Consider the following 142842-nt stretch of genomic DNA (forward strand, 5'->3'; position numbering starts at 1 on the left):
GCTCTTAACCACTGAGACATTTCCCAAGCCTCCAGATTTTTAAGAATATAAACAATATATAAATATTCTTCCTTCTCAAGGTGTCTCTCTCCTTTCCTTTGCCTCTTTTTCCTTTCTTTTGTTTTTGTTATTGTTTGCTTGGTTGCTTTGAAGAGAGTCTCCTCAGTGGCCTGAAATTCTCTAGAACGGGCTGGCCTCACACTTACAGAGATCCTGCCTCTGCCTCGGTATTGCAGGGATTAAAAGGGGCACCACCACCAGGCCTGGCCTCCTTTATAGTTTTGCATTAGGTGGAATTTCTGGTGTGATGCTGAGGTGGGAGAAGGCACTCTGTTGCCTTGTTCCTGACCTCGGTGTGGAGGTGCATCCTAGCATCTCACCGGAGAGTACCGTGCTGGCTGTGTGTGTGTGGCTTCTGCAGATGCTTCTTACCACAGTGAAGAGGTTTCACTCTCTTCCTGTTGTAGTCGCCTTCTCTACTCCTCCTTCTTTCCCCCTCACTCAATTCCTAGTTTTCTTTCTTTTTTTTCCTCCTGAACACTGGCGTTTGGTAAAATGCTCTTTCTGACCCAGTGGCCATGGTAAGATGTTTTCATCATTAGAGTGTTGATGTGACAATTGGATCAGCTGGCATAAACCCTGCCTGGTGGCAGCTTATGATTCTTTCCATATGTAATTGGCTCTGACTTGATCAGTCTGCTGAGGACGTTTGCATCTATGCTCATGAGACGTACTGATCTGCAGTGTTCATTCCTTATAACGTTACTTTTGGTTCTGGTGTAAGGGTAACACGAGCCACACAGAACTGTTTGGAAAGAACTCTGTCTGCTACAATCTTCTGGGAAAGTATCATAGAAAATCAGCATGTTTCCTTAAATGTTTATTAGAACGCATCATTGCAACCATCTGTACCTTTAACAATTTAAAAAAATTATGTTATTTATATTACGCATGCATTTTAAGAATCAGCTCTTCCCTAATATTTCCTCCCAGGGACTGAACTCAAGTCATCAGGCTCGGAGGAAGCGCCTTTACCCACTGAGCCATCTTGCCAGCCCTACAACCTTATTGCTTTAAAAAATTATTATTAATTATAAATCCCATTGCTTTTAATAAATAGCAAGTAAATTAAGATAGTTACTTCTCCATCTTGCATTGTAGTAATTTGTGTGTTTCAAAAGGGTTTTTGTTTGTTTGTTTTCACCATTTTCTCCTGTTTATTTATTTTCTCACTCCCAGATTTGGAAGCAGAACACGATGTGCCCCCAGCAGCCCAGCTTTGAGCCATATTTTCTGGTCACTTTCCCCCAACTTACCCTAGGCTCATTGCCCAGTATTAGGATAAGAGAGCAGACACACAAAGGCATGTCTTCTTTACCCCAAGCTGTAAGAGCCATCCTGGGCAGAATGGAAGGAGTTCCAATGGGGGATGAAAGCTGCTTTGAGGTCCTCCTTCCTGCATGCTCATCGATTTGATCGGATTTGAGTGATGTGCTGGCCAGGGGCTGGTAGCTGCAAAGCCTCCAACTGACTGAAGAGGACAGGAATGTGACCACCCCTGCTGGGGGTCCACAGTCATCAGAGAGGCCAAAAGCTGTCACAGTGCTGAAGATGCCTGGGGCTATGTGGAATGTTCAGTTCATTCTGTGCAACAAGGGTCACACTATCACCCTTCTGAACCACCATACCACAAGGGCCATCCCCAAAGACTGTGCTGGCATAGAGTGCACAGCCTGGGGACCAGATATCAGTCCACTCATTGACTGGCTCTGCATAGAAACAAGCTCTGGTGACCTGTAGGAGATGGTGCACCACTGGGCCGCCCAGTCCTGTAGAGCTAGGGCCTGGTGTGAGCCCTTCACCTGGATGCATGCCTGATTCCTAGAAGCCATGCCCATTAAAATTGGATGCCCCTCATCAGCAAGCAAAACATTGGTAGGCTTCATGTCCCTGTTGCCATAGCCTTTGGCATGAATAGCCTCAAGACCTCTGCAGATACCCAGGCACGATGGAAGGATTTGGTTGTTAGTCAAGAAGGTGCCTTGGTCCTCCAGCCTTTCTGTCTCACAAAGTACCTTTCTTGAAGAAGAGTAGCAGCAGCCAGGCTTTGTGCTTAGCACCTTCCAGTTCTGGAAGAGGCCATGCATGTCTGCCTCTCACTGGGCCTCTTCCTGGTCCTGCTGTTTATGAGACAGGATTTGCTTCAGGGCATAGAAGTGTCTATCATACAATCCCTACATTGAACCCACCCTTCCCCAATTTTTTGGTGAATTGGTAATGTTTATTGTCAATGATGGGAACGGACACGTAGTATGTGGTCCATAAAATCTCCGCCATCCTTTTAAGGGATGGTCTTCCTTGCAGGGAGGGTGGCCTCTTCCAGAAGATGAGTGGATCATGCTGGCTTGGGCCTGAGCAAAGGGCTGTTTCACAGAGTTTTAATCTATTTTATACTCTGTTAAATTTGAGATAAGAGGGCTGGAAAGATGGCTCAGAAGTGAAGAACACTGGCTGCGGCTGCTCTTTCAGAGAAGCCAGGATTAAGCCCCAGAGCCAACATGGCAGCTCACAGCTGTCTGTAACTCCAGTTCTGGGCACGTATTTGGGCTTCCAAGGACATATGTACATGGTGCACAGATATGCATGCAGGCAAAACACCTATAAACATACAATAAAAAGATTACTTTTTAAAAATTGTGGTAGGAAAAGTGTTCACAATATTCCTTTATTATCCCTTTCTGTCCATAGGACTAGTGCTAAGGAGCCCATTTTCCTTTCTGATGTTATTATTTTTAGATATATTTCATGTGTATGAGGGTTTGCCTGCACGTGTGGCTAGCCACCATGTGTGTGCAGTATCCAAGACAGCCAGAAGAGGGCATTGGATCCCCCAGAACTGAAGTGACAGAGATGGGGAGCCACCACGTAGGTGTTGGGAATTAAACCTGGGTCACCTGCAAGAGCAGCCAGTGCTCTAAACCAGAGCGATCTCTCCAGCACCCCTGCTCCATATAGCTGTCTTGGCATCTTTCTTTCTCTTCTTTAGATACAAATTTCTCAATTTCATTGATCTTTTCAAAGAAATACCTTTTCCTTTCATTGTTTTATTACAAGAGTTTTGATTTTCCATTTGTAATGTCATTGATAGGTGCTCTATTTTTGTTATTTCCTTTCTTCTGCTTATTAGGGCTATATATTGATTTTCTTTTTCTGGAGCCCAAAGGAAATGTTAGTCATTCATTTTGGAAGTTTCTTCCAAATAGGCGCATTCACTGCTAAATGATTTCTTTGAGCATAGCATTTGCTGCGTCTCATAATCTTAGTGCACTACATTTATATATTCATGTAATGAAAAAACTATGTGTGGGGGTTGTATGTGTGTGCGTGTGTGTGGGGTCTGTGTGTGTTGTATGTATGTTCTTTCTCACATGTGGGTAGAGGCCCATCAGGATGTTCTCCTAGTAAATGATTACACGCTCCACTTTAATTTTGAGACAGGGCTTCAGGCTGAGCAGTAAGCTCACTGTTGCACCCCACTGGCTGGCCAGGGAGCTCCTCGGCTCTGCCTGTCTCTCATCTCCCAGTGCTGGGGTGATAGAAGCACACTTTCACATGGGTGTTGGGGAGGCAAGCTCAGGTTCTCGCTTTACTCACTAAGACACTTTTCCAGCCTGAAAAATAATTAAGACAGCATCATGCATATATTTGTAATCCTAGCACTTGGGTGGCCGAGGAAAGAGACTCATGGATCTGTCTGTGGCCAGTTTTTCCTATATAGTAAAGTCTCTTTCATAAAAGTTTATCTTGTGCTTTCTCCTCCACCCCTTTGTGTCGTTTTAAAAAAATACCATCTTTAGCCAAGCATGGTGGCACATGCCTTTTAATCCCAGTCCTTGGGAGGCAGAGGCAAGCAGAACTCTGAGTTCAAAGCCAGCCAGGTCTACAGAGCAAGTTCCAGGACAGTCAAGGCTACACAGAAAAATTCTATCTCAAAAACCAAAAATAAAATTAAAATGCCACCTTTAATCCCAAGTAGTTTGGATTTTCCAGCCATCTTTCTGCAGCTGGTTTCTGGTTTAACAGTGTCATGTTCTGTTTCATGGCCCGAAGTTGGGCTTGGTGGTGCACGCCTTTAATCTCAGTACTCCAGAGGCAGAGTCAGGCATATCTCTGTGAGTTCGAGGCCAGCCTGGTCTACAAAGTGAGTCCAGGACAGCCAAGGCTACACAGAGAAACTCTGTCTCAAAAAAACAAAACAAACAAACACCCCAAATGTTTCATGGCCTGGACTGGTGTGTGACCTGGTGAATGCTCCACCGGTGCTGACTGAGGTGCTCTTTACAGAGCATCATATGCTCACTGGATATTGGTTTTTGACAGTACTGGTCAGAGCAATACAACACAATACAGTACAGCACAGTGCAATACAGTACATTACAGCCTTGCTGATCTTCTTCCTGCTGTAACTGAATGAAAGATGTGTCAGCGTCCAACACCCAATGAATCATTGTAGATTTGCCTATTTCTCCTTAAAGTTCCATCAGTTTGTGCCTTGTGCATTTTGACATTGTTGGAGGGAAGTACATACATGTTAAGGATTTTCACTTATATATTGTAGATAATTGGCTTTTTTTACTGTTATGTTCCTTTAAAAACATGTACTCACATTCTTTTGAAAATCTGTATTAATATTCCTATTTGACATCTGCTTTATTGGAAATAAATGTAGGCACTCCTCGTTTCTTTTAAATTTGTTTTTATACTTATTTCCCTATAGACAATCTATACTTTCTTTTTTCTTTTTTGAGACAAGGTTTCACTGTTTAGTCCTGACTGGTGTAAAGCTTGTTCTGTAAACCAGGCTGACCCCAAACTCACAGAGATTCACCTGCCTCTGCCTCCCGAGCACTGGGACTAACGGTGTGGGCCACCACTTCTTCCTACTACTTGCATTTTTCAAAAATTGTGCTGTGATCATCTCTTTCAGATGGTTTACTTACACTAGTCACATTTAAAATGCCAATTGAGGGTTGCAGAGATGGCTCAGAGATTAAGAGCACTGGCTGCTCTTCCAAAGATTCTGAGTTCAATTCCCAGCAACCACATGGTGGCTCACAACCATCTATAGTGAGATCTTCTGGCATGCAGGAGCACGTGCAGGCAAAACGCTGTATAGATAATAAGTAAATAAATCTGTTTATTTTTTTTTAAAGCCCTTCCTTTAAAAAAAAAAGGAATAAATAAAATGACAACTGAAAGATGCCATGGTGTTCGGGTCTTTTACCCCACCACTGGAAAAGCTAAGGCAGAAGAATTGCCATGATTCAAGCCCAGGATACAAGACATAGGAAGCACCAGCCCAGGCTGGCTGCAGTGTGAGATCCTGTCTTGAAGCAACTAAAACAGACCTAATAATAGTAATAGTAGTAGCAGTAGTAATCGTAGTACAGTAGGCGTAAATTAATGCTTCAGTGGTTGAGTTAGTATCAGCCACTCAGCAGGTAAATGCCATAGAGCGGGCGTAGCTGGAACTGTCTTAACTATCCAGAAAGTGACTGTGAAGTGCGTTGCAAACGGTGTAGCTAGGCACTGGCAAATCATCTCAATGGAGACTCCTGGTGTGGCCGGACTTGTGTGCCCTTCCAAAGCCCTCTGCTGCTGCCACTGCGCTAAAACCAACTACAAAGGTGACTGCAGGCATCACAGGGCTAGTGTCAATCAAAAAGGCTGTTTTGTGTTACCAGACTAATACCAAGCATACAGAAATAATTAACTGTTGGTGCAACTGGGCTGTGTCTATGTGTCTACCTTCCACACAAGAGCTCACAGGCACATTTCACACTTGAACTGTAACACCAAGGGTGGCTTCCAAGCCCATTTTGTCCTGTTGTTTTGATTTATTTGTTTGGTTGTTTTTTTCCAGACAGGGTTTCTCTGTGTACCCTTGGCTATCCTGGACTCCATTTGTAGATCAGGCTGGCCTCCAACTCAAAGAGATCTGCCTGTCTCTGCCTCGTGAGTACTGGGATTACAGGTGTGTGTCACCGTGCCTGGCTGTTGTTTTGAAAGTGGGGTCACATAGATCTCAGGTTGGCTTGGAGCTCACTATGTAACAGGTCATTTATACTGGGTGTCACGATGATAGGGACAAGCCTCTGTATGTGTCTGTGAAGGGTTCTCTTGCTAGGTAACAGAGGTGTCCATCCTCCCTGTGGACAGCAATCCCTGGGATGAGGCTCTAAGCTTTGTAAAACAAACAAACAAACAAACAAGAAGCATAGCTGGGCAGTGGTGGTACATGCCTTTAATCCTAGCACTCAGGAGGCAGAGGCAGGTAGATCGTTGAGTTTGAGGCCAGCCTGATCTACAGAGTGAGTTACAGGACAGCCGGGATTATGCAGAGAAACACTGTACACACACACACACACACACACACACACACACACACACACACACAGAGAGAGAGAGAGAGAGAGAGAGAGAGAGAGAGAGAGAGAGAGAGAGAGAGGGAGGGAGGGAGAGAGAGAAAGAAACTAATATAGTAGCCAATGACCTTCCTTCTGGCATTTCTGCTCCAGCTCCTGAGCACTAGAATTACAAGCATGCTTGGATTTGCAGGCATTCTGGGATTGCAGGTGTTCTGGGATTGCAGGTGTTCTGAGATAGCAGGTGTTCTGAAATTGCAGGCATGCTGGGATTGCAGGCATTCTGGGAGTACAGGTGTTCTGGAATTGTAGGCATTCTGGGATTCCAGATGTTCTGAGATTCCAGGTGTTCTGGGATTTGCAGGCATTCTGGGATTACAGGCATTCTGGGATTACAGGTGTTCTGGAGTTGCAGGTGTTCTGGAGTTGCAGGTATTCTGAGGTTACAGGTGTTCTGGGATTACAGGAGATCTGGGATTACAGGCATTCTGGGAGGTAACACCGTGTTTTTCACAGAGCTAGGAATCAAATCCAGGGTATCTCGGGTGTTAGACAAGTACTCTGCCTGCCGAGCTGCTTTCTTCCCCCTCGGAGGAAGGTACTTAGCCCACTTTCACCACCCACTTTATTCTCCCTCCAATATAAAGCTTTACTGCCCACTCAGTATGTCTGCAACTGTCAGTGAAAGCCATGGTCCACATCTTTCCTTGTTAAAACATTTGCCATCCCTCATGGCTTCTCTCATAAAAAAAATAATCTAATTTCCTCCCTTCTTTACCATGGGTAGATTCAGTGACCCTCTTCAATGGATAGAATATGCTAGAAATGGCGCTGTGTCTTCTAAAGCTGAGCTGAAGAACATAAGATATAGCTTCTTCAGCACCCCTTCCCCGCCCGACACACGTGATTTGTGGTCATCCCTCACTCTGTAATCAGGTCTGGTCTTGCAGACCTCCCGCCTCTTCTTCCCTTGGGTCCCTGGTTGTGCCACCACGCCCAGCTCTCTGTATGTCTTGAGGTCCTTGACTGACAGACAGTTGAGCAGTTGGAGCCACTGCACTGGACTGCACTGCACTGTAAGGAGCCCACGTCCAATAGGGACTGAACTTTGGACCTACTCAGTGCTGAGATCTGAGCAAGTCTTCAAAGGACTCCCGCGGCCAGCCCTGAGTCATCCCAGCTGACACCAAGTGAAACAGAGATAATTGGGCCCCGCTGAACTCTGACCTAGTTGCCGAATTATCAGCAAAATGAATGCGGCTGTTGTTTTAACCCGCCACCGAGAAGAGCTGAAACGGCTGTCCCCCTTGAGCCCTGCCAGACACACTCGGGAGTGAATAATAACTAAACACACTCTTCTGGGGATGCAGCCAGGTCTGCGCCCTTCACTTGGACTTTCGGGTTATTTCCTTAGGCCACTTGGTAGGATTTTCCATCTTCCCAGTCACAGAGCTGAGACGCGTTGGTCCCCAGGAAAAGAAGCACGAAGAAGCCGCAGCTGAGCCGCAAGCAGGGCAGCACCTTGCCCTTTCTTCTATCTTGCGAGAGGATGGGAAGGCGGCACCACTCCCCCCCCCCCCCCGAAACGGGACACGCACGACAGGTCTCCCACATGGCTGCCCTGCTCCACGCTGCTCTTGGGTCCCCTCACACCCTATAGCCAGCTTCTGTGCCACTCATTTTTGATGGTGTCCTTCATCGTCCCTTTAGTGCCACCCATGCCCCCAGCCTTGATTCGGTTCTCTCACGCCGTGTCCTCTCCCTTCTCCTTGTCTTGGAGCGTGTATGGACATTCTCAGGAATGTTCCAGACTGTTCTCAGGCCTGTAGCTCTCAGTTCTTGGAATTGTTGTTGTACATGCCCGCCACCATATAATCAAATTGCACACTGGAGCTCAGAACCTGTGGACTGCCATGGAGCCTAGAGTTTAAACAAACAAACAAACAAACAAACAAAACAAACAAAACAATGTCCACGTTTTTCTGGCTAGAACTGGCAAAGCAGAGTTCAGCCCACATACCCCTCCCCCCAGGGTGCCAGAACCACTGGGCCACACTTCCTTTTTGAGATTTCCGTCCAGAGGCCCCGCCTCTGGCTTCGTTGCCTAGAAGGCAGTGTGTAGGCTGCTATGCTTCGTGATTATCAGTTTGATTCGATCAAGAGCTGCCTATCAAACTAGGAAAGCTCATGTCTGGTGTGTCTGTGAGGCATTTCCGGAAAGGATTAACTTGCGCGTGAGAGTGCACACACAGACACAGGCTCAGGACAGTCCTAGTTGCTCCAGCATCAACCTACTCATAATGCACTCTGAACCAGCTTCTTCACCTCTCCACTTCCTAATCACTCCCTAGTGCCCTCTGTGGTCACCTGCCATTCCCCACCCCCACCCCCCACCCCCCACCCCTGCCCGGTGAACCACTTTCACCACAGTGTATATCTCAGGGCCAGCTGCTGGGTGGGGGTGTCCAACCTAAGTCAGGCACCTGCTATGAGATACATCCTTAAAATACCTGCAGTTAACCATTCCCCTTAGGTCTCACCCATAACAGATAGAACTGAGTCCCTCTGCAGCAGCATGGGCTAGTAATTCCAGGGTAGCCAATGAGAACAGTAGGTGATACCAGGGTAGCCAATCAGAACAGAAGATGATTCTGAAGTGGCCAGTCGGTGTGCTGCAAGCTCCCTGACTCTGATGAGCTCAGAGATGGCTATGTGGCCCAATTAGAGCCAATGAAGCTCTCTGAGGAATGTTGGGATGCTGAGATAAAGTCACTATCCTTTCTGTAGGTGTTTGTCACTTGTACCTCATAGTGGAAGCAGGTGAGGGATTGGGCAGCCATCCGACTTCATCCCACGTTCCTGCTTTTGCTGGGTACAAAGGCGTGCATTGATGGCCACAGTTCGCACCCCTTCTTTCATCCGTGCTCCTCGCCTTTGGACTCTCGAGTGGCCTCTCTTCCTTTGGCTCTGAGCTCAGCTGCAGAGCTTGTTTTGGCCAATGGAGATTAGCAGCTGTCATGTGGCCAAGAGCCTGCTCAGTCTTACTCATTTACCCACTTACTTGTGTAATACCGAGATCGCCCAGTGTAATACCGAGATCACCCAGATAGCGAGAGCCCCCCAAAAGACCACCAGGACTCGATACTGATGCAACATACACAGGGTCCTGTATTAGGGGCTCCAGCTTTGGGTCACAGTCCTTCCTGAGGCAGCAGGATAGGAGAGTGACCCAGAGCTTCAAGGGCGATGGGTTCATAAAGGGAAGCGGGGTAGGGGTAGGGGTGGGGGTGGGGGTGGGGGGTTGTGGGTCACAGGAATGCTGACCTTCTGGCAGGTTGGGTGGAGGCTGGATCTTCAGGGAAGTTGTGGGTCACAGGAATGCCAACCTTCAGGCAGGTTGGGTCCAGGACTCCACTTTCTGGAGACTGCTGGCAGGTCTAGCGTATTAATGACAGTGCGTGGTCATTCCCGGAACACAGGAAGAAGTGAAGTCACCTGGAGGACAAGTTCTCACAGAACATTCACAGACCATGGCATTAGTTGCTGAATATACATTACGTGTAGAATAAGGCATTAATTTTGCCCTTACACTTGCGCTTCTGATTTGCAAGGAGAATTGTCTCAGGGCAGGGATTTTCCCACAAGGAAAGAGACACGAGAGCAAGGTTGCCCTAGTGGTCCCAACTCAAGCTAATCTGAAACAGCCAGCCCAGGCAGGAGCCCAGGCCAGATTAGTCATCTGACATTTGCCACTATCGGAGCACAGACAGGCTGCATGCCACTGAGGCTCTCGAAGGATGACGTCAGCACAGATGCCACAATCTCCAGTTAGAAGGTTGAAGTAATGCAGAAGAGTGTAGAAATGTAGCTGGAAGTCATGTGAAGTCTCAGAAATCACCATCGGTGGCAATTTGATAACTACCTCTACCCAAACATACACACACGAATGAGCTACACACAATGCTTACAGAAACATATCACCCCCCAGAAACTGAAGTGCTCACCAACAACTGATCATGTCTCCCTGACAACGAACATAGCTCAGAGATCAGCAACTGTAGTCCACTGGCCAATCTGCTCTACTGCTCATTTGTACACGAGAAAAGAATGATCTTGGCATTTTGATTCTAAAACTAATCAAGTTTGAATAAAGTTTTATTGGTTAAACAGCCACACCCATCGCTCACCTACAGTTGCCTTAGTACAACCTTACTGTGTGTGAGTAGAGGCGGCAGAGACTGTGTGGCCCACGCAGCTTTAATGCTGTACTCACCAGCCCTTGAGGAGAAGGTTTGCCAGTCACCAGAGACAGCCATCCACCATTGCTGGAAGCATATGGTCCCCCTGTCCAGGTGCTGGCATTTGGATCTAGACTGGTCCTAAAGGTCCGTGTTAAATATTTGCTCTCCAGTGCTTTGGGGGAGATGCCAGGGTGGTCTTAGCCATTTTTCTTGTTGCTGTGAGAAAATATCCTGGTAAGAGGGACTAAGGGAGGAGGGGTTGGTCTTGGTTCGCAAGGACATCAGGCCAGCAGGAGCATGAAGCACTTGGCCACACTGCATCTCAGAAAGGAGAGCAAGAGGTAAATGCGTGTGCTTAGCTCACTATTTCTTCTTACAGTCCAGGACTCCTTCTCACGAAAAGCAACTAACCCAATGAAGCTAATCCGCCATCCAGGCCCAGAGGCCCATCTCCCAATCTCCCAGGTGACTGCATCTCACCAAGTTGGCGGTTTAGACTAAGCATCACTTTTAAGATGAGGGGCTAGCGGCAAGTTCTAGGTCAACGAGTGTTAGTGTTTGCTAATGAGACATCCTCCACACGGTAAGTGTTTGGTTCTCAGCCAGTGGCACTATTTTTGGGAGATGGCAGGAACTTCAAAAGGCAGGGTGAAAGCTGGAGGAAGTAGACCACAGGGGATGCGCCTCTGAAGGTTCTGCCTGGTCTGTGGGCCGTTCCTCTCTGCTGTTTTCTGAAGTAGACAGCCTCTGCCACATGCCTACCTACTATGGTGCTCTGCCCTCGAAACCATGGTAGTCAAAATAAAGCTTTTCTTTTTGTAAAGTATAAAGTTCCCTTTTTGAGAATTGCCTTGTGTATTTGTGCACGGCACTAAAAACATAAACGAACAAGAATAAAAGACTCCCCTTGGAGGGTATGGCTGGACTCTAGTCTCTTCTCTCCCCTCCCTTGCATCTCTGTAAAGCTTGCTTGACACTACTCCGACCATCTGTAAAGGCCCAGGGCCGATGTACGTGCAGACTCAACTTCTTAAACTGAGTCAGAAGAGCCCGCTCCTCCTGCTGGTTGACTAGCTGGGCTGTTGTAACACCGATGGGAAGCTGACTAACACAAGGGATATTTAACTAATCTCTTGCTGGTAGATGCTTAGGTTGTTTCCCGTCTTTCCATGATTCTAAACCACACTGTGGTGTCTGTCAGAGCATACTTGTCTACATTGGAAAAACACAGAGGATGGAAGCTGCTGAAGTGAAGGGCGTGGAAACACAAACACCTCCCCCCCACCCCCGACACATGCGTACCCGCTCCCCAACTCTGGCCCTGGTGCTCACTCTTTAAACCCATTTGCCTTGGGGCTAGTGAGGTGGTTGATGGGGTAAAATGCTTACTGTGTATTCCTGATGACCTGGGCTTGATCCAGAGGCCCATATAAAGGTCAACAGAGAGAACTGTCTGAGTTACTTTCTGTTGTCGTGGACACACCGTGATCAAGGCAACTTAAAGAAGTAGGAGTTTATTGGAGGCTCACAGTCCCAGAGGGTGAGTCCATGAGCATCATCATGGTGGGAAGCATGGCAGCAGGCAGGCAGGCATGGGGCTGCAGCAGGAGCTGAGAGCTGACGTCTTGAGACACAGTTATGAAGGACAGAGACAGAGATAGAGATAGACAGGCAGGCAAACAGACAGATAGTCAGACAGATAGACGGACAGACGGACAGAGGAGAGAGTGACCAAGTAACTCGAGTATTTGTAGTGCTGGTTTAAAGAGAAAAGGCTAGGAGCAAGGAAGTGTCTCTAGAATCAAGAGGGCACCTGATGGATGAGCAGAAGCTCCTTAGCTTCGGAGCCAGGGTGGAAGTGAAAAGAGTGGTCCAAGGGAAGGGATAGCATGTGAGCTGAGGTGGAATCAAGCGGCAGGTGGGACGAGTCGCAAAGCCCGGCCGCAACTTTACATCTCTAAGTTTCTCCTCCAGCTCCTCCTCCTCCCCCTCCTCCCCCTCCTCCCCCCTCCTCTTCCCTCCTCCCCCCTCCTCCTCTTCCTCCTCCCACCTCCATTTACTTGTTTGTTTGTCTGTTTGTTTGTTTATGCTTTTCGATACAGGGTTTCTCTGTGTCACTTTGACTGTCCTGGAATTGGTTCTGTAGATCAGGCTGTGCCTGGACACAGAGACTGGCCTGCTCCTGCCTCCTGAGTGCAGGCGTTAAAGGCGTGCACCATCACCCATCCCTCAGCTTCCCTCTGTCTTTCTAAGCTCAGGGATTATTTTAGCAGAGTTAAGAGAAAAACCACAGAACCAGCAAGCTGTAACCTCTCGGCAGCCGTCGGGAGGAGACACATGGAGATGAGAAGGAGAATGCTGTGCCTGCTTAGGTCATGGTCCAAGCAGCCAGCATGTCCAGCAGTGGAGGTTAGCAAGCGGCTTTGTAGTGGAAAGGGAGGAAGGGCTTCAGAGATACTTGGGCGAGGAAGCCCAGGTATCAGGGAGGGCATGCGCAGGCTTTTGGCTAGAATCTGGGAGTTGGGGGTGGGGATCCCTGCCCATGTCATGGCACGCAGGAAGACAATCCTTGAAGAGGTGAAAATAAAAACTAGTTTCTAGTCAGGTGTGGTGGCACAGCCTGTAATGCAGCACAGAGGCAGAGGGAGATGAATCTCTGAGTTTGAGGCCAGGCTAGTCTACAAAGCGAGTCCAGGACAGCCAAGGCTACACAGAGAAACCCTGTATTGGGGGGGGGGGGGGAAACTAAGCAAAACAAAACAAATTCTAAGTCCAGCCTGACTTAGTACAATTTGGAAAAAAAGTTTCCTGGTGTAATTCAATGCCCACTGCACACGGAGACATAATTACATTGAAACTCAACTCCAGGTGTGTGTAATTTCTTCCAAGAAGATGGTTTCTAGAGCTGGGCTACCTGTATTAGCTTAAGGCCTAGGGAAGGGTGTGGCATGGTCTCAGTCACACAGAAAGCAGAGCACTCATTTGGACTAGTAGCCATCTCTGGTGCTGGTTGTAGAAGCTTGACACGGCCTGGCCCAACAGATAATGACTGTCACCAGGCTATTAATCATGGCCAACTCCCAGCTTTCTGGGTGGAAAAACAGGTTTTATATCCTTTCCTTTGAAAAGACAATTCTGTATACTTAACATTCCTGGTTTCTATGGAGATCCGTGGGTGCAAGGACCTTCCAGCTCCTAATGAATCCAAAACAAAAAGAGAAAGGAAAGACTTAGTGTTTTTTTTGTGTGTGTGTGTGTCATGGTGGTGCAAGGGATTGAATCTAAGCCTAGAATGTGCTTTGTCTACTACATAGCTGCAATCCGGCCGAATCATTCACTTTTAAGTCATTTTGTTTACAATCCACAGTAAGAGGCATGTCTTCAGGGCCGGGACACGGCTCAATGGGCAGAGTGTTTGCTTGGCATGCATGAAGCCCTGGGTTCATCCCTAGCACTGTGTTTGCATTCCAGAGGTAGACTATCCGAAGTCCAAGGTTATCCTTGGCTATCTAAGGTGTCTGAGGCCAGCCTGGGCTACATGAGAAATGTTGTCTGTTTTGACCCAGGCAGTCAGTCAATCAATTTTCCTCTCCCTCTTCTCCCCTTCTCTCTCTCTCTCTCTCTCTCTCTCTCTCTCTCTCTCTCTCTCTCTCTCTCTCTCTCTCTCTCACACACACACACACATATAAAATTTTCATTCTGTCTTTCTAACATTTTATTCTGGATATTTATGTTCTAATGTGAATATTATCAGAGCAAATTTTTACACTCAGCTGTCTACCCATTTTCTGTTTTGTCAGGAGTGAAATAAGTGACTGATTAAAATGGAGTGAACTAATGGCAAGATGAAGCTATATTGTATAGATGCAGGTTTATTGGAGCAGCACAGGAGGGTGAGGGAGAGAGGAAGACGTGCTCGTGCAGAGCGAGAGGAGAGCAGAGGAGAGGGAGAGGAGGGAAAAGAGGGACAAAAGGGCCATCGGAACCAAAACGTCTGGACTGTATGGTGAAGGGTCTCTGGGAGAGGGGAAAACCAGTCCCTAGGTAGAGGGCAGGGCAGCCACGCCTGCAGCAGGACCTAACATCCCAGCCTTTTGTTGATAATGGATTCCTCCCCCATTCCCTGGTTTTGGGGCTCCTCTCCCCTAACTACCAAGACCATGGGCCTAAAAGTTTCAAATGTACACCTAAGAAATTTTTTTTCTCTCCTTAAACTCCTTAACTTTACCTTCTGCCCCTACCGTACATATGTTCCGGCATCCTGCCAGCTGCTGCATCCGGAATTCAGGTGCTCCTGCCTCAACCTCACAGACCGCATCATCTGGCCCTGCAGTTTCCTAGTCACAGATGGTCTCACAGATCTTGAACAGCAGACACGACAGCTTGCTCTCCCTGGACTTGCCTAACATGCCAGTCTTCTGCACGTACGCCCTCCAACCCCAAATCTATACCCCAATGTCAGCCGGAAGCAGCCAAAGATGAGATTTCTTCTCCTGTTATCCATTTATTAGAACAAAAGGCCGGGATGGTAGGTCCTGTTGAGGGGCGTGGCTGCCCTGCCCTCTACCTAGGGGCAGGGATTCCTGTCTCCCTGAGACCCTTCACTATATAATCCAGACATTGTGGTCCCATGATCTCTTTTGCCCCCGTTCCCACCTCCCTGCTCTCTCTCTTTCCCTTCTCCCACCCCAAGTGCACACCTCTCTTTTTCTGTCCCCTCCCCGACTCCTGTGCTGCTCCAATAAACCTGCATTTATATAATATAGCTTCATCTCCTCATTAGCTCATTTCACTTTAATCAATTAATAAGTTAGTCACAAAATAGTGCACACCATCTCTTTTCACTTATGGGAAATTCCATACTGTGTAAAACTCATTTACAATGTTGAGATGGGGCTACGTGGGTATTGACGGAGTGGGCCAGGCTCCACGGGGAAAGGAGGAAGAGAGGCTTTTAGGAGATGGAAATGTTTTGTTACCTGACTCAAGCAGTGATAACTCAGGTACGAGCATTTTTCAAAATAAATATGTAAAAATAAACACATGTGAAGGAACCTGGTGTTGTGCAGGAGCCAGAGCCTGGGGGAGGTTCATATTGCACAGGTAAATAAATCCATTCTGTCAATATGCATCAGAATGGGTGCTTAAGATGTGTGTGTGCGTGCGTGCGTGCGTGCGTGCGTGTGTGTGTGTGTGTGTGTGTGTGTGTGTGTGTGTGTGTTAGCTGGGTCATGGTGTGCCACACCTTTAGTAAGTGTGGGAGGTTTGGGGACAAAGGCAAGCACATGCACACACACACACACACACACACACACACACACACACACTCCTATGCACTAAACAATTTTTAAAAGCTATAGACGAACATTGACCTCTTACTGATAGTATGTATGGAGGAAGTGTTCTGGCATCTGCAACGTGCTTTTGAAGTGCCTCAAAATTTACAGTAGATTGGTGGCTAGTCAGAGGAATGGAAAGATTGACAACTTTGGATAAAACTAATATAATAAAATGTTAATGTCTGTCAAGATGATTCATTGAGGAAAAAAAAAAGATCTTCAGTTCCTGCCTTGAGGTTCCTGTCTTGGATCTGACTTGGCTTCTCTTCATCACAGCCTACGATCTTGACATGTCAGCCATTTCTCCCAAGTTGCTTTAAGTCAGTGTCTTAGCCCAGCAGCAAACTAGGACTACACAAAAACCCACTGTGGTAATTCATGTCAGCACTCAGGATGCTGAGGCTGGGGGATCATGCGTTTTTCAGCCAGCCTAAGTTACATAGTCAGACGTAGTCTTGAAACACTAACCAACCAACCAACCAAATGATTGATAAGCCACAGGCTATGAGGCAATATTTACACCCTTGAATCTTTTTTCAAAAGTCAGCAAGAAGAAAGCAAACAACTTAGACATGTAAATGGGTGAAATAGAAGAACCAATACATACACCCAGACAGGTGAGGACCTGGAGGGAGAGGCTCAGGGCACTTGGCCACAGAAATTAACGGTGACAAGCCTCTGAGGATGGTGGCAAGATGGGCGACTCAAAGGGCACAGAGGCAAAGGGGCACCTTGCTCTAGAATCCAGGTGAAGTCTTGCCAGCTGAGAGGCAGGAATTCTATTTCTTAGCCAATAACTACGTCAGTTGTCCATGCGAGGGCACGGTTAAGTCCAAAGGAGACTCCCAATACTTCAAACTCCGAAAGCTTGTCCAAATATCCACAAGTGGGCTCAACCGAGACTGTAGGAAGATCCCTAGAGGTTAGATAAAAGCCAGCATTCCTGAGGAACTTGTAAAGCCCATTTCCCTCCACCAAAAGGAGTCCCTTCCAGAAGGGACAAATATCCACCTGTGGTGCCTATGGCCATACCAAAGCACATGCCTATTTCCGGACTCATTCAGTATCACAAGTACCTGTTACACACTTCATCCTAACCCTTCCTCCTCCCCCCTACCCCCTCACCGACCCTAAACTCCTTCCAGCTCACAGGCTTCCCTCCCCCCATATACATTCTCCTTATAACCCTGCTATTTTCAATATGCTCTCTCTCCTTTCTTCCTCTCTCTCAACTCCTCTCCTCAGCTCCTCCCTTCTCCTCCTCCCTTCTTCCTCCCCTTCCCCTCCCCCCCATTCTGTTATACTTTTGTTTCTTTTCTGGCCATTTCCAAGCTGGGACCTTGTTCGTCTACTTCTTTCTCTCTGCTCTGTATACTTCCAGAGGCTCTTCTGTTCTTTATCTCCTGTCTGCAACAAAAACCTTCCTTTTAACAATGGATTGGTCACATCATCAGTTTATACAGGCACTATTTCTTATAAGTAGATGTTATTTCCAAATAAGATCATTAAAATAATACCGACCCACTCTTAAGGCCTAAGTGTGGACTTGCTAGTCCCAGAAGTGAATTTGCAATATTGTGGGCCTCTCGCAACAACTTTGTGCACTGCGAAAACCACATATGAACTCCCTGAGCATCACTTGTGTGACCCACTAGAAGAACCACCTCCTCTGACCCATCTCATCCAGGCCACTTGGTTTTATTTCCTCTGGTGGATGGTGGTAAGTTCTTTCTTGTGCTCCAGGCCTCTCTTAGTTTGGCTTACAGTCCATTTGTTTATTCTGAGATGGTTAACCAAGGGTCCTAATTTGATAGATAGATTTTTCTTTTGGGTCTGCTTTTTAAAAGTTTTTGGCTCACGGTATCTAGTTTAATTGCTTTGAAGGCACTTTGGACTAGACACTTGGTTCAGTTTTGTTTGCTCGCTTGCTGTGGAGCCTCTAATGGCATTTGGATTTTGCTCAGTTTTGGAATTTTGAAGGCATTTTGTTTTCTGGTCTGTTTGTTTTAGTTTTTGTTATTTTTGCAATACTCTGATTTAATATCGTTTGACCTTTGGCTACTGATGCTCCTTCTCCAACGATAAATTCTACATTTTCCCTGCTGCTTCTCCTATGGCCTTGCCAGACCCTTAGCTTTGAAATTATATGAGCACTTGATAATAGACACTGAAATAAGAGGCACTTGTTTCCTCCCACCTCCAAGCTTGGCAGTGTCAGGAGGAACACCCCATGATGTACAACAGCCTCATAGGGAAGCCCAACCCTGCTTCCTGGATCAGAAGGAACTTTATTTGTAATGGTGACTTTTATTTACCTGATTTAATTGTTGTCTCTGCGATTTACTGCCTCTGTCTGCTAACCTAGGCTTAGTCCTCCTAGCTTCTAGCCTCTGTACAATCTAATCTAGGCCTAAAATGTTTTCAGTCTCTGAGACTTACTGTTGAAGAAGCTCACCCTTTCTTGTTCTTTCTGAACTCTGGCTGGCTGGCTTAACTCAGCTGTTCTGGCTCAAGCTCCTCTCCGAGCTGACTGATTCGATCTGGCTTCTCTCTTGGCCTCTGACTGAATTCCTGTGCCTGGTCTTAAACTAACTCTAAGAATCTGTTCTAATTTTCTGACTCCTTCTCATTCTCTGGCTCATTCGGTCTTTCCCGTATCTTGCTTGTTCTCTCTTCAACCTGTCTCTGTAAAACTCTCCTGGTAAAACTGCCTCCTTCCTCTCTCCCTCTGTGCTGCTCTCCTCTGTCACCTCTGTCACTTCTCTTATGTCACCTCTCTTTCCTCTCTGTTCTAATAAGAGTTGGGCATATCCTATCCTGTGAAATCTTTCTCTGATTTGTCACTTTGTCTGCCCCTCAATTAGGCATCATGTTCAAGCATTGATGCATCCTTTTACCGACTAACTTTACCTTCATCGTGTGGGATTATAAGTGTGTGCTAAGGGCATGTTTGTATTCCAGCCAGATCACACAGACCTAGAAGGTCTTCTGGATGTGATCCCAGCAGCCATGTTGCTGGATTAAAATTCCTCTACATTTATTGGCTGACCCATGAAGACACATATTAGAGATTCATAATGTTTGATGTTTTGAGTCCAACTCAAGTTTTCATACATGTGCAAGATAATCTAGAAACCCAATGTGTGGGGCTCTGCTGGAAAGGTCGAAGTCTGGAGTATCTGGATAGCCAGCCGAGCTCTGTCTATCAAGACAGACTCACTTTCTCAGTAGGGTTCTCTCTTCCCCTGATCTGGGGAACCCCAGATCTTGTAAGGAGCATCACATAGCCCTCAGGGAAGATTATAGGCTGAACTCTTTCCTATTCAGCAAGTACCTGGGGATTGCTGGAAAAACTCTACCCTATGCTAAGGAGAGCCTAGCCTTCAGCAAATGACCTTTAATCATACCTAGAAGTTCTTTCCCCATCCGTAGGATAATTAAGTACTGTGTTTTCCTTCTTGTGATAGGACCCCATGCTACTGCATGTAAATGAGGTACTGTAACACTGTATGTAGATTAAGCATCCTGACACCTCCAGTCACCCACAAACCCCTCCCCACCACCCAAGGGTTATAAATAAAGGTTGGCAGCTTGCTCTCTGGTGCTCAAATCATTCCTCCACCATGATCTACTGAGAATCCATTTATTCTGGGGAAGAATTGCCACTGAACCCCCAGAGCAGCAATGGCATAGCTGCCTTGGCAGCTGCTGAAGCCAATTCCATCATCATGACTAGCTTAGTGCTGACTGCCAGCAAAGCACTGCCCTACCCCATCCCCCATCCCCAGCACACACACACACACACACACACACACACACACACACACACACACACACACCGCCTGCCTTCTTGCCGGTTCCAGGTGTCCATCTACATCCTCTGCCATGCTTAGCATGGCAGCTAAAATGAAGAGTTGTAACAGTTTTGGTATCATCATACAATTGTGGAGCTGCCGAGTCTCCAGTGCCATCTGTTACCAGCAATTTCATTCTAAAAGAGCTAAAAACTGTAACATTCCATGGAAAAAACTCTTTCCACATCCCAACCTAGTGCACGGGCCTTGCCCTAAAGAGCTCTAGCTGGTCTCGAGATAAGTGGGGACCTTTGGTCTTGAGGTCCATCTATTCTCGTCCGGAAGCAAGCAGTACCTAGATTGGCCTGCCAGACACAGAAGTCAGGTTACTAGCCAGGCCCTGAATGACACCAGTGGCTGAAGATGGTCTCAGGGTAAAAGCTGAGAAAATTGAACCCAAAAGCAGCACACAAATACGACCCCAAGCACATACTTCCTAGATAGCATAGACAGGTAATCTTTCAGGAGAGCAAACAGACAGACAGACAGACAGACAGACAGACACACACACACACACACACACACACACACACACACACACACTTTCAAAAATGCAAGAAATGTTTGGAGATAAACTGCCATCTGGTATCCTAGCTGGATTTATGTGTGATGATTACTGACTAACTTGCCAGTGTTTGGAAAAAATGGAGATATCCACAGTCTGTTGATGCTTGTTTTTAAATTATATTTTATTTTGGATATTTATTGCTTTTCCCTCTTTTCTCCAACCTTCTAAATCTGGGTATGAGAAAGAATATTAGTGGGGAGAAGGGGCTCAGACGCCTTACTTCTCCTGGCTGTTTAGGGACAATTGGGTTCTTTTGAGGCAACACCAGTCTCTGTCAACAGTGAATGCAGCAAGCAGTGTCCTCCGAGCCACTACACTGAAACGTTTCTCTCTGTCTGCCACACTGGTCTCTGGTCTCTCCAAACTGCTACGTGCCACATGCCACCACCACACACCACACTTTATCGCTCTAGACTCCGCCTTTTTATCTTCCTCAGAGTCCTAGACCACGCCTCTTTCCATGTGCTGCAGGAGACAGGCTGTTACCAGCCGGCAAAGACCACGCCTACACAAGATGATTACCAGCTGTGGACAAACTAAAGCCCAAACTAAAACTGCACACTTGGGATTAAAACAAAAACATATTTACGTAACACAACTGGGTTTACAGAGAAGCCAAAACTCCTATTACAATAACCTGAATGTTTACTACCTCCGAATATATTTATCTTGTGGGATCAACAAAGTTCTAGGCAACGTTTATTTCCTTTCTCTTTTTTATTTTCTTCCTTTCTTTCTATTTAAAAAAAAATCAGAAATAGGCAGCCTGGTTTAATTAAAATGTAAAATGGTCTATAAAAGCTGAAAATTAGTGATAATAAAGAGCTTTTAAAAACCACATGTGAGTTAAATCACATTTTTAGAATAAAAAACGTTTTATTTTTATTTTTATTTTTGGATTTTCAAGACTGGGTTTCTCTGTGTAGCCTTAGCTGGCCTAGACTCACTTTGTAGTCCAGGCTGGCCTCGAACTCACAGCGAACCACCAGCCTCTGCCTCCCAAGTGCTAGGATTAAAGGCATGCACCACCACCGCCCAGCCTAGAATAAAAAAACATTAACTTAAAATTTTATTTAGAGTTTGTATCGAAACTAAAGATAGGGGCTGACTGCCTGGGACAGCGGGAAGAAAGACACTCATGTACCCATCCAGGCCAGGCTGGCCCAGGGTAGCCAGAAGAAATACACCCAAGTGCCCACCTCGGGAGCCACTATGATGGGCGAGTGTGTGGTGGGAAGATGGGAAAGATGGAGTACTAGGCAGAGAGGTGGGCGAAAAAGTGAAGCTGAGGGCTTTGTCCACTATGAAGAAAGGTGGGCTAGAGACTCAACAGCAGGCAAGGAATGGATAGATATGAGGAGCAGCCACAATCAACTGAGCACATGGTGATATCCTGGCTCAGGTTGCCACTAAGGGCCATGGGTGGAGCTGTGATCCTGCTACAGCTGGGCAGCTGGGGTCTCTGTTGATGTCTGTGGTCTAAGTGACCACCGAAGGCCATATAGATGTCCATGGTCTGGGCTGCCACCAAAAAGACTATGTGAATGTTTGTGGACCGTGCTGCTGGTGCAGGGGTGGGAACAGGGGAATGAGGGGATGGTGGAGAGGTTGGAGTGCTGGGGTGGGGAGGGTGATCCCAGACATGCTGATCTTAGTTGCCTTGGCGGCCACCTGAGGCCGTAGTGACATCTGCGCCCATGTCTGGGTCCATGGTTCTAGTGAAGGCTGGATCTGTGTCAATGTGCCAGGCCTGCAGATGTGCCTGGTTTGGATGTCCACCTGAGACATCGTGCTAAGCTGTCCCCTCCCCTCTCCTGGGCGACACAATAGAGCTGACCCTGGTGTCAGGGGAGTGGGTGAGCCAGCCCTAAGGGTATAAGCATAGGAGAGCTGGCCTTGCCACTCTTCTGCCATGCAGTGGTGTGAGCAAGGTAGAGATGCCTTCCTTGGCACCTCAGCACCCATGGCAGGCAGAAGGGCTAGCCTTGAGGTCAGGAGAAGGCAAGAACTGGCTTGCCCCTACCCGTGCAACATTCTGGAGAGCCGGCCTTGCACTTTACCTGGATAATACAGCAGTGCTAGCCCTGGTGGTTTGAGTGTGGGAGAGCTGGTCTCACCACTCATATGCTGTGAGGTAGTGTAGGTGCAGAAGAGTAGGCCTCTCCCACCCCTCGAAGCCCGCAATAGGCAGGAGAGCTGGGCCCTGAGGTAATGAGAGCAGGCTCTGTCCCTCACCTGCTGCAGCACTCAGGAGAGCTGCTCCTGTACCTTGGCCTAGGCAGCACAGGAGAGCCGGCTCTGGTGGCCTGGGTTCGGGTTAGCCAGCGTTGAGGGCATGAGAGCAGGAGAGCTGACCCTGACTCTTGCTGGCTGCAAAACTGGATAAACTAGCTGGGGCAGTGCTGGAGAGCTCGTGCTGGTGGTGTGGGTGCAGGAGAGCTGGGGGACTGACCAGCTCAGCTACCGCCCAGGCCCAGGCCCAGACCCAGGGCTTTGAGTTGGCCCATCCAAACAAACATCTACCTCATCTATGAACTGCTGGAGCATGTGGAGGGGCCTGGTCCTTCACATTCAAAGTGGCAGAATCTCCATGACACAGGGCAACAATGGGACATCCAAAAAGAATCCCCACGAGGATCTAGCATTAACAGATAGTGTCCCAGAAGCCAGAGGCCTTGAACTAGACCAATGACTCACTGCAATGATTTGTAAGTAAAAAAAAATGTGGATGAATGCTATGCTGTGGGACACACAGCTTCCACAATGAGATTTTTTTTGGGGGGGGGAGTGTTGCAAGGGCAGAGGGTGGGTATAAAGGGAGGGGTAGATGAGTAGGATTGGGGTGCATGATGTGAAATTCACAAAGAATAAACAAAAAGTTTTAATAAACGGAAAGAACATAAAAACAAAACCCTGGAGATAAATTCTAAAACAGCTCCTCAGTCTCTCTTTCCCCTGCCCCTACCTTTCTCTCTCCCACCCACCCTATAGTTACTGCTTCTGCAGCATTTTAAACTCTCATGCTTACAGGAAAGCGTCCCCATTACATAAACTAGTCCTAAAACTCCTTTCAGCCTTAAAGCTAAAACTCTCAGTGTGGTCCCCAAAGCTTAGGGGAACTCCACCAACTGTTGAAGATAGCCAAATGAAGTCTGTATGCCCCCGGCCTGCCTGCCTGCCCTCCACAGTGTTCCTAGGGATTTATCCTTGGACTCATCTTCAAAACTCTTGGAGTTTCCCTGTCTGTCACTTGGCTGACCCATCCCATTAAACACGGCATCTGTTTTCCTTTGCTTCATTTTATCTAGCCAGAATCCCACTAAATTTTTGAGTGCCACGGACACAGCAATCAGTCTTTCCTAGACCCACTCATACTTTGCTCCTGGGACATATTTACTAACACGTGGCTTTTCTGGAAATATCTTCATAAAACCTGATTCCCCATATAACTGGCCGGGCAGAAACAAGGGTATTCTTTTTTTTTTTTAACTTTATATATTTACTTGTTTATTTATTATGTATACAGTGTTCAACCTGCATATAATGCCTGCAGGCCAGAAGGGGGCACCAGATCTCATTATGGATGGTTGTGAGCCACCATGTGGTTGCCGGGAATTGAACTCAGAACCTTTGGAAGAGCAGCCAGTGAGTGCTCTTAACCTCTGAGCCATCTCTCCAGCCTACTGAAATATTGGATCCCCCTCCCCCAAATATGGGAATTTCCCAAGAGTCTCTTGCTGAGAGAAGGAAAAGTCACCAGCCAGAGGGGAACCTTGTTTCCCTGAAAGAGGTCTCACACAGTTCCAACAAATTGCCAAGCACCTTACAGGATGAGACTGAAACCCAGATAATGATAAGCCAATGTGTGTGTTGAATGAAAAAAAGAAATAAAAAGGAAGGACGTGACTACTCCTAGGTGGAGAGGAAAGGGAGAGCATAGCTGGGCGTGGGGGTGGGGGGGGGTTGGGGAGGGAGGAGGGGGGCAGGGATGTCTGTAAGAGCCCAGAGTGAGCATGACCCTGAGCCAGGCCATGTGAGGAGAGGCGAGGAGGGAGAGCAAGAGTGAAGCCACCAAGGAAGAGGGGCAGCCTGGGCCTAAAGACTGGCATAGCCAAAGAGGCTGAGTTATATAGGGGCGGAGGAGCTGCAGGGAGGAAAGCCCAGACCAGTAACCATGGCTGAAGACTTCAGAGTAGGGGGCGGCGGGCTATGCTAGCTGGGAAGGCCCTTTAACCATTAGAGACCAAAGACTGGGAGAACCTGGAGGCCAGTGTCAGCTTTGATATGTTAATGGATACCTGGGTTAGCCATTTGTCCCAGATTTGAGACCTAGTAGGTGTGACAGGGATTGCTTAAGATGTGCATATCCTTGGACATTATTTGAACTTTGAACTCACTTCAGGACCCTAAAGATGAACTTTAAGAGTTTGCTGGACCTCTTTCTTTCTCTTCCCAATGTAGTGACACTGAATAAATCTGTAGACCAGGCTGGCCTCGAACTCACAGATCTGCCTGCCTCTGCCTCCGAAGTGCTCAGACTAAAGGCGTCCACCACCACTGCCTGGTCTTTCTCACAATGTAAAGAAATGCATTTTCTACTGCTTTTTTCCCCCTAAAGTGAGTGTTCCTAATCTCATTGAATTGTATCATGTGTCTATGACACTTATTTACAAATGGTTTCGGTTGTTATGTTGTTTGTGTCAAAAAGTGTGTGTGGCCACTTTACTTTTCTCCTTTTCTTTCTTTTTTCTTTTCTTTGGCTTTTGTTTTTGTTGTTTTTAGAGTCAGGGTCTCTCTGTGTAGCCTTGGCTGTCCTGGACTCTCTTTGTAGATCAGGCTGGCCTTGAACTCACAGCGCCACCATGCCTGGCTCAGTGTTGTTGTTGTTGTTGTTTTTTGGTTGTGTGTGTTTTTTGGTTTGTTTGGTTCTGGTTTTGGTTTTGGTTTTTGGAGACAGGGTTTCTCTGTGTAGCCTTGGCTGTCCTGGACTCACTTTGTACATTAGGCTGGCCTCAAACTCACAGTGATCTACCTGCCTCTGCCTCCCTAGTGCTGGGATTAAAGGCGTGCGCCACCATATCTGGCTCAGTTTTTTTCTTTTTTAAATTTATTTTTGTTATATACTAAAATTTTTTTGCATACTCAATTAAAATACACATGCAGATTCACAAATTTAAACATTGTAATCATATATCAAAGCCTGATAAGTAGATAATACTTTATACATTTTGGTTCTCTAAACATTTTAAAGCCTATTAAAATGATATATCTGGGTATATTAAATGTTTCAGAAACCTTAAAATATTAATTGTTTGCATAAAATATTTATTAGAATCATAAGATTACATTAAGCTATAAAATTTAATAAGGATTGCCTTCCAAAACAGATTCTAATATATATACTTATATAAATTTTTATCTTATTTATATATAATGAGTAACATGAAATTCATATGATTTCTTCAAAATATACTTAATATAAAACTGTTAAACCAGGTTGGTGGTGGTGCAGGTCTTTAATCCCAGGACCCAGGAGGCAGAGGCAAGTGAATCTCTGAGTTCAAGGCCAGCCTGGTCTACACAATAAGCTCCAGGACAGCCAGGGCTACACTGGGAAACCCTGTCTCAAAAAGCAAAAGCAAAGTACTAGGGAGGCACAGGCAGACTGATTTCTGTGAGTTTAGGGCTAGCCTGGCCTACAAAGTCAATCTAGGATAGCCAAGGCTACCCAGAGAAACCACATCTTGACAAACCAAACCCAAACCAAAACAGAAACAAAAATGTAACAAAAAACCTGTTAAATGTAAGGATTTTTCATTATTTATTTATGCTGGAATACATATAAATTAATAGATGTATATTGCATGAAAATGAGTCATCCTTGTTTCACGAAATCATAAGGCATGACTCAGTTTTCAAGTAGATATGAGGGAGGGTATACCCAGAGGCATCTGGAAGAGTCCAGACTGAACATAGACAATAAAAACAAACAAACAAAACAACCACAAAACCAGGCCAATAGAGGAGGAGCGGGGAGAGCAAGACAGGAAGAGAAGAGAGGGAGAGACCAAAAACCAAAACCAAACTCCCAAAACAAGAGGTCAAAGAGACCCAAGATATAACCTACATAACCATAGTCAAAATGGGGCACGCTTCCGAAGGGAAGCCCAGAGCCTGGCGAGGTTTGGGGTGGGGGGTCAGGAGGAAGTGCTGAAGTGAGCAAGACCATGTACAAGTCATGCGGAGAACTGTGGCTTTGATATGTTAGTAGATACCTCGAGTAGCTGTTTGCTCCTGAGACCTAAGGTGTGCTTATTAAAGGTTATTAGAGGGGGATTGACTGAGGTGGTGTGAAAAATAAGAGAGGGAGACTGACCTCTACAGAGGCAGTTTCCCTTTTGTCGAAACCTGATGAAGGGCAGGGGGTCTCTCCTGGGCAGGAAGACTGTTCTCAAGGCACAGGGTGGGGGTGGAGGGTGGGGTGGGGGTGGGGGCGGGGCTATAGGGCAGAAAAGGGAACTTTGGGGGTAGAAGATTCCGTCTGAAGATCGGTTCCTCAGCAGTCTCCAAGTTGTAAACAGACGGAGGTTGCTTTGTGACTTTATGGAGGGTCCCAGCTCCTACCTGCCTGCAGACGTTCACACGTCCTGAGACCTTTAGGTCATTAACCCTTCATTCTGAACCCTGAGGACAAAGAAAAGTATTTTGGAGGGAGGGTGTCCTATTTAATTTGGAGTACTATAGCTGCCAAAGAATCAAGTTGGTTTTTAATGAATTAATTTACTTATTTATTCACTTTACATCTTGATGGTAGCTCCAACCCTCCTCACCTCCCAATCCCACCTTCCCTCCCTCTCCCTTACCCCCTATTTCTCAGAAAAGGGGAGCCCCCTTACCTACCCACCTCAGCTCATCAAGTCATTCTGAAGGATGTTAAGATGTTTTGAAATTTTGTTAGAGTTTTCTGAGAGCTGGCTAGACAGAAAGCCCTCGGTCCAGCTGTTTCAGTCGGACGTACTAAAAAAGAAAAATGCCCCAGAGTGTCAGGCAGAGGGCTGAGCTACATGGTTCATTAGTGCCTTCAGAGGTCACCTGAGCTGCTGCTGCTAGGGGTGTTTGGGTACAAATCTCTCTTCATGGCTTTAAACTGACAGAAAGGGCTGCAGTTAAGAGTGCCTCGGAGGTTCCATCTAAGCGGCCATGATACTTAAGAGATGCTAAGATCCAGAACAGAAGACAGCCACCAGGTGATAATGTACACTCTTGGAGTGTGCTATAGGAGGGAGGTAGTAACTGTAACATACAAAAGGGGCGAGACTCAGTATAGATTTGCCTTCATTGGAGGAAGAGAGCAGGCAAGGAAAACATCTGAAGGACCTCGGCAGGCTTTGCCATAGGTGTTAGTCAGACTGATAGGTTTTGTCACTGCTGTCCATCCCAAGATGTAAGGACATCGGTTTGATGGAAGAGCTTGGGACACTATCTGTTGGCCAGCAGCGTAAGTTCAGAATCAGCCACTCACTGAGTCTGCCCTGTTGCAGCTTTGTGGGAAACACTAAGATACACAGTTAGTGAGAAAAAAAAAATTAACACAATTAACATGCGTTTTGTTTAGTAAGATAAAAATATAACTGTACAACTGCACAAGAGGGATCCAGGGCCCCGTAGAAAGATAAAGCAACTGTGATCAGTGGGTTTGTTACATCAGACTCCTGCATGAGGAGCAAGCATCTGTGTAAGAGAAGGCAGTGCAAGTGGGCACCTAGTCAACAAGGTAAAAGAGACAGAGAACCCTGTTGGATTGTTTTTCGTAGGGTTGTCTAGCAAGGTCCCGTGCACCCATTTGGAGATCCTGACTAATTCCCTAGACCTTGGGGTTTGATGGGTCGCTGGCAGCCTCCTTTAACCAGGTAGCACGGGTGGTTAGATTGCAGGACACGTGACAGCTGTGAGAGGTGCCCTACAGCACTCCACAGTTGGTTTTAGCTTTGGCCTCAGTACGTAAGAAGATCGAGCTGTTTTTCTCTGCTGTGGACAGACGCTGTAGTGCTGAAGCAAACCAAGATTTTATTTCTGGTGTGTGTGTGTGTGTGCGTGTATTAGAAAAAAAAATCATTAGTGAGAAATAGTTGTCCAAATAACTTCGCGTATGACTAACTATAATATCTAAAGACTGAAGTCCCTTGAACTGTCAAAGAAACAGTCTGGTCATTTTAATCTTGGCTATATTTAAGACCACATAAGTAGCCAAAATCAATCTTTTTTTTCCTGTCAAAGACAGTTAGTTGATGATCTGGTCCTGAGGGGTCACTTGGATGTGGGAAGGAACTTCTTAAGTATTTTTTTTTTAAACCAGTTGTCTATTTATATGGGGACGAGCCAAGGGTCGTACATGACCGCTGCTTTACTTGGAAGTGTGCATGACACTTCTCCTCTGTGCTGACCCTTCTCTTTGTAGACTGGACACTGGTTAAAATGTCCCAGCTGGTGTCTCTTTGGCCTCCTTAAAGCAGTGAACAGATGGCCTCCCCATGGTACAGAGCATTTCAAAAAACTGCTCCACAGTCTCCTGGGACCTAATTGACCTTGGGAGGCAAGGGGAAAAAAATGTTCTTTCTTTTCATCCCTCTTACCACATTAGCATAGGCCTCTGGCCTCTGTGGCGGTGTGTGGGTCTCCCTCCCCCTCCCCCCCACCTTCTGCCTGCTGTTCAGAATGCAAGCTTTCAGCTATTGCTGCAGTGCCATGCCTGTCTGCTTCCCTTCACGATGATAACGGACTAGCCTCTAAAACTGTAAGCAAGGCCCCAATTCAATGGTTTCTTTTCTAATAGCTACCTTGGTCGTGTTGTCTCTTTGCAGCAATAGAACAGTGACCGAGACAGCCTCCAAATATGGTTATTGAACACTGAGAAGGTCACTTACACCAGTGTTGTACTTTTAACTACTGTATAATACTTTAAGCATACAGTTAGCTAGTTTTTAATGGTCTTTGATCTTAGAAAATTTAATACCATATATGGCATGTATAAGTCTTGTGCTCTATTTATCTTAATAAACTTATTTAGAACTTCATAACTTGGCAAACTTTTTAGTTTTCTTCTCCATTTTGGAACCATCCAACCATCTTAATCTCTGAATGTGATTTAGTCAGGGTTTCTATTGCATTGATGAAACACCATGACCAAAAAGCAAGTTGGTGGGGGGAAAGGGCTTATATAGTCTATCACTGAAAGAAGCCATGACAGGAACTCAAATCAGGGCAGGAACCTGGAGGCAGGGCTGATGCCGAGGCCATGGAGGGGTGCTGCTTACTGGCTTGCTCCCCATGCCTTGCTCAGCCTGCTTTCTTAAGAATCCAGAACCGTCTTATTCAGACCCTGGCTTCGGTTCTGGTGAGATGGCTAAACGCACCAAGAACACATCGTCGGGAAATACGGGACCTGCTACGGCGCCTCCCTCCGGAAGATGGTGAAGAAAATTGAAGTCAGCCAGCACCCCAAGTACACCTGCTCCTTCTGTGGCAAGACCAAGATGAAGAGACGAGCTGTTGACATCTGGCCCTGTGGTTCCTGCATGAAAACAGTGGCTGGTGGGGCCTGGACCTGCACTGCTGTCACAGTGAAGTCTGCATCAGAAGACGCAGGGAGCTGAGAGAAGCACTACCGTTTGAGGCTTGCCTAGCCTGCAATAAATGGGTTAATTTATGTTAAACAAAAAATCCAGAACCAGCAGCCCAGGGATGGCACCATCCATAGTGAGCTAGACCCTCCCCCAAGCATCACCCATCAAGAAATGCCTCACAGGCTTGCCACGACCTGATCTTATGGACCTATTTCTTCCCTCCCTTCCTTCCTGCCCTCCCTCCCTCCCTCCCTCTCTTCCTCCCTTCCTCCCTCCCTCTCTCCCTCTCTCCTTCCTTCCTTCCTTTCTTCCTTTCTTTCTTATCTTTACAAGACAAGATTTGTAAACCAGGCTGACCTTGAACTCACAGAGATACACTTGCCTCTGCTGGGGTTAAAGGTGTGTATCCCACACCCAGGTTGGAGGGTTTTTGTTATATTTATTTATTTATTCTTTGTTTGCTTTTTTTTTTTTTTTTTTTTTTTTTAGTCAGGGTTTCTCTGTGTAGTCTTGGCTTTCCTGGACTCACTTTGTACTTCAGTCTGGCCTCAAACTACAAAGATCCGACTGCCTCTGACTCCCCATGTTCTCGGATAACAGGTGTGTGCTACTACACATGGCTTGGAGGTATTTTCTTAATTGAGGTTCCATCCTCTTTAGCTTGTGTCAGGTTGGTAAAAAATAACTGTCCAGCATGGTATGTATACATCTTTCTTTACTAAAACAACCTTTATATTTACACACTCCTAGCATTTTATTTCTTAATACCATGAGACCCAATCGCATTAACAAATTAATTTACTATCTGTTGTGAGAATTTTCCCCTAGGGGAAGGGAAGACTAAGCAATGCCTATCCCTTCCTCATAAGGTCTCAATGACAAACCAAAGTTCAGTTTCATCAAAGTTCCCCAGGTGGGGTGGGGGAGAACCAGTGGTTTTATTGGGTTTACCTGTAGGGAACTGGTAAGTGGTTACTGGTGGGAATGTGGGTGACCCAGAAACAGTCACACTGAAAAGTCTTTACTCAGTATATACTAGGACTTTTTAATAGTCCTATAGATAGATTCTAGCCCCGACTCTTTTTTGTCTCTATAAAATTCACCGTAATGACCCATTAATCCTCCACTGTCTGTGATGGAGTATTAACATTTAACAAGGACCACTGTGGTCAGTTTAGCCTGGCACAGGTGTGAGGGTGGCGGTAGTTTAATTTAGAAGACAGGACAGCAGCCCTGTATTCTAAGAGATGGACACTTGTTTATGTTTGTTTGACGCATGCCTGGCTAAACTAAGAACTTGGAAAACCCATTTGTTCATTTGTTTGGCTTAAAGAGGCCATAGTGAATTTTTTAAAAATTCTTAAAATGTTTGTATTTGCATAGTGTCATTGATATGAGAAACACATTTGAAGCACAGACGTTGAGATATTCTTATCTAAATGGAGGGCAATTGTCCCACAGGAAAACGTCTCCTGCGGTAGGAACAAGAATCAGTTACAGTTAACACATCCCTCCAGCAGCAGGGACCTTGTGGAAGAACCAGGCCTGGGGCAAGAATCAAGGAGACAATGTCTGGACCAGAATTGTGGTCCGACTTCAGAAGTCCCCTCGGCCTTTCACAGTCTCAACACTACCCTTAAGTACAAAGTACAAATCTCCTCTGAGACTCAAAACAGTCTCTTGACTGTAACCCCCTGTAAAAAGCAAAAGCACACCACACACTTCCAACCAATTCTAGCAAAGTGTTCTCTGACGTCCACACATGTCCCTGGCATCCACCTGCACATGCATAGCACATACACAATAAATAAATGTGATACAAATTGGAACAACTGAAATGTCTGTGTGCTGGCATCTGGAAACTTCTCGTGCAGCTAAACACCCGGGAAGAAGTCATCTTCCAACCCCCAGCTTCTCACCCTGGAGAAATAAAATCTCTTGTTACATATTTTTCAAAACGGGTGTTCAAATGTGTCAGTGCCTTTGCTCACAGCTGCCAAGAAACAGAATTGAATGGCTGCCCCTTAGCTATTGGAGGGTTAAAATGTACGTCTGCCTGTATGAGAGAAGGGCCCAGCTTCGGTACGCAGAGCATCATGACGGATTGAAGATGCTTCTAGAGTTATGCTGGGAAAGGAAAGGAGCCTGGCTACAAACACAGACTTCCATATGGTTCTATTTACATGAGAGAGTATAGTGATGAAAATCAGAGAAATGGTTGCCAGGGGTGGGAAGAAAGGTCAAGGGCAAAGGGCGTGGGAGAATGTTCTGTGTTCAGAACATTGATTGCAGTGGACGCTGGACCACAGCACTGCTGGCTCAGAGCCTGCTGGGCGCAGAGGCAGGGCATGCCACTGCTCGTTCTAGAGAAACAAGAACTTGTGGGCTGGCATGTGCAAGGCCTTTGGCTCCACTTCCTCATATCCGCCCTTCCTACCTCCTACCTCCTGCTAACACACACACACACACACACACACACACACACACACACACACACACACCCCTGGACACACTGACACACACTTGGAGCACACATGCATTTGCAGCGACAGCACACATGTGTTCCATGGGTTAAATCTTTTTTTTTTCAAAGAAAAAAAAACCCATATATTTATTTTGTGTGTGGGTGTGTGTATGCCATGCTTCATGTGTGTAGATCAGAGGGCAACTGTGGGTTCCAGAACATGAGCTCGGGTTGTCAAGCTTGGTGGCAAATGCTTTTTCCCTACTGAGTCATCCATCTCACTGGCCCAATCTCTAAAATAAATAAATAAATAAATAAATAAATAATTTTTAAAACATAAAAGATATAAATAAGTCTCTTAAATAAAAATCTTCTGGCTGGGCATGGTGGCGCATGCCTTTAATCCCAGCACTCGGGAGGCAGAGGCAGGAGAATTGCTGTGAGTTCGAGGCCAGCCTGGTCTACAAAGGGAGTCCAGGACAGCCAAGGCTACACAGAGAAACCGTGTCTCAAAAAACAAACAAACAAATAAATAAATAAATAAAATAAAAAATAAAAATCTTCTAAATGTATTTATTTTTATTTTATGTTTGTGAATGTTTTGACTGCATGTGTGTATACCACAAGGGTATCTGGTACTTGCAGAGGTCAGACAAAGGCATTGTTTCCTTTGGAACTGGAGTTAGAGATGGTTGTGAGCCATCATGTGGATGCTGGAAACTAAACCCAGGTCCTTTGCAAAAAAACAAAAACAAAAACAAACCACCCAAGTTCTCCAAACCACTGAGGCACCTCTCTAGAGCCCACCTCCCTTTTTAAAGTCATAATCTTGCTATGTCACTCAGGCTAAACTTAAACTCTAAACAATTTTCCTGCCTCAGCCTCCTGAGGTCTGGGGTTATAGTTGCATGCTGCCATACCTGACTTAAAAGGGCAAACCTTACTATAGCATTCTTTTAAAAATATATTTGAAATATACACCTGTTGGAAGGCCCCTGCTGTTTGAGGCTGCAGTCCTCCTCGTCCAGATGGCCACTCTGAGCTGGGCATTAGGTGCAGGACCCCCTCTCTCCAGCCCGGCCTCCAGCTCTTTGCCTGACTTCATCTGGAGAGTGTCTTTAGACATAGATGCCCCTAACCACACTTGATATACAGCCCTCAACACAGCTCCCTGCTAGCTGTCCCCTCCCTGTGCCTATGGGATAATTAGGTACTGTGTTCCTGTTCATATGATAGGAGCGTGCTGCCAAACACAAAACAAGCATCCCTAAAGTGCCTGATCTCAACCAATTATGAACGCCTATCCTGGAAGCGTCCCCCTCCCCCGACTCCCCAAGGGGAATATCGCCTTTGTTCTCCCTGAGTAAAGTTGAGCTATCTCTGAAGTGCTTCCTGGAGTGTTCAATCTCTGCTGTGCTTACAGCCTGCCAGGCCCTGGATCTCGTCTTCTGCTCCTCTTGCCTCAGTGGGCTGGAGGCCAACAGCCCCCCAGGGAAAAGGAGAATCACACACATCAATGGTAGAGTCTAAGTGTCTTAGCTAGGGTTTTATTGCTGTGAAGAGACACCATGACCAAAGCAACTCCTTTTTTTGTTTGTTTGTTTGTTTTTGTTTTTTCAAGACAAGGCCTCTCTCTGTTAGCCTTGCCTGGCCTGGACTTGCTTTGTAGACCAGGCTGGCCTCGAACTCATAGTGATCCGCCTGCCTTTGCCTCCTGAGTGCTGGGATTAAAGGCGTGCGCCACTACGCCCGGCCAAGGCAACTCTTATAAGGGAAAACATTTAATTGGGGCTGGCTTACAGTTCAGAGGTTTGGTCCACCGTCGTCATGGCAGGAAGCACGGTGACACACAGGCAGACACGGTGCTGGAGTGACACACAGGCAGACACGGTGCTGGAGAGGTGGCTGAGAGTTTCACATCTTTATCTGCCAGCAGCAGAAGGGGACTGTGCACCACACTGGGAGTAGTTTGAACATGGGATACTTCAAAGCACCGCCACAGTGACAACCTTTCTCCAAAGAGGGCCACACCCCCTAACAGTGCCACTCCCTATGGGCCAAGCATTGAAACACATGAGTCCTTGAGGGGCCATATCCATTCAAACCATCTTACTAGGTGTAGGGTCTAATTCTTTAAACTTTTGGTATGTTTGAGCACATTCATAAATGGATCTTTAGGAAAAAAATATATTGGAAAAAATGCTGAATGGCTGGTAAAAAATAAATTCATGAATGGCTAAGTGAAACAAATTGAAAATAAGGAGTCATTTTGCCGTTCCAGTCTTTAAAAATATTAATAATAGACATAATATTGAAGCCTTGCCAGTCATCCATTTGGGTGGTTTGGATAAAAACGGCTCCCATAGGTTTATATATTTGTGTGCTTAGTCATCAGGGAGTGGCGCGATTTGAGAGAGATTAGAAGGATCAGGAGGTGTGGTCTTGTTGGAGGAACTGTGTCTCGGGGGGATGAGCTTTGAGGTTTCAAAAACCCACACCAGGCCCGAGGGCCTCCCCGCACCCCCACCCCCACCCCCTCTATTCCCCACTGTGATGATAACAGACTCCGAATTGAGTGCTTTCCAAGACAGTTGCCAAAGCAGCCACCCACAGGTGCTGTAGTCCAACCTCACAGATTGTGGCGGCTGGACTGTATTGCCCTTCCTAGCCACAGATGGTCTCAGACCCTGGACAGCAAATACAGCAGCCTGCTCTTCCCGGACTTGGCCAACATTTCAGCCTCTTGGCCCCGTATCGCAGCCCCAATGTAAGCAGGAAGCCGCCAAAAATGATTGATTTCTTCACTCCTGATCCATGTATTATCAACGAAAGGTTGGAATGATGTGCTTCAGACTCGGGATAAACAGCCCCAGGTTCTCCCAGCATTCCTCGGTCCCTATCTGCTGCAGGACATGGCTGACATACCCCGCCCTCCACCCTGAACCTTCCAGGGCAGGGCCTCTTCCTTCCCCTCCGCCATATAATCGGGACATTTTGTTGCACTTTCTTGCTCCTCCTCCTTCCCCTCCTCCTCTTCTTCCTCTTCCTCTTCCTCCTCCTCTCCCTCCCTGTCTCCTCTCTCTACCCTCTTCTCTCTTCTCTTCTCTTCTCTTCTCTTCTCTTCTCTTCTCTTCTCTCTCTCTCTCTCTCTCTCTCTCTCTCTCTCTCTCTCTCTCTCTCCCTCCAACTTGTTTGGGGCCAAAAGCTGTTCCTCATTTTTTTTAAAAAAATTTTTTAAATTATAGGAAAAGGAAGGAATGTTAGTTTACATGCAAATCTGGTCTGCTAGCTGATCTGATCTGCCTATAGGTTGCTTAGCAACCTCTGGCATCATAACCTGCTATCCTCCATCACGTGTGTGCCAGAGACACCAGATATAAAAGGACAAGCCTGCCACCTCATTTCTCTCTTGCACTTTCTCTCAGGGATGCCCTCTTTCCATTTCTCTCTCTTTCCCACTGTCTGTCTCTGTCTCTCTATACTCTCATGGCCCACTAGGCCCTAACTCCTCTCCCCTTCCCTTTCCCCAAATAAATCTCTCCATATAAAATCTGTGTTCTCTCTCTCTCTCTCTCTCTCTCTCTCTCTCTCTCTCTCTCTCTCTGTATTTATTTTTTTGGTTTTTCGAGACAGGGTTTCTTTATGTAGCTTTGACTATCTTGGACTTGCTTTTTGGACTAGGCTAGCCTCTAACTCACAGAGATCCTCCTGCCTCTGCCTCCCGAATGCTGGGATCAAGAGCATGCACCACCACCGCCCGGCTCTTATTTATTTTAATTCACTTAATTTTTCTTGTATAAAAATCCCTATGTGGTGGTGCACGCCTTTAATCCCTTGGATCTCAGGTGATGTTGGCAAAATTGCCCAGGGTGGCAGTGCAGCCCCTGGCTGATATGTAGCAGTCATCAATGCCAGTCTGGACATTGCTTGCCTCTGAACAGGAATGTTTCTCACTCAGGGGCAGCTAGAGTGCTTTGGGGGTGAGGTTTGTGGCTCCGGGGTGAGGTGAGAAATGAGTTCCCACACGGGGTGTTACAGTTAGTTTTTTTCAGAATGAGACTGCAGGTCTCAATAGGCAGAGGAAACCCAGGAACCCCACATTATCTAAAAATGTCACAGCCCTTCATGTGGAGGTCATTGCACAGAAAGCAGGCAAACACCCAGAAACCAGCCAAAAGGTCACGAGACTGTCGGTATCAGAAAGCTATGGAAACTCTGGTGTTCCAAAGGCCTGCCTCTTTGGTCCATCAGCTGGGCCAGGCAGACAGGCAGCAGGCGAATGCCCAAAGGCAGGTCCTGTGAGGCGCAGGCTCTGCCGGTGCTTCCCCAGTGGTCAGCGCCCGTCTTGCCACGATGGAGTGAAGGGTAGGAAGTCTTTTCCCAGAATGAGGAGTCTGTGACTGTCGTGGTAAAATAAGAAAGACAAACTTCACTTGTGAATCAGGAATTTATATGCCTTGGCGGGGGGTGGGGGTGGCTGGGGGTGGGACGTGAGGGTGAATGCGTCTGATTCGCTAGGGCAAAGGGTGTCAGGATACGTCATCTATATACAGCGCCTTATTTACAGTAAATACCAGGAGCCCTATCAAAGGAAGGAGAAAACAGTATTTGATTATCCTGTGTGTGAGGTATAGTTAAGTAGGTATAGTTAACTAGGTATAGTTAAGGGTCATTTGCCTGAGGCTGGGATCTCAGCATGGGGTGGGGTGCTTCTGGGAAATTCCCTGTGCTTGTTAAAAGTTCCTTATCAGAAAAAGGGTCGGGCCTGTATTTTTCTTTTAGGACTATGTGACACCCCTTACAAAATCTGGGGTTACTAGATCAGGTGGAGTGAGCCTCCCCACTCCCATCCCCGCCTCCCCCCCCCCCAGCTGGGAAAGGGAGTCCGCCTACATAGACTGAACATGCAGATTACCACACCTAGTCATCTCAGAGAGGGTCTTATGGTAAAATGGCTGTACCTGTCCCAAGGGAAGGTGGACTCCTGGAAGAGAAGAGTCTTATACAGCACCTAAGGTCTGTACCAGGGAGCTGGCCTGGGGAAGATAGGGAACAGCCACCCTTTGGAAGGCACCAGTGTGGCAATGACAACACAGCCATGCACCATCTGCCCTAGATCAGAACTGAGCTGCACCTGACTCCGGTAGGAAGGTCTCTAACGGTAAGGGAGCACATCCCAACTTTAAGTGCTAACGAAAGCAGCTTTGGCCTCCTGCCTTCAGAACAGGTGAGTCTGGGAAGCTTATTCCTGGCCCTCCTATCGTGTGCTGAAGTTGCAGAGTCCTCTGCTGTCTTTTCATGCAGTGTGGGGGGGGGGGTAGGGGGTGCAGGGGGATGGGGCAGGCCCCCTGTGAGCTCAGCAAATACTCCAGCTCTGAGCTGTTCCTCTAGCCCAGTTCTGCTTTTCCTAAGAGCCCTATTGCCCCTCGGCAGGGTTTGAAGGTCAAGATAAAATCCAGTCTTTCATACCTGTGTTTCCCCCCTGCTGGAGCCCCTGGTGAACTCTTATTCTACACCCTGAGAACCTGGCTCTGACTGAGCCTCCCTCACATGGATCCTTGGATTCCCTCCATGACACAGACAGCAGCTCTCTTTTCTTCATTTTCACAGACCTGGCCTTGCAGCAGCCTGGTGGGTGGGACTTTTCTTGAAATATATGAAATACCACAGAATTCATCATTCCAAATCAAATAAAGTCTGCTGCCAAGCCTGGAAGCTCTAGAGTCTAATAAATTGTTCTCAGTGGTTGGCTGGACACTGCCTGTGCCCCAGAGTGACACTGAGGTGGGAGAATGGTCATCCAGGCGCCATGACACTCCCACTGCTGGGCAGAAGACAGCCTTCTGAGTCTTTGGTTTTCTGGGAGCTCCCCCAAACCCAAACCCCTGTTTCCACTGGGCTCTTCTGAGCACTGGCTAACATCCCCTCCCTTCTGCTGTCCTGGCTGATCCTAATCAGCCACACCCTGATTCCTGCTTGGTATCTTAGCTCACTGAGTAACAAGAATTTCTTTCCCTTTTGGGGCCTTCCTCTGAACTGTGGTCTTCTGAGGTCATGGATGGTCTCACTGATCTTAGCATCCAAAGGCTGAGTCTGGGCTTTTTAACCACAGGGTCAGGAGCAAGGTTTCAGTGCTTCCCTGAGCACGCTCCACTTCTCTGCCAATAAAGGGAGCTATAACTTGTATATATATATATATATACACACACACACACACACATACACACACACACACACACACACACACACACACACACACACACACACCAAGGGAGAGATAACGCTGACTCTTTTTTAGTTTGTGCACATGTATGTGGGGGTGTGAGGAGTCAACCCCTCTGTGAGCAGAGCGACTTCAGTGCAGGCAGGGCTCTTGGAAGGAGCTATGTGCACTTAGTCTCCAAGAACACTGATCTTGTGTTGCCTCAGCATTGCTAGCCTGAGCCAAGCCACTGCCTGTTGATTGTGTAGCATCGCGCCTAATGTGTAGTAATTGTCAGGTCATCGAGGAAGCCAGACAAGGGCACATGCAACTCATGACAAGCCAGCCTTGTTTGGGGAAGAATGTTCCCGATGATGGGTCGGGGCAGGAGTAGGGAGTTAGAGCTGAAGCCTCTTTACACGCTGGAGTAGTTAAAAGGCGGAAGAGGGAGAGGGCTGACACGTCTCCTTATTTGACCTGCAGCTGGTTATGGTTTAGGAGTCGCTGGGGTGATAAGGCGAGCGTTGAGTAAAGAACACCAGGCAAGCAGGGCGTGGCAGCGCACGCCTTTAATCCCAGCACTCAGGAGACAGAGGCAGACAGATGGCTGTGAGTTTGAGGCCAGCCTGGTCTACAAGGTGAGTCCAGACAGCCAGGGCTACACAGAGAAACCTTGTCTCTAAAAACAAAACAAAACAAAACAAAACAAAATGGAACACCAGGCAAATGATAAATGCCCCTCCTTGCTGGCTGCCACTGGATGGACAGAAGAGAGCTGGCAACAATCTAGATAAAAACGCATTGCATACATTTCTGAGATTGGCATCGTTTAATAATAAAAAATTCAGGTGTTTTTACAAAATGGTGCAACCATGTCTGACAGTAACAGTGCCTTTTATCCTTATGATTATGATGGTGGTCACCTATCAAACAGTCCCTCTAGCTCCTTTCTTCCTTCACAGCAAGTGAGCATGCTGGATGCTCACCCCAGCCACCTTTGTAGCTGGGACATGATGGGCTTATGACCCAATCTGAGGCAACAGAAGTTGAATAGGAGTGTGTAGGAATGGATTTTCTCTATAATTAAAGGAGAGAGGGGGGTGGGGGGAGAAAGATGAATACACACACACACACACACACACACACACACACACACACACACACACACACAGAGAGAGAGAGAGGCTTTAGACACTGTCATGGAAAGAGGAAGAAAGCTTGGAGCTATGGCCCTATCTTGTGACCATGAGGATAGAACTTAGGGTGAAGCCAACACGTGAATGTTCTGACCCCATCCTGGGCCCTCCCACTCCACCAAGACTTTGGCAGATCAGGTCTCAACTGTTTTCATGGTGAAGGTGGCTTTTAAGTTGAGTGCTCTGGGTCTGTTGAATATATTTTTGTGGACATTTATAGATAGTCATTGTTAAAAAATGGTGACAGGACCAAGAGCCAAGACCCTTCAGAGAGTGTCCTCTGCTCTAAGCCCTGTCTCACACACCACTTGGGGATGGGCAGCCGGACGCATGCGAAGTGAAGCACAGGTCTAGATGTGGCTTGACAGTAGAGTGTTTGTTGAATATGCATGAAGCCCTGGGTTCCATTCTCAGCTCTGCAAAAAAAAAAAAAAAAAAGGCACCTCTTGTCCAGCCAGGCTTGATGGTGCACATCTGTAATCTCGGCACTCAGGAGGCAGAGGCAGGCAGATCCTTGTGAGTTTGAAGCCAGCCTAGTCTACAGTCTACAGAGCAAGTCTGGGTTCCATAGAGAAACCCAGTCTTGAAAAACAAACAAACAACAACAACAAAAACAAACCCCAAATCCAAAAACAAAAAAACAAAAAGCACCTGTTGCCAAGCCAGATGACCTGAATCTGATCCATCTGACTCCCAAGAGTTGTTCTTTGATTCCTCCCTGCACATGTATACACACACACATACACACACACATATACACATACACACATACACACACATACACATACATACACACATACACACATACACACACATATACACATACACACATACACACACATATACACACATACACACATACACACACATACACACATATACACATACACACATACACACACACATACACACACATACACACATACACACATACACACACATACACACACATACACACATATACACATACACACATACACACACACATACACACACACATACACACATACACACACACATATACACATACACACATACACACACATACACACACATACACACATACACACATACACACACATACACATAAACACACATACACACATACACACACATACACACATACACACACATATACACACGCACATATACACACATACACACACATACACACATACACACACATACATGCACATACACACATACATGCATACACACACATACACACATAAACACATACACACATATACATACACACACATACACACACATACACACATATACACATACACACATACACACACATACACACATACACACATACACACATACACACACAGAGACTAGGGGGGAGAGAGAAGGAGAGAGAGAGTAAAATATGATACTTCTTTAGTACAAAGGAAGAGGAAGGAGATGGAGTCAGACTGGATGCGCTCAGGCCTCAGGGTGCTTCCATTTCCTCTCATCTTAGCTACAGTATCCCTCTGGGCACCCGTGGACGTGGTGTGTCCCCCAAACGTTCATATGTTGGAAATGTGGTTCCCAGTAGGCTCAAGTGAGAGCTGGCAGACCTTTAAGAGGTGGCAACTAACATGAGGGGCTAAAGTCACCAAGGGCTAATGTAGCGCTTTTGCGCCCGGGTGCCTAACACAAGAACAATTTGTTTTAGAGCTAGGGGTGCTGGAGAGATGGCGCCATGGTTTGCAGCTCTCCCAAGAGGACTCCAGTTCCCAGCACCCATATCAGGTGGCCCATGACCAATCTCCTGTAGCTCCAGCATCAGGCTAACTCTTCTGGTTTCCATAGGTACCTGTACAGATGTATAACACACACACACACACACACACACACACACACACACACACACACACTCTCACACAAACACATACACACACACTCACATACACACACACAAACACATACACACACACTCACATACACAGAGAGACACATAGACACACACACGCTCACACACACAGAGAGACACATAGACACACACATTCACACAGATGCATACACACAGAGATCCACACAAAGTACAAATCTTTAAAATAAATAAATTTCAAAAAGAGTCGGGGCTGGAAATGCAGTTCAGCAGGAAAGTGCTTGTCCAGCTTAAAGCTTTGACTGAAAGAGAGAGAGAGAGAGAGAGAGAGAGAGAGAGAGAGAGAGAGAGAGAGAGAGAGAGAGAGAGAGAGAGAGAAGAGGAAATAGAAAAGCGGGAAGGGGTGGGGGAGGAAGTGGGCCTGGGCCTGGAAAGCCTGCTTGTGAGACTCAAAGTTCCCATCTTACCACATGACTTTTCCTGTCTCTCACATGCTCCCACTTGTGGCCACCGCACCCCCCACCCCAACACACACTGTGGCACATTAGGGAGGATACCCACCAGATCCTGGACTGATAGAATGCCCTAGCCCTGGGCTTTCAGCCTCCAAAGCATAAGCAGCCCTATTTTCTTTATAAAGTAGCCAGCCTCCGATGTTGTGTGATATCAGCAGCGGACGAGGCGGTGTTAAGATGCATATGGCCGATCTGAAGAGAGTTCTGTGGGGAGTTTGACTCCAGCTTTAGCCTTGCCCTTGTGCACATATTCCAGAGTTCCAGGACCATTTCCCTCTAGCTGTCTCTTGGCCAGAGTCATTGTCTGTGGCCAGCTTTGCTTCTCCTTCTGTGTGCTCAGTCTCATGAATGGTGTCCGTATCCAGTGCAGCGAGTGGATGTGATTTGTCACCTTCGTCTTCTTCTCTCTCTTTCTGTTCTCTGGTGACCATCGTGGCCTGTGTGTCATGTCTCCTCCACACTGCTTTCATTTTCACTCTCACGGGGTCCATTTCCCTTTCCATGGGGCTCTGTCCCAACACCTATCTCAGCAGGACTTGTGACATACTTTTTATGGATCTCAACAGTTCCTTTTTCCTTCCGTCTCCTTTGCCATTTGATACCTTCCTCAGAGAATGAACTGGGCCTGGCAGTTCACCTTTTCTTAGTGGGCTCCTGCTCTGTTCATCAGGGGCCTCCAGAGAGACAGCACCAGTAGTGTTCCTATGCCTGTCTAGAAAAGATGAGCATGGATTTGCTGCATGGTGGCTTATGTGATGGCGACAGATAGTGCATTTCATGCAGCAACCTCTGCAGGCCAACACGGAAAGGGACAATTTCATGGGCTCCCATCTCTAGACAAAAAACTAGAGGCAACTGAGTGCAAGACAGGAAGAATTAGCTTCTCCCAGGCACGAGCCTCCTATCTGGTTATCCAACCCCAAGTGGGCAGCTGGGAACTCATGACCACACAAGCCACACTAAGTGGACCAAGCAAGTTGCATGCATATATTTATACATATATATGTAATGATAACAATAAAAGAAAAAAGAGGCTCATCCAATCTGAGAGGGAGCGAGGGGTTGGAGGGAGGGGACATAGGTGTTGGAGGAAAGCGAAGTGGGGAACAAATTAACTCACAGCCAGCATGTATTATGGTTAATACTGTCAATTTCTTTCTTTGTTTCTTTGTTTCTTTCTTTGTTTCTTTGTTTCTTTCTTTCTTTCTTTCTTTCACAATCTTAATCTTAAAAGTGTTTTACTGGAATCATGCTTAGACAACATACAAGGAGATGAAAATCTAGCTCAGAAACGTGAATGAATGTGATGTCGGTTGATGAAGCAAGTCCCTAGAGATTCTTGGAAGTTGGGGTGGGTCTTAAGTTATAAAGGAAATGAAAACAAGCAGGGTTAAATATGGAGCTGATGTGGGCAACAGAGAAAGTTGTTTTGGTGCTCTGTGGCAGGAAGCAGGGACATCCAGGTGCACGTCTAGGGCAGGGAGGCGGTTTTTTTTCCAGCTTCTTCTCCCTCAGGCTTTACTGGGCACCCTGTGGTGGTCATTTAACTACAAAGTCAAGAAAAGGCAGCGTTGACCACTCTGAAGTTGTTTCTGTGCTAGACGTCACTATGTCTGTCTTTCTGGAGGTCCCCGCACATGTTGCTTTCTCTACTTGGCAGGACTTTCTATTCTTTCCCATTCCATGAAAGGGAATAACGTGCCTCAGTGATCTTTTCTGTAAAGCAAGAATTCTATGTCCTGCCAAACTGTCCTTCAACTGCAGTGGACTTCCCTATATGCAAAGACTCCTCAGCAATACATAATTTAGCCAGGCCTCTTGGAAAAGATATGGACACTGTACTCCAGAGATCAGGATGGTGTCTTCCATGAACTTAGAACACTGGTGGACTGCAAGTACCACACTGAGTCCACTGGTGACGTGGACAAGTGGATCTGGCTGGACTGATGCTCACATTGCATCCAAGTAACAAAAGGAAATCTTGTCTGCAGATTCCTTTGGATTCTATGGAGTAATAAGTCATCCTCCCTGGGCTGGATCTGCCCCATCAGGCCACATCCTCTTTCTCCTTCTCCTTCTCTTTCTCCTTCTCTTTTTTCTTGTTCTTCTTGTTCTTGTTCTTGTTCTTGTTCTTGTTCTTCTTTTTCTTCTTCTTCTTCTTCTTCTTCTTCTTCTTCTTCTTCTTCTTCTTCTTCTTCTTCTTCTTCTTCTTCTCTGTCTCTGACTGTCTCTCTCTGTCTCTTTCTGTCTGTCTGTCTGTCTCTGTGTCTCTGTCTCTGTCTCTGTCTCTCTCTCCCCTCTGTCTCTACCTCAGACCACTCTTCCCTTGTATCTTCAATTCCATGGGACCTAGAATCACATAGGAGACATACCTCTGAGCATGCCTGTGAGGATGTTTCTAGGTTGGGTTAACTGAGGCCAGAAAACTTCCTTAAATGTGGACAGCACCATTCCATGTATAGGGGTCCTGAAGTGAATAAAAAAGACAGAAAGCAAGCTTAGCATTAGCATTTGTGTTAGTATTAAAAATGAGATGGCACGTGACAGATATGATATGGAGAGATTTATTTAGGAAGAAGGGAAATGAAGGGAAGTTGGGACCTGAGTGGGCCATGAGGGTAGGGAGAGACAGACAGACAGACAGACAGAGACAGAGAGACAGAGACAGGAGAGACAGAGACAGACAGAGGGAGAAACAAAGACACAGAGAGACAGGGACAGAAAAGGGAGCACACTTATAGAAAGTGTAAGAGTATGCGAGACAAAGTAAGAGAGCGATGGGAGGTGGGTTTGTCCTTTTATATCCTGGGTCCAAACCTGTTGGCAGCAGCAGGTGATGATGTCAGAGGTTACTAAGCAGCCTAGAAGCATGCCGCTTTTATGCCAATATTCTCTCTTTCTCTCCTTGCTTCCTGACTGTAGATGCCATGTGACCAGCTGCCTCACAGCCCTGCAGTCAGGATATATTAAACCTTCAAAGTGTGAGACAAATAAATTCTCTTCCTTAAGTTGCTATTGTCACCTGACAACATGCTGTCAGCTGCTATGTTGTCATAGAAAGGAGGAAAGTACCAGATACGGCATTCAAACGGAACAACAGTGCCCAACAGCAAACAGCCCTAGGAAGACCTAGCTAATGCTGTTTCTGCTCTGCCAGCTGCCTTGGGCCACTGATGAAAGAAACCCAGATTTTTTTTTTCTGAGCCAGCCTGTGAGGAAGTGTAAGATAGCTGCCAAGGACGGCCCTCTGAGGGTATGGCCGGAGCTCCAAATTCAGCCACATGCCAGCCAGCCCCCACCTCCTTGTGCCCCGCCCTACACGCCATCACTAGTGAACGAGTTTGGAGTGGAGTGAAAAAGCAACCAGAGTTTCCCTCAGCTAGTCATCTGCACAGCCTCTCTTCCTTGCAAAAGTCTCCCCTGCCATCTTGGCCTGGGCTGGCTTCCCTTCTCATAACTCAATCCCATTGTCCAAGGCTCGTTTTGAAAGCTCCCTCTTCTTGTAAAACCCTTGTGGTATTTTGCTTCTTGCTGTGACAAACCACCCGACCGGAAAGGAAGGGTTTCTTTTGGCTCAGATTTGGATGGTTCCCACCGTCGACATCACGGTCTGGAGAGAGAGAACAGCACAATGATTGTCCGGGTAGGGGCAGAAGGGGAGGCACGGAGATGCCAACGTCCACTGATTCTCTCATTTCCCGTGGGATAGTGCCACCTACACTCAGGGTCACTTTTCCCCTCTCTGAAAATACCTTACAGATACACTCAGAGGCCTAACTCCCAGGTAATTCTAAATTCGTTTTATATTTATTATTTATTGATGCAGCATGAAACAGGCATGCAAGTGGAGTTCAGAAGCCAAGCTGCAGGAGTGGGGTCTCTCCTTCATGTGAGGCTTGGGCATAGAACACAGATCATCAGACTTGGAGGCTGGTGCCATTACTTTCTCAACATCTTACTGGCCCCTGGGCCATTCTCTATCTAATCAAGTTGACAATGAAGATGAATGCTCACACCATCTTTGCGAAGGGAAGGCTTGGAGACATGGCTTAACACTTAAGAGTGCTGGCTGGTCTCAGAGAGCACATGGTTCGATTCACAGAAGCCACAAGGCAGTTCAGTCCAAAGGGATCTGATGCCCTTTTCTGGCCTTCAAGAACACCAGGCACACAGATGGTACCCAGACAGACATACAGGCAAAACACCCACAGACATGAGCTAAAACCAAAAAGAACAAACTAGAGTTACACACACACACACACACACACATACACACACACACACACACACACACACACACACACACACACACACGAAACCTGTGTCAAGCTTTTGTCTGTCTAGTCCCTGTCACATAAGACTTTGTATCTTAGGTGGCCCAGCTGCAGATGATGGGACCTGCACTTCTCGGAGTCCCTGGTATCTGAGTGAGCTTGGGACAGAGTCAGCTGTTGCTGGATGGTTTAGCACACTCCAAAGGCTCATGGGTTAAAGCTTGCTCTCTAGCATTCTGCTTTGGGGAAGTGGAGGAGCCTTTCAGAGACAGGGCCTGGGGTCTTCAGGCTGTTGAGGCATGCTCTTAAAGGGAGATTGTGAACCCTTAGTCTCTCTGTCCTTCTCATCCTCACTTGCTGGTCAGGAGATGAACATATTTCCACCCTCATGTGCTTCTGCCAGGAGGCCTTGCCCAAGGCCTGAAACCAACAGGGCCAAGGTATCATGGACAGAGACCTCCAAAATGGGACCCCAAGCACATCTTTTCTAGTCTTATTATAACACGTGTTTGTACTAGTGACAGAAAGCACAAGCCACAGCCCACAGCACATCTGCAGCGAAACCTAAAAGGACAGTTGCAGAGCCCATCCTGTCCTGACGAATGGAGTGTCACAACCCTTCCAATAAACCCTCTTTGCCTAAATGATAGTCAATACTTTTGCACTTCATGGCTTAATTAGTCCTCTGTTACACTTAATTATTTCTAGTTTTTATTTACTAGTCTCCCTCTTTCAGCAGTGAGAGATGCCACAAGATGCCACGAGTAACTTGACTGTAGAGATTATTTTTTAAAAGGTTTTGTTACACTAATTTATGTTAGGTGTGTGGGAGGGGGTTGGGTGGGCCCAGGTCATGGCCCATGTGTGGAGGTCAAGGCCAGGCTGAAGTTTCAGCAGAAGCCAGATCTCTCCTTCTGTCATCTGGGGCCTGGGACTTGAACTCAGGTCGTCAGACTTGGCAGCAAGTGCCTTTTTCTGTCGGTCCTCTTCAAGACTGTGAGAGTTCTTCTCTGCAGGACTGAGCATGTGGCTTGCTGTGGGCTGTTTGCCTAGCATATACAAAGTCCATAGTTTGATACATAGCATTTAAAAAAAAAACCCAGCAACCCAGCACATTGCTGTACGCTTCTAAAGCTCTTGATGAATACTAGGATGAGTGCCAAAAGTGAGTGAAAATGAAAACTTCAGTGAGTCAGCCTGATACTTTCTTTTCAACTGTGGTTTCCTCGTCCATTTTCAAGTGAATTCTAAGTAAATGAGACTTGAAAACACAATTTGACTCCCATCCTTGGGAAGATGGATGCCACGCGTAAAATATACGTTAGAATCATATTGCTATTGAACTCACTCCAGTGAACCCTTACTTTATGATGATGGTGGCCATGTGTCTTTATGCTGTCAGTCCTATTATAGGTCATCCCTCTGTCATGGGGAGCCCACTAGAGACGGCTACTCAGATACGGTTTATATAGCCAACTGAAAGTCTCTATTCCAGCCAGCTGGGCCTACTGACAGTAGGGTCCTTGGTGTAACACGGAGTGTCCGTGGCCTGGCATCTCTCATGGTAGCTGCAGGGGGGTTGCTTCTCATCAGCAAGCAACTTGACAGAAGCTGAGATAAGTTGTTAGCTGGAGGGCTTTCTGTACATGCAAGCAGTTTAACAGAAGCTAAGATATGTTTACTGGGGGATCTTGACTTTCGGTTCCTAGAACACAGCTGGGTAATTTTTCCAAGGGATTCTCCATCTCAAGGAGATCAAATTCTAGTCAAACCTGAAATGGCTTCGGCAGCAGCACAAGACGGAGGGACCTCTGCACTGTCTTACCCTGTCGCACCTCAAAAATACTTTATTAGGTTCCCAAAGAGCAGAGACTTTTGAAATATTAAATCAGCATTGCTCACCGGCCCCTAACCTCTGACAAACACTATGCTGTCACCCCTCATACCCATCCCGACCCCTCCCTGGCCTGGTTTCCAACTTATTACCGGAGACAAATGAATGGGGATGATTTGGAAATTAAGAATGACTTGTCTGCTCTTCCCAGAGGAATGAATCACCTTCAAATCAGACAAAAGGGCCCTCGGAGGCTGTGGTAGCCCGAAGAGGATGGGCAAGGTTCCTACTGTTAACATCTGCTCATTCTAAAGGTAGTGAGCGTGCAGCTCTTTCCCAATGAGAGGATAGGGCATGGGGCACGGCGTGAAGGCGTTAACATGGGGTATAGGTTGATCTCACGGGGACATCTTGGTGTGCCTCTTCTCTTGGCAGAAATCATAGTATAGGGTAGGGACTCTAGCCACCTGGCTAGGTAGCCTCCCAGCTCCCAGGTAGTCCACTGGCTGTTCTAGAAGGCCAACTGTAGAGAGGAAGAGCGGGGCATTGGAGCCTCCTTGAGGGGTGATATGAGGCTTTGATTAGCTTGCTCCGAGTTTAGCTTTTCATCAATGTCGGCCAAGATGGTGGGAAATCATTATCAGTGGGCATCTTATCTGGCCATAATTTCTCTGGTATTTTCACTACCTCTCAGAAAGCAGTCAGAAATGGTCCAGAATGCGGAAGCAGGCCAAACAGGGCAAGGAGAGCAGACAGGTGAGACAGGCTCTTATACCCTGGGCAGTGCATCTTAGACTCTGCTGCGCCTGGGAACAGCCACTTGTCAGCAAGTGCTTGAAAGGAGGGCTGGAAGCAAATGGTAATTCTGAGAATATTAGGCAGCCTAACGATCATGATTTCAGAGAGTATTTGGGGTCAGGAAAAAAACCACCATAGTGCAGCATAGTTAAGAGAGGACAAAGATCAGAGCTGTGACTGGGGGCAGGTGCTTGTAATCCCAGCTACTCAGAAGCCTACAAGATCTGGAAATAGACTCCCTCAATACTAGTCCCTGGGAGGCAGAAGCAGGTAGCTCTCTGAGTTTGAGGCCAGCTTAGTCTACATAGCAAGTTCCAGGATAGCCTGGACTAAATAGAGGGACCCTGTCTCAAAACAAAACAGAAACAAACAACAACAAATCAACTAAAATCTTTAGGCACTAGGGCCCTGTTCTGGAGAGATGCGACACACCCCTCTTTTTTCTTTTTCTTTGCATCTTACCAATCTTGTATAGACAGTAACCTTGATGCATGCAGCCTTTTGTCTTGAGGTTGTCCATTTGTGTGTGTGTGTGTGTGTGTGTGTGTGTGTGTGTGTGTGTGTGTTCATGTGTGACCACCAGTGTGCTCGAAGGTCAGAGAATACTTTGCAGGAGTCAGTTCTCTCCCTTCCACCATGTGGGTCCCAGGGGTCAAACCCAGGTGTCAACACTCCTCTCTCTCCCTTCACTCCATGCTTTGAGGATTTGCACATGTTGGCGCTCCTCAGTGTGAGGCAGCTCATTCCTTCTCAGGTCACAGGATCGTGGCATGGGTATGTTTTCTTTTTCATTTCTTGGTAGTGGCTGTGCAGACGGTTCCCATCTTTCCTTTGTTGCAGCAACCCTCTTGGCACACAAAGCGGGATTCCCCAGCTGAGTTCCGACAAGTTGCATTGCCAGATGAGCTCTTGCGGCATCGGAGACACCAAATTCTCCTCCACAGTGGCTTTCACTCCAGCATATGACTATTAAATGCTGCTTACTCTTGGCAGCAATTCACCACTTAAAAAATAATTTATTAAACTTTATCTTATGGGCATTGGTGACACATCCCTTGGAACTGTAGTTACAGACAGTTGTGAGCTGCCATGTGGGTGCTGGGAATTGAACCTGGGTCCTTTGGAAGAGCAGATAGTGCTCTTAACCACTGAGCTATCTTTCCAGCCCCCAGTTCAACAATTTTATGGGTGAAATGATATATTTTTTCTTGTTTTTATTTTCAATGAGTAGCCCTCTTTTTAGAAAGATTTATTTATGTCTTTTATGTGTGTGGGTGTTTTTTTTCCCTGCATTTATGTTTGCATATCAGAAGAGGGCATCACATCCCATGGGTGTGAGTCCTGTGTGGGTGCTGGGAATTGATTTCGCTGTGCAGTAGTCAGAGAGAAGCTCAGTGGTTAGAACATGTTCAGCTCTTGCAGAGGACCCATGTTTGGTACCCAGAATCTACCATGTTTGATACCCAGAATCCACCATGTTTGGTACCCAGAATCCACCTTGGGTGGCTTTCAACTAACTGTAACTCCAGTTCCAGGACATACACACACAGACTCACATACAAACAGAATTAAAAATTAACCTTTTCACAAATAGTTGTACTTAGTGTTTTCTCTGGTTTTGTTCTTGTTCATTTGTTGCCAAGTATCTCAGATGGGCACTGGCACACTCCTGTCATCCCTACACTCAGGGAGGCAGAAGCAGGTGGATCTCTATGAGTTCAAGGCCAGCCTGGTATACAAAGTGAGTCCAGGACAGCCAAGGTTACACAGAGAAACCCTGTCTTTGGAAGAAAAAAAAAAAAAGAAACAAAGAAGAAAGTATCTCCTTAATTTAATTACTCAAAAAATTCCTCCACAAATTTGTTCATATGGAGCCAGGTATGGTGGTATAAGCCTATATCCCAGCCCCAGGAGGTGGAAGGCAGAAGATCACAAGCAGCCGGAAGTGATTATAAGCAAGACCCAGGCCAGTCTCAGCTGAGTAGTGAAAGCCTGCCCTTCCCCTGCCAAATCGTTCATCTGCCCCTTAAGCTCCCTCAGAGTGTTACCATGTCTGCTGTGACCCCTTTGCCATTTAATAATAATGTCTGTGCCATTTTCTTGACCAATCTTACAAGAAGTTTATTTCATGGGTCTGTAACACACAACACCAGCTTTTGGTTTCTATAGCTTTATTTTTTACCCATTTCTGCTTTTTTTATTATTATGCCCTTCCTTCTGCTTTCTCTGTTTAGCTGACATTTTCCTGTCGCTTAACTAAGTAACTTACCCCCATGATAATTCCATTAGCGTGACCTCCCTCCTATTGCCCATTGGCTTGCAGGCTGCCTTGCCTCGCTAGCTCTCTCTCTCATCCCTGTCTACTGTCTCAGAGTCTGCAGGCTGCGTTACCATGCCAACTTTGTTCACTTCTAAGTGCTTTGTAATCTCCATGCTGTTTTTCTTGTTAACCTGCGTGTACTTCTTAGTTTCCAGATAGGTTATTTTTCTGTTTAAAAATGTATGGCAAAAATATTTTATCATTTAGAAAGGTCATAAAGATAAATATAATAAACACCTGTGTATTCACTGCCCCAAGAATCACTTAGTTTTAGAAAGAAAACTCAAAAGCATACCTACAACCTGAGGTTTAAAAAAATTTTTTTTTGCAAATAGGTGCTTACAGTAAAAAAGAAAAAAATATATAATCTGACTTCCTGGCCCTTTCTTCGGAAGCAGGTGCAGTAACTGATTTCGGGTACAGTTTTCTCACGGGTGTCTCACCTGGCATGTTGTTGACTTCTATTCTCACTGTGCTGTGGTGCGTTGAGTGTGGTCTGAAGATTCTCTGGAAGCTGCCAAAACTTTGAGGTCCAGCACGCAGTCAGCTTCTGTACCTGTTCCAAGAACATCTGAAAAGAAGAGGTGCATCAAAGCTCTTTCTCCCCACTGCAGAGTTAAACTCACCATTTCCTCTCTGATTCCTTCCACAGTCTTCTGGCAAATGATCTACCGCTCAGGGCGACCCCTGACCCAAAACTTTCTTCAGTCCAAGCCTTGGCCACCTACCTACCTACCTTACCTCCTCTGTCTTGCACAGCATTTTGATACGCTCTCTGACATTTTAGACTCGGCTTTCCTGGGAGCGGTTGAGCTGTGAGGTTGGCACAGAGCCAATAGTCCCAGCTTGGCATATCAGAGCAGTGAACACAGAGCCAAAAAGATACTTCAAGTCTTCATTATTGGGGTGACAGATGTCCTGTGGGGAATCTGTACTCCCTGGTGGAACCCAGTCATTTCTCAATATTTGTTCTTATTGTAAGATCTTGATTGTGGGCTCAAGAGGGACACTGAGATGAACTGTTGAAAGTATAGTTTATTATAAGAGCTATTGATCCCGTGGACAGACAGACAGTTAGACATACCACAGAGGGGTCTCTGAAGAGAGAAATCAAGAGTGCACACAGCAGAAGCAGGAGTGACACTTTTCTGAGGATGGGACAGTCTCACGGCACATGCCTGCAGCTCCGCTTTCTGACTCCAAGACTAATACCCTCTTTGATTTAAATTCTCCTCCCTGGGAGCGAAATCCTGGGACCTGGAGGCCCGTTAGTCACAGACCACGTCTCAGAAGCTGCCTGTCTGTGTGCGAGGGGAAGGAGCCCTGCAGGCATAGTGGCTGGATTTCAGTTCGGCACTCTTAGGCCTACTCGACCAGTTCACCCTGCTGAGCCCTCTGACTGACATACGCTTTCATTCTCATTTGCTAGAACTTTCCCACGGCGTGCGTCAAATGTGAATATCTGCTATCCTTCTGGATCTGTCATCAACATGGAGCATCCCTCCAAAGTGGGGCCCTGCAGGTGCTTTACATCCGGAGTCAGCTGCACGTGCCCAGACAAAGGCCACTCTGGATCCTGAGATGGAGCAGGGCTCAGATAACTATCCCTTCTGCAGTCATGGTGTCCATTTTAGCCTCTCTCTCTCTTCTTCTGCACTCCTGTGTTTCAAAGCTTCTGGCTCCACGCTTACCCTCCTCCCCAGCACTTCCGCAGTTCCTACTAGGCAGAGTGGTACTCCTTTATAGAGAAAGTAGAAAACGCTATGGCTCCAGGCTGGATTTTGTCATTTACCTCCTATTTCAGATATGGTTCCTCCCCCGTCCGTACGTCCATCACACATCTCTTATCTGTTCTTTTCTCTATCCTGTACTCCAGCTGGCTTCTGAGTTTTGAAGGCTTCTCTTTCTACACCGTACTTCCTAAGAGGAGGCTCAGTTGCCTCCACTTCTCCAAGTCACCCCCTTTTGGAGCCTGTTGTGGATTCCTGGCCGCCCCATGGAGGCTGCTGCTGTCTAAATTGTAAACCTATGGGCCATCTTTCTGGAACTCCTAGGAGTCCTGAGCACAGTCTGTTTCTCAAGAGGCTCCCTGGTTTTGGCTGCCCTGCACGTTGCTCCCTTGTGAGCCTCCATTTCTTTCACTTTCCTTCCTTGGTCCTTGGACCCTGGGATTGCTGGTGGTCCAGGGTTTTATCCCTTGCTTCACAGCTTTTCCGTCTTACCCAAGAGGAAAATGCGGCTTCATGACAACAGAGGTGAGGCTCCAAACAGGTGCTGCCAAGGCAAAATGCTGGCCTGTGGTGGCCAGATGTCTGGATATGCCACAGTCTTTGATTTTTTATTTTGTGTGTGTGTGTGTGTGTGTGTGTGTGTGTGTGTGTGTGTGTGTGTGTGTTGGTTGTGCATGTGTGGGTCAGAGGAGAACTTTTGGAAGTTTTTCTGTCATGTGAACCTGGTTGGAAAATGTGTATTTTGGTGTCATACAAAGAAACACACCAGCAAGTCAGGTTACCCAGCAAGGCAGTCTTTTTGTCAAAAGACTGTGCCAGGCCCGATTAGCAGAGCACACATGGCCAAAATGGCCTCTGTGGTATCCTCAATTCATGGGCTGGTTGGCTGTTCCTCATTGGCTGAGGTTCAACATCACCATCTAGTCCTGATTGGCGAAGCTAGAAAGCAGCCTGAAAAGGGGCAGAGAATTGAGGGAGAATGTGGACGGTCTTCCATATCTAAGCATTTCAGGGTTCCGGGTAGCGTATTACACACCTGGTTCAATAAGCTTATCTAACAAACGACTAACAAAAGGGACTTTTTGGGAACCTGGAACATTAGGGGAAGTGGGCACACAGCTTTTACACCTTTTTGTGAGAAAAGAAATGACTGCATCTCTCACTTCAGGCTTGGGGGGACAAGTGCCTTTACCTACTGGGCCATCTATCCCTCTAGACCACACCTCCAGCTTTGAACACTGAGAAGAATAGTTTGAAAGATTTTTCAAGGCTGCAGGACAAAGCACCCATGCAAGCTTCCCATTGGTGCTATTTTTCTCCTCTTGTTCTATGTTTAGCTGACAGTTAAAGTTCTTGTCATTGATGGTTCACAGTTACCAAGGGTTGATTCATCCCATGCCCAGTGGTCCACAGTCCAAACCTATTCTTTACAGATTAGCTGAGGGTAGGGGATGATTGAGTCCTTTGTCCTAGAGCTCAGAGATTTGATGCTGGCCTTCCACCCCTAGAGATCAAGCTGTAATGACCTCTGTACTGTTAGTCTCCCTACTCAGTGGATGACTTCTCTAGATGTTAAACTGTCCAGGACTCAGGGGTGATGAGGCAGAGTGAGGATGTGTCTTCACAGAGATTAGACTATGCAGTCTAATTAGTCACTTTTCCTGGGCGAGGCTCCATCTGCAGCTCTGAGAGTCGGGTTTGGAATGCATGTAAAGGAAATGCCTGCAGCAGTCAATTGAAGCGATTTCTTCCAAGTCACCCCCTTTTGGTAATTGCATCATGTCTCATAATTCTTAGGTAAGAGTGGTTAGACCTTAACCAGCACGTCTAAGTTGCTGTCCTAGCCCTGACTGTACATTAGTTCTCTTAAATCTCACGGTCATGTCAGTATTGAGTTTTGAGTTTTAATTGTTCTCGTGTTTGTTAGCATCTTGTGGTCGACGTTAGATGTGGTTCCTTAGAAGCCGTCGTTGACTTTGTCCTGTTTTTTTTTTTTTTTTTTTTTTTTTTTTAGACAAGGTCTCTCATTGCCTGCCCAGGCTGAGTTATGCAGCCAACCCCAGCACCGACCTGTAATATATTAACCCCACTTATGGCCAAGGCTCAACCGGTTGGCAGCAGAGCCAAGATTCTAGCTCATGCTACAGGAAAAACAAAACCCACATTCTTCGTGTCCAGTCTAAAAATAAAGCCCACATTTTTTTCCCACGGGACACGCCGTTGGCTGTGAATTGCCCCGCTGCCGGCTCTCCGCGGAGCAGGCGGCATAGGAGGCGGAAGTCGTTCCGGTAAGTGCGAAAGCCGCGCGGGAAACCGCGAAGCTCAGAACTCAGCCAACAAGTGCCGTGGCGCCATAGCAACGGCGCGGGCGGGGAAACGGAAGTACCGCCTTAATGGGCGGGAGAACGCGTGCAAATCACCAATAGAAACTCCATTTTGGTGCTTTCTCCGCCCCGGAGGCGGGCCCGAGAGCGGCTTCCGGTGTGACCGCGGCTGGTCGGCTTCCGGGCGTGCGGTACGTGTGTAGGTCTCGGGGTGCTGCGGGGACCAAAGCGGCCGTTGGTAGACTACGAGAGGACGGCGTTTGGGTCGGTGCGGTGTACGCGAGCGGGCTTCGGCGCTGACGGGGATATTGAGGCCCCCAGAGGGCGCGGGTTGGGAGACCTAGCTAACAAGTTGTTCACTTCAATTTAGCTAAAAATTTTGTTGTCCTTTTGAGACTTGGTCTCATTGTGTAGCCCAGGCTGACCTGGAACTCGTTGCGTAGCTCCGGTCTCCATCTCGTAATGGGTCTGGCGGAGAAAGTGCGCGTCGTCACTGTCACTGTTAGATGACAGCCGCTTGTACTGTGTTCGCCCCAAAACGACCACCCCTGCCTCGTGCCTCTCCCCAAGGGCCCTTCTTTATTTTGTTTATGGGGCCCGCATTTGGAAGTCCTAGGTTAAAATGTGTTCAGAACCGTCTGTCTGTCCGATTTTGGAAAGCCCTAGGGTTCTTGAGCTCCGAATTATGTTGCACTTGGTACTGATAACCCCAGATGACACCACTACCTCAGCCAAGTTCTCAAACCATGTTTTTATTTATTTATTTATTCATTCATCATTATGTTTTTCGAGATAAGGATTTTCTGTATAACTTGTCCAGGAAAATTCACTCTGTAGATTAGGCCAACCTCGAACTCAGAGATCCGCTTGCCTCTTCCTCCTGAGTGCTAAGACTAGACGTGTGCAATTCCCCTCCCTAGTCCAGCAACCATGGTTTTATTGTTAGTCCAGTTTAAAAAAAAAAGAAAAAGTGAACGTGCCTTAAGAACAGAGACTGCTTTTGTAGTACCACCTACTTTATCACTGTCACCTGGGTGCCTTTGTAGCCTCAGTTCCCTCCTTTGCAAACTATTGTTTCTCATGAGGGTCTGGTGAGTTCCAAACCAGGCAGTGCAGTCAGAGCACCGCCCAGCAAAGGCCACCCGCGCTGCTGTGCGCAAGCTTTGCCTACTGTACAAACAGGTTTAAAGTCCTTGGAGGAGGCAGCTAATGTCCTCCACAGCCCCTCTTCATGTATGGTTACCATCAGAACCGGAAGCAAGCACAGTTCCTGCGCCTCTTTTCCACTCTCCCTTTCTGATCTCTTCTCCCAACATCTCACCGTTGTGACCCTTTTCTGTACCGCACTTCTCTTGTTGCTACTTAAGTTGGCTCTGAGCATTTTTTATTATACAACACACCTATACAATATGTATGAAGAACAAAAGTAAAACGAACACCTGATGTATACCACCACCAAGTTAAGAAATATTATCCCATCCCCCACACCACCATCGAACCCTCTCTCCTCCTCAAGAGTTACCCACTGCTCTGAATTCTGTGTTTCCTTGCTGTTGGTAGGTCTCACTGCCTTTGTATGGTCCTGTGATGAACACCATATACAGTTCTTTCGTGTTTGGCATCCTGTGTGAATGTGTGACTTGCAAAGAGCATGTGGTATGATTTTATGTGTGTGGGTGGCTTTTTGTTTAATTGTTTGTTTTGTTTTTGAGACAGTCTTTCTGTATCCCTGGCTGTCGTAGACCTGGCAATGTAGACCAGGCTAGCCTTGAACTCAGAGAGATCCGCTTGCCTTTGTCTCAGAGTGCAGGAACGAAAGGCGTGCACCACAGTGACCAGGTGGCATGCAGTATGTTTGGAGTCGTGTGCTCATGTGAGCAGCTTCCCTTGTGAGTGGCCCTTAATGTCCTGGATTCCACTGTGTGGTTAGAATCCCATTATATGGCCGTGCCGTGGCTGATAAGCAAGGAACATATTTTACGTGATGCCTCTAGAGACACATTTCCTGGGGCCAGTGTGGACATAACGGGGATGTGCAAGCTTGCTAGAATCTGTCTACCTCCAAAAGAGGATGAAGTCTCAGCCCAGGCATCTGCCACTTTGGCCCATCTGAAGATGCTTCCTTTTCCCTCCTGTCCACTTCCTTCCTCTCCCCTCCCCTCCTTTCCTTCCTCTTGTTTACTTCTCTCTCTTTAGATTTATTACATGTATGTGTATGAGTGTTTGAGTGTGGGTATGTGCATGATGCCCTCAGAGGCCAGAGGCCTTGGATCCCCTGCGCTGGACTTACAGATGGCTGTTAGTGGCTTGTTGAGGATGCTGGGAACAGAATCTGGTCCTCAGTAAGAGCAGTGCATGCTCCTAACCCCTGAGCTGTCTCCTCTTTCTCTTCTTGCAAGACAGTCTCTTCCTATACCCTACAGTGGCCTGAAACTCACTGTGGATAGAATCCAGTCTGAACTCAAATTCGTTCTTCCTAGTGCTGAAGCCTAGTGAGTTCTGGGATTACCAGTGTGTGTCACTGTGACAGTGACAGTGTGGCTTTTATTCACTTGTCTGATCACATTTTGATTGATCAGTTTTTTAATGTGTTCTTATTTATATGGCCTCTTACACTGTTTTTTGCCCATTTGTCTCTATTTTTTCCTTCTTGATCTGTAGGGTGTGTTCCAAAGAAGACTCTTTTGTGGTTATGTGTATTTTAAACACCTTCCAGCTTGTAGGCTCCTCCCCTTCCTTCCCTTCCTTTGGTATTTTTGGTTCTTTAATGAAGTCAGCCAGTAGTGCATTCTTTTATGCTTTGTTCTTTGTGGCTTTCGTGTCTTCTAAGGACATCCTTTTCTACTTTTGGATTATATATTCTCCTATGGTGTCATTTTTAAGTTTCTCCTTCCTTAAAACCTAAAATCTCTTTAGGTTTAAGTTTGCATATAGTGTGAGGTAGGGGTTAAATTTAATTTTCCACATAGGGATGGATAATCAGTTGTCTTAGCACCTGGCGTGTGTGTGTGTGTGTGTGTGTGTGTGTGTGTGTGTGTGTGTGTGTTGGGGGGCAGGGCTATACCACTACATGCCGATGAAAGTCAGAGGACAACTTTCAGGATCAGTTCTCTCCTTTTACCATATGGGGCTGAGGACCAAAGTCAGGTGGTCAGTTTTACCCAAGTCATCCTGTGAGCCTACCTTTCGCAGAAGGTTCTTGTTGATTCGAGTCCCTGCCTCCAGCATGCCACGTCTCCATGCCTAGGCATTCTGTTTACGGAGTTCTCTTCCTGTTCCATTGGTCTTATTGTCAGTTTGTGTAGCATTGCCACAGTGTGTTCACCACCCTGCTTTTGGTATCTGGTAGGACAAGTCTTCCTAGCTGTTGTTCAGAAGTATTTTATCTTTTGCCTGTAGTGAGTTTTAGAATCAGCTTGCCAGTGTATCTGGACAATTCATAAAGTTCCTTGAAGTTGGATTGACTTTCTATTGGTCCAATAGCATTGAGTTCAATTGCATTTTGAAGTGGCTGCTTTAATCTTTATGCTTGTTGCAGTTATTTTTATGGGTCATTTTGTAGATAAAGGGCATTTCCTCCAGCCCAAGAGTAGCTCAGTGGGAGAGCACCTGTCTAGCATGGGTGCAGCTGTGGGTGGACCCCTAGCATCACATACCACACACACACACACACACACACACACACACACACACACACACACACAGTTCCATTCCATCTTTGCTAGCTTTGTAGTGTGAGCACATTTTATCAACTTCTTTTCTGTGTGAACTGACTCAATACCTGCTTTTCCCCTTTCTTTCCTTCTTTCTTGCCTCCTCCCTTCCAAGGGCTGGGATCATGAGGCCCCAGCACCACCAGACCTCACTTGAAGAGATTATTTATAACTGCATTTCTTAAATTCTGAGCAGATGGACTTTTCTTTGTCACCTCTTTGGTATTGGCTTCTAACTTCCTTGTCTCTAGTCAGTACATTCTGTAGTCCGGCTTGCGTGCGCTGCAGCCAGCATGGTGGGCACGCCACGCCCTTCAGCTTCTGCAGATCACCTCTCCCTGTGCTCCTGTGTGTTCACCTTGTGAACCAGAGACTGTGAGTCTCCAGCCCTCGGGTGGATTCATGTGATAAGCTGACCTTGAGGTTTGCAAGGCCTAATTGTAAAGACCTAAACATTTTAAGTAATTGTGTCTTCTTGTGTGACCTTTTGCTGCTTTGTAATGATCTTTAGTTCTTTCTGCTAATAATTTTTTTAACCCTAAAGTATATTTTGACTCATTAATAAAACCAAACTAGCTCTCTGCAGGATGGATTGGTTTCTAGCATTTGGAAGTAATGGTGATACATACTTTTAAAATCTAGCCTGACAATTTTTAATCTTTAAATTGGTTTTCCTCCTTCTTTCTCCTCTCCTTTCTCTCCTCCCTCATCCCAGGGGTTGGACCAGGGCCTGGTGCATTTTAGGTGAGCTCTCTCGAGCTGTTTTTCTTCATTGTTATTATTAATCTAATTGTGTAACCAGAATTCATGTTGTCGGTCACGCAGAGGCAGAAATTGAATCCTTAAGCAATGATTATTCATTGAACTGGCAATCTGGGAAGACAGAAAAAAAAAAAGTTGGAGCCAGGCATGGTAGTTTATTTAATCTCAGCATGCTCAGCAGACAGAGGCAGGCAGAGACAGGAGGATTTCCATGAGTTTGAGGCTAGTCTACATAATGAGTTTAAGCTGTAGTAGTGAGACTCTTTCTCAAAAACTAACAAACAAAAATCTGTTTTCCTCTTCTCATCTTCAGAAAGATAAAAAGCAGCAAACAGAGGCTGTCAGTCACTCCAAGTGTTGTCTTGGCCTCTGGTCATGTGGGGCGCTTTTCTGGGTATTTGGCCGAGTTTTCCTTTTTATAATCTCTCCTTGTGTTTGGGGAGAGGAGGACCAGAGTGTGATGCTCGGCTGTGTGGCTCTGTGGCTTACACTGTCCAAACAGAGAAGGACTCCACGGAGAAGAGAGGATGAAGAAGAAGGGCTGACTTAGGGCTTGTTGAAGTGTTTGTTCTGGTGAGGTGTTCTGCTAGCAGTCAGCCAGAGAAGCTGGCCATGAAGCAGTGTGCCTTTCCAGCTTGGAGGACCAGCCCATGTGACAAAAGTGACAAGTATTTTTATGTTTTATTTTGTTTTCTCTAAGTTCTTGATAGTCTTATCTCACTTAAATTCCATTTTTCCCCCTACCTTAGCTGCTTTATAGATGAGCTTAATAGCTAAAAATGTTCCCTTACTCTGTTGGCTTAACATCTTGGCAATATGCTTATTGAAAACAGGACCACCTCAGACAAATGGTAACCCCCTCAGAATGCTGAGCCACACCACTAACAACAGGCAGGCAAAGGGGCTCGGTTGTAGTACAGTTTATATGCTTATGGGGAGCAGGCCTGCCTGGTAAGTTGGGCTCTTGGGGCGCCCGGCTTCAAACCCATGTGCTTACTGCTTATATGGCCCCGCCTGCCTGTCAGGAGCAGGTGTTTTGATCTGTCTTGTGTTGTGTGTTTATCAGCTCTGATCTTTGTGGTTTGTAGAAATACATGTTTTTATTACGTTTATTTTTGTATATATATTTGTCTCTGTGGGCGTGTGGACTGGCAATGCCATAGCATGCATAGAAGTCAGAGGACAAGTTGCAGGAATTGCTTCTCTACTTCCACCATGTAGGTCCTTGGACTTGAACTCAGGATATGAGCCTTTGTGGCAAATGTCTTTACCTGTTAGGCCATCTTGCTGGGCCCAAAAAATACATTTCTGTGAGAGTGCAGAGGACGGTAGAAATGGCCCACAGTCCTCCCGAGACATGTTTTATTGGCAGCTGGGGAGAGGGAGACTAGACTCTGTGTATTCAGTGCTTCCCGGTGGTGCTGTCAGCAGCAGCCTTGACTAGTGTCTCCAAGGCTGTTGAGCTGGTAAGTAGCCCAGCCAGGGGACAGGCGCAGACTTAGTCTGCAGTGACTGGCACAGGTTTGCTTTGTACTGTGGCACTAGGCTGTTTCCTGTGTTAACTCACTGAGTTAGTTATAGGAGTTCTTGGGAGAACATTTCTGTCATTGTTCCCACTTTTCTGTTCAGAAACTGAACAGCATAGAGACTTTAGTTGCTTGGTTTACCATTTCATAAGTAGTTAGTCTAGGAGGGCTGGGAGCCAGTTGGTCAGGTTCCAGAATCTCCCATGTTCACACTGCTCAAAACCAATGGAACAGACTGTTCTTTCACTTCCGGAGTCATCCACGGGAGCTGAACTTTGACAGTCACGAGCAGTGATTGCTTCTGAACACCAAGGGGTGCAAACCCTGTGCCATTGCTCTTGGGTGTGTGGAGGTGACTGTGACACCTTCTTTTTCAGCTCCCTCCAAAATGCAGGGCAGCACGAGAAGAGCAGGAGTCATGACGGATGTCCATCGGCGCTTCCTCCAGCTGCTGATGACTCACGGTGTCCTGGAGGAGTGGGAAGTTAGGCGCCTGCAGACCCACTGCTACAAGGTCCATGACCGTAAGTGTTGTTGTGTTCCTGTTCCCAGCAGCCCCTGGTGCAGTATTGACCAGAGACTATCGATGTTGGGTAACAGCGTAAGAAAAGTCATCTGGTAGTGCTGACCTGACCAGTCAAGACTCTGATGTCATCTTTCTCCACCTCCCTGAAGTGAGCGGCTGTGGTGGGTGGGCGCCTGGACTCTGAAGCTGTGCAGTCAGAGTTCCCATCCAGGCCCCAGCGTGTGCTGCAGCTCTGGTGTCCTTGTCCTCAAGGCGGGGAGGGTGACTGTAACTCACAGATCCTGAGGGCTGAGGAGTGACTCAAGCAGAATGCCTGGCATGGGAAGAGTGCTCAGGGGGCAGCGTAGCACATGGCAGGGCACAGCTTAGACGCAGTCAGCCTGGAGTGAGTGCCAGCCGTGTGCCCTGTGCTGCCCTTGTGCACTTGGGAGCATCTCCTCTGCAGGCCGCTGGGAGGGGTGAGCTGGTCTGGGGACGAGGCTTGGCCCACACCAAGGCCTCCTGCCATTGGAGGGACAGTAGAAGTAATGAGGTCAGTAAGGAAAGTTCCCTGGAATCACAGAAAGCCAAATGTGCCGAGTGTCCATATGGACGGAGTTAGTAAATGAAAAGGAAAGTTGATGCTGCTCTGTGATATTACTGTGCTAAGTTCTGGGAAGGTGCAACATTACTTTCCTTGCGTAGGAAAGTACTAGAGTGGACTGGAAGGCGGCTGTGTGCCCCAGAGGTGCTGGCTTTTGCATGGGAGGCTGTAGAAGAGGCTGGTCAGTAGGAAACAGATGCTTTATCCTTTTTTTTTCTTCTTCTTTGTTTTGGTTTTCGAGACAGGGTTTCTCTGTGTAGCCTTGGCTGTCCTGGACTTGCTTTGTAGACCAGGCTGGCCTTGAATTCAAAGCAATCCACCTGCCTCTGCCTCCCAAGTGCTGGGATTAAAGGCGTGCGCCACCACACCTGTGTAGGCCTGTCTGTCCTGATCACTTTGTAGACCAGCTGGCCTCAAACTCAGAGATCGCGCTGCCGCCTGAGTGCTAAGATTAAAGGCATGCACCGCTACCCCCCAGCTGATTAGTGTATTCTTGATGGTTTCTTCAAACTCATGGCAGTAAAGAGTTTGCTTTTGTTCTGCATTTTTGTTTCCCTCCTTGTATTTCTAATTTTCAACAGTAGCAGCAGCAGCAGCAGCAAAATGGCCTTTAAAAAAGTGAACCAAGGCAGGAAAGAGGAAAGGGGGTCAAGGACTTGCAGGAGTGAGCTGAGGAAAGCGTGCATTTAGAGCTCTCTAGAGCTGAGGTGGGGCCCTAGAGTGCACGGAGAGAGGGAGGTAGAACACAGAGATGGGGTTACTTCAAGACAAGCAGTGAGGAAAGAATGAAAGAAGACAGCATGAAGCTTGTTCTCCAAAGCAGTGGGACGTCCTGGGGGTGAGCTGATGTATGGGGTCAAGCAGAGGCTGAAGGCCCACTCTGTGTCCTACTGAAGTGTCCTCTGTCTGGAGCTAACCAATTCTGGCTGGCCTCTACAGACCAGTTGTTTCCAGATGACGGAGAGCCCTGCACGCTGCGCACAGTGCGGACCTCTAGGGGGATTTGAAGCAGGAAAGAATGATTAGGTCTGCTTGGGAACTGTCCTCTAGGAAGTCTGTGAGCAGCTGTTGTCTGAACAGCAGAGGAAGGGAAACTGCAGGCCCCACGGGACTTCATGTCCACTCCTCAGCATCCTCCAGAGATGGCCTGGCTCTGAGATCATCTCATATGCCTCTCTGTCTCTGTGTCTCTCTCTGTTCTCTGTCTCTCTGTCTCTCTCTCTCTTTCTGTCTCTGTGTGTGTGTATGTGTGTGTGGGGGGGGGGCCGGGGGAGAGGGAAAGAATGAATGCAGGTGCACATGTGGAAGTCAGAGGACAACCCTGGATGTTGGTCCTCACCTTCCACCTTGTTTAGGACAGGGCCTCCTGCCCAAGGCTCCAGGGATTCTTCTGACTCTGCCCTATCTCCCCATATTAGCCCCGGGACACAGACGTGATCCTAGTGTTACATGATTGCTGGGGATTTGAACTCAGTTCCCACTCTTTCCCAGGTGAGGCCCATCTCCCTAGCAAAAGGCCATCTCAGCTATGGGCAGTTGTCTTTGCCTCTTCCTGTTGGTTTCTTGTTCTGTGGTGCTGTGCTGGAGCCGCATGACACCTTAGTGCTCAGAATAAAGTGCTCTTGCCTTTATTTGACCTCTAAGTTGTTATGACCTAATTTAGGAAATTTAGAAAAATAGGAAAGTAGAATGTGTCTAGGAATTGACTTATAGCAGTACCCTGTTGTCTGCTGGGATATGTTCCGAGACACCCCAGTGCATTCCTGAAATTAGGGCTGGTACTAAACTGCTTTTTCTTATCCACACATACCTGTAGTAGAGTCTCATGTATGAAGTAAACACAGCAGGAGACTACCACAGTGACTGAGTAGAAGAGTTACAACAGTGATAAAAGTCAAGTGAATATGAGCTCTTGTCCTCCTGCCACTGGACTGGACTGGCTTGACTGTAGATGACACCCAGTAAGCGCCAGAAACTGGCTCCTTGGCTAGGGGAGGACTCTGCAACTGTGCACACCCTCTTCTTTTCTTTCTTTCTTTCTTTCTTTTTTCTCCTTCCTTCCTTCCTTTCTTAGTTTCCCCCCTCCCTCCTACTCTCCCTCCTTTTCTCCCTCCCTCCCTCCCTGCTTCCTTCCTTTCTTTTGGTTGTTTGAGACTGGTTCTCACTATGTAGTCCTGGGACTCACTCTGTATACCAGGCTGGCCTTGAACTCACAGAGATCTGCCTGCTTCTGACTCCAGAGCACTGGCATTAAAGGTATGTCCCATCCCATCACGCCTGGCCATGTACACTATTTTTTGTGCCTGCATATGCTGAGGTAAGCCGAGCTTAGCCAGGCTGTTGTTCTCTGTCTGCTATTAAAGCAAGCAAAGGGCCACTTCTGAAGAATTCTTGTTACTAGAGAGATTTTTAAATAACTGATGATATAGATAAATGATGTAAAATAAAAAATGCTTATAAGACCTAGTACTATTTCTCTTATATTTTGCAGCAGTGCCAGGAAAGTCCCTTGTTCAATGGGAAGACATTGTAAGAGAAGTGTGGTACAAAGTAGCAACTGCCCTGCAGGCTGCTGCCCTGACAATGCCACATTCAGGCACATCAGAGGCACCGCCTGTCCTGGCCTCTCTTACTGCCCTTGGGGGATGTTTATTCCCCATTCTCCTTGCCAGGCAAGAGTGAAATGTTGGCCTGAAGTGTTGCAGAGCTTTCTGGCTCCTCAGAAAGAATCTGAAGACTTGTCTGAGTGGTTAGAGGATTTTGGATTCGGTCCAGGGCTTATATTCAAGTACGTGCACATTGTTCCAGCAACATTGCCTGAGACTGTCAGCTCAGCGCTGTGCAGGGATTGGTGACCTTGAGTCTCATGAGTCACATCAGTCTGTAGAAGCCCCTTGCTGCCACAGGCACAGGAAGTTTAGAAAACAGAGCTTAGGACCTAAGTGGAGGATTTCCACATTGGGTCTAGGTAGAGTAATGGGGACATTGCCTTCCCCAAACAGTCCAGAGACGACAGAATGTCAGCTCAGCCCAGGCTCCGGAGAGACTGACTGTGGGGTTCTGGCCCTACACTAGACACATGTTGTCTGTCCATTTTTCAGAAAGTGGCTGGTGTCAAGCAGCTCACTTATGTTTAACATTGTCTTCATGAGAATAGCAACTGATTCCACAACTTAAAGGCAGGCTCCCCACATACTGTGCCGATTTTAGGTGCTAGTTGCAAGTCCCAGGTCACCTGCACTTCCGACTGTATATCAAGGGCTTTGATCCTGTCACCCTGTTAGTTAATTTGCTAGACTGACTCAGCCCTCAAGAAAGTACTTTATGTACATTTGCTGATTGATTAAGAAGTGAGGTCTCTGGCCTCTTGACGTTGTGGCATGATGACATTGTCACCTGTGGCTATCCTGAGATGCATGTGGCATGTTGGCTGCAGGTTGGACATGCCTGCCATCAACTGTAAAACTCAGACGTAGGCAGTTAGAGGTAGTGTGGGGATGGGCTGTGAGAGGTGAGATGGGGTGGTGCAGTGTACCACCCTCCCAGAACCTGCAGTTCCTGGGGTCCCCGTACTGTTGAGGGCTCTTAGGGCCTCATTGCATAGGTCAGATTGATTAGAGGCTCTATGAGTGACTCAGTCTTTAGTCCTTCCTCTCCCTAGAGTTTGGGGGATTCTGATGCTGACACCATCTTTCTGGTGACCAGCCCTTACTTTGAAACTACCTACAAGTTCCTCATTATAACAAAAGGTGACCCTATCACCTTTGTCACCCTGGAAATTCCAGGGCTTTTACGAGTTCTGTACTAGGAACCGGGGGTGGGGATGAGGCTGGGTGGTGTTTATGTATGACGGGCAGTGATGGGATGGTCCTGGAGTTGCCCCAGCTCTCTTCCTGCTGCTTGACTATCCAGATGTAGAACTCTGAGCTCCTTCTCCGGCACCATGGCTACCTGCACACTCCATGCTTCTCACCATCATGATAATGGACCAAACCTCTGAAACTGTAAGCCAGCTCCAAATGAAATGTTTTCCTTTATAAGAGTTGCTGTGGTCATGGTCTCTATTCACAGCAATAAAAACCCTAAGACAAATGCTAAACTAACCCAACAGCCTCAGATCAGCCCACTTGATCATGCTGTATCATCTTTCTTGTACATTGTTGGATTAGGCTCCGCAATATTAGCTTAGAATGTTCATGATAAATCACAGGTCTGTGATTTCTTTCTTTGCAATGCTTTTGACATGACAATAATGCAGGCCTCATAAAATAGGGGAGCAGGTAGGTCCTTTTTGTCACAGTTAATTCAGAGTCAGGGCAGAATTAGTATTACAGACAGACATTTTGGACCTTTCTCAGACTTTGGAATACCTAACTTTACCCCTCTTTTTAAAGCATCTCTTTTAAATTATGATTGGATCTTTCAATGACAGCTTATCCTGTAGGATTATGCAGTATACCTGTTTCATGTTTTGTATTATAATATATAAAAATAGTTTCATTTTATTTGAGACATATGATGGAGCAGTTTCAGTCTTACTTTGTATAGTTATATCCATAATTTCAGTAATTTCTAATAAATGCATAATAACAGAATCAGTCTTTTTAGAACGTAAGGCTGTTGTCCATTGACATCCTGAATATGTGTTTGTAGTATGGTACACATATTTCAGTTTACCAAACTCTGTAAAAGGAAACACATCCATTTGCCAAATTTCATTTCTTTGACTACCTTTAGGGTTACTTCCTACAGGTAATGGAATTTGGTTTTATAAAGAACAAGTAGGGCATTTTCTTACCATTTCCTTGGCTTGTTGCCAAGTGATAGAAAATTTCTTCCTTAAATCTTTGCTATTAACATGGTGGGTTTTTTTTATTTGTTTGTGTGTTTGTTTTGTTTTTTTTAACTCTGAAGCCTCTAACACACTGACTATCAGCAGTTGATCAGTTTCATCATTACCTTGTTCTAGAGGGCATGGCAGACCTGAATGAGATCTTATATGTATTATATACAGTGGATGGTTTCTGTTTCTTATCACTTGTTGTAATTGAATAAATAGTGAAGTCAAGTCAGAATCATGAAGCTTCTCTTTGCAAATCAACTCTTGCAGCATATTGAGTCAGCTGTTATATTAAGAGATTCTTGAAAATCTGATATCACCATGAGAATTGCATCTAATCCTGATTTTTTAACTGATTCATAAGGACTCTCAACTACCTTACTTATATTTTCTGACTTATAACCTGCCCTTTTTGGTTCATTGACATCAGTGTAAAATGTAGGAGCTCCAGAAATTGGAATCCTTTTTACTATGTGAGGAAAAATTCTGTAAGTTCTTTTTAGGAATTGAAATTGCTTGCCTTTTGGGTATCTGTTGTTAATCCTTCCCACCCCCAAATGACTGCAAGCTCTCTGCCAGTGTTTGTTGTTTGTCCATAAAGAGGCAATCTCAGCATTAGTAAAAGGCACCACAATCTCAGTTGGATCTATTCCAGCTAACTGGTGAAGTTTCGTGTTTCCCTTTATGATCAAATCAGAAATTTTTTCTACATATGTTTTAAATTTTTATTTGTGTGGTGAAAATATCCATTGTAAGATATAGTCTTCTCTCCCAGCAATTTTTGAAAATCGTTAAGAGCCTTTAACTGGTTTCTCCTGATTTGTACTTCTTGTGGTCTAATTTTCTGTAGACCTATATTGTATCCTAGATAATTAATAGAATCTCCTCTTTGTATTTTTTCGGGAGCAATCTGTAATCCCTAACAAGGTAAATTTCTACTTATTTCATCAGAAGTCTTTTTTAATGTAGTCATATTGGAATTGGCTAATAATAAGATATCATCCATATAATAGTAAATTATGGAGTGAGGGAATTCCTTACTAATTACCTCCAATGGCTGTTGCACAAAATATTGGCACAAGGTAAAAAGCAATCCTTTAAATCAGTCACTATAATAGGCCATTCCTTAGGTAACAAGGAAGGCAATGGGATTCTGGACTGTAAAGATCCTGTTGGCCGAATAATTTATTCATTGTTCTGAGATCTGTTAACATCTTCCATTTGCCAGATTTCTTTTTGATGACAAATACAGGAGAATTCCAAGGGCTGTTGGACTCCTTTATCTGTTAAGCCTCCAGCTGTTCTTGGACTAGCTGTTCTGGTGCCTGTAATTTTTCTTTAATTATAGACCATTTTTGAACCCAATTAAGTTTGTCAGTCAACAGGTTTAGTGGTAAGGCTGGAGGTGTTCTATCAGCAGTGGTTCCCCAAAGTTAAGTTGAAGAATTGACCCATGCTATATCTTGTTTATGGACAGCCTGGATAGCCTGTAGCTGTCTTTGATAATCTTTTAAAATAATTTTAATTTTTTTTAAAGATTAGGAATATCACCTGTTTTCTGGCTTGTCTCTGAAATTGGAGGGATGTTAATCTGGGTTTTCCATTGTTGTAATAGATCTCTTCCCCATATCAGCTATGTATGGCCTTAGTTTTCCTATTTGACCTTCTGTCCCTGTACATTTAAGCCAGCTGTCACTTTGTTTTACTTAAGACAATGTTCAGATTCCTAGCAGCTGTGTAGATACTCTTTGAAGTGGCCAGGAATCTTAGGAAATTGTTGTATCCAGTAACTCCCTCAGTCTCAATGACATCCAGCTGCAATTTTAATTTTGTTCTCTTATCATTTATAGTAGTTAGCCAAAATATTTGTGTATTTTGGTATCTTCAGCACCTCTTATTTTATTGCTAGGAGCATCTTTATTTCCATTAAATGGTTTTTCTAAGTTGTCGGTAGCCCTGTTTGTCCTTTCAGACTTTGAATTTTCTGCTTGTCATTTAGAATAATCCCTTTTTGGTGGGCAAGAAATGAATGGCTCATGTTGGTTTTTGTTAGGTCCTGAGTGAAGCCCTTTAGGCAGTTTTCTGAAATTAAGGGATTGCCTTGGGTATCCTTGGATGACCTACATTCATGAGCCACATGACCATACCTCCCACATCTTCTACATGTTATAGAAAATCTTTTCCTGAATTATTACTATTATAGAAGAATTTAGGAACGGTTTGCTCACCATCCTTTAAGGAATGATTTGAATGTTCACAGCAGTGAGGATTTTGACGTCTCCTGTAGTTGTTTGTCCAACTATAACTGAATCATGAGCATTTATTTCCATGTCTGCAATAGTTTTAATTCATTCATGAAGAGGTGCAGATCTTGCCCTCAAGGGTCTAATAGCCTTTTTGTATTCAGCATTAGCATTTTCAAAAGCTAGAGATACAAGTAGAATTTCTCTAGCATTTGGATCTGGTATTGTTCTATTTAGAGCTTTAGTTAATCTCTGTAAAAAGTCAGTAAAAGACTCGTTTGAACCGCAGGTTATTTTTTGTAACTGATTCTCTTAGGCCCTGTTGTTCAACCTTGTCGCAAGCACTCACAGCTAGTGTTTGGCATTGTTCTAGGATAGCATCATCAAGGCTAATCTGTACTCCTAATTCAGAATATGGGCCTTCACCTAGTAACTGATCCTTGACAATATCAGTCCCTCTAGTTCTATTTTGGTGCTCCATACGTGAGTCCTCATGCCAGCCATCATAATTGGGGACCAGCTCTAGAATGGCTGTCCTCAAATCTTCCAATCTTTTGGAGTTAGGCGATTCTGTGTGGCCCAGTTATTAAGTATCTGTTTAACATATGGTGAGTGTAAGCAACAGCTGGTTATTGTCTCCTTAAACCTTTTTAAAATTTGTGCATCTATAGGTTGGCAATCAAATACCTGGTAACCTTGTGGATTTTCTTCATCTTCTGTACTTCCCTTTTCAAAGCTGGGAAAATCATTTTAGTTAGTTTTTTTTTTTTTAAACTATCCTCCCAGTGTTTACAACCATACCTCTCTTCCTTTGTATCTCCTGGTAAAAAGACCTTTCTCTCTTCCCTTCCCAGAATTTGTTTTCTCCCTACTAGGAAGTTCTACTTCCTGTCTTTCTGCCCAGCTTGTTGGCCAATCAGCTCTTATTGACAATTGCTGTATCTACACAAGACATTCCTCCACAGTTTCTCTCCAAGTTCTTCCTCTAGGGACTGCTAGTGCCATTGACACTTTGTAAATTGATTTTGCTGTTAAGTTTTATGTTGATATTTAGTCACGTTTAAAAATTAGTCTGAAGGTAAAGAAAGTAGTTAAAATGTTAGACATAAAAAATTAAGGTTGGTCTTGTTGATGCACAGTTTTACTCCTAGCACTCGGGATGCAGAGGCAGACAGATCTCTGAGTCAACAGTGTGAGTTCCAGGACAGCCAGAGCCAAACAGAGAAATTCTTATCTTGAACAAACAAATAGGTGGCTAGAGAGATAGCCTTTTTTTTTTTCTTCTTGTTTTTTCCAGATAGGGTCTTTTTATGTAGCCCAGGCTGTCCTGGAACTTACTATATAAACCAGGATAACCTTAAACAGAGATTTACCTGCCTCTGCCTCCCAAATGCTGGGATTAAAGGCGTGCGCCACCACTCCTAGCATATGGGGTGGCTACTCTTGCAAAGCATCCGGGAGCTCAGTTCCCAGCACCCACGCTGTGGCTCTACATTGTACATCTGTAACTTCAGTTCCAGGGCTTCCAGTGCTCTTTTCTGACCTCTAGGTCATGTGGTGCACAGACTACATGCAGGTAAAACACCCACAGACACTAAATAAATAAATAAGTAAAAATATTAAGATCTGAAAACTTTCCATTAAGCCTAACAAACAACAAATACTTGAAATGTGCTGTGTAAAAGAGCTTGGTGAGCTCTGAACACAAGAGTCTTCCAGTGTTTGCAAACCTTTCCCTGCCTCACCCAGGTTTGACTGTAGCAAGCTGCTGACACACCTGCATCTCTTTCCTTGTTCTTGGAGTGAGTCACAGTGTTCGTGACATTTCAGCTGTGTTCAATTCTGTCATATTGTGTAAGCATCTCTTAGAGAAGACTTAGTAGTAATTAGAAGTTGGCTCTAAATAAAATGTTTCTGTATTTTTAATGAATTCATTGTACACCTGTTTTCCTTGGCTACGATGGACATTACTGAGCTCATCTGAGTGTGGGCGTGCTTTGCTTGGAAGGAGTTCTGAGATGGGGAGAGCTCTGTGGGTGAGTCATGGTCACTGCCATTGGAGCTCATCAGAAGAGACTGGAGGGAGAGGGGGTTAAGAGTAAAGAGATCACCTTGTAGGTGAGACAGCATCTGGCTCCACTGAGGCAACACATGGAGAGCCAGTTCACTACCTGAGTGCAAGCTTCAGGGGCTCAAACGAAGGTCAACTAGTAGTCTGTGCAGAGTGGGAAGCTGGAGTCATTGTGACAATGCATGCCTGTACTCACATCTAGAGCCCCAGGGATTGCACTGTACCTCAGACCTGCAGAGCCACTCACTGTGAACCTGTGGTGTACATGTACTGCTCCAAAGAGGAGGAGGAGGAGAAGGAGGAAGAGGAGGAGGGGGGAGAGAGAAGTGCGGAGGCCTTAGATGTGTCACCTCAGGCTGCTGGCCTGGGGAAGCTGGAAGCAGGCAGATGGATCCACAGAGATGAAGCAGGGAAGTTTTTAGTTGTTGACCGTGTCTTGACCACTCTGAGCCTGCTGGCTCTGGATTGGTGGTTTGTTTCCTGGGCTGGTTGTTAGAGCCACGACCTGACTTACGTCAAGGTAACTTGGAGCTTGAGAAGCTGGCCAGGTCTGTGGTGGTTGTCTGGGCTGCTAGCTCACAGGTAAGCCTTTGTGCATGGTTGGCCACTGCCTGTCTGCCCAGCTTTTGGGGAAGAGTGTTCACCTTATTGCCTCAGTCAGAAACTATAGCTCTTTATCACATGGCCAGGAAACAGGGTGGAGCCTTTAAGTCTCCTCCCAGGAGGGTTCCGGCCCACACTGGAGTTTGAAAACTGGTAGAGCCCTGTGGTGTGTAGTACCCTATACTAGTCTAAGTCAGCTAGTTAGCATGCTAAAAGGAAAAGACCAGCTTCTTGAATGTTTTTTGCTTTTAATAAAATCCTGGCTGAGTGCGCAGTTGCTGTAGCCTGCCCTTTAGGTGGGGTGCTGGCAGCTGGCAGTGTCACCCAGCATTGCTCTCATGAACCTGAAAAGACGCTTCCACATCAGAGATACAGTATCATGGGGTGCTCTGCTTTCAGCTGGGCCTCTCCTGCTGCACCTGGAAGCAGGTGGGAGACCTGTGGCCCAGAGCTGTCACAGTTGCTGCTTCTGTAAAGGGGAGATGGACACCTGCTTACAGTAAAACTGGTTGCAGTGGAATCTTTACTAACGAGGTCAACAGTAAAATTCTGCTGAAGTACTTTGTGTATGTGACAATTCATGTTAACATTCAGAACTCAACCATGATGAAAAATGGCAGTGTGGAGCAGTGTGCACAGTAGGCCTCTGGCCAGAGGGATGCCCTTGCATGGATATATGATGTGCGTGGGTGGCAGGGCTCATAGGCATTCAGCACTAGGTGCTATGCGGTGAGAGTGCCATCCTGTCTTGTTTCAGTGTGGCTGAGCAGGAGGAGGTGGAAGCCAGTGCAGGAGGCCCATCATTGATGCTCAACCAAAAAGATGGTCCCTGTGTAGTTTTGACTCGCTCTGAGGCATCAGTCACTGCATGTCCATCCTGGGTGGTGGTTCCTGAGGGTCTGCCGAGGAAAATGAGCAGTGCTGTGGTGAACTGCTGTGCTGGGGCTGAGAGCTTCAAATGTGTCCTATGCTTCATGAAGGATGCTTCTCCTCTCACGCTGCCCCTCCTATCATGGCACACAGCTGCGCTCTGATGGCTCTCATTTTGGAACTCGCATGGCCAAAGATCAAGATGGTCTTTTCTGTAGTACTGATGAGTGATATACTCTGAAGGGGGAAAGGGCTCCCATACGCCACTGTGTCCTTGTCAGCTTTTCCTTTATTCTAGTTCAGTGGGTCTCAACCTCTTTGGGGATCAAATGATCCTTTCACAGGGATTGAATATCAGATATTTACATTATAAGTAATGTACAGCAAAATTACAGTTATGAAGTAGCAACAAAATAATTTTAAGGTTGGGGGTCACCACCACATGAGGAGCCGTATTAAATGGTCACAGTGTGAGGAGGCTTGAGAACCGCTGTGTTAAAGGGTTGCAGCATTAGGAAGCTTCTCCAGCTGGAGTCTGGGCTTTGAGACTGCTCTGCCCTGCCCCTGGCTCTGTGGCGGGCCTGGCTTGCTGGTAGCTCAGCCTTCTTGCTGTCACAGAGCACGTTGGCTCACAATGGCTTGGGCCCTGGGGGCTGATTTTCACTCTTATTTTCTTTGCCTAAGAATAGCATTTTCTATCTATGGTGCCTCATTTAGAACAAAAGTACGAGTTGGCCAGAGGTTAGGCAGCAGACTTCCTGACCTCCTGCTATTAGGCTACGGTGTGCAATGAACTGTAAGCCTCACAGCCTGTAGAAGCAGGCTCTGATTTAGCAGGAAGTTCTTCAGTAAAGGCAGACTAGATTTAATTATTAAAAAGGGAGAAGATACATCCAAGCCAGAGAAAAGCGGTCTCTGTGGTCTGAACTCTCGGGTCAGGGAGGCCTGTTTTATTTAGTGTGACACCACCCTGTACAGTGGGGCCCTGCCTGTCCCATTAGATATGGCTGTGCCAGGGCCCCAGGTTCTAATTGCTTCTGTCAGGCATGTCCTTATGGAGGAGCAGCAGAGCCACCCCTCCCGCGTCATTATGGGTCTTTGCCTTTCTGCAGCCCGTCCTAGGGTGGGAGCAGACTAGACAATGCCTTGCATGCCGACATCAGCCACTTGGCTTCCAGTATGTCATCTGTCTTCAGCAGCCCCTTTCGTGGCTTCATCCGGGTTACTATGGTTTCTGTGCTCCCCTCTCCTCCCCTGGCAGAGCCCTTTTTTGTGTGTCTGAAGTGCTGGGATGGTGCTGGAGTTGGTGGGGGAAGGCCTGCAGGTTTTCTCTACTGAGGGTGTATGGCTTAGTGCCCAGGCTGAGGATCTGGTGTCTTGCAGGCCAGCTCCATGCCCAAGTTAGGGAAACTCTGAGCAAGTTGTTTACTCTCTTTAAGCAAACAGTGCATAAAGAGGACATTAATAGTGCACCTGGCAGGGTGGTTGTAATGAAGAATGCACACACCAGTGCCCAGTGCCCAGTGCCAGTGGGTTGTAAGGTGCGTTATCGTTATATGATCCCAGGCTAGAAGAAAAGCAGGTGCCTGCATGACAAGCAGGGACGTAGAGCCTGCTCTCCTTGTATGTAGCCCGGCATTCCGCACTGCCAGCTGCAGGCTGCTGTCATTGTGGAGGCAGCCTCTGATTGGCTTGATGACCCTTGGTGTTTGAAGTGTGTGCTCTTTTCTCAGTAGGGTCAAGATTCAGAAAAGAGGTTCAGTGTGAGTAATGGACCTAACTCTCTTAAATCCTTCACAGTAGGATTTCATGACTGGAAATAGCTGCCTTAGAGTTACATGGTACAGTCTGTCTAATTCCTGTGGGCTCAGAATATGGGGACAGATGTTTATCCCCAAGGCTCTGCAGGTTTGCAGACTGTAGCTTCTGGAGCAATAGAGCCAGAGCCATGACCATTCACTGTTTAAAGACTACCGCCTTGTGTACCCTTGCTGCTGAGTGGCAGCACCCTCAGTCTTGGGAGTACAAAAGAGACTTCAGTGCTGGCCAGCTTAGAACGGCGTGTGCTGCTTGGCATCTGGAGCCAGGCTTGGGACTAGGCACAAAGCATGTGCCAGAGTGGTCTTCCTTTTCCTAGGTGGCTGCTGGGCTGGCAGCATTACCAGCTGGCCTCTGTCCTGGCACATATCCACAGGCTATTGGATGGGCTGGCCTGGGCTCTGGGTCCCCTCCTGCCTGACTTGAGCTCTCGGCTTCTCAGGGGCTTCCCGTATCTGCTTTTCTGAATAGAAGTCTCTAGATTTACTTCCACACAAGCTGTGTGATGCGGAAAGACATCTTGAAGAAGAGAGGAGGCTGTGGTCTTGCTAGGCAGGAATCTGGCTGTGCAGTAGCCAGACGTTACCAGGTAACTCCTTGGTGGGTGACCAGATGTGGCAATTGGTTACCATGATGAGGCTGCTGCTTGAGAACCATGGCGGGCAGAGCTGGGAACTCTGGGTAGCTTGTCAGGATGAGCCCGGCCAGGAGGTTGTGGGGAGTAGAGGGTGCTGCCAGAGAGCTGTCTGGCCGTCTGGAGGGGTTAAGAGAGGTGAAAGGTCATGTTGGCTTTTAGAGATGAAAGGGAAGACAGGCTCACAGAGAAGCACGTCTTTGCTGTTGGCCCTGTTGCCATCAAATAGCAAAGCTAGTTTGGAGACAAGGTGTGGGGACCTGTTAAATACAAGGTCATCAGTGGAGACAGCTGCATGGATGTGGCCCTCCTGGAGGATTGTGGGAAAAGTGGGTTGGATCTTCTCGCCCCAGGGTACTTGGAAATTACAGTTTGCTAGAGTGTCTTTGATCTGCCCACAGAGTGCACTTTTCTGAATGACACTCGAGGTACCTCTTTGGTGGAAAATGTGAATTGTCCCTTTCAGAGGGAGGTGAGACTTGTTCCTTGACTCACATTGAGTGAACAGGGTTGATCCTGTTTACAGGGGATCTTGTCACTTACCCAGTGAGAGATGGTGATGCGGAAGAAACTCAAAGTAATAAAACTGTTGTTATAAAGGACTCACTGATGGATTTGCTTAGGAGACCTTAAGTCACAGAAGTGGAATTTAGCTAAAGGAGCGCTGCCTCCAAAATACCCCAAAGGTAAGTCGTCTGCTAACCAGGCCTGCTGGAGAGGTGCAAAATTTAGGGTCCTAGGATGTTAATGTTAATTTACCAGGAGTGACTAGCTTTTACGTTCCATTCCTATAACAAAGGAGACAGCACTGATTTAGAACCAGCCATTAGGCCCATCCCCAGAGACAGCTCTAATGGCAGCTAAAGGGGGCAGTCAGTGCAGGATCATAACCATCCATAGTCCTGTCTGCCGTTAAGTCCCTTATGCTTTTATCAGGGAAAACACTATTCTGCCAGGTGGGTAAGATGACCAGGAAAACAATGATTTGAAAAGAACAACATTGCTGTACACGAGTGATTCCTGGCAACATTTTTGCTGTGTAAATCTCCCATCTACCCAAGTGGACAGTCTTGCAGCCTCCTGTCTCTGTGTACATTGTTCAAAGTGTGACTTGGGGCTGGTACCTAAAAGAGATTTAAAGATGACAGCATCTATAAAATGCATAAGCCTACGGCATGTATAAGTTAGTGGACCCTTGTGTTCAAGTCAGGCTCTTCCGTGGATACTAGCCAGAGCCAGATATGCTCTTCCTTCATCTCTAAGTGTGTGGAGTGATTCCTCACTTGGGAAGGCATGTTATTCCTATGACAGTGTCTCTTGAGCACCCGACTCCCTTGCCAGAGACAGTGTTAGTCTTCAAAGTTGGTGCTTGGGGTCAGAAAGGGTCCTCACCCTGTGTTGGGCATGGGCTGTGTGGTCAGCTACTTCACACGCCCAGGAGTGCTTCAAGGGAAAGCATTGGCTCTAGTAACAGGAGGCAGCAGTGGGAGGAGCGACTGTCAGTTCTGAGTCCTGGCTTCTTTCCTCTTCATTGTTTCCCACTTATTAGCTACTATTGATTTTTCATTTAGTTTGCATTTATTAAAAAGAAAGGGGAAAAAAGCCAGTGCAAACACATGCACATTACTGTTACAGTGGCAATCTGTCACTAGCCCTGTTCCTTTGGTGAACCATAAGCCTGGATCTTCATGTGCCCTTAATGTAGCTTGTCTTCTCCTGCTGCCAATATGACCTTTTGTCTTTTAAGCTGTCTTCACTTTCATTACACAAGGTTGGAAATGCCCATGAAACAGCCACAGCTCAGGTCCCTGTGATGCCCTTGAAATGAGTCTCCTTCCGAGTGTTAGCCTTAGTCATCTGGACAGAGAACAACCTACCTTTTGTTGTTTTTGTTATGGTTTTAAGTTTCTGTTTGTATTCTGTAACTTTCCCCCTCTTAGAGTGAGTTGGTTTTGTATTGTTTTGTTTTTTAATTAAAAGATGTGGGGTTTTTTTTCCTTTTTCTTTTTTGAAACAAGGTTTCTCTATACAGCTCTGGCTGTCCTGAAACTCATTCTGTAGACCTGGCTGGCCTTGATCCACCTGCCTCTGCCTTCCAAGTGCTGGGATTAAAGGTGTGTGCCGCTGTCACAACCACCACCACCACCACCTCCACTACCACTACCTGGCATTCCAAAGTGATTTTTAAGCATAAATCTTTTCAAATTATTTTAGTAAGTGAAAACAGTGATAATGTTGTCTTGAGAGTATTGCATTGTGGAAGGGCAATTCCAGTGTGCAGAGCTGACCGTATGCCTTCTGTGCTACAGAGGGGTCTGCTGCCCACAGAAGGGCTACATCTCCAACCTGGGAGTGTGTCAAGCGTGGACTCTCTCTGAGCCTCTCCTGTTCTTCTCACCAGCTAATTAGTATCTGTACACTCGAGCCCCCTGGAGCTTCTGGATTTACTCCCCTCCTCAGGCTCATGACTTCTGAGAAGGTCTCTGTCTGAGGCCCCCTGATGGTGGCGGAACGTGAGCTTGTGCTAGAGCCAGCCTCCCATAGCTCACCAACTCAGGGGGCTCCTGGGCCTGAGAAGGGGCAGTGTGAGGAGGTGTGGGCAGTGGCTGTATTGAGTATGGTCAGAACAGGGCCTCTTCTGCCATGAGTGCCTCTGTGAGCCTCTCTTGCCCTGCTGTGGCTCTTAGGCCTGGACTGGCCCAGGGCCTTCAGGTGTGTCCTGGATGGCTTCCTTGGAGGAGGGCCACTGGCTGGGTATGAGGACTCGGGGCAGAAGAAGGAAGGCCACTGTCTCAGTGGTTTGAGATAACAATCTTAGGGGGCCTTTCTACCTCACTACATCCGCTCTGTCTTAGCTTATCTTTGAGCACTCCGGGAAGAAAGAAACCACACAGTATTGGCATTGGCCCAAGAGAGCCCAAACACTTCTGGCTAGGCTGCCAGCGTGGTCAGGTGCCAGAGTGATTGAAGCAGGCTGTGTGCTTTTTCTGATGAATCTCCGCCTCCCCCGCTTATTTCCAGGAAATGCTACTGTAGATAAGCTGGAGGACTTCATCAACAACATCAACAGTGTCTTGGAGTCCTTGTATATTGAGATAAAGAAGGGAATCACAGAAGACGACGGGAGACCCATCTATGCACTGGTATGTGTGCGCCAGTGCCCTCAAGTGGTGTTTTGAGAAACTGGCACAGAGGGCTCTGCAGATAGCTCGTTCTTGACCTACTCTTCTGAGAGGGAGGCCAAAGACAGCAGTGATCGACTTTGTGTGGAGACATGGCCTGATCCCTGTGCCATTTATTTCTAGGTGAATCTTGCTACAACTTCAGTTTCCAAAATGGCCACGGATTTTGCCGAGAATGAGCTGGATCTGTTTAGAAAGGCTGTGAGTACAGTAGCTCTCATTGCTACCCCAGGCTGTGCTTTTAATGGGAGGAATAGAAACTGCAATTGTGGAGGGCACTGCCATGCTCCCCAACTTCCTGGGCCACTCAGGGAGTAACAGTCCTTACGACACTTGCCAAACAAGTCACCTGAGAACTTGTAGGAGTGCATGTGTCTCAGTCCCTGCCCCAGAAGGCTGAACCCGAACCTGCACTTTAATAAGGTGCTCACTGAATGGTTGCCATGCTAGGGCCCTGTTCTTCCAAGCTTTGGAGCAGTCTGCTCAGCCCATCTGTCACACACCTGCCTAAGCCAGTGGGCCTCAGTCTTGGAAGTGCATAGCAGTCATTGGAAAGGTAGGAAAGGCATACCCCTTTCCAGTTTCACCTTGGCTGAGCCCTTCAGGACAGGTAGACTTTCTAATTTTATAGTTTCATCGTGCTCCCAGGCTGCCAGGAATGTCATGGAGAACAAGGCTAGGACAAGGGCCACACCCCTGGGCATACAAAGGACGCCTGGCACCTATCCTGCTACAGACAGAAGTCTTGGGGAGTGTGCCTGGCACAGCCCATGCAGCCTGTCCTCCACCCACACTGTTCCTTTGAGAATGCAGCCTCATGTCCGCAGTCATTTGTTTTTCTCCCCCTCCTCCTGGGAGAAGGAGACAGGCCAGGAGCTACACTGGGATGGTGTGACAGGAGTGGTCATCTGTCAGTTGGACTGGACATGTCTACTGATTATATTATAAATCCTCCTCCTGAAGCGCTGTCTGTGCCGGTGTTCCTGTGTTGGGGCCATTTTAGCCCATCCCTGCCAGGGCTGACTGGTGGCTTAGGTGCCATGTTTGCTATTCGAATAGATGAATAAGGCACCTCTTTCTCTTGCAGTTGGAACTGATTGTTGACTCAGAAACTGGCTTTGCTTCCTCTACAAACATTTTGAACCTGGTTGATCAGCTGAAAGGCAAGAAGATGAGGAAGAAGGAAGCAGAGCAGGTGCTGCAGAAGTTTGTGCAGAGCAAGTGGCTGATTGAGGTACCTGGTGCATTTCTTTCAGATCTGCACTTATGTCAGTCGAGCCAGGCCCACCTGTGGTCCCTTCTCTGCTGTAAGGTTCCAGTGGCCTATGAGGAGTGCCTGAGTCCGACGACACTCACTCTGGAGGTGCGAGAGGGACATGAAGACCCAATGGGTCTGCAAGAAGAGCTGGCCAGGGAAACTCCTGCTGGAGCCAGGCAAATGCCCAAGCTTTTCCCCATAAAAGGCACTGCTGTTTCCATAAGCCCAGACCTGGGCTCAGGTTGGCCCTGTTGATCATAGCTGTGCCCGGAGGACTCCAGCTTACTGCTAGCAGTGCCACACTGCTGCCTCCAGCTTCCTCTAGGGTAGTCAGTTCATGGCCTGAGGCTGCTGTCTGTGGTCTTGTTTGCCCTTCACTTCCTCTTTGGGAACCTTGATAGAATTCTAATACTGGGTATCTGCCGGGAAGAGAGGTAGGACTGGCCATGGGGAGTGAGGCCCAATTCAGGGACATCCTGTGTGTTGTGAAGGTGTGTGCTGACCACAGCTTGGTTGCTTTGCTTATGTTGACCCTCTGCCAGTGTGGAGCCCAGGTAAGCTGGCACCTGGTTAGGTGCCTGCAGCACACATCAGTGACTCTGACAGTTTCTTGTCCTCTCTGGGTAGTAGGTTGGTCAGTGTACAGTGTTTTTGTGCTCTCTTTGAGGGAGACTTGGAGAGCAGGGCTTCTGACTTCATTGTCCTGTTGCAGAATGTGCCTGACACCTGTGGTGTTCAGTAGGTGCTTGCTGAGTGGGTGACTGGGCCAGCAGATGCAGGGCCAGAGACAGTATACTTGAAATTCAGAGATGGTAGGAGAGCAGTTGGCTCACTATGGACAGCTCCCTTTGCCCATCTCTTTGCTGCTGGCAGGCTGGCCGCAGAGAGGAAGGCTCGCACCTCCAGTGTCTTGAGGCCTACCATGCTGTCCATGGCATCCAGCCCCTGTCCTTCTGATGCCTTCCTTTCAGAATGGAGATGCTGGCTCTGCCTTTTGCAGAGATGGCGCTGAACTGTTACAAGGGCTTAATGGGAGATCTGAAGAATTCTGTGAGCTGCTGTGGAGGGCGTGTGTACCTCCACCTTGACACCCAACAGCCCCTCCATCTCCTCAGCCCTGCCGCTTGGCATCTCCTGAGTTCTTAGTCACCATGTATCTGGTGAAGGAAGACACAGACTCAGGCAGTAGGGGGTGTGGTTAGGAGAGACCTCCTGGCTCCTCCACTGTCTCTGGTTGTGTTTTCTGGCTGGACAGCCTGGGCAGAGTTGCTGTGAGTTCTGTGGGGCATCTTGTGAAGCTTTCCTGGGCAGCCAGGTTTTAGAGTCACCTTTGTCCTCAGAAATGCAGCCTCCCTCTGCTAAGGTTTTCCACATGGTTGTATCGCTCAAGGGCATCTTTCCTTCCTGGGGGCTCTGCCTTGGCTCTGGGTAGTCCACTAGGAGGCTCTGGACTGGAGGGTGCTAAGTGCAGAGATCAGAGCCTGGCTGCCACCGACTAGCTCCATCTCTGCATGTTCCAAGGTTGGCTCCTAGTAGGGCCAGCCTCAAGAGCGAGGAAGGAGGACCAGGGAGCTGGCTGAATAGTGGGCCACCTCTATGGATCTGGGATCTTTGAGACATAGCACCCACAGTACTGGAAGTCAGCCAGTGCTCCCACCACATCTGAGGAGGCTCCAAGTCCCTGTCTACCTAGCACTGGCCATTGCTCAGGATACTAGTGCTTTGTGCACAAAGGCCTTTGTATTTCTGAACTCCTTCCCACTGTTCCCTCTTGCTCCTAGGCCCACTTGCACTCACTTCTTTGGTTACTAGGCCCATTCATAAATGTGCCCCCCCGCCAACTTCTGCCTTGGAAAGGAGCCCACCTTCAAAAAATACCCTCCCCCACTGTGTGGTGGGTTGGGAGGGAGCTTAGGTGTGCATCTGTCCCAAACTCAACTCCTGCTTGTGAAAGAAACAGTGACAGCTATCTCCTCAGCCTCTCTCCACTACAGTGCCACCTTTTTATGTGGCCTGAGCTGTCAGCTTCCCTCTGCCCACTTCACATGCCCAGGACCACAGAGACTCCACTCTGGCTCTGTTAGCTTCCCATCAACAAGGCAGGGATAGCAGTGCAGGTGGCTGAGTCCACAGTGCTCTCTGTTGACTGAGATGAAGCATTCCCAGCAGTCTTGCCTCTGCTCATAGGTGGTGGAGTTTGCTACATCATTACACAGCTGCCCGGGTTGTTTCCGGCCTTCCTAGGGTGTGCACTGTACCCAGACATGGAGATCGGGAGGCCTGGCTTCCTTTGGAGGCTCTGCCATGCACACTGATAAGGGGCTTCTTCCCGCTTCATTTGTAAGGTGGCAGGGCTGGCAGTGACGTGGGCTCAGTGGCGGGAAGTGGTGGGAGGCGTGGGCACCTAGCTTGAGTTGGATCACCCATTAGGAGACTGCCTGTCTTACCTGGCCTCTGTCTTCCCTTGCTGAAGACACTGGCTGTGACTCAGTTGAGGGGCGGCTGTGAAGATGGGGTTATCACATCTGTGAAGGCAAGGGAGGGTAAGAGGACTCTCACCTCTGTTGTCCTTTTGATCTGTAGTTTCCCTTTCTTGAGCTTTGGCTAAGGGGACTTTGCTGACATTGGTTGGCTGGGATTGGTGATAGCCTGCAGTGACTAGAGCATCGAGACATTGCCCTCCTGCACTCTGGGCTGTGGGAGTCAGCGCTGAGCTAGCGTGTGTGTTGTGTCCCCACAGAAAGAGGGCGAGTTCACCTTGCACGGCCGGGCCATCTTGGAAATGGAGCAGTTCATCCGAGAGACCTACCCAGATGCTGTGAAGATATGCAACATCTGCCACAGCCTCCTCATCCAGGTACTGCAGGGAGCAGTGGGAGTGGGGTCCTGTGCTCAGCCCACTGGGCCTCCACTGCTCTATCCCTCAGGCGTAGGCATCTTCCGGACAGGCCATGATACACTCCCTACTGATGTACCCCTAGTTCTTACCCTGGCCATTGAGTGTATCCCAAGGGTGCTGCTGGGTGTTAGCTGGGAACTCTTCTGTAGAAGGGTCCAGGCTTTGCTGGCTCTCTGTGCCCATGGTTCTGCTGTTCACCCTTAGCAGAGGGAGGCTGCATTTCTGAGGCCAAAGGTGACTCTGAGCCTTTCCCACCATTTAACCAGGCTGGGTGCCCGTGTTTGCTGCTTTCTGATTATCTTGGGCAACCAGGCTCCATGCTGAGCTTCTGTGCGTGTATCCACAGGTGCCATTGTCAGACTTTTGGAGCATGCCTGCCTTGATCTTAACGCATGTGGTACATGTTGCCACTAGCCCTACTGCAAAGCTGTATGCCTATACCTCCCACGAGGGGATCTCTGGCGAGGGGCCTGAGCTTGTTGGAGTTACAAGGGGCTTGGCAGGGAGTGAGGTTTTCAGCTTCTCCCATCTATGTCCACTTGTTGAAAATTCGGTAGTGAAGGCCCTAGTGTAAGGGGCTTGGGTTATTACCAGCACTAAGGTGGGGCCTGGAAAAAAATTCTTTTAAAGATTTATTTATTTATTATTATGTATACAGTGCTCTGCTTGCATGTACTCCTGCAAGCCAGAACAGGGCACCATATCACATTACAGATGGTTATGAGGCACCATGTGGTTGCTGGGAATTGAACTCAGGACCTTTGGAAGACCAGGCAGCTCTCTTAACCACTGAGCCATCTGTCCAGCCCCGGGGCCTGGAAATTTAAACCCTCCAGCCTGCTAGCCATTTTCTTGTAGCTTTCTGAAGGTTTGTGAAGTTGAGAGATGTATTCCATGGTCATTGGCCTTCTTTGTTTCAGGGTCAAAGCTGTGAGACTTGTGGTATTAGGATGCACATGCCTTGCGTGGCCAAGTACTTCCAATCCATCTCTGAACCACGCTGCCCTCACTGCAATGACTACTGGCCCCATGACATACCAGGTACATGGCCCCAGAGGGATGGGCTGTCTGTGGGACCTCTGTTCTGAGTCTGGGCCCCAAGAGCACCCTTGGAGGGAGGGCTGAGGAGGTCTCTGAGCATGAAGGTCGGGGTTGGTGACCTGCTGAAGCATGGGTGAAAGCTGCCTGCCTGCTTTGTTCTAAATGGCTCTAGAATTCACTAGAGACCCCAAGGGTTGTGAGAGTCTCAACAAGGCTGTCCTCATAGCCGACCAGAGACAGGGATGGGAAAGCTACTCCCCAGCTTCCTCAGGGAGCTGTGCTGCCTGGCTCAGGGTGCTGGAGTAGGGTTAGCAGTGACTGTTACACACAGGACATGTCCTCTGCAGGGGAAATAGCCATAGACATGAGCTGGTGTTCTGTGTGGTCAGTCCATTCATCTTGCTGCTCACGGTGTCTCCCTGCTATTCTATACACAGAAGTCTTCGACCCTGAGAAGGAGAGGGAAGCTGGCGTCTCCAAGTCGAGCAGAAAGCCCTTGCGGACCCGGCAGCACTAGCTACGTCCTGCGTCGCTCTGGCTGTTGGTGGGCTGACTCTCATGGCCACTTAAGCTGTCTCCCTTGTTGATATTTGCTCTTAACATGTTTTTAGTAACTGTTCCCTGGTGGCTGCTGTGCTCTGTAATCTACAGCTTGTGTGGGGTTGGGTTCCCATGGTGAGTTGAGTGGACTGGCCCTGAAAAGCAGCACTAGGTCACTGCCAGCCCCAGGCAGGTAGCTCTGTGTCTGGCTCTGGATGGTTTTGCTTTGGTTGCAGTTTTGGTCCATGATACTGGCCTAGGTGTCCACAGCTACAATAGGACCTTACTCTGGCCCCAAGGGCATTAGCTTTCTGCAGGCTGTTGTGCTGTTCCCATGGGGCCTTTTGTCGCCCATCAGCAGGTTATTTCAGCAGGTAGCCTGAGAGTTAGTCCAGCCGCTTTGTCCCTGGCCTCTACCTCAGGATGTCCTCAAATCCTGTCCGGCCCTTGCCGTTTAGCCCCATAACTGCTGTCCAGACCAGGCCCCAGCCCTCAACCCCAGCTGCAGCAGCTGCTCTGCCCCTGGATAGTTAGCATACCCTGCTGAGACCTGTTTTGATTTTGGGGTGATTGGGCTGTTAGGACTCATGGTGAGGGTTCTCACCTGCTCACCTCAGCCTTCCTTTTCCAGCTCCTCCCCTTACCTGGTGCCCTTCCTTGATCAGCATTTGCCACACTGTGGTTTCCTGCCTGCTTCTATCTGTCCCAACGTGTCAGGACATATACTGGCCCAAATGAGGAAGGACATGGCCACAGGTTCTTTCTGGAGGGGCTTAGGCTGGTGGTTCCAGTGATGTCACCAGGTCACCTTACTTTTGCCTCTGTCGAACTCTGACAGGAAGGCAGAACCATATAGAAAGGCCAGGGCTTGGAGTTGGGGGCTCTGGGTTGGGAGCCTGAGTCCCTAGCCCCAAGATCCCCTGCATCCTCACAGTCTTCAAGGTGAGATCCCCGCACTCAGGACCGCATTGAACAAGGTGGCTCTCTAGTCCTTGTTTTGGGATGCCTGCTTGTCCTGTGTTGCAGTGGCCCAGCTCAGGCCATCCCTGAGGGTGAGCAAGGAGTTACGGAGATAGCAACCCTCCTGCCACTTGTCTCCCTGTCTGTTGTCGATGAGCAGCCATCCCTGAGGCCACAGGGACTGTCCTAGTCCTGGCCACCAGCATCCCTACTGATGATCCTTGGTTTGAACTGAAGGGACCAGCAGTTGATACTGGTGGTCAAGATGTGGGGAAGGAGATAGAGTCAGAGCTGCCCTTTTCCCTCTTCCAGAAAACAGTGAACCCAAGTGGACCAGCGAAGGGAGGAGGAAGCAGGGAGCAGAGGCCTGGAGTGCTGTAGGCGCTTGCGGGTTTTATGTAAGCTAGTTCAAGATGAGTTTGTATCACTGACAAGCATCGGAAGCTGGGCTTTCACACTCTATAGTACAGCTTGTACTGCCAACCTTCCATGCACCATGCAGGCCTGTTGGCCTTAAGACTCAGCTCCTGCCTGACCATGCTCTGCTCTCAGCTTTTCTGAGGCAGCCTCCCTTGTGTGACATGGGTGGCTCCCTCCGGCAGTTGTTTGCTACCAAGAGAGTCCATGGATGGGGCTGTTGCCTTTCCCTTCTAGGGCCCATGTTCCTCCTCTTCCCCAATGCCTTTGTTGCCGACCTACCTACAGGTAAAAGGGAATTTGGTTGAAGAAATATAAAAAAAAAAAAAAAACAAAAAAACCAACTATTTATTTGTGTTTTTGAAAAAAAATTTAAGTTACAAAGGAAAAAAAAAAAAAGAAGCATCCATGATCTGGGTGGCCTAGGTACATACAGGAGCTCGCCACACCGCACAGCTCTGCCACATGCATGTGGGGCACACACAGCAGCTCTGCCACACACATGCATCATTCATATATATGTGTATATATATACATACACACACACACACACACACACATACATATACATAGGGAGCAGGACCGTTGGAGTCTAGCAGCATCCAGGGCCCACAACTTCACTGGGCTCACTGCCTTTAGGTGAGGTGTTGGCCTGGAGAGTCCTTTCCACTCTGGCCCTGGCTATGACCACCAGAAGCTGACAGAGAAGCTCAGGTCCAGGGAGCGCACGTAGTGCCAGTACTTAGCAGGTATAAAGAGGGTCTCTCCGGGGGACAGGATGCAGGACAGGAATGGGGCCTCGGTAAACTTGGGGAACTTCTCTAGGTCGGGGTTCTCCACATCAACCTGCAGGAAGCAAGACAAGTCATCTGCTGCTCTCAAGGGGCAGCAGGCACCATGTCACCCTGATTCCCCGTGTGCCCACCTGGCTGGTGTTATGAAGAAGGCGCGTCTCGTGTGGGTACACCGCCTCAGATTCTTGCGGGGAATATAGCCGGATATACTTCCTTCCTAGGACCTGGGAGAAGAGGCTCATCAGCTCTGGGGGCTAAGCTGCAGGACAGCGAGGCTGACCCACTAAGCACAGGCCTTTTGTGCTCTGTCCTGCTGCCTTGCTCCACCATGTGCTCTGACAGTGTTCACTTCAGGCACCGTACAGCTCAGTGTTCTGCATGTAGCTCAGCAGCACTGAGTGTTGGTCTGGCTTAATCTCAAAGGGCTGCCCTCTTCACCTTGGCTGTAAGGATTTGAGGCAAAGAGGTAAAGTGAATTGCCCAAGTTTACTAAGGTGACAGCTGGGGCCATGTCGGGCAGTGGGCTTCTGGGCCCTGGCTCTTAGCTGCTACTAAGCTGCCTAGCAGGGCTGGCCCAGTGCTCTGCAAGAATGCTCTCATTTACTAAGTTTCTAGCAAGTGTGACAAGGTCTTACAGTAGTGGGTGCATGCTGCTTCCCTGTGACAGACCCACCTGGGTCTCTGGAAACATGTATCAGTGGCTGAGAGGCCTGTTCCATCAGCCCTTACCTACAGTGCAGGCTAGCAGGGGGCATGAGGGAGGTTGACGGTGATAGGGTGCTGGGGCTGCTAGAACGCACAAGGCCCTCCACCCAAGAGCTTTCCTACCTGACCCCAGAGAAATTCCACTTGGTACAGCCTTGACCTGGGAGAAACCCTACCCCAGGGCTTCAGGGCTATTTTTTTGGTTTTCTTTCTATATCTCCTTTCCTCCTCCTCCGCCCATTTTGAGACTAGGTCTCACGTAGCCCAGGCTAGCCTTGAGCCTCCCAAGTGCTAGGATTATGGGTATCTACCATCACAAGCTCCTTACTTAGCCCCCTCTCTGGCTGCAACTCTTACCTGGACCAGGAAATTCTCCTGGGGGTCCTGATGCAGTGGGGAGATGGTTCCTTGGGGACCAAACCAGGCATTGATAGTGATCTCATCCTCTTCTCCATTGCCCAGGCAACAGTAATCAGGGATGCTGATGTCCTGTTTCAACTCAGGGATCTGAATGTAGTGGCAGAAAGCAGAGGCCAGGACTAGGTATGCCAGCCAGGACCCAGCTGACATCTGATGATCAACAGCCAAATACACACACTCCTAGGTGTATTTTTTGTTCTGTTTTTGAGACAGTCTTTCTATTTCTCATCTTCTTTCCTCAGTCTCCCAAGTGCAGGTATTATATGTATGTGCCATCCTACCTAGTTTAGGTTCATATTCTAATGAATAAAAATCGTAAGATAGAAATAATAAGAATTACAGTTTTGCTTAATTTCTTTTTCTACATCATGTAGATAATTTTCTTTTAAGAAACCAGGTGTTGTTGCTTTATACTTCTAATTCTTTTTTTTTCCCCCCCAAAAGCATCCTACCATAATGCCGTTTGTTTTGTTTTGGAGATGGGCTAACTTTGTTGCCCTGGCTGGTGGAACATACCATGTAGATTAGGATGGTCTGGAACTCCCAGAACTCCACCATGGATTTTTCTTGGCCTCTGGATTTTCACAGCCCAGGTGTGTGAACTATGGGACTTGTTTTCTGGCAGGATGATGCTGGCAAAGAAGCCACCTAAAGAGGCATGTCACAGCCCTCCCAGAGGTCCTAGCACCCCACTGATGCTGACCATGGCGTCGGAGAGCCTCTTCTGCCATGTACCTGTAAGGCTTCCCTAATGCTTTCTTTGAGGCCCATGGCATCAGAATCCTGAGGTTGAGAAGCATTCTTTCCTGTCCCCAAATCCTCAGTGACTGGCACTGGGATTAGAACAAGGAAGGGCTCACAGAGAGTCCCCCACTGAACATAGAGTTCCCACTGTGCACTTTGGTCAAGGCGCCAGAGAAGCAGGCAGAGCCTGGGCAGGAATGAAATCAAAGAGTATTTTCCCCAGGATGAGCCCCCTGCCACTGTTGCAGCATCCTAACCAGGCAGCTTGGAAGGACCCCCTGTGCAGCGCAGGCTGGCCTTGAGCTTGAGATTCTCTTGCTGCAGCCCTGCACGTGCTGAGATTCCAGGTGTGTGCACCACACCCAGCCACAGGCAGCTCTGGAAACTGAAGGGCAGTCTAGCTGCTGGTGCAGTGTCTTCCTCCAGTGATGGTGATACATGCAGATGATGTAGGGGCTGCAGGCAGGAGAGGGAAAATCCCGCTGCCTCTGCCTGCTCCGTTGAAGTTAAATTCTGGTTGAAAACTAATTATAGCATGACAGTACTAACCAGAGGGATATTTAAAAGGTGACTCGGTCATGAGGGCTCTGCCTTATGGACAAACAGACGCCATTACTATGTGATCTGGATGTATCACAGAACAGGCTTGTATAACTCACCCTGCCTATTCTCTTGTCCTTTGTTGGCCCACTGATGTACTAGATCACCCTCACCATGTGGTCTTTTGACCTTCCTTGACACCAGAACTAGACAGACTCCCATTGTTCATAACTTATCCTGCAGGTAGTGTTCATTACAGCAGCACTCAGGTGCGTAGCCTGGTTTTCTTTACCCCTAGCCGGGCAGCTGAGTTACCAGCTACCTGGCCCCTCCTCACACATCACATCACAGGGCCATGGAGGCACAATGCTCTGCCCAGCCACCAGCTGATCCTGCCCTGCTTTCTACAGGCTCCTGGGCTGCCAGTGCTGAGGGGCACAGGGCTAACACCAGGACAGGGCAGGCCTAGTGATCTGCTCTTAAGGGTCTGCTCTGTGGGAGAGGCAACAGAAAACATGTACTTATCTCTTAACTGCCCAGGAACTCCAGGGGACCTTCTTGCTCACTGGGGGCCTCACAGGACTCTATCATGCCCAGATTAAATCCGGAGTCCTGGTGTGACCTTCAAGGCCTTTGCCACCTGGTCTCTGGCTCTCCGGCTCCTCTGAATACCCTCCTGGCTGGTGGTCACTGCACTCCCTTCATGCTTTGGTGCTGGGGCACTTCTCAATGGGACTATCTCCCACCTGGTCCACTCCAGCTCTGCCAGTCTCCACCTTCATGCTTTGGCAGGTCATCCCTAGGATGCAGACTGAGTCCCCAGGCTCAGCACACTCAATTTCTCAAGCCTCGCTGTTCAACTTGCCTCATGCTGCCTGTGCTAACTTGGGAGAGCAAGCTCTTGCTCCAGAGGGCAGCACCAGAAGATAGCCAAGTGTGTCTCTAGGGAGGAGAGGAGCAGGTGACGGGTGCAGGGCAGGGACACGGATTCAGACTCACCTGGTCAAACAGTTGGTGCTGAGCAAGGTACCCAATGTCCTTCGCCTGACCCAGAGGAGGAAGGCAGAAATGACCATTGGTTAGTTGTGGGAGACATCTCTTGATGGCCCTGTTGCTTAGTTAGATGCTGAGCTCTCACCCTGGCCCCACCTACCACTGTCTTGTGTGGCTTCTTCCCCACCCTGGGGTCTGCTGTCATCAGTGTCCTCCCAGGTAGGGCAGAGCTGAAGGGCAGGGGTCTGGCTGTAACTCTGCCCTTTCTGAGTGAGCCCCAGACCCTGCAGCTTCTCCCTTAGATAAACAGTGCAGATGGAGTCCATAGCCAAGGGCTGCTCTTTTCTTCAGAAGGTGTTTTAAAAATTATGCTGAGCCGTACACGACAGAAATTTTGCCTTTAAGTTCCAGTCACACTGTCCATCTATTAAACAGTAACTCACAAGTACCTCGTTCAGGATGTATCTGTGGATGAACTCATTGACGGTCATGAGGGTCTGCGACCAGTCTTCATCCGTGTACCGTGACCCCACTTCCACGGGGACGGTGCGGCAGCCGGCAATCTCCTGGATGTACTGCAGGCTGCAAGAGCAGGCCCTGGCGTCATTGCCATAGCTGCCAGCACGCGTCTTTGCTGCTGACACCTAGGAGTGCTCTCCTGTACAAAGCCTCACGGGGTGGAGACCAGTGTTGCCCTCGCTCTCCTGACAGCACCACAGAGAGGTGATAAGTGCTGGCCCTGAACTCTGACAGCCTGGGTGCGTCAAACACCCTTTAGTGAGTTTCTTAACCTTCCTGAGTCCCTGCTCCCATGTTAAAGGAGGTACCTGCCCCATTTGGAGAATGACTGCTGTGCTGTGGCTCGTTCAGAATTTTTCCTTGCTGGAGTCTCAGAGGCCACAAACACAACAGGCCAACCCTTGAGCTACAGTTGTTTCACAGAGTGCCCAGGGCACTGCTTACATGAACCCTGTGGATGCTGAAAGCTCAGGGTTCTCCAGTCTTCATGAAACCTCTACGATCAATCAAGGGGCTTTTGAAGGTTGGTCTGGGGCAGTGACTTATGAGTAGCCAGGAAGAGCCTTCAGGGAGTCCTGGGGACACTGGGATAGGAGGAAGGACCTCAGTTCCCCTCAGTGGCCACTCACCTCCACTTCTTCATGCAGGGCCAGTGGTCAGCCACACCTTCCAAGATCACAGGCCTCCCAGGAACTAAAAAGTGCTTCCTGAAGTACTGCAGGGCTGGACAGCGAAGCCTGGGTACTACCCGCTCTAACACCACATCAGGAGCTGAGTCATGCTTTGCCTTCTGTTTAGAATCCAAACAAAGCAAGATGGCAACTGTCTGAGGAACTGCATCAGTGGCAGGTGTCTTAGGTGTCGTTAACAATAGCAGACAGCGTTTCTGTTTTGTTTGTGTGCACATGTGTGTGGCTGAGGACAACCTCAACTGTTTGTTACGCCTTATCATGTACTGTTCACCTTACTGAGATGGGGTTTCCTCCCTGGGCCAGGGTTCACTGATTCAGTTAGGCTGGCTGGCTAGCAAGCCACTGGGGTCCATCTGTTTCCACCTCCCCAGCTCTGGGATGACATGTACATGCCACCATGCCAAGCTTTTTACATGGTTCTAAGGATAAACTCCAGTGCTCCTAGGAGTACTTATGTGGTAAGCCCTTGACTGAGCTATCTTCCCCAGTACCAAATTTTGCTTTATTTTAAAGACAGGGTCTCAACATGTAGCCCTAATGGGCGTCAAACTCACAGATGTCACCTGCCTCTGCCTCCAAAGTGAGAAGGGTAAAGGTGTTTACCACTACACCGAGTGATGTTTTGTGTTTTTGAGACAGGTCTCACTAGGAAGCCCAACATAACCTTGAACCCAGAAGCTCCCTACCTCAAACTCCAGAGTGCCTGCCACACCCAGCAGCAGATAACACTTCTACACTATTTGCTTTCCTGAGCGCAAGGAACCTTTTTTCTTAGCCATGTCATAACCTTAGAGCACAGCTGGTGCAGCTGTCCTGATGGGTGAGCAATTCTGCCCTGCATCCAAGCACTGTATCTGAGGCAGTTTCCACACTGCCACTCAGTCCTTGCAATGTCACACAAATGGCTTCACCATTCTTTCCTTACCCATTTCCCTTGGGTAAGCTGAGCAGGTCACTTACCATTCCTGCACCTTCATTTTTCTCATCTCTAAACTGGTGGTGACAAAAGCATCCACCTTTGGTACCCAGGAGCACTTGCTGGCCTCTCCTGACCCTGCCTCCTTTATACTGTCCCCATCCTCAACATAGGCCTTTTAGCACAGCCCCTCACAGAGGCTCCTCTCCCTGTCCTCTACAGCCTCATAGGATCATAGCTGTGGGGTGGGGATGGTGATAGCTGTACACATACTCAGCTAGTTCATTCAGGCTACTGCAGCTGTCCAGCAAAGCTGGGATGTGGATACCTGCTTCCAGTAAGGGACTGGGGCGGAGAGAAGGGACCCTGTTGGGTGAGATGGGATGTAGCATGGGGATTGAGCCCAGGCAGGCTGACTCATCTGCCCCTCACCTCAATGAGGACCACTTTGGGCAGAGTCCACCATTACATCCCCTTGGGACACACTGATGAGGAAGATTGAGGGGTGTACCCTTAGGTCAAAGGGGACAAGTTTCTCTCTTGAACTTTAGACTTCCTAATTTTTGAAGAGCTAAGCAACATATTACCCTGAGGCCCCACAGATCCTTATGTGATGGCACCAAGCATCACATAAACAATGGCTGTTGGTAGTCCTTGAGGCTGTCTGCTTCTCTCTTAATTTGTAACTTGTTACTTATTCACTTTTTTCCAGGTGAAATCTCACAATAAACCTTCCTTGCCTCAATCTCTATCCTGTGCTTCTGCCTCCCAGGTGTTGGGATTATAGATGTGTGCCATCATGCCTAGCTTCTCTTCATTTAGTAAACTAAGGCCAGGCACATTTCATTAATGGCTCTATGTCTTCAGGAGTCATTGGTTGCCTGTCCAGGCTTCAGCTTTTCCCTTCCAACCCTCCAACTCCGCATGAAAGGTACCACCCTGCCTTTCTTCCTGGCTTGTGGATCTCTTCTCACTGTGGTTGCACACATGTGCTAATGACATCCATCACATCTTTCTTATATATATAAGTCACACTCAACAGGCCATTCTAAAACTGCAGGAAAGCACTGAGAAATACATGAGAAAAGTTTAGAATCACACAGCTGGCATCCAACACAGCCCAGGCCTTTTCTCTCAGTGGCTCAGAACCTATCTGACAATCTACAGGTGAGGACACTGTGTCCTTGGAGCTGGTTTCTGGCTCACTCAGCGGAAGCTGCGTGAGGTCTGTGTCTGTAGTCTTTGGGGGTAACTGTGCTCCAGGCTTGGGAGGAACTCTACGATACTTAAACACCATGGCCAACCGCCATGAGGGCTGGAAGAGCAGAACACACTGGCCTCCTGAACTTCAGTTGGCTAGCCGAGGGGTCTCTCACCGACTAGGTAGTGAGGAGGTATGCTGGATCTCCTTCAGAGCTGCCTAGAAGCAGTCTGCAGGGGGGTGCAGCAGGCTGGCTCTGCCCAGTTACTGTGAGCTGCCTCTCTGAGATTAATGACACTGCTACCACCCCTCTTAAAAGGGTACTGCCTTTGCAGACTTATGGGTCCAGCTGCTCATTCCTCAAGTCTACACAGTGCTCCTTTCAGTAGAGAGGCCACTTGTGTGACCTGGGAGAGTATTGGATGGTTCTAGAAGACGATTTGGGTTGCTGGATAGTTCCGCATTGACAGCGACCCAGTCCCCATACCTTGGTAGCAGGCTGGTCCTGGTGTGGGCCACAGGCAGGCTGCTTTCTTGGAAGCATGTGTTCTTGGAGGACTGCAATGACTTTGAGAAGGATGTCCCCAAGGATGGCTGCCCCCATCAACAGGCCCATGTCACACACCCGCAGTGCTTCGGCCACAGCAGTGGCTTCCAGCGGTGCCTGGCACAGGCACAGGGCCTTTAGGAGGCAGCCAAAGGAATAGACACGACGCCATTCCTTGTCCACATCTCGCCAAGGCCCAGTGTTGAGCTTTTCCCAGGAATAGTCCAGGATGGCCTCGCTGGCCTGCAGGCACTCCTGCCCATGGCCTGTATAGAACAGCCGCACGGCCCGCTGCAGCAGCACCACCATGCTCCTGTCCACCTGCTCACTGAGGTCCAGCTTCAGCTGCTCCTCTGCATCAGGCAGGAGCACCCTGAGGGCCTTCCAGAGGGAGCTGGACCCCACCAGGGGCTCTGCGGTGTCCTCTGTAGTGCCCTCTGACATCTTCAGTACCTGAGAGGAACAGGACAGCAATCAGAGACCACACACAGCCCCTGTAGCTCACACCTGAGTTTTGGTGTCTCTACAAACTGTTATTGTAAACATGTTTTTGTTTAAATCCTAGGCGTGGGACATGGGGCTGATTCAGATTGTCCGCAGCAGCAAACTCTTTGCCTTGTGTGGCTCAGAAGGGGCATGGTCTTTGCCAGCTGCAGATAGTTTAGTTTAATTCTGAGGACTCTGGAGAGGAAATGCCAGAGCCAGAGGTGAGTGTGGGGAGGTTCCTAGAAAGAATGCTGCTGCTGCTGCTGCTCCTGGTCACTGTTGATGCAGTTTGGTGAAAGTTAGAGATACCTTGAAATGAAGATTGGACTTGCCCCAAGGAACCCTGCGACCCTAACCAGCAGGAAATAGCTAAAGAGAACTATGTCCCCTCTCCCCACTAACCTGCTTTGTCTCCTACCTGGTGTTGGGGTGTTGGAAGGGACTGGGGTGGAGAAGGGACATACAGGTATAAGAAACCACAATAAAATAAAATAGATCAAAAAAGGTGCCTGCGCACACCAGTGCTTTTCAGAAGGCCTTTGCTACTGGCTGCCCCACTGGGGCCGGGCTTTCTTTTGGGAGTCTCTGCTCTATTTTCAGGGTCTGGCACAATGCCTGGCTTTAAGTGAACACTGGACAGATCTGCTCAGAGAAAGATAAGTGCTCTCCTCATCTGGAATGATGCCAATCTGCCTGGCAAACTCCGACCCAGCCTTTCAGGCCCATCCGAAATGATCTATGTGAAGTCTGTGGAAACGCTCCCAGTGTTTATTTCCACAGCGCTTGGGCTCTTAAAGCACTTGCCGTAAAGTGCATGTATAAGTGCGTGTGTGTGTGTGTGTGTGCATGTGTGCGTGCGTGCGTGCGTGCATGTGTGTGTGTGTTGAAGGAACTGGGCCCCTCTCCGTAAGGACCCCCATTAAGGCCAAAGTCTGAGAAAATGTAAAAGCTGGCCTACCCAGCCCTCCCTTAAGGACCCCCATTAAGGCTAAAGTCTGTAAGTCTTACCTGCTTGGAGAGTCCAGTTTGTCCCAAGGACAGCCAGTGTGTGCTCAGAGTCCAGCTTGACTCTCAGCTTGTGTTTAAAATTTCCACTTTCCCAGAAATGTACTTACCCCTCCCAACTAAAAAAGTTCCTACTGCCCCTATGACTGCTTCAGCCAATCACATACTGTAAAACTCACTCCCTTGTCTAAAACTTATAAAAGGCCCATTCCTCTGCTTCTCAGGGTCTCCAACTCAAAAGAGCGTGACAGATCCCTTTTTGTTGGCTCAATAAATTCCTATACATTTGCATTGACAAATGGCACATCCCATTTTGGTTTCCCTCAAGCCTAAGGCTACAGGTACAGAAGGAAGTGCTCTGTGTAAGTGTCCCCAGAGGCCCATGTGTTGAAGGCTTGGTCCTTAGCCTGTCATGGTACTGGGAGGTGGTGTAGTCTTTTAAGAGTTGGAACCTAGGGGAGGAAACTAAGATCATGGAGACATGCCCTTACAGTTGGACACATTAGGACCCAGCCTTGCTTCTTGGTCCCCATAAGGTAGAGAGGCATCCTTTGCCTCGTGCTCCCACAGTGAGGTACTGAGCTGCCACAGGTCCAAAGAAACAGAGCCATATAGCCTGTTGAAATTCTAAAAATCATGAGCCAACATAAACCTTTCTTCCATATGTATGTATGTATTTATTTAATTGGCTTTTTGAGGCAGAGTTTTTCTGTGTAGCCCTGGCTGACTTGGAACTCACTTCTGTAGACCAGGCTGGCCTCAAACTAAAGATCTGCCTGCCTCTGCCTCCTAAGTGCTAGGAATAAAGGCATGTGGCTCCACCACCCAGCTAAGCTTTTTCTTTTTAAAAATGTATATTTTTATTAAATTCACTATATATAATGAATGCATTCCAATAAAATACTGTAATTAAAAATTTAAGGATACATTGCAGATATAATTTTACTACTGTAAATAGGAAATGAGTATATTATGTTCACAGTAGCAGAAGCCCTTGATTTAAATCAGTCTTTTTAATTTATCCCAGGTATATGTTATAGAAACAGAAAGCTAACACAAAAACCTAAGCAGAAAGGAAATGTGCAGCACTGGCAGTTTGGTGGCTTCCTGAGTGTCACTGTACTAGCACACATAGGATTTGCAGCTCGCAGACAGCCATAGCTAACTGTCCTGCTCTGTGTTCTCAGCACCATCCTAACAGCTGTGGCATCTGCTATGTTAGATGTGATTTATCCCGTTCATGTGATTTAATGTTCATGGGCTAGGAGTTTGGTCCTCACTGGGGGGCATTTAAGAGATGGAGCCCAGGAAGTGATTAAGTTATTAAGGGTACTGCCGTGAGAAGGGTCAGTGCCCATCTTACAAGAGTGGACTAGCTCCTACAAGGCTGGTTGTTATAACATAAGGCCTCCCTCATTTGGCCTCTTTGCTCCCTCCTACTTCTCTACCATGTGGGTAGCCCTCACCAGACACCTGTATCAAGCTTTTGGGACTCTGCACCCATCAGAACTGTGAGCCATGGAACCTTTTCTCTTTATACACCCCCAGTATGTGTCAGACTCTGTTCCAGCAACCTCAGATAGAGTAGGGCACATCTGCCTGCCATGACGTGGAATGATGGGACCAGGACCATCGTAGTTTTGGCAGAGAGTACAGATGGCCAAAAATGAAACATTAGGCTTTGTTGGCCACACAGTCATGGTTGCCACTACTCTGCCGTCATGAGCCCGAATAAACAAATGGGTGGCTGAGTTCCATTAAAGCTTTATTTATAAAACACAGTGGGTGCCAGATGTATTCTGTCAAGTCTTGTTCTTTGTGTACTGGGGTTTTACCCCTGGGTTTCATCCCTGGCTTGGGGTAAAAGAAAAGAATGGAATGGAAAAGATACCATTTTTATCATTTTTCTTCAAGACAGGGTCTCTCTGTGTATCCCTGACTGTCCTGGAATTCACTATGTAGTTCAAGCTGGCCTTGAACTCAGAAATCTGCCAGCCTATACCTCATGAATACCACCATGAGCAGGCAAAAAAGATGCCCTTTATCTTCTTCCTGGCTCAGTTGGACTTCCCTTGTAACTCACTGTGGCAGAAGCAGGTGCTCCAGAAACGAATGCAGTGACTGACGTCTGGCCACAGATGCCTCCCACAGGTCTCCTGGAAGGTGGAAGCTGAGGGCTCTCAGGCTCCAGGGGCTAAAAGTTCCAGGTGGCAGGAAGCTGCCACATGGAAAAGGGAATTGTGGGAAGATCCACATGGGACTGGTCTGAGCAAAAAATAAGCACACTTAGCCCATTAGCAGACTGCAGCTGGTACTTCTTACAACAGTTAGTCTGTGCTGATAGACAAATGACAGCCCTACAGATGTTCACTTCCTAACTGTGAGTGATGATTATGTCACCTAATGGGGCAAAAGGGACTCTGCATGTGTGACTGAGCTGAGATGAAGATTAGCCTAGATTATCTGCACGGGCTCACACATTACATTAAAAGCATTGCTTGGGGCTAAAGTCAGATTTAGAAGAACATGTGACTTCTGAAGAATGGTCACAGAAAGACAAAGTGGCTGGCTTTGATGACTAGTTAATGGGCCACAAGCTGAGAGGAATTCAGAGCAACTTCCAAGGAGCTGAGAAAAATCAAAGAAATAGATTCTTTCCTGGGGCTTTTGGAAAGGAAGGCAGTCCTGCTGCGCCCTTGATTTTAGCTCAGCAAGACTGGGCAGATCCCAGCCCACAGATCTGCAAGGTAGCATGCCTGCTGTTTACAGCTACATGCTTATGATAAAATAAGATATATACAATAAAAAGAAACTAGTGATAGTGGGAAGTGACAGGGCACTGCTTCTGTGGTTAGGACACAGGAGCCTGGGGCTGGCACCATTAGTGACTCTGTACTGACCAGTCAGCTGGTATGTGTTGGCTTATGCCCCCTGCTGGAATGCTACATGGCAAAGAGATGAAGGGAGCCTACAGCTAGCAGAGAGCCAAGAGCGAAGGCTCCATGTCCAGTAGCTGGGAAGAACTCCACACCCATATGGAGTTCTGCCACCAGAACCTGTGGGCATAGGTTGGTTAAAGCAGCCACTTTAACTTTTCCTCCCCTGTACAGCTGAGTCTTTGCATGAGAGCCCAGCCCAGGCCTGTAGCCCTGTAAGGCATTCTAACACAGGGTCCAGAAAAGCCATGCACCCCACTGGGCTCAGAGAGACAGGTCCTGAGGCACTCTGGCCAGCTTGAGCATGGCTCTGGCAGGCTTTGCCCGCCCCTCCGATTCTAAAACTGTTAGATTCCATTCTACAGCTAGCCTGCAAAAGTAGCTATTTCCTTAACTGCCCACTTTTCCTCCTGAGGCTGACCACCAAGGTCCAGTATCAAAGTATTGAAGTTCAGTAATCAAAGGCCCCCTTTGGCTCACCTAATTAACATGCCCAGCCAAACTATACCTCCAAACCCTAGCCCCATTCTAACACAGCCCTCCCCTTTCTCTCTTCTTAAAAGTTACACTTGCAGGGTCTTTTGCTGCCGTTTTTCTGCCTGAGTCAGAAAGCAACTACTTTAACTTTTCTTCCCTGCTTATTAAAGAGTCTCACTGTGAAAACAGGTGTTTGGGTGTGGTTTGTGCCTAATCCTGGTCTGGGAGGGAGACCCTGATGTGTGGGGGGTGGGGGGGGGGACAGGCTTGCCTTCAGGTTCGAAGTGTGCAGTGTTTAAGCCACTCCATTTACAAGCCACCAAGCAGTGTCACATCTAACTCACAGGATTGATCAGAGTGACTTACAAGCTGCGGTCCGGCTAGTCCAACAATGGTTATCTACCAACCAGAAGTTCAAGAGTCCAGCAGCTGTTCAGTCCACAAGGCTGTCTCAGCTGGTCTTCACAGCACAGGCCGGAATCCCACAGGAGTAGAATCTAATGCCAGTGAAACAGGAGTGAGAGCAAGCCGGCCAAGAGAAAAGGCTTTCTCCTTCCATGTCCCTCACATAGGCTGCCACCAGAAGGTGTGGCCCAGACTTAAGGTAGAGCTTGCTACCCTAAATGATCTGGATTCTGGGTGTGTCTTCCTACCACACATAATTCAAGCAGGAAAAGTCCCCTCACAGGTGTACCCAGGTCCTGGGTTTTAGTTAATTCCAGATGTAGCCCACTTGACAGAAGAATGGTCACCACACACCCCTTCCTGAAGGACTTCCATTGAGTGGGTACACGGACTTGTCACCTGGGAGTCCCTCACAGCCACCCTCAGGAGATGGGGCTCAAAGTAACTTTTATCCTTTACCCTCCAGACCAAATCTAGCTTTTCTCTATCTGCCTGTATTTCCTCCCATCTGGCCCCAATGACGTTCTACCACCTCAGGATCTTGCCATTTAACTATTTCACTGCCTCCCTTCTCTTGGTGGGCCTGCTTTATGACCCCTGATGGCTGGGGCTGGGAAGAGAACCTCTTCTGGCCCTTTGGTGCCTGATTACTGTTACAACATTAGAGGTGATCTGGTGGTACCCCTTCTTTAGAACCTCTTCGCAATTGTAAAACGCTTCTTCCTTTACTCTTAGTCCTAACTCTTGATTCCCACAAGCCATGGCTCCAGTCTTAAATGGGAGGTCACCTTGTTCCAGAACTGCAGGCAACGAAACTCCTGGGACTGGGTAGGAAACCACAGCTTTTCTATACTTCTTAATAAGACAACCTGCGTGCAGGACAGACCTGTCTAGTGTCTTTCAGATGGTGCTATGGCTTCTTGGCAACCACACAGAACCTTACTGTATGGGTCTCTGAATCCTGTCATGACTCCTCATCAGTATAAACAAGCAACACTGCAGCTATGTTAGTAGGGTCCAGGCCCTGCGGCAGTCCTTTACCTCCAATGATTACACTGAGTCAGTAATGAGAATGCACAGGACAGCCAGTGGGACATAAGCCAGGGAAAAACAAGGAACAGTGTGGATTATCAAGTTTTAAAAACCCCCAAACCTTACAAACTGGGTGCATTATCAGAGTTCTCTGGAGTAACAAAACTTACAGACTATATATATTTGTGTGTGTGTGTGTGTGTGTGTGTGTGTGTGTGTGTGTGTGTGTGTGTTGGAGGGAGGGAAGAGGGAGAGCTATTAGAGTGACTTACAGATGATACAGCAATGGCTGACTATGAAATGAATGGGAAGCTCAGGAATCCAGCAGCTGTCCTGTCCACGAGGCCAGACGGCTCAGCTGGTCTTCAGCATATGCTGGGGCCCTGAAGAAGGAGGCTCTAAAGTCAGTGGAGGAACGGCCTTGTTAGTGAGGTGAGAGCAAGCAGACAGCAAGAGCTTCCACGTCCTCTTGTAGGCTTCCAGGAGAAAGTGTGGCCCAGATTAGATCTGGGTTGAAGGTGTGTCTTCCTACTTCAAAGACCCAGGTTAGAAGTACGTCTTCCCACTTTAGATTAAGCACAAATCCCTCACTGGTGTGGCCTCCACTTTGAGGCTTTGTTAATTCCAGATGTAGTCAAGTTGACAACCAACAACAGCCATCATACTGGGGAAAACAAAATTTTGGCCTCAGATTAATGAGGGTTTCTATTGCTGTGAAAAAACACCGTGACCATGGCGACTCTTACAAAGGAGAACATGTCACTGGAGTTGGTTCAGTTCAGTATTGTCAAGGTGGGCAGCATGGTGGCACACAGGCAGGCATGGTGCTGGAGAGGAAGCTAGCTGACAGTTCTGCATCAAGATCAGAAGGAAGAGAGAGTGATACTGGGTCTGGCTTGAACTTCTGAACCCTCAAGTGACACACTTCCTCCAACAAGTCCATACCTACTCCAGCAAGTCCACACCTTCAACAAGGCCACGGGTCCTAATGCTACTCTCTAAGCGTTCAAATATTGCTTCAAGATTGGTCCATGAGGGCCAATCTTCTTCAAACCACCACAGATGGTTAGCTAACGGCAAGGACCTCCCGCCAAAGGCCACCCTCCACCTAGAGGTAAAGACTGTGGACATCTTTGTCCCCATCCACACCTTGAATCCACGGGTAATCTCAAACTCTCTCCCCTCAGAAAAACCAAGCTAGCCAAACCCCAACTGAGCCCTTCGATCCCAGGGCTCCCTTCCTTAAAATGCCTGCCCTCAAAATGGTAGCCCAGCATGCTCTCTACAAGTCAGCTCGACCTCAGAAAAGTCTGTTGGATCTGTGCGAGGGCAAGGCAAGTTACAAAGTTTGGCACGGGCTTAACCAATGACTCTATATCCGAGCCCTGTCTTTGGGGCCCCCTTATACAAGCCATGGGTACAGCCATGTGGTACCCATGCACCAGGCTAATCTCCAACTTGAGAGCCCCTAATGGCACCTATTTTGAATGTCCCAAGGCCTCTTCTTTCGCCACCCCTGTGTGTCAAATTGTACACTTAGTTCTTGATTTTATAGTTATCTTGGGAATATAATAAAGTACCAGCCCACCCCTGTCTAAACCAAAAGAGATGGCATATTACTTGCCTTCCTATTGGTAGTAACCATGGCAGGGCCTGTGGGGCTGTGGGGAATGGTAATTGGACTCCAACAAGTACAACACAGCCAATTTGCTCAACAAATCAAGGCTGATCTGACTCTGGTATAGGACAGCACAGAAAACTCCAGACTCAGCTGGGCCTGGCAGCCATGGTACTACAAAACAGAATGGGGTCTGATCTCTTCATGACAGAGAAAGAAGGAATCTGTGTTATTAGGGAAGGAACGTTGCTTCTACATGAATTCTTAGGTGTCTAGAGAAGAATGCCAGACAACTGAAAGAAAAGAATCCCCAGGCAGATGCCCATAGCAGGGGGACAGGTTTCAGGGGGCGCCTGGGTAACGTGGATATTCCCCTCTACTAGGCCCCTTCTCATGACAGTTCTAGGTCTGAACTTCCATCCTTTTGTTTTAAAATTTCCTATTAATATCTGTTGCAGGGAAGAGTGCAAGCCCTGAGCTCCTCAACCATTGCTCAGCTCCTCCTGACCAATGGCTACCTCAGAGTCCTGGAACCTCATTAGCTCAAAGAGCCGATATACAGGCTCAGGGAATGGCGATACAACTATAGTCAAGACCCAAATGACCCCCTCCTTTTCTCTCCCCTTACAAAGACCCCACTCAGCATGAAGCAGTTAGGAAAGGGACGATGCCCCTATATTCATTGTCCAGAAGGATAGAGTGCCTTACTTGTAAATTATGGGGCCCAGATTAAAGGTGAGTCTTTCCACTTAAAATGCTTTAATTAATTAAAATTCCTCAGAAGTGTACCCAGTCACTTGGGGTTTAATTATTTTCAGATGTAGTCAAGTTGACAACCAAGAGTGGCCACCCTAGCCTAGACAGGACTGTTTGTAGGGACAGCCTGTCTTCCAAGTCCTGCTCAACACAGAGAATTTCAGTAAAGTGGGACCATAGATCACACATAATCCCCCAAAGCAGCAACAATTCCTCATTCCTAAGCCCACGATCCCGCCCCTAAAAAGGGTCCAGCCAGCTTCTCCTCCTCCAGGCACCCCCTTTTCCCACAGGAGAGCATCTGCCCTGCACTGTTTGAGATAAACAGTCCCATCTGTTGACGCTGGGCTCTGGTCTCTCTCTGCCTTCCGTCTCCAGAAACCCAACATTTATATCTGCTACTTCCAATGGCCTTAAAGATAAGGACCTTACGTTACAGACTACGTGAAGGAGCATTCTGGGAGAGGGCCTCACACTGGCTGCCCTAACCATCCTCTCTCAGCCACATGAGCCAGCCTTAGCAATTATAAGCAACGGAAATTTTATCTGTGTGTATGTACACACACACACACACACACACACACACACACACACACACACACACACACACGCTATGGTAAGCTTGTACCATGGTGTATGTGTGGCAATCGGAGGATAAACTTCAGGGATGGTTTTCCCCACCCACCATGTGGTGGCTGGGAACTGAGCTCAAGCTGTCAAACCCGGCAGCAAGTGTGTTCACTCACTGAGTCCCACCTTAGTAATGTTGTTTTGTTTTAACGCAGAGTTCTTCAGTGAATGTCTGATCCAGCTGACACTAGAGAGGGTCTTGCAGTCATGGGAGTTTGTGTAAGTTTCAGTCCCACCATGGCTGCCAGACCGCCCTGGGGGCTGCTTGAAGTGGCTTCTGACAGGACAAACACGGGTTTCCCACAGGGTCTTACGCTGACAGCCTGAGGAAACTCCTCCGTGAGTGGCATGCTGGCCTCAGTGGTCTCATGGCTGCCCCCGCAGCCTCCCTCAGAACCTCGCATGACAGCCCCCATCCTTGTATTGTGCCCATCCAAAATGACTTAGTGACTCATTTTTAAAACAATTCATTACAGCTGGGTGTGGTGGCACATGCTTTTAATCCCAGCACTTGGAAGGCAGAGGCAGTTAGATCTCTGTGAGTTCTAGGCCAGCCTGGTCTACAAAGTGAGTCTAGGACAGCCAGGGCTCTGTTACAAAGAGAAACCCTGTCTAGAAAAAAAAATCATTTTAGATTTCTGAGGGCCATGTTTTGGTGGTGCAATATTATATAAATATCTCTCATTTTCTAAACAACTGGAACTTTGGCTGGACCTCCCAGCCACAGTTAATACAGCTTGAGGTCACTTAAGACTGCCATGCTACTGAGCACTCAGACTGTTTAATCTGCCTGTAAGAGAACACTCTATCAATCAACTCTACTTGTGCTGGGTCTCCCACGTAGTCAACTTTTACAACCTAAACTAATGCGAGCTGTAATATTAAGTAATGTACTCTCTCATACCCCTGAACCATACAACACAATGGAATCGTTTGCTGAAAGCAGCAATTACAGAAGCTGAAAGCAACTTTCTAAAAATCTACCATAAAAGTTGAAAGCAACATTTACGGATGTTGGTTGATAAACAACCATGGTCATTGTTAGGGTCAGCCGGAGCTAGTCTGTAACTTCACTCCTTGAAAACTCTGTTAAAATGTCTGTAAAGTACCACACTCCTTCCCCATGTGACGCTTTCTGTGTGGTTCAGTAAATAGACCGAAGCCCTCAGAAGGGACAGACACACACCGGAGAGACACAGACAATCACACACAAGCCAGCCGGACACGCACAGAACATACAGACTCAGGGCCACAGATTCATAAGACAGCCCCGGGGGAAGGCACAGATGCAGACTCACGAGACAGACAGACAGATGACCGGAGACAAGGGGGGCCTGAGGTGGAGAAGTTAACCCTGGACTCACTCATGGCTAAGTGACTCTGAGGGGAAGTGCTCTGTGGTGGTTTGACCAGGTTGGCTCCCATAGACATTCATGTGTATGAAGGCTTGGCCCACAGGGAGTGGCACCATTAGGAGGTGTGGTCTAATGGTTGGAGTAGGTGTGCCACTGTGTGGAACACAGCTTCCTGCTGCTGCCTGAGCATCAAGGTATAGAACTGTCAGCTCCTCCAGCCCCATGTCCGCCTGCACGCCGCCATGCTTCCTGCCATGCTGATAATGGACTAAACCTCTGAACCTGTAAGCCAGCCCCAATGGAATGTTTTCCTTTGTAACAGTTGCCATGGCCATGGTGTCTCTTCCTCTCTTCACAGCAATGAACGCTAACTAAGATGTACTTTTCTTCCCATGACACGACACTGGTACATTATCGGTGACTCGGAGTTAGTAGTTGATATGTATAATCCATGCACTAGGTGAAGCCACACTGTGCCTTGGTTTTACAACCAATTTTTCAAGGATTCTTTATAAGAGCTCCAGGATTCAGCGACTGTCCACGGTGTGGGCTCCTAAGCTCTATGAATGTTTCCAGAGGAGCTGGGCTGGTGTGGGCCTACAGCAACAGCCTTCACATGATCAGCAGCTAGGGCACCCAGCGTACACTCCCTTGACTGCCTTTCTCTATGGCCTCAAGTCCAGGCTTGAAGCCAATCCCACAGTGTTTCCACACACCCTGGTCTGGGGCAGATGGGAGCAGCCTGAGTGGCCTCTGATCTGGCTGTAAGTATAGACTGGCTTCCTATAGCCTCTTACTGGACTGCCTCTAAGAAAAGGCTGTATTAGTCAAAAGGCCGCCACAGGTGGGAGTAACCATTTGGTGTATAAGCCACTCTTTCACAGTGTGCGGTGCACCTTTAAATTGGCTTCCCAGGGTACCATATAAAAAGGGTTTATTGTGAGTTGTGTAAACAAGCTTCCAATAGTCAGGAATAGATAGACTAACTATGGAATTTACCATCTAAACTAGGAGGCTACAAATTGAAATGCCTAGACAAAATCGGGGATTTATTCCCGGTAAAATGACAGCTATAATCACCCAAACAGAGGCCACATATGCTCACATTACAAGTTTCCCAGAATGCAATAGGATGCCTTAAAGACATCTTGCTGGCCATAGAAGGCCTTTTGTTCTGCTTTTGAAGGTGGTAGTGGCTATGTCCGTACTTTCAAAGTGGCCTTCAGGTGCTCCAAGTCCATGTGTCAGGACAAGGTACAGCTTTCAGGTAAAGGCCAGGTGCAGGTTACACAAACAACCTTTCCCTGTTGCCTTAATTCTAAAAGGTCTTTAAATAAAGGCCCGATTGTTGGTGTACAAAATGGCCCTGTATGGGAAAAGATGTCAGCTAAAGGGTGCAAGATCTAATCTCAGCGGTTCTGTCGGGGTTTCCTAAGTGAACCAACCTAGCAGGAGCTAAGACCCCCAAAACAACGGAGCCAAGTACATGCTGGATGGACTCAAGCTTTGCTTCCTAAATGCCCTTCTTAGGACTCATTACGGAAACTGGTCTTGGTTGCTGTTAGAATACAGGCCAAGCGGGTTGCTGGAGGCCTTAGCATGAACAAAACGTCTAGGAAAGCACGTGCAGCCTTTCTGTCAAAGCACTGGCAAAACCCAGCTGCTCATAACCCTCTGCAGTCGTGCTACGCGGTCCAAGCAGAAGAAGTAGTCCTGATTCCCAGGAAGCCTCAGGTCCCCGGCGCGGACCCTTGTTGGCTTCTGGAAACAGGCTGGTTAGAGGGTGGAGGTAGGAGACAGACCGGCCTCCTCTGGCAGTGGCCGCAGCCACGCGTTCCGGACAGACGGCGCAGCGGGTGCGGTGGGCCGGTTTCGGCAACCCAGCCTGTCCCCACACTTGAACCATTGAGCAAAGCCATGCTGGCGAGAGTAGGCGCACGGCAGTTTCGCGCAAGCGCTGTATGACACCCCTAGAAGCTTACGTAATGCGCGAGCCATTTCCCCAATCTGTTAGGGGAGAGCAGCTAAGAAGCTAAGCGGCTCCCAGGCCTCCCAAGGCGCCTGCGCGAAGCCGTCCAGCTGCTTGCCCACGCAGGGTCTTGAGCATGGCGCCTGCGCAATTCGTCCTTCACGGTCGGCTCTGCAAATCTAAGCAGCCCAAGCCGCCTGGGCGCCTCAGAGCTCCAACTAACCTCTCTGGCGTTTGGACCGGGCTGTGTCTCTCGTCGCTGACTACGACTGGTTCCGTCGGGGCGAAGACTCCACAGTTGGCCTTCTCGTTGTCACGGACTACACCGGGAGCATCGATCACTCCGGACTCGGCTGACTGCGAGGCGTGCCTAGAGGAGCGCCGAGCGATCGATGCCCGGTCCCGCCCTCCTCGGGTCCAAGACTCGGGTTGCTTGGGTTCTCCCGCGTCATACTTAGCAAAACAGTTTCTTGCCCGCTGTTTTACCTAAACCTTCCAACTTAGGTGATCAGTTCTCCGTATTTTACAGAGTAGGAAGTAGAGGTGGAAGAAAAATAGCCACATAGTTTTGGAAACCACATGTAGAATTTGAACCCACAAGCACAGCATTCAGAGCTGGTTCTAGTGAGTCAGCCTCAGATTTCCGTGCAGAAGGAGGGTGCAGAGTGCTGTGGGCGGCACCACAACTATTGTGTTTCCAGCGTTCTCTCTAGGTGGACTCCGGAGGTTCCTGAATTTGCAGCAGCAACCGATGCCCTGCAAAGGCCGCGAGTCTTGGGTTTGGAGTATAATTTAAAAAGCGGAAGGAATTAATTTACTGCTCAGCCAGGATGGTCAGGGTGCGTCACTCGTAGCATCTTTCAGCAGTCCAATGAAATGAGGAAGGGAGTGGGATTTTTTGCTCAAGGCCAGTGCAACACGTCATTGTAGTCTAGGTGCTGTGGTGATTATAGTCTAGGGGTCTTGATCCTGTTCATTTTCTATGCCAGTAAAAGAATTAAAGGGGGAAAAAAGTCTCGAGCTCAGCGGGTAGCAGCAGAGAAATATCAAACACCATAGACATTTGCAGACACACAGAGAAAAAGGCCCCCTGCAAAGCAGGGGTGGAAGGAGAGAAATCCAGTCTCTACTCAGGGCAGTTTTTGTTTTGTTTTGCTTTTTAAGTCTTTTCCTCCCCTAATTTAGGGTTGATAGTTCGAAGAAAGCATGTTTGGTTGTCCTGCAACTGTTGGGTGACACTCCTGATCTGGCCTTGAACTTGCTGAGCCAGTCCTTTAGCAGGGATCCTGCTACTGGGAGACAAAGCCTACAAGGCCTTTGTTATAAGCTGCCAGACTTTTGTCTCAAGTCAAGGGTGAGGAAGATGTCACCCATCTTGGAAATACGACATCTTATTAGGTACCCTTGGCTCTCTTTCGTATCTGTCTGCCTACCTGGAGGCCTGTCTTACTCTGTCTGACTCCTCAGTAGGGCAAAACACACACACACACACACACACACACACACACACACACACACACACACACTTTGAAAACATTAAAATCAACGCTGTTGGTGCTCTCAGCATGTACAGCTTAGGGAGGAAGGAAATACAGAACCAAAGGCTGTCAAAACCACTAGGCTCACTGTGATGCTGGTAACTACTGAGCCTGCTTCCCTTACCTCCACAAGGTAGTGAGTGCTGAGTTTTACCTGAGCACAGTGGCCCTGGAGAACAGTGAAGAGACAAATCTCCTCCTCCCTCTGTATTGCAGCAAACAGCTTATTGCAGAAAAACCCCCTTCCCATAGGACTTAGGTAGAACTCCAGCGTGTCCCTTCTTTCCTGGTGACAGGCCAGACAGTCCTTCTAAAGCCCCATGCTTGGCTTAGTAAGTGATTAACTGAACTACTTGTCCCCACTTACTATCAATTGTTGGAAAGCCAAATTAGGTCCCTGCACCCGGGCTGACCACAGGGCCCAGTAGCTCTGGCCCACTGTGTCAGTGGGGCCACCCTGCACACAGGCTGACCGCAGGGCCCAGTAGCTCTGGCCCACTGTGTCAGTGGGGCCACCCTGCACACAGGCTGACCGCAGGGCCCAGTAGCTCTGGCCCACTGTGTCAGTGGGGCCACCCTGCACACAGGCTGACCGCAGGGCCCAGTAGCTCTGGCCCACTGTGTCCCTGGGCCACCCTGCACACAGGCTGACCACAGGACCCAGTAGCTCTGGCCCGCTGTGTCAGTGGGGCCACCCTGCACACAGGCTGACCGCAGGGCCCAGTAGCTCTGGCCCGCTGTGTCCCTGAGCCACCCTGCACACAGGCTGACCACAGGACCCAGTAGCTCTGGCCCGCTGTGTCAGTGGGGCCACCCTTTTATTTCACTCCCTGCATTTCCTAGCTTTGGGTTTCTTCCCTGTGAAAGAAAAGCTCAAGCTGCAGAGACGACGAGTCAGTTAAGTGCTTTTGCTGTGCAAGTGTGAGGAACTGAGTTCAAATCCTCAGTACCCATGTGAAAAGTCAAGTGTGGGGGCTACACCTACAGTTCCAGAACTGAGGAGGCAGGGACAGGAAGGTTCCTGGGACTTGCTGTCCTGTCAGCCCAAGCAGAATCAGTGAGGTCCGGGTTCAGTGAGAGATACTGTGTCAGAAATAAGGGAGAGCAATTTGGTAAGGTACCAAACATGATCTCTGACTTCTATGCTCTTCCCCACACCCCCTTCTTGGCTCTCCTTGTCTAACTTTCAGCATCCTTGCAGACTTTCTGGCCACAAGCTCTCTACTACCATGGTAAGCTATGGTCTTATTTCTCCTTTTGAGCATCTTTCAAAAAAGAAAAAAAAAACCAACAAACCCTCTTTACTAAGTCAGAATTTGATCTCCATTTGACAATGGTTGGTGGACAAGAGGTTGCTACAGAGGAACTGTGGTAGGGTGGACGTTTCTGAGTTGTCCAAACAGCTCCCACAGCAATCCCCACAGGAGACTTGAACCCAGAACCTGCAGTTTCCAAAGCCCTCTTGCACAGTGTTCCGGAACGGGAATTTGGCAGCAGTGTGTGGCCTGGAGTGCTGCCAGCCAGAGAGACAAACAAACTCCTTTGTCAGCCTGATTATGTCTTTAGTGCTGGGGATAAAACCCAGGGTCTCACCCACACTGACGAATTCTCCCACGGAACACACCCTCAGCCTGTTTGTGTATTCAAAATGGGCTTGTTAGGATGAATTACAGGCACAAAGGAAATGTTTTCTTAAAAGAGCTGTAATTTTCGCCACTGTAGGGTTTTTACTTCCTGTTGTCTCTTTGCCACCCGCTTCCCTCCCCGTGGTGCCCCCCCCCCACGTACTCCCAGCATCTTTGGAATTAGCCATTAAGCTGGCAGACCCATTTGAGAGCCATGAAAGGCACCAAAGAAACAAAAGGAATCATTTATGCCCATATTTGTGATTTTTCTCCATTAGATCAGAAGCCTGTAATTTAAATATGTCCAAGTGCTCTGGGAACATTTGTGGCTTAATTATGAAATTTATTTAAAATATACAAACAAGACACTAAAATTCAAAAATAACATTTAGTGTGGCTGCGGGAGAGCCATTTAATGCTCTCCAAATTGCTCCAAGAGAAGAATTGGTCCCTCACATTTCCCGGCCCTTGCCTTGTGTGTGACAAGCCGGCTGTGTGATGCAGGGCTGGTCACCTACTATGCTGTGCCCTTATTCCAGGTACATCATTGCCTCGGCTAGGAGCTGGTGAGCAAGCCTATGGTAACCTCAGCAAGGAACTCGAGAGCTCAAGGCAACCTTAGGATTTCCAAACAAAAGTGGCTTCGGATGTAAGAACAACAGTAAAAGCCCATTGCAATTAGGCAGGCTGAGGGCTTGACTGTCATCTCTCTCCTTCATAGAATGGACATGATAATCTATGTCCAAGAAAAGGCTGCTGGGCACCCCAAGCCACGTCTCTTGTCTAGCCTGTCTCAGAACCCACGTGACCCGGCTCCTCCTAGTAATGGTGGGTCATCATTCCTGCTCTCAGCCTGAGGTGCCGGGTAGATGTTTCCTCTGAAGTGAAATATTCTGTCCTGAAGGGAAATTGCTCAGGACTCAAGACATTCTGAAGAGAGGCACCTAAAAATATCAGGAAGTCCCTGAAACTCAAACCAGATGCCCAAGGTCCCTCCCTCCTTAAGGGTACACAGCAGGAAGGACTGCTGAGCGATGGGGGCTTGCCGACCTTCCTGCCATCCACAAGTGGCCAGGAGAACTCCAGGGCTCCAGCTTCCTCACCCCCCAGGGATTATTACCATTTATGAGGTCTGAATCTTAGATGTCCTCATTTGTAGGGCAGCTGATCCCCACCTGATGGTGTCTTTAGGACATCTTGCGAATTTTGAGTGATGAGTGCTTTTTTTTTCTTTTTTTCTTTCTTTCTTTCTTTTTTTCTTTTTTTTAGAAAATAGATTATTAGAAGTGTATCTTTGAAGGAAATATTGGGACCCTAGTTGCTTCTTTTATCCTTTTTCTTCGCTTCCCAGCAGCCAGAGAGTGAACAACTTTGCCTCACTTTAGCCTCCTGCCATGATGTTCTTCCTCAGCACAGACCAAGAGTGACTGGGGCCAAATGATCATGGACTGAGACCTGTAAAGCTATGAGGAACATATACCTCATATTCATGCACTTTTTCTTTCTTTCTTTCTTTCTTTCTTTCTTTCTTTCTTTCTCCTTTCCCTTTCCCTGCCCCCCCCCCCCCAACGCAGGGTTTCTCTATGTAGCCTTGGCTATCCTGAAGTCTTTGTAGATAGACCAGGCTGGCCTGGAACTCATAGCAATCTACCTGTCCCTGTCTCCTGAGTGTTGGGATTAAAGGCATGTGCCACCACACCCAGCCATACCTTTTCTCCTTTAGAGTTGATTTTTCTCAGATATTATGTCTCAGTGAGAGATATTTGCCTAATGCACTACTTTGGAGGATATAAGGTCTTGTTTGGTTGTCTTTCTTTCCCATGTGTGTTACTAACTTTTCTCAGTGCTGTACGAAATACCTGACAAAAACAACCTGATGAAGGAAGGGTCGATTTTGACTTCCGGTTGAAGGGTACAACCCACCATGGGGGGGGGGCACATCGCATGCATCATCAGGAAGCAAAGTGATGGGTGTTGGTACCCAGATTCCCTATTAACTCAGTCCTAGAACTCAGTCAGTGGAACAGTGTTGCCCACCGTTGGGTGGATCTCCTCTCCACCTCAGTTTATAATCTAGAAACTCATAGACACGCCCAGAGATTTGCCTCCTGGGTGATTCCAGGTCCTGTCATGTTGACAATCAGAATTAAGGATCGTAAGTGAGTAGAGGGATTGCTTTGCAAACATGAGGACGCCTAGGACCCAGAGTGTGGACTTTAACTCCAGTGGTAGCGAGATGGAGGGCAGAGACAGGCAGATCTGTAGAGCTCACCGGCCAGCTGGTTCAGTGCACTTGGCAAAGTTCCAAGCCAACCAGAGACCACATCTGACGCCAAAGGTAGAGAATCCCCGAGTAACAACATCCAAGCTTGCCTTCTGTCCTCCAAATGCACATGCATGCACAACACACACACACACACACACACACACACACACACACACACGCACATTGACATCATAGCACCTTACCCTGTTATGAATATGGAAAGGCATGTTGCATCTTAGAGCTCCGGGAGCTAGCCATTGGCAGAAAGAAGAAAAATAAAGACTTAAGCCCTACTATGTGCATAGTCATGAGGTTATATTATGAAGCACAGAAATCCAACTCAGATCTCAGATCACACTGAGTAGGCCTTGGGACAGAGCTCATAAGAGAAGGCTCTCTTACTGTGCCCCTGACCCTGCACTCCATCCCTAGCACTGCAAACAACAACAACAAAAACAAACATCACAAGTCAGAAAGTAGACACTGGTTAACAAATCATGACAGGAACCCCTGGGGGCTGTTTTGGCTTCTAGTGAGGCTGGGCCTATGTTCAAATGGTGTTGTCGTATCTCAGCTACGCCTATAACACCTACTTGCCTCTGAATAGACATTATTTCCAGGCAGATTCCTCTATGGTGGCCCTGGGGTCTTTGTGTTTGTTCACCTCTCAAGGGAAAATATATGGCTTTCCCAAGAGCACTAGCAAAACTTCTTGAGACGGTGTCCATTGCCTTGACATAGGTGACACACGTCACAGTGGTTATGATGCTGTGCCTGGCTGAGACTGCACATATGGACATGCTTAACTGACATTGAAGGCTGGATAGATCTATATGAATGAATTGTGGGACTCCTGCTTAGTGCAAGGAGTTAATACGGCTAAATCTACTTTTATTACAATAATACGCATGTTCTTGAAGGCTCAAGTCAGTGGCTAGGTGGTTCATTCTTTGGGCCTGCAATGTGGGGCAGTAAATTCCATTTACCTCAAGGCCAGGAAGAACACAACCAGGAGGGAGGAGCTGGGGTCTCCACATACCACTGCCAGCACCTAACAGAGGGCACAGCCCAAGAAGCCCTTCTCACAGTAGGCCATACCTCTGAAGGGTTCTACCCTCACCCTGAGACCAAGCCTTCAGCACACGGGCCTTTGAAGGCACATTTCCACATTCAAACTAGAGCACCCATGCACATCTAGAAAATCAGCCTTGGGGACACAGGAGTGTACCTTCCTTTGTGGCTAGGAAAATAACACACCTTTCAGGTCTTGTCTCTGTCACTTGGGCAGCCTTGAGTGATCTCATCACCTCTCTGGCTGGTCTCAGCCTCCTCATCACAAGATGGCCATAGTGAGAGCATCTCGGAGTTCATCGGGAGGGCCAGATCACTGAACACGCAGCAGAGTATCACACAAGGGCCACCGCACATCCTGACCCATCCATCTGCTCTAACCCTGCACAGGCAGGGCATCCTTCAACCCAAAGCCCCAAATCCCAAATCTTCCAGACTTGGAAACTCTGGGCATCAAGTTCACTCACAATATTATAAAACAAACAAATGTGTGAAGTTACCTACAGATTAAGTGAATAAGGTGCATTTCATGTTTAGACTGGGTCTAGCCTCAACATTTCAATCATTATGCATATGCAAACATTTCAAAATCCAAAAGAATACCCACTAGGAAACCCCAGTGGTCCCAAGCTCCCTGTGTAAGGGGTGCCTGGCTCGTGCTGTCAGCCCCTTGCTCTTGCTGCCCTGCTCCTCCTGGGCTGGGTCATTCATGCTCTTCTAGGTCAGGAGGCACATGCTGGGAATATCTGCTGCCCAGCACGCAGCTGTCAATCCACACCTGTAATAGACATCAATCAGTCACTGGGGGTCAGCCTTCCAATGAGCTGCAGTTTCGTAATGCTGTTGCATGAGCCTTTCTGGCAGCCAGTGCTAGGAAGCACATTCGGTATTCTGAGCAGGTCCTGGTAGAGTCAGGTTGTCTGTGTTCTACTTGGAGCCAGGAGAAACCCTTGGGAAGGAGAAACCCTTGCAAAGCTTCCTCATGCATCTCTCTGGCACCTGGGCTGGGAGGTAGCAAAGAGATGTGACTGGGGTCTGGGAGGTGCCTAACATCCTTGTCTCCAGGTGCTCTTTCTCCATGTCAGCCTCAGGAAGCTGAACTTGTCTTAAGGCACCAAGATGGATGTCCTAAGAAAGGCATGTATCCAACAGAAGCTGTATGACTTTACAGACAATTACACTTTAGTTTAGTTTGGGGCTGGAATGGCACTCAGGATCTCTTTTTGTTGTTGTTGTTGTTGTTGTTGTTGTTGTTGTTGTTGTTGTTTTGGGATACGGTTTCTCTGTGTAGCTCTGGCTGTTCTGGAACCCACTCTGTAGACCAGGCTGGCCTCGAACTCAGAGGTCCTCCTGTCTCTGCCTCCCGAGTGCTAGTATTAAAGGTGTGCACCCACACCACCTGGCTGTCATTCAGGATCTTATGCATGCTAAACACACACACTCTCTGCCACCGAACTACAAGCTCATTCCAAAGTTAATTTTTGAATCCTTGTAGATTCATGAAAAAGTTGCAAAGATAGTTGAGAGTTTTTATATAGCCCTGGTTTGCTGTGAATTCAGTGGTCACTGCCACAGCTCAAAAGTGGAGTAGCCCACAAGAGCCATTTGGAATGGTTGTGATGATGTCTTCTCCCTCTCCCCTGTCCCTTCCCTCCTTCCTTGCTGCTCTCTTATTGCTATCTCTTCTTTTTTATTTCTGATTTTGTTCACTTATTTTTGAGAAAGGGTAGTGCATCTCAGGCTAGGCTTAAGCCTACTGTGCATCAGAGAGAGGGTGACCTTGAACTCCTGATCCTTCTCTTTCCTTACTCCTGGGTGCTGGGATCACAAGTCTGTACCATCATGTCCAGTTCACTTTTTTCATTTTTTATGTGTTTGTTTGTTTGTTTATGTGTGTGTTCATGCATATGCGTATGGCATTTGTGTGGAGGCCAGAGGAAAACTGCATGGATTAGTTCTCTCTTTCCACCATGTGGGAATTAAACACAGGCTATCAAGTCTGGTAGCAGGCACATTTACCTACTGAGCCATTTTGAAAGCCCAGTGCTGAACCACGTGTGTGTGTGTGTGTGTGTGTGTGTGTGTGTGTGTGTGTGTGTGTGCGCGCGTGCATGTATGTGTGTATGTGTGTGTTCGTGCATGTATATGTGGAGGCCAGATGTCAACCTCAGATGTTCATTCCCAGGGACCATCTAACTTTTTTGAGTCAGAGTCTCTCATTTGCCTTGGGACTTGTTGATTAGGATAGGTGGCCATTGAGTTCTGGGGACCCTGTCTGCCTTTACCTCTGTAGGACTGGCATTACAGGTGTATATATACCATACCATACATGGCTCTGTGTGTGTGTGTGTGTGTGTGTGTGTGTGTGTGTGTGTGTGTGTGTGTGTGTGTGTGTTTGTGTGTGTGAGAAGTGGGGTCACATGTAGGGGAAGTTTTGGTTTCTTTAAAAACCCAGCCATGTTATGTTTTTGTTTTCATTTTAAGTGGGACATAGGGCTGCTTTTAGTTTGTCCACAGCTGATAATTGCCTCATGAGACTCGTAGAGGGGCGTGGTCTTTGCCAGCTGCGGTTAGTGGAATTCTGAGGACCCAGAGAGGGTATAAGATAGTTTAAAAGGTGCTGCCAGGCACACATGTCATTGTACACCTGATGAGGTCAGAGGAGAACTTGCAAGGAGTCAGTTCTGGGAATGGAGCTTGGGGCTTCACGCGTCTTCCTGTCCATGGGGCACTCCTTGCTGAGCGGTGTTAAGTGACACAGACTGAGAGGCCACGAGAACACAGCCACGAAGAGTCAGGGAATGAACAGCCCAGTGCACCAAAGCCAGGCACATGCTCATTGGCCAGTAGCCTGGTCTGGTGAAGCTCCATGACCAAAAGCAAGCTGGGAAGTTATTCGGCTTATACTTCCACACCTTAGTCACCACTACAGGAGCTCACGCAGGGCAGGAGCCCGGAGGCAGGAGCTAATGCAGAGGTCGTGGATGGGTGCTGCTTACTGGTTTTCTCCTTACGGCTTGCTCAGCCTCCTTTCTTATAAAACCCAGGACCACGGTCCCAGGAGTAGCCCCACCCACAAAGGGCTGTGCCCTCTGCCATCAATCGCTAATTAAGAAAATGCCCTATAGACTTGGGCACAGCCTGGTCTTATGGAGGGATCTTCTCAGTCGAGGCTCCCTCTTTTCAGATGACTTTAGCTTGTGTCAAGTTGATAATAAAAGTACCCAGCACAAAGAAGCACTAATTGGGTCTTCTGGGTCTTGGCACAGTGGTCTGCACGTTTGGGAAATGCTAAAATATTCATTGTCCTGATTGTATCCTTTCCAATTAGGTGTCGTAAATGAGGATTTGGGTGGCCATATGTTTAACCCCAATTCAGTGGGTTTAACCTTTATTGAGTGTGTGCGTGTGTGCCCATGCATGTGTATGCATGTGTGTGCGCACATGGACTTGAGGTTCTCTGCCTTTTTTCAGTTCTCTTCTCCCTGATACCCCATCTTTTCCTTACCCTTCCTCTCTTGAACAAGTAGATCTTTCCCTCTCAGCCTCAGGTTCCAAGGGTGCTGTACCTAGTAGGTAAGGCGTTTCATGAGCAGGAAGCAGCCAGCACTGTGCTTTGCACACAGCCAGTGCTCAGTAAGTAGACATTACCAACACTTGCTGTACAGCAGAGTGCTTGCCTTTCCTAACCTCAACCTCCCCATCTGAGAAACAGGCTTTGGGGTTGAGGTGGCTCGATGGATACTTGCTGCTCTTTGAGGGGACCTTGGTTTGAGTCCCATAACCCACTTGACAGCTCACAAGTTGTCTCCAGTCCCAGAGGATCTGATGTCTTCCTTTGGCCTCTATGGGCAGTATATGCATGTGACACACAGACCTACCTGAAGCAAAATACACATAAAACGAAGAAATTTTTAAAAATTATGAAAAATAAGCCTATACTATTCTTGCCATCGGATTGATGAGGTATCTGGAGGTCATTAGACATCCGTTTCCTATGTACTCAGCGAATGGGCGGTGAACAAATGAATGCATGACTTCTGGAACTCTCTGCATTCTAGAGGAGAGCCACTTCCGTAACTAATTCCCTCTGGATTCCAGTGGTCTACCAAAAGTCTGCTGGCTTTCCCCTCCCATCACATTCTGATGCTGCCAGACAGGAGGGTTCAGGGACCCACACTTCCCCACAGGATGCCCTGGCTCCTGTTGAGAACGTATTCTTTTTCTGGAAGATGGGGACAGAGTCTGACAGGCCCCCTGGGGATGGGTTATAGGTCAGGCCTGGTGATTGTCTCCTCAGGCTCAGGCACTGGAGGCCTGAGAGATGTGTCTAGCTGCATGGCCAGGACAGCACAGGAGCTGCCTCGCGCATCCCTGGATTTATGTCCCTAGGAACCATGAAGCCAACAAAAATCTTAACTGCTTCTGAGACTGAGTCTGAGTAGATGCCATAAACGGGGTGTGGGGGGGCTTAGAGAAGAGGAAGGAGAGGAGAAAGAGCCTAGGACAGGAGGCTCTCTTCTACCCTGGGGTCCTGTCACAGCTGCCACCCCTTTCTTCCCCGCCCTCTCCTTGTTCACTTACCCTCTGGAATCCGTTCGCAAGCTCTGCTATTGTTTGCCTGAGTTCATTAAAATGCCACTGAGACAGGCTCCACAGTCGCCACTTCAGTCCTAAGTGGGGCATTTCTGCTGGATGGATCAATTTTTTAAATGACAGCATCTGTTTGCTTGTACACATTTATTTATAATTCTTCCCTTGGTGATTAGAATGGGGGAGTTGGCAAGCAGGAAGCAGCTGTTTGCATTAGTGGGAAGGGAGGCGGTGATTTGATCAGTGGAGTTTCAAAGCCCTGGCCAGAAGCAATAAAAAGGGAACAGATGCCCCCAAAACACACAGTCCCCCGAGTGGGACCCATAACTCACATGCTGCCAGCCCCAGGGAAGGGGCTGGAGAGTTGGTGAGTCGGGAGAGCCTGTGAGAGCCCATCCCAGGCTTGTTCGGCCTCCCTGAGTCAGGGAAGCCTGTGATGGAAGCATTTATAGAGCACTTACTGTATATTTTCCTCCTTTTAACTCCTTCCCTGGGCCTTCCCTTTCAAATCTGTGTTCATGGCTATTGCTTACAACTTCCTGTTTAGCCCTGAGACCACACTCCTGCTTTCTCACCTTAGATCTCCCAGCCCCATCTGGTTTTTCCCTCTAACATTTGCAGTCTTTTTTCCTTTCTGCTAATATAGTTTCTGTCACTTGAGCGGAATTCTCATGGGGCCCGGGTCTGGCGTGTCTCCTTCACCGCTGACCTGCCCGTGACACGGAACAGATGCTCACTGTGTACAAAAGCAGTGCGTGGATGTTTCATGTTGGTGAACATGCTGCGCCTTTTTTCTACTCCTCCCTTGAAGTTTTGGCATCACAGAAAGCTGTTGCAGCATGGTCTGGTGCTTTGTATTTAATTGTTAATTGCTTGCCCCCTTCCCCTGAGATCTTTACTGTTCTATGAGCAAGCCGTCAAGTATGCCAAGTGATACTGTGTAACCTTGCCTCCAAATTATCCCTGATTGGTCATAAATGCCCACACCTGGGCAGGGCAAAAGAGAGGTAGGCAGAGCTGAGGTTCGAGGGCTTGAAGGGCAGAAGGATCATGAGAGACAGAGGTGCAGGAGAGGAGGAAGGAAGGAGAAAGGAAAAGGTCACCATGGGTTACCGTGAACAAGAAGGGTGTGGCTGGGAGGAGCTTGCTCTGAGGGTTGGCCTGATGGAGAGAAGCAGCCCAGATGGAGCAGGTGCAAGTGTTCATGGGAATTTTGGATGGGAAGTGTGGCTGGAAGATAACAAGGTAGCTTGGGGGGTTAAGATCTGTCCGGACCTAGTATTTAAGGCATATTAAAAATTAAACAGGCAGCTGAGTGCTATGGCTCATGCCTGTAATCCCAGCAGCACTCTGGAAGGCAGAGGCAGGAGGATTGCTGTGAGTTCAAGGCCAGCCTGGTATACAAAGTAAGTCCAGGACAGCCAAAGTACAAAGAAACCCTGTCTCAAAAAACAAACAAACAAACAACTTAACAGGTGTCTATGTACTTTTATTGATATGATAGCAGGTTAAATAATAATCTCTGCATTTAATAATCCTATGAACCATTATTAAGTAATAATCTATCTACATCAGAAAGCCTACGTCACTGAGCCTGGCTCTCTGGGGATTCCAGTACCTTGTTATAAGCTTTGTGTGGTAGGGAACAGGAGCACAGTAGGTGTTTAGTAAATATGACCAAGTGACCCCAGCTGACACTTAACAATGTTTTAGGCAAAAACCGGAGGACATCCTGTACCCCTTTCTTTTCCACACCCACCACCACCAGATGCAGACAACAGCACCCCTGAGGCACGCCTTTTCCTGCACACAAGCCCTGCCTCCAGCTCCTGTCTGGAAGCCAGCCACCTTCACCTTCTTTCAGCTCCTGCAAGGTTTAGGGGTGTCCCTCTTACGCCCCTTGCACTTTGATTCCTACACAAACCGATCTCATAAAATTGTCAGTCAGATTTTCTTAGTTAGGGTTTCATTGCTGTGGAGAGACACGTTGTCCATGACAAGTCTTATGAGGGAGAGCATTTCACTGGGGCTGGCGTACACTTCAGAGGTGTAGTCCATTACAGCCATGGCAGGAAGCATGTTGGCATGCAGGCAGACGTGGCGCTGGAGCAGGAAGTTCTACATCTTGATCCGCAGGCAGCAGAAAGGGAGTGTGCACCACACTGAGAGTAGATTGAGCATATCTGAACTCAAAGCCCACCTCCATAGTGACACTTCCTCCAACAAGGCCACACCTCCCAAGAGCGCCGCTCCCTATGGCCAAGCATTCACACATGAATCTACGGGGGCCATACCCACTCAGACCACTACACAGATCCAGTTCATCCGCCCAATGGCTCCTAAGATAAATCCGTGCTCCTGGCTAACTCCGGCCGTCATCCCTATCTGGTCCGTCCATCTGCCCTCCCTCTCTTGTTCACTGGGCTTGGCCTCGCTCATCTTATTTCCTCTGACTCTTCTCCAGGCCTTTTGTACTTGCTGCTTCCACTTCCAGAACAGTCTTCTCCGTGGTATGTTGCATGAGTGACTCTTTTGACCTTCAGATGTCACCTTCCATGGGACCTCCTTAGGGAGGCCTTCTTGACCACCTCATCTAAACCAGTCCCCCAAGAGGAAAGGGCGGGAGGCAATGGCTGGGCTCCATCTAAATAGAACTGGACCTCTCCCCGGCCTCCCTCCTGCTGTTGTCCACAAAGCCATGTGGCTTGACATGTTCTTTTCTATCTTTTCTCCTGCTTCCTCTGTCCCTCTTTTTATTTGGTCGCAGTAGATAGCTAGTGCCTTGGAGGAAAGGCTAGAGCACAAATGAGGGAAGAAAGAGCCCATGTCGTTTTGAGCTTCTTCTCTTTCAGGAGAACCCAGGGAGTTCTCAGGAGGGGAGGCAGGACGTGTAAAGTGCCACCAGTGGCTTTGAGCTACGTGAGGAGATCAGGACTCCCTTCTGCAGACTGCAAGGAGTCCTTCTTGTTTGGGGAAAGAGAGGAGGGAGCAGTGGGCCCAGGCAGTGAGGCAGATGGGTTCTCCTTCCCTGCACCTCGCTGGGGCAGCTGCAAGGACCTGCAGAAGGCAACTCTGTGGAAGGCCTGAGTCCTGGAAGTGGAGAACCAGTTCTCCCAAGATGTCTTCAGAATAAACAAATGCAAATTTAAAAAAATTGTGGTTGACATTTATAAAACTGGCTGTTTTAGATTTCCCTTGGAAATTCAGCCCCAAATGTGCACTTTGCCTAGAAAAAGAGACTGCATGGCAATGGGCTATGTTGAGGGTCCCCTGGGGGGCTGGCAGGAACTTAACATTTAGAGGTCCAACCTCTGCCTGCCAGGCCAGAGCCTGTAATGCTGTCTCCTCAGCCTGGCCCTAGGTCAGGGGTATGTGTGTGTGTGTGCATTGGGGATGGGGTTGGTTTTTATGTGCATTAGTGTGAAGGTTTCAGATCCCTTGGAACTGGAGTTGCAGACAGTTGTGAGCTGCCATGTGGATGCTGGGAGCAGACAATGCTCTTAACCACTGAGCCATCTCTCCAGCCCTGAGCCACTGGCTTTTAAGTTGCTTTGTTATTTATTCTGTTGGCCGTTGGACCCAGGACCTCGTGCATGAGAGTTGAGTGCTTTACTCACCTGAGCTGTGCCATCACCACACACCAAATGTTTAGGAAGAGACTTATTTCCTTAGCAAGTCCAGCTTGTCCTGTCAATAACAAAGAGCTTATTTGCTGCAGGGAGTGCTGCTTACCCCTCAGGGAGCCCTGTGTGTACATCTTCTGTAGTTAGTGTCAGCCTTCAGCCTTTATGCAGCCCCAGGGGTATGACAGGCAGGTGTGGATTGGCTCCTAATTTTTCTCACAGGTGAGGAGGCAGGCACCAAGGGTCTTGGTCTAGGGGCCACACTTTGAGAACGGCTCATTTGGAGGATCATTATAATGGCTTTCTCAACCTTATTATGTAGAGAGAGGCAAGAAGGAGGAGGAGGGAAGGGCTAAAAAGAAGAAGAAGAAGAAGAAGAAGAAGAAGAAGAAGAAGAAGAAGAAGAAGAAGAAGAAGAAGAAGAAAAAGGATGGAGAGAACAAGGAGGAGAAGAAATGGCAGGAGATGAGGTGGAAAAGGAGGAGAAAATGTGCCCAGGGTCACATAGGGCAGGTACTGGGGAAGGCTCATTTCCTTGCAGACCTGCAGTTTCCAAGGTTGTTAAAGTTATATGATATTGTTGTTATTGTTATTATTATTATTATTTCTATTATTATTATTATTTCATAAAACTGTGTTTGTTTCTCAGTTTCTCTCTTAACCCGGCTATCACCCAAACAATTGAGACTCTATTATATTATTTTAATAAGCATCATGACACAATAACTGAGCAGTTATTACTCTAGTCTTAACTATTCTAATCTGGTTTACTCCCAGCGTACATCCCAGAGATGCTTGTACTTTATGCATTCTCTGCTCCAGCTCCTGGGTCCTGGACCTCTGCCTGTGGTGGCTGAATCCCCTGCTTCCTCCTCTAACTCCTCCTCCTCCTCTGGCTGGCAAGAAGTCCAGCCCTATTCTGCCCCCTGCTGAGCCACTGGCTGTGAGCTGCTTTATTTACATACAAGGGGACAGTTGGGGAGCAGTGTTTATGCAACACAGAGACAGGAGATTCTCAGGACAGCCAGATGTGTGTGTGTGTGTGTGTGTGTGTGTGTGTGTGTGTGTGTGTGTATGGAAATCAGCATTTGAGTTACACAGTAACCTTGTGCCTGCACCAGGTGACCATGCCTCCTGGAAGGTGAGTCTTGTTCAGGGGGCTCCCACAGGCCCAACATAGAGCCACAGTAAAGCTGACAATGAGCAGAGACTGGCCCTGGGCCTTCAAGATTGGCTTTTCGGATCCATCCTGCTGTCACAGAGTTCGAATCCACTGGGACAAGAGTATAGACTGTACTTAAGTTCTAATTCCGAACTTACCAACAGCTAGCAGGCCGACAATCTTGAAGCCAAATCGAAGGTGCTACAGGAAGAAGGGTCTTTAAAGGCAGGACAACAGTGGTCTCATTTGTGTGGAATGAGAAACCGCTTGTACTCCCCACAGAGGTGAGGACCCGTCTCTCCTCCCCCCATATACAGCAATAAAGGGGCTGTCTTACTCCCTGGTATACAGTGACAAGTGAGTTCACAAAAGCCAGAGCAAGCAGTTAATCGTCTCATAGCAGTTTTACAATTTTGGGCAGAGGGGCAAGGAGTAAGCTTCCAGGAGCTTCCCTTTTAGGGATTTAGGGTGGAGGCCGTGCACAAAATGGAGTTTTCCTTAGCCATCACACTACCACTTTCCATCGTGCCATCCTTTGTGATTCTAGCACCAAGATGCTGATCCATCCCACCAGGGTGTGTCTGGGTAAGGTGGCTACCACAGCCTGCTCAGAGCTGCTCTTCTACTCCACAGGGAAGACAGTCCGAGTTACCAGCGATGTCTGGCGTCCCACTTGGAACTGTACACCTGAGTTCCCTCCAAGAACTTGGCACACTTCATCTTAAAGGGTCTAGCCCATCTGGCTGAGGTGAGATCAAACATGGGTGTGCTGCTCACTACTTTTGAATGGCTATGACAACATGCCTGAAGCAAGCAGCTTAAGGTTGGAAAGACGTGTGTGTGTCCATGGCTGAGCAGTTCAGGCTGTGGCAGTGGGGTGCATGTGGCAGAGGCTGGCCACATCATAGTGGACTAGGTAGGAGAAAGAAGGGAGGAAAGCAGGACCAAGGCCAGAGGTGTAACATCCAAACCCAACCCCCCACCGACCTCCACACTGCCACTGCCACCTCCTTTCATCACTTAGGTCCTACCTCCCAAAGGTTCCACAGCTTCTCCAGCTAGTGCCACCAGCCAGGGAGTAAGTGCTCAATTTACTAGCACCTCCCCACAAAGGGGGCACTTTCTAGTCTAACGGCTGTCCCTTTATGTACTGCTCCCAGGTCATTGTCAGGTGCAGCCAGGCTCCGCCTGCTCCCCCGAGGGAGGAGGGTGGCTGACAATGGAAACGCACCAGAGTCAGAAATGAGACCCAGGCTCTCTAGTGTGCAGGAGGGTGGAGCTGAGGTTGACCTTGACCTCCTTCCTGGGACACCCGTGTCAGTGGTCAGCAGCTGAGTGAGACAGGGGAGAGTACAACACACACACACGGTGCCACCCTGAGCCAGGCGCACAGAAGCCTGCAGCAGGAAGGCCTGGCGCATTCCACTGGAACCTCAAGGCAAAACCCACAGAGAGAAGGCTGCCCTCTTGTCAGCCTGCTGGGTCCTGGGCTTTCCTCTCACGAGTCTGCTCTATTGAGAATGGCAAATGCCAGCGCTTACAACCAGCCCCGGAGCGTAGGGTCATGTAGAACATGGAAGCTTTAATTTCTGGGCAGTTACCAGGTGGAATAACTTTCAATCAGCTGAGGTGACACGCGGCAGCTGGCATTTGGACAGCTCTCTTTGCAGGTGTGCCAAGAGCCAGTACAAAGCGGGTTAAGTATTTCCAAGGTGGAAGAAAAGCCACATCCTTGTGACCTTGGTTGTACACATCCTGTCTCCCAGAAGGCTGGTGCCTGCAGCCACAGGGGTCAGGGGAGCCAGCCATTCTCATATTGACATTTATGGATGCCAGGCAGAGTTCTAGGCGGTTTACGGACTTTATTCCAATTAAGTTTGTACCTCGACCCCAGGATCTTGGTACTGTTTTTATCGTTATATTACAGAAAGGGAAACCGAGGCACAGAGGACTAGAAATCTCTCAAGATTCCATACCTGGTCAGTGGCAGAGCAGGGATTTGGGGCAGGGCTTGGCTTCAGGGTCACTGTCTTTGACCAGGGTGATTGTCTGTCTGCTGTTTCCACTCACGTCTGTTCCTTCATGGCTAAAAAAGAAAACTCCATTGCGACTCCTTCTGACATTCAGGGAGTCTCCTTCCCTCATAGTCTGCTGAGCAGCTGACTTTGCAGCTTGTAGGACTGGGCTCTGAGTCTATGGACTGGCAAGGGCCTGGCAGGTGTCCTGGGGCACAGCCTGAGTGGCCACTGTGGCCTTTACTGTGATATTCTTCTTCTTCTTCTTCTTCTTCTTCTTCTTCTTCTTCTTCTTCTTCTTCTTCTTCTTCTTCTTCTTCTGAGACAGGATTTCTCTGTGTAGCCTTGGCTGTCCTGGACTCCCTTTGTAGACCAGGCTGGCCTTGAACTCACAGCGATCCGCCTGCTTCTGCCTCCTGAGTGCTGGGATTACAGGCATGGGCCACCACGCCCCAACTTTGATGTAATATTCTTACAGTCTAATCTGAGTGCTGCCCTTAGGGCCCTGGCTCACATAGGTGACAGGTCAGCACATCATGGAGATTAGATACAATTATTACCTTCAACCCCTCCCCTTGAGTACTGTGTCACAGGCTGTGTCACCACACTCAGCTCCCTGAGTCTTAAGAGAGGGCTAAGGCTGGACCGATGTGGTACATTGAAACTTCAACAAGCAGCTCCCCCCTCCTCCTGCTTTGGCCATCCATCATGGTACATGTGCCTTTTCAGTTCTAGAAATGGACCGTGCATCTCCAGACATAGCAGTGAGAAAAAGCTCAACCCAGGACATTGCCGTGGCCAGCTCCGATGTGTGTGGGGAGGGAGGAGAGTTGGGTTTTGTAAATAACTCTGCTGGGTCTCCTCCCTTGGGCAGTTTCCAACAAGTGAGAATTCACTGGGAGCCAGGGCCCCAAGGGTCTGTGGTAGAAAACAAACAGCAAACGAACAGGAACCTACCACTGGAGCCAAGGAGCGCACCGGGTTCTGTGGGGTTTTCCCAGTGCGAGTCTTAGGTCGGGCTACAGAGAAGCTGTTAGAAAAGGGCTATGAACCCCAAAACCTGGGAAGTAAAGGCTGAAGAACTCAACATCGGACTGGGTTGCATTGTGGATCCTGTTGAGGGGTGGAGGGCTGTGGACACATACCTGTTTTACCCAACCATGCTCATATGCTGATATATATGAGACACTGTAACAACACACACACACACACACACACACACACACACACACACACACGCCTATATATACATGCACACAAGAACACACACATGCATACACACATAAACATGTGCTTATATGCATACAAACACATGCAACACACCCACACCTGCACATGTATGCACACTTCCTGGAATGTAGGCTCTTATGAGGAGGAATCCATGCTCCGTTGAACAAAGAGGTTTGAAACACTGATGCACATCTTCCTTACATCACAGGAAGCTATGCATGTGCCCTGACGGCACAGGTATTTTCCTATCCACACAGCTCCTGTGAATTGGGAATGAGAAGGCAAGGTGGCGACTCCTCACAGCAGCTGGCCCAAAGCCTCTTCTGGTCCTGTTGTCTGCCTCCAGCCCAGCCCAGTCTTCATCAGCATCTTCTCCCATCTCTGTTCTCAGTCAGCCTCTCTATTTTTTCTTTATCCTTTGTATATCTGTGGTGGTCTACACTTCCCTCTGGACCCCCCTCAGGCATCCTCTGCAGCAGATACCTGAGGCTGTTTGCCTGGTACCCAGCCTGCTTCTCAGATCAGATGAGGCCGAGGCCGGGCTCAAGCTGGGCATTTAGCTAATGCCTTCCCAAGCTCCCTTTTGGAGATAGTGGTCATGTGATATAAAGCAGACTAAAAAGGGCAGAACCATGGCCTTTCTCTGGTCAAATGCATGCTGATAACCACAGAAGCTATCCAGAGGAGTAGCAGTCACCTCTAGAGGGAGAAAGAGTATTTGGTCTGGAGTTCCCAAACTCCTAGCAGGTGAGTGGATGGCTACATTCCTACATAGGTTCCCAGCTCTGTGACCCCAGTCTGATCCCCAGTTTTCTCATCTTAGAGCAGTAGTGACACAGGCTTCTCTCTGAGACACCTACAAAGGCTGTCAACTTCCCAAGGGTAGAAAATACTTATCTTCCCTGTCAGTCATTTGGGAGAAGTAAAGTCTACTGAGAAAATGCCTCTACCAGAGTGCCTGTGGGCAAGCCTGTGGTGCATGCTCTTGATAAATGACTAACCGGGAGGGACTAGCTCACTGTGGGCCACCCCTGGGTGGTGGTCCTGGCTGCTGTAAGAAAGCGGGCTGAGGAAGCCATGAGAAGCAAGCCAGTAAGCAGCATGCTCCATGGCCTCTGCTTCAGCTCCTGTCTCCAGGCTCCTGTCTGGGGTACCTGTCCTGACTTCCCTTCATGATTGACTACAAGTGTGAGCTGAAATAAATCCACGTACCAGGATGGCACCAAGGGTGCAGAGCATGCGCTTAACTGGTCTGTGTGGAGTGAGGGTATGAGTGCGGATCTCAGCAGACTGACTGGTTTGAGTGCACACTACTCAGGACCTGGGTTCCCCCTGGGAGTTGTGAGCCACAGCAGGGGGCAACAGGGTTAGCAGCAAGTCCTAACCTCTGCACAGATGGCCTTTTCGGAATTTATGCAAGGCTTTCATTTCTGGAGGCAGCATTACTTCAGACTCCTTTTCCCAGGAGGGGTAAATGTGAAGATGGAACTGCATTATCCCAAGCTCTGAGCATACGGAGAGTCTCTATTAATATTTTTTAAATGCCTGATTTCTGTGCCTCGGGATGCAAATTTACATAATGTGGGATGGTTGGTTTGGGGGTTCCCTGATGAGATTGGGTGAGTCAGAAGGCTTCTGAGGGGGGGCTAAGAAGTTTCTGCTTGAGTACCTGTCCTCCACTTTTGTGGTGGGGCCTCTCAGAGGTGCGGGCAGGGCCATGGAGAGGGCTTATCAAATAAGGGCACTTTTTGTGTGAGTTTGTATCCCCAGCCCCGGAGCAGAAAACAGGGTGTGGCTTGCACGCTCATCTGCCTGTAGCCTCAGCGTTGTGGGCCAGAGCCAGGAGGATCCTGGGTACTCGAAGGTCAGCCAGCCTGGCCCAGTGGCCTTATGGTTTAGTGAGAGATCATGTCTTCCTAAAGCAGAGAGGCGTGGGAAAAGACACAAGATATTTCTCTGTGTCTACACCCACGTGCACGTACCACACACAAATTCACAGGCACACAAATTGGCCCAGGACTCTGCATTTTAACAGTGACGTCACGAGTCCTCGATGTGGGCAGTAACAAAGCTGGGTGTGTGAGCTTTATGGAGGGTGTAGTCACTTGTTGCTAGAGCAAAATGTGTGACAGAGGCAACTTATAGGAGGAAGGGCCTGCTTTGGATCGTGGTTTCAGAGGGTTCAGTCTGTGGGCGCTCTGTGCTTGGTGGAGCGTGTGGTGGCGGCCCTTTCTTCACGGCGCCAAAGGCAAGAAGCATAGGGGCAGAAGGGCCTGTGCTCACCCAGGGACCCACTACTTCCAGCTGGATTTCACCTCCTGAAATAACCAGTATCTCCCAAGATAGCATCACCAGTGTAGTGGGAACCAAACATGAGCCTTGGGGTCAAGGACATTCACGTCAGAGCGCCACAGGAGGGGATTTAGCTGGGCGAGATAAAGACACAGACATGAGTCTTTTGCAAAGGACCAGCTCAGGTGGCAGCAGGAACAGACTGGCTGTCATAAAAGCTTGGGTTGCAGTGCATGCAGCCTGAGACAGACCTGCAACCATTCAGATGACCCTTAGGGCTACCCCTCAGTCACCTCCTCAAGGGCAAGCCAATGTGCTCTGTACAGTCATCGTGGTGACCTTGTTGGCAAGCACCGACCAGCAACTTGGTGAGTACCAGGCTCTCTCCTGGCTTAAATACACCAACTCATAGGTCTCATTATTGCCTCTGTTTTCACAGATGAGGACACTGAAGCTCAGAGAAATTAGGCAGCCTCCTTAAGCCACACAGCCAGCGAGTGGCAGAAAGAGACTTGAATTTAGGCAAGAAGCTACCAAGTCTCTTTTGGCTCTGCCTTACAGTGACGAACAAGAAATGGGAGAACGGTAGTCCCATGGACTAAAACCAAATCCTGAGAAATCTTTAAGACCACAGAGAGAAGAAACTCTGGGAGGCCCTGTTGCTGCACTAGTGGGGGTGTGGCTTGGTTTACAAATGCGAAGAGGGCTGGGTGTGGTGGCTTTAGTCCCAGCACTTGGGAGGCAGAGGCAGGTGGATTGCTGTGAGTTTGAGGCCACCCTGGTCTATAATGCGAGACCAGGACAGCCAAGGTGAACACAGAGAGACTGTCTCAAACAAACAAACAAACCAACAAAATGTGAAGAGATCCGCAGCAGGAGACACATTCTAGAGACACCTGCCGCCTTCCCTCTGCTGTCTTTTGAGACAATGTCTCAAGAAATTTCCCTAGGAATCTCACAATAGGGGGGAGGAAAAGGCTGAAGCTGGTGTCGCCAGGGGAGCTTGTCTATCAGAAGGAGATTCCACAGCCCTGGCAACTTGTCAGAGCCCCTTGCAGGGGAGACTGAAGGCCGGACGGGAACGGTCAGTGATGGGCGACCCCACCCTGCCTAGGACTGTTAGCCACGAATACATCCTGCTCTCCTCCTGAAGATGAACCTAGGAGGCCACTGGACCTCATTGATCCGTTGTCTCTCTCCCCAGTGTGGCTATCTTCTTTTCTCTGTTTCCTGCTGATGCTCTGTTGAGGACAGGTGGCTGGGCCTGGCTCATTAGGGAGGCCAGGTCTCCTCCTTTCTCTGTCCTCATCATGAGAGCATGGGCCTATCACTTTAAGGCCTGATCTACAGCATTGAGATTAGGCTTCTACATCCCTCCCCTGGCCCTGCTGTTGTCTGGCTGGAGGCACTGCCACAGGCCCGATGGCTTCACAAGGAGCACCGACTCTCCCTGTTTCAAGTGTTGGTCAGTTAATGATCACGGTGCCCACAGACCTGGACCTTCAGCCTCAGCCTTTCTGTGCCCACTGATGACTCTGTGCCCCATCTCCCTCCAATCTGTGCCGTGGTTCAGCCAGAGGTGGGAGTTTCCTCCAGCCAGGACTGAGGAGAAGAAGGGATATACCTGCCACAATTTCTTCTAGTTCCTATGCTCAAGTGCAGAAAGATAGCTTCTAGGGACCCCAGAGGAAAAAGGAAGACATACATAGAAGTGGACCTACTACGTGCCAGGATGGAAACTATGAAAAACCAGGAGACCTCAAGTTATTGCCCTTCTCTCCAGTTCTGGAACCAGGACACTCATGAGTGACATTCACAAGAAATGGAGAGTGGGTGCATGGGGCAGTGGAGATGGCAATGTTTATGCAAGGCGAAGGTCTGAACGGGATATGTGTTTTTGGCATGCTCTGGTACTGAGACCCACTTATGTTGATGGGAGGAAGGGGTAAAGGGCAACCATAGGAGCCCCCTGGTGGCCAGTCTGGGTAGTGTAGCCCAGGTTGGAGGTAATGAGAAGTAAGTAAAGAATTAAAAGTTACAGTCAGGGTACAGATTTGCATATAGAAGACCACACAAATGCATATATCTGCACACACACACACACACACACACACACACACACACACACACACACACACACACACATGCATGAAGGCGCAGCTCCACACTTCTTTAACTGACTCATTGTCTAGTTAAGGCTCCGTAGAGGTGGAGGAATAAATTCTGTTTATTAGCTGTGGTTTCTCCCTGGTCCCCATGCATAGGAGTCCCCTGCCCTCATTCCTCTCCATGAAGCCACAACCCCTCCATAGATGGGAGAACAATCTTGGGCTGGCCTCCAGTTTAGATGCTTGGAAAGACATCAACGAAGGGCCTTTTAATCCCAGCACTCAGGAGGCAGAGGCAGGAGGATCTCTGTGAGTTTGAGGCCAGCCTGGTTTACAAAGTGAGTCCAGGACAGCCAGGACTACAGGGAAAACCCTGTGTTCAAGTCCCTGCTGACTCCAAAGCGTGGAGGGGGAGGCTGCCTCGCTGGAGGGCTGGCGTCTTTCTAGGTGGGCCACTCAGTGAATCGCTCTTAGGTCGCAGGTTTCCAGAGATGAATTTGCGGACCCATAGGAGCAATTGCAGAGGGGATCCCGCCATCTTGCCTCCCTGCCCGGGAAGTTGCAGGTAGCTACACACAGGGGAAGGTATTATGGGATAGAGGCCTGCCTGACCATCACTTTCTTTAGTTTGCTTTAAGAGATGAGAATTCTATTCTTTTGTTCCCTGGAGACAAGGTTTGCATCTAACTGACTGGTAATCCTTCTGCCTCCACAGTGCTGGGATTAGATGCATAAAGATGTCTGAATATACAAATCTCCAACAAAACCCCTTCCCATGAGGCCCCTGAGGCTTTTATTACAAGTGTGAGCTTGAAGTTTGGTCTACGCCAGGGCAGTTATGTGGTTAATTGTGCCAGTGTGTCCATTAGCTGACATAATCAGGGAGTGAATTAACTTCTGCTTCTCGAGTTGTATTTTAAAGGCATTTTTTTTAAATGCAGTTTTTTTTGAGCCTGTGCACTCTTCAGAAATTAAATTTAGACTGTGATTTTATTACCCTTTTTATTTAATTTATCCTAACGGTTGCATTCAAGCTGTGAACCAGCTGTTGACTTTGAAAAAACATTGTTCAATTTGAAGGGAACATTTTAAAACTTAATGTAATGGCTGTTAGTAATCACCACAGCAATTACACTTCTGCAGCACCGCTCAGCGCGCACGGCTCAGTGGGAACTAGGGATGGGGTCTGAGTGGGCAAGAGGCAGTGGGTGTGGACCCTGTGGCAGAGGGATCAGCTGCCCACAGTGGTCTGTTTCAGGGCAAGGTTGTGGGTAGGCTGAACAAACAGACCTGGCTAACTCCTGACCTCTGCTGACCTCTCTCTGCAACTCTCCTCTTCTCTTTGACCTTTGTCACCAACAGGACAATAGAAGAGGTTCTGAGGAAAGGTGGAGTTCAGGGGCTCAGCTTGGAAACTGACCTATCAGTTGCCCGCTTCCGTCTTTGTCTTTGTGCCCATTCACCTACGCATTGGCCACACCCCTAGTCACCACCGAAGCTGGCGTCTTGCGTCTTGCGGTTCTGCAGACCTTTGTAGTCTCTGGGTCCAAGGCACAAATCCTTTCTCTGTTGAGGTGTCTGTCTTTGCAGTGCCTCTCACCCATAAGGAAGTGAACCCTGCCGCCATGCCATGGTTTATGCTTCAGCTTGGTTACATGATGATCTCAGGCTGTGGGGCAGTCATAATACCTCAGCGGCTGGGAAAGCACCCACTGAACACAAAGACTGGTCCTCTTCTGAGGCCCGTGGACTCAAGTGAAGGGGCTGAGCTAGCCTGTGGGACAGGTCAGGGTAAACTGAGGCAGGGTGTAGTGTCTGCGAATGACCACTCAGCAGACTTTTCTCTGAGGGAACAAAGCTTGATTCCCTGGGGCTGGTGAAGGGAAGAAAGTATCACACACACACACACATACACACACACACACACACACACACACACACACACACACACACGGTGGATGAAGGAAGCTTCAACAAGCTCTAACAATTTCACATATACACATATATACATATATGCACACATATTGGTGGATGGAGCAAAGTTCCAACCTGTAGAAGTTTTTTGTTGTTGCTTCTGTTTTTTTTTTTTAATCTGTGTTTTTTTTTTTACCCATACCCTTGTTCCCAGAAATAAAGACTCTGAGACTTAAATATATTTTCAAAAGCCTAGGCCAATTTAGCTGGCATGTTTCCTGACTTACTCATAACCAATAACTCATTTATTCTACCCTAAGTTCTGCCATGTGGCTGGTTACCTCTGCTCAGGTTTCATGTGTCTGTCCTCCTCAGTGTCCCAGGGTGTGAATTTTCTGTGTGCTTCACTCTATCCCAGCATTCAGTTGCTGTACCAGAATTCCTCTCTTCTGTTTCCTGCCTCAGCTATTGTCCAATCAGCTGTTTATTGACAGGTGCAGAATCCATCCAGTACACAAGAGATTATACCTACACCAACCAAGCACACACACACACACACACACACACACACACACACACACACACACACACACAGACACACACACACTGAGGTGGCTAGAGCAAAGCTCCCATGAGCAAGCTCCAACAATTATATTCCCCCCCCAACTTATATATCCCAGCAAAAATCTTTCAAAGAGTACAAAAATCACAATGTGGTTACATTCTATTTTTATTTAAGTGAAGGATTACAATGATTATACGTAGAAAAACGGGTTCCCTAATATCCCCACATGATCAAATGTTTTATGTATTATGAGTGAAAAATAAATTATTCCTAAGAACTCACATACATTTGTAACTAAGCAACTTGTTATAAATCAACAAAGTGTAAGCAAGCAAGGTAAATGTCTCAGCCAGTTTCTCTTATTGGCAGGCTACAATTTACAGTTACAGAAAAAAAAATCAATTATTTTATTATTTATCTTAAAAGTAATCTTATAAAAACCTTAAAAGAATCACAAATCTAAACTTTCATATTAAAAAGCAGTCATTTCTACTTTAAATCCTCAGGGTGTACTTCTATTCATTAACTTTTTAAAATGAAATCGTATCAGGAAGGTGAGGGCAAAAATGGGTACAAGAAATTAATCATCACCTTGATCACCAGCCTCGCTTTAGCAAAAGAGTCAGCCAGTGCTGGTCAGGCTGCCATTGTCCTTGTTCTCTGACCTCAAAAGCTCCCTACCTCAACTCTCAAAAGTGTACCCTTCTGCACTTCAAGTTATTCCCTAAGATTTTCTACATCAGAGCCACTAACAAAAACATGTTAACCTAACTTCACTAACAATCTACTTCTCCAAATTCTCTAAGGGTGGTGGGCATTACTAACAGTCTATATCTCTAAGGTGTGTGTGTGTGTGTGTTTGTTTTATTTTGTTTTTCAAGACCAGGTTTCTCTGTGTAGCCCTGGCTGTCCTGGACTCGCTCTCTAAGTTCTTCCTAAGGGTGGCAGTTGAATCATTAATCTGCTCCAGCAGCAATGCTTGAAAACGATCAACCGATCAACCGTTGTAACTGTAAGTGCCAATGATACTGGCCAGTGAGGGGCTGGAAGGCCCCTTAGGGTTTTCACACAACTCCTGGAGTGGGAGGGGTGTTATGAGCGAGAAGGCAACAAGCAGGCGTGACAGCAGGAAGTCCTCAGGGCACGTAGCCCATGGGGTTCCGCCTCCTCAAGGGACACCCATGGTGGTTGTGCTAACACGCGGGCCGCATTTCATGACTTCTAAAGCTGGTCTGCTGTTCGTCCTGCATGGCCCCCAACAAGCAACACAGTAGAACTGGTCTGGCTGATGTCCTATGGAAGCAGCCAAGTCACCTATGTTGTAAGCCACCTCCATGACCCAGCCCAGGAAACATATAAAATCACAAGCTATGCAAAGAAAGAAGGGGGAATATAGAAATATATTGGAATGATAAGACAAAAATAGATTAGTGAATCTACTCCTCAATTTAATGCCTTAATTGTTATTCACAAGGTTATTTTTAATTCACTGGTATAGAATTTTGTATATAGATGCAAAAGAAGTTTAATTTTAGATACATTGGTATAATTCAAATTAAAGATTATTCTTCACACACACTATATATTTATACTCTGATATGCAGTATTGCACCCACACAACGCAATTATAATACAAGGCTTACTTCTAATACTTTGAAAGCACTATTGCAGGCTGTTTAGGATAAGTAAGTTATACAAGCTAATTGTTAGTTGATTAAATCATGGTCATATCAATTACCAGTCCATTTTTTATCACAAGAATATACATCCTAGGTGTAACAGATAGATATGATTCTATTGAAAGATAAGGTAAAATAGTTAAGTTCTTCATAACCTCCGAGACATACAGAATATGTCATTTAAAGATGTTTTTACTATTTCAAAGATACATTTACAACGAGACAGGTAAACTGCTGACAACACCCAGCCGACCTCAAAGAAGATGATGAGCATCAAAGAACCTCCTTATGGAGATGGCTTCAAATGTGGCAAACCAGCCACTGGGTAAAATGTCCTCATTTTGTCCGCAGATGGAATTCTGCCTAAAATTGGGCAAGCTTGGGTACAGGCAGAATAAATGGCCAAACTCTGCCAAGACAGGGTAAGCAAGCCCTCAATAGTTCCTGCCTCACAAATATATCTGTCAGATATATTGGGCCAGAAGGCTGAAGATGTTGCTGCAATGTTATAGAGAGTTCTGGGTGACTGTTCAGGCATCAAATTGTCTCTGCCATCTTCTCATTTGGGAAGGTACTAACCTGCACTCCCTGTTTACTCAGGTAATTAATTTTATTCCTTCTCAAGTCTCCGATGATGTTGAAGACCAGATAGTTTAGCTTTACAATTAAGCTTAGTTGTCTAGGGCTTAAGATGTTTTTAGGTCTAGATAGATGCTTTAAGTTGATGATGATGAGATATGATAGATATTAATTTACATTCAAAATTTTAGACTCACCAAGATAGAAAAGATGTTTTCTTCAAGGCTGCCAAATACAAATAGCCAACACACACACACACACACACACACACACACACACACACACACACTTATATAATTCCTGATTTGTTTTATGATTTTTCTTGCTGTCGGTAGTTTATTGTATATATGTGCAATAATATAAATGTAACATTGTAAAAAATAAAATCATGAGCTAGATAAAGTGATTGTGGATTTATGCCACTTGCTTTGAGTGGCTAACCGTGTATTAACAGTGAATTGAAGGTGTTGAGAGGTATTAAATTGTGTCTAATCTATAGCAGACTTTGCACTTGGCCTTTGGGATATCAAGCTCAGGGTGGACGTGAATATGAGCCTGGGCTGCTGGTGCACTCCACCAGTGAGATCACACCTCCTTGTTGGCCAGCCACTTCCTGTGATGTTGAGTCATCCTTGCCACCCTCACTCTGCTCTGCAGACCTAAATGTTCTCTGGGTCCCAGGCTCCAAGTCACTTGGAATTTCCATAGATGGGCAGTGGGAATTACCAAGATAAGCAGGAAAGATTAGTGTTTGGCCAACAAAGACTTCAGATCTTTACTTTCGTTCTGTCACATTGTCCTGCTGTGATCTGCTGTCACAGAACTAAACCAACTGATCGCGCATGGAAGCCTCTAAACCAGCAATTCTCAACCTGTGGGTTGTGACCCTTGTGGGGATAGAATGACACTTCCACAGGGGTCTCCTAAGATCATTAGAAAACACAGATGCTTGCACTATGATTCATAACAGTAGCAAAATTACAGTTATGACGTAGTTGACTATCAGCCTTGAAATGACAATTATCATTGTTATTTTTGGAAGGACAGGGAATTGAGCCTTGAGCCTCATGTGTGCCAGGCAAATGCTCTCTCACTGAACCCCAGCCCTGATCCACCATAATTACATTTTTGCTATTTATATTATACTGACTTTTTTTTTTGAGTGATTTACTAGGATAGTTTCTGAGCCAAGGTTGGCTTTCTAACCCCTGATAATGAGTACTCTCAGGGTGTCAGGTTGCCTGTCTCTCATTTTTCCTGTGTATATTAGTCAGGGGTCTCAAAAGGAACAGACCAGATAGAATGAACATGGGAGAGGAAGGGCCAGGATCCCAGCATCCTCTTTGAGGCTGTGCTCCTCCAGTGGCCTTGTTTCCTCTCCTTAGGCCCTACTTCCTAAGATGCATCTTCCAGAGATGTAAAAGCTGGTGACAAAGCCTTTGGGGCCATTTCATTTCCAAAGTATAAAGGGGCTAATCACTAGTGTTTTCTGGGTATTGGGAAATAAGAGAGAGTAGGGTCATATGACTCTATCTGGATTGTGAGCAGAAATGAGACTCTTTTCCTTTGATGACCAATCAGAATGCTGTATACAGTGCTGCCCTGTTAACTTGGTCCAGCACTAAAGCATATATCTGCTCACAGGGAGCAGAGGACACAGGGCAAGCAGGTTGGGAGCAGGTCTTCCAGAAAGCTCTGGTGGTCCCTCAGTGATGCCCTAAGCTTGGCCAGTAGGCTGGGCTTCTGTCTGTAGCCCTACAGAGTGTACTCCTGCTGTGACCAACGCCAGGAAGATACTGGGGTGGTAGAGCTGCCCCCCCAACACAGCTGTTGAGGGCTGCAGCCAAGTGACCAGCAGCAGTGGGATGCAGTGGAGGGGCTTGCCTTGGCTGCTCTCAGCAGCAGGAGCTGGTTATTACATGTTCAGGAAGTCAATGGGCCAGCTGCTGAATATAGCCACAACTAAGAGCTAAACCATTCTAAACTCACAGTTAAATGATCGTTTTGAAAACAAAGGAAACACAGTGGTAGCACATGCCATTAATGGCAGCACTTGGGAAGCAGAGACCTGCAAGTCTCTGTGAGTTTGAGGCCAGCCTGGTCTACAGGGTGAGTTCTAGCACAACCCAAGGTAATACAAGAGAAACTTTGTCTCAAAAACCACCACCACCACCACCACCACCACCACCACCACCACCACCAGCAGCAGCAACCCAAAACCAAAAAGCACTCAATGTTCCCCAAACCCACAAACAAACAAAGAGCTCAAAGGAAATAAGTGCCCAAACACGACACTTCTATATTAGACATTTTCCATATCGCTGTGACAAACAATCTGACACAAAAGCCGTAAAGGAGAGGGGTTTTTTTTTTGTTCAAATTTAGGAGAGTTCAGTCTACCATAGAGAGGAGGGTAGGACAGAGTATCTGTCTGTGGTGACAGAAACATGAGGTAGTGGCTTCCTTACATGGTGGCCAAGAGAAAGCAGATAACACGAGACTGGATTCAGAAGTGAACATATCTTCAAAGGTTGGCCCTAGTGAGCTGCTTCCACCAACCAGGCCTTACCTCCTATGCGTTCTGTATCTTTCAAAGTAGTGTCACCAACTGGAGACCAAGCTCTCAGTGTATGAGCCTATAGGGGACATTTAAGTCCTAACTTCCTAATTGCTGTGGTCCATTTTGCCCTTTCCTGGGTCTCTGAGTGACTCAACACTCACGGCTGTACAGTGGAGGTGCTGTTTAATGGTGTTGTGTCATCACACGATTCTTCCAAGCCTTTCAGGAGAGCCAAGCTACCCTGTAGCCAGAAAAAAAATGCCCACTTGAATCCACAAACACTACAAATAACACTACATTGTTATTTGTCTGAATGTCTGAAGCACTTGCAGCCAGGGAAAATGGTCTTAAGTTATTTTTTTAACTTAAAACTTTATGTTTGTATTTTCGTGTTTGTGTGCGTGTATATGCCCATCTGAGTGCACTTGCCTGCAAAGGCCAGAAGAGGGCATCAGGTTCCCTGGAGTTGAAGTTACAGGCAGTTGTCAGCTGCTGAATGTGGTGCTGGGAACTGAATTCTGGTCCTCTGCAAGGGCAGCATACACTCTTAACTGCTGAGCTGTCTCTCCAGTCCTGGTTGTTCAGTTCTTGAAGAGCTTTCTCAATGGTGGGCAGGGTGAACGGCTATGTTAATTGAAAGGGAGCTAATGATTGTTATTGTCGTATGTCACTGAACCTGTTAGGGCTGTTTGTTACCACAGTATGACCTTACCTATCCCAACTGACACACTTAGGTACTGAATTCTCTAGGTTGTAATTTCCTCGCTATGGTACTCCTTGCGAGGTTCCATAGAGAAGCAGAGATTTCTCTGTTTTCCTGATACCCAGCAGGCGTTCAATAGGAGCAGTTTTTCTTATTGATAGAAAAATCTTCTAATTCATGATTTATTTGATGGAAAATGCTTTTGAGCTAATAAACACATGACTTCTTTTATAGCTGGAGGGGTGGTGTGGAGACAGTGTTCCTGAAAGATTTGTGCACTGGATGCTTGGTCCTCAGTATGGCAGTGTTGGGGGGTAGAGCCTTTCGGATGTGGGGCCTGATGGAGGCGATTAGGTCATTGGCCCTCAAAAATGAGAATGAATTATGTTTCCTGTGACTGGATTGGTTCTCAAAAGATCAAGCCAGAGTCCATCCTATGGTTCCCTTTGCTTCTTCTCCAAGGATGTCTTGGAGAGATGTGAGCCCATAGTTGTGGATCTACCAGATAAGCCAAATAAACCTTTTCATTTTTAAGTTACTCAGCGTCCAGCACTTTGCTATAGCAACAAAGACTAAGACAGTTAGTTAGGGGGTGGAGGCACAGAGGGCACAGTGTTCTCTCTGTCAGTTTTTAAGACAAGGTCTCACTATATTCCAGGCTAGCCTAGAACTCGTTAAATGATCTAGCCTACCTCAAACTTGCAATTCTCTGCCTTTGCTTCCCACGGGCTGGGATTACAGGTATGTGCCACTGTGCTTGGCCTGCCTCCTTTCTTTCCTCTGTTCTCTCAGCGTCTGTCTCTTTCTTTCTACCTGTCTCTTTCTGCATTCGTGCCTGGTACAGCTCAACTTGGAAAGGACGTTCCTTTCCAAGGGCAGTTCTGGAGTGCCAGTTCTGTCTTCTGGGAGCGACTCACATGCAGCTCCAAGGAATATGGTTGAGGAAGGCCAGACAGGTTAACTTCGCAAGAAATTGCCTGGAAGTAGTGTCACAGGCTGCTACAGAAACTTGACTACAAAATAAAAACAGGTGGATGGGATACTGTGAACCCTGGGAGGGCCTTCCACAAACTCTGGGGAGGGTAGACAGCAGTGGAGGCCAGAGAGGGGGCAGAGAGCCCGCTGCTGGACCCATGGGCTTCGGAGAAAAAGCTTGGCCCTCCTGACTAGAGCAGGTAGGATGGAGGCCTCCCACTCTCATCACTGCTACCATAAAGCAGGAGTAGAGCGAGTCCCGGAGGCCGCAATGATCAGCCATGATATTTAATAACTCATGAAGGGTACTCATTAAATAAATTATGGCTTTCCCGTAACTGTTAAAAATTATGAGACAGATTTACACACACTGCTGCAGTAGTCTCCAATAAATAATGAGGGGGGAACAAGCCTGTGTGCGGTCTGTCTCTTTTGAGGGGGACAGTGAGGAGCCATGTGCACACTTTCTTACACAGATGCTCCTTGGCTTATGTGGACCATGTCCCCATAAACTCACTGCGAAGTGAAATGTCCCAGTGCAAAAGGTGTATTTCATGCACCAAACTCACTGAGGGCTGTAGATAGCATCCCTAGCATCCCTAAACATGCCGGCGTGGTTTACAAAGCCTGTTTTGCAATAGTGTGTGGAATACATCATGCAGTGAAAGTGAGAGGCAGGAGGGCTTTGTGTGTGCGCGTCACACCATCATGAAGTAGAAAGTTCATGAGTTCAAGCACTGTTCAGGCAGGGACTGCACAAGTGAGTGCTTGTGTGCGTGCATGTCTGTGTGCATGCATATGTACACATGCATACGTGCGCAAGTGAGTGCGTGCGAGAATTCATTTGTATGCACAGCGTTGTGGGCTGAGTGTGAAATGTTCAAGCACTCGGTCCTCAGCTGTTTGGTATGGTTGTGAGCCCTTAGGAGATGGAGCTTCTCTGGGGAATGGGTCCCTGGGGGCAGGTTTTATGGCCTGGTCATGCTCAGCTTCTTTATGCCACTTAGATGCAACATGACCAGCTACCTCCTACTGCCACGCCCTCCCCGCCTTCATGGAATGCGTCCCCTCAAACTGTGTGTCAGAATACATCTTTCCTTTTCAAAGTTGCCTTTGTTGGGCAAAAGTTACTAATACAGAAAACTGATACCAAGAGATAGGGCTGCCGCTGTGGTGAGCCTGGCTCCGAGGTTCTCAGGCCTCTGGCACTGTTTTGAGGGAGGAATGTAGAAACCTTGGAAATGGTGAGACAAAAAAATCAACATTGTCCTGCGAGCTGATCCTGCAAGCTGATTTTAGTCATGGCTGCAGAAAGATTTTGGCCACACACCCACTCCACCATGCTGTTTCAATGTAGTCAATGTAGTATCGTATACATTTCTTGATTATATGTTTTTGTTAGTAGTGGAAAAACCTGCCACTGAGACATCTGGGCACTCCAGGTGTTGGAGCCACCGTGCATGGGCAGTAGCTTCAGCACCGGGTGTTTAAATGCTACTTATGATACAGGGGCTGAGTTCTCATGAGAAGACTTCTAACTATGTGCAGGAATAGGCCAGGGAAACAGGAAAGGGCCGCGCATCAGAGACAACATAGGAAGCTGGGCCCAGCGCACAGGCGTTTAGGCTTCTTGCCTATGGAGATGCTGGGGGTGTAGACACAGAAACTGTCAGTGCTTTCCCACCGTCCTTCTGCCTTGTTTATTCCGGTTATCGTAACCACGGGGTCTCCCTGGAATATTAACTTGTTAAAACGCCCCCTCCGAATACTCTTGAAGCCATGTGTCTTGGTGTGTGTGGTTCTTGGGACAGGAGACCCTCTGTGTTCTCAGGTCCCACATCTGAGGATTCAGTCTCCTGCAGATGGCAAGGGGCAGGGAAAAGGAGACATGTCCGCACCAGATATAGTGCGTTTGCAGCTCGGCGAGTACGGAGCAAACCGAGCATGGACCAAGCTTTCTGAGGGTGAAGAGAAGGAAAAGAGGACATTTTATTTGGATGTCTTAGTCATGTTTTTTGCAGGAAATCACTTTGTGGGTAGATACATTTCTGAGCATGCTCAGTGTAAGATCATAGTCTGACTAATTCACGTCTTCAGAGAGCAAGTTTGAAAGGTTAAAATGACCACAGGGATGCTGAGAGGCAACCAGCCTGCTGTAAAGGAGGGAGGCAGAGTGGCTCCAGGTATGCTCAGCTGTCTCCAGGTCCCCTCTAAGGGCGTCTGCCTGGCTTAGAGGCTTACAGGACTGGGCTGGGGAAGGCAGTGCTACCATGCAAGAAACAAAAGCGGCACTGTGTTCCTCCAGGTTCAAATGCTGGATTTAGGTTTCTTAGTTTGTTTTCTGTTGCTAATAGGTGGAACCTGAGGCTGGGCAAGTTAAAAAAAAGTTCACTTATCTCACAGTTTGAGGGGATCAAGGTCTGTATGTGTTGCTGGCCTCCTCCTCTTCCTCCTCCTCCACCTCCTCCTCCTCTTCCTCCTCCATCTCCTCTTCCACGTCCTCCTCCTCCTCCTCATCCACATCCTCCTCCTCCTCCTCTTCCTCCTCATCCTCCTCTCCCTCCTCCCCCTCCTTCTTTTTCTGACAGGGTCTCACTATGTATATACCGCTGGCTGGCCTGGAACTCACTACATAAACCAAACTGGTCTTGAACTCACAGAGATCCACCTGCCTCTGCCTCCCAAGTGCTGGGATTAAATGTGTGGACCACCACAACCCTGTGGTTGCCGGCCTTCTTATCACCAGAATTATCAAGTTCAGGGCAGCACAAAGCTAGAGAGAATACCACTTTCTCCTCCCCGTCTTCATCCCTCTGATAGGTTCTTATGTAGCCCAGGCTAGCCCCAAACTTCTGGTCCTCTTGCCTTGCCTTCCAAGCTCTGGAGGTGCAGGCATGTTATACTTAGCTTTTTAAAGTTTCTGGAGAAGGAGACAAGTTGAGGAACGCCCCCAGTCGCCTCCTCCAGCATCAGGGAAGTCACACCTTTGTCTTGCCCAGCAGGAACTAGCTCATTTGCATGCATCAGAAACAATTTTTGTGAATTTAATTAATCACAGTTTACATGCTAATAACCCTTGAAATATTTTATGGGTAAATAATGGATATTTCCTGCTGTGGAGGGATTGCTGGATTCAGGTCTTGCTTTTAATTTATTTCCTATTGAGTGATTAGGGGGATGTCTACAGTCTTGATAGGAAGGAAGCTCTGATATTCTCTGCTTGGATGGCATCCTGCAACGGTAATCTCTTCCTCAGTAGGTGTTTCATGTCAGGTGGGGCAGCAGGAGGTCAGGCCTGTGTGGCCGCGTTCATTTTGAGGCCTTCAAGGTAAAAGTATTGTGAAGACAATTATATCATTTTCACCACCACCACCACCACCACCATCATTAGTTATCAGTACTCAAGACACACTACCACCACTACCAATACTACCACCATTGTCAGTGTGACTACCTCTGTCTATTACCATCACCACGCCTGTCACATCATCACCACCACAGTTGTTACCATCATGGCTACCACCATGACTATTACCACCATCACCACCACCATCATCACCACCACTACCACTTCTACCATCATGAT

The 142842-nt window shown here is 47.7% G+C and overlaps 2 protein-coding genes and 1 pseudogene across 10 annotated transcripts; 1 reads left to right on the top strand and 2 right to left on the bottom strand.

Moving 5' to 3' along the window:
* Positions 1 to 1464: 1464 nt before the first annotated feature.
* Positions 1465 to 58760, bottom strand: LOC311609696 (serine/threonine-protein kinase 16-like; annotated as a pseudogene). The gene is made up of 3 exons: positions 58716 to 58760; positions 55629 to 55775; positions 1465 to 2234 (listed from the first exon to the last, which is right to left on the bottom strand). The product of its transcript is annotated as a serine/threonine-protein kinase 16-like (transcript).
* NSMCE1 (NSE1 homolog, SMC5-SMC6 complex component) lies at positions 55323 to 84720 on the top strand. Of its 5 annotated transcripts, none has more exons than XM_084772837.1 (8): positions 55323 to 55496; positions 61911 to 62057; positions 78743 to 78864; positions 79027 to 79104; positions 79991 to 80137; positions 82902 to 83018; positions 83981 to 84101; positions 84539 to 84720. In XM_084772837.1, the coding sequence occupies exons 2-8, from the start codon at positions 61922 to 61924 to the stop codon at positions 84616 to 84618; spliced, it is 801 nt and encodes a 266-aa protein (XP_084628963.1). In that variant the 5' UTR covers positions 55323 to 55496; positions 61911 to 61921; the 3' UTR covers positions 84619 to 84720. The 5 variants fall into 5 exon arrangements, with proteins under 5 accessions (XP_084628963.1, XP_084628959.1, XP_084628960.1 ...); XM_084772833.1 differs by lacking the exon at positions 55323 to 55496 and adding an exon at positions 55576 to 55723; XM_084772834.1 differs by lacking the exon at positions 55323 to 55496 and adding an exon at positions 55694 to 55796.
* Positions 84721 to 86344: 1624 nt separating this feature from the next.
* KDM8 (lysine demethylase 8) lies at positions 86345 to 107559 on the bottom strand. Of its 4 annotated transcripts, none has more exons than XM_084772830.1 (9): positions 107478 to 107559; positions 106982 to 107128; positions 94030 to 94542; positions 91363 to 91523; positions 90664 to 90796; positions 90221 to 90265; positions 87875 to 88024; positions 86944 to 87036; positions 86345 to 86864 (listed from the first exon to the last, which is right to left on the bottom strand). In XM_084772830.1, exons 3-9 carry the CDS (start codon positions 94531 to 94533, stop codon positions 86700 to 86702), a joined length of 1251 nt encoding a protein of 416 aa, XP_084628956.1. In that variant the 5' UTR covers positions 94534 to 94542; positions 106982 to 107128; positions 107478 to 107559; the 3' UTR covers positions 86345 to 86699. The 4 variants fall into 4 exon arrangements, with proteins under 4 accessions (XP_084628956.1, XP_084628957.1, XP_084628958.1 ...); XM_084772831.1 differs by lacking the exon at positions 107478 to 107559 and adding an exon at positions 99360 to 99490 and having other exon boundaries at positions 106982 to 107394; XM_084772832.1 differs by lacking the exons at positions 106982 to 107128; positions 107478 to 107559 and adding exons at positions 99360 to 99490; positions 100703 to 101052.
* Positions 107560 to 142842: the final 35283 nt, after the last annotated feature.

The sequence above is a fragment of the Acomys minous genome, assembly GCF_964271855.1.
Source record: "Acomys minous genome assembly, chromosome: 2".
In the NCBI taxonomy this organism is placed as follows: Eukaryota; Metazoa; Chordata; class Mammalia; order Rodentia; family Muridae; genus Acomys; species Acomys minous.

Coding starts and splice junctions, on each gene's coding strand:
- NSMCE1 (XM_084772837.1), top strand. CDS start 61,922: ATGCAGGGCAGCACGAGAAGAGCAGGAGTCATGACGGATGTCCATCGG. Junction 83,019..83,980: donor GCCACAGCCTCCTCATCCAG/GTACTGCAGGGA, acceptor TCTTTGTTTCAG/GGTCAAAGCTGTGAGACTTG. Junction 84,102..84,538: donor CTGGCCCCATGACATACCAG/GTACATGGCCCC, acceptor TTCTATACACAG/AAGTCTTCGACCCTGAGAAG.
- KDM8 (XM_084772830.1), bottom strand. CDS start 94,533: ATGTCAGAGGGCACTACAGAGGACACCGCAGAGCCCCTGGTGGGGTCC. Junction 91,524..94,029: donor AGGACCAGCCTGCTACCAAG/GTATGGGGACTG, acceptor GATTCTAAACAG/AAGGCAAAGCATGACTCAGC. Junction 90,797..91,362: donor CCCTGCATGAAGAAGTGGAG/GTGAGTGGCCAC, acceptor CTGCTCTTGCAG/CCTGCAGTACATCCAGGAGA.